The sequence below is a fragment of the Colossoma macropomum genome, unplaced genomic scaffold (assembly GCF_904425465.1).
Source record: "Colossoma macropomum unplaced genomic scaffold, Colossoma_macropomum, whole genome shotgun sequence".
Taxonomy (NCBI): domain Eukaryota; kingdom Metazoa; phylum Chordata; class Actinopteri; order Characiformes; family Serrasalmidae; genus Colossoma; species Colossoma macropomum.
Genome location: NW_023494799.1, coordinates 19,714,933 through 19,836,828, shown reverse-complemented (window position 1 = coordinate 19,836,828; position 121,896 = coordinate 19,714,933). Strand labels below are relative to the sequence as shown.

Genomic DNA, 121,896 nt, shown 5'->3' with positions numbered 1-121,896 from the left:
TACGAAGCTGCATTAATGCACTGAGGGTCAGCTAATTAGGCCAAAGTCAGTCCCCATTACTGGTCAGCCCTATTGACCAGATGCTTACTTTAATAAAAAGCCAAGTCTGGTACAATCAGAACAAAGGAGAATCAATAAACAGAACGCATTAAAACAAGCCAATGGCTCCTGGCAAGTGGTCAGCAAACTGGAAACAAGGGATCATCTCTCTCTCTCTCTCTCTCTCTCTCTCACTCCATTTGTCTGTCCAGAAACCTGAGGATCATCCTTTCAAAACTCACCTCCTCTCACATTTGACGGCCCTTTCTTTCTTTTTTCTCCTCGCTCTCTCTCTCTCTCTCTCTCTCTCTCTCTCTCTCTCTCCAAAGCTTTCAGTCCTTTATGAGGCTATTTCCTCCTCCCCTGCTATTTTCTCTCTCTCTTTATTCTCTCTCTCTCTCTCTCTCTCTCTCTCTCTGTTCAGGACACTGAGAGAGCTGCCCTTGGCAACAGAGCTGGCCAGCGTGGTCTTTCACGCAGAACTCCTAATAATAAAACACAGACATACACCGGCTCCTAATGGTGCTTGAATATTGTATGCCTGCTTTTGACTCTATGTGTTTTATTGCAGTTCAGTGGGCACAGAAGCACAGAGAAGCTTTTAAGGTCGGTATCCGCAGGCTTTTTCAGGTCAGCTCCAAAACCCAGTGCGTCTCAGAGGAATCAGCGATGAGTACAGGCACAGATTCAGCCCCAGAGGAGAGCTTAAATCTATTAAAGAAGAAAAATCAAATTTCCCCTTCTCACAAATATTCTGTGCATCCAAGTAAACCCAGACAACAGACCACTGTGACCATAGCTGACAAAATTCTGTCTGAACCTGACTGTAGCCCCAAAAAATTCTGTCTGAAACGACTGTAGCACCACAAAATTCTGTCTGAACCGACTGTAGTCCACAAAATTCTGTCTGAACTCGACGGTAGCTGACAAAATTCTGTCTGAACCTGACTGTAGCCCCACAAAATTCTGTCTGAAATGACTGTAGCACCACAAAATTCTGCCTGAACCCGACGGTAGCTGACAAAATTCTGTCTGAACCTGACTGTAGCCCCAAAAAATTCTGTCTGAAATGACTGTAGCACCACAAAATTCTGTCTGAACCGACTGTAGTCCACAAAATTCTGTCTGAACTCGACGGTAGCTGACAAAATTCTGTGTGAACCGACTGTAGCCAACAAAATTCTGTCTGAACCTGACTGTAGCTCCAAAAAATTCTGTCTGAACTGACTGTAGCACCACAAAATTCTGTCTGAACCGATTGTAGTCCACAAAATTCTGTCTGAACCCGACGGTAGCTGACAAAATTCTGTGTGAACCGACTGTAGCCAACAAAATTCTGTCTGAACCTGACTGTAACCCCACAAAATTCTGTCTGAACCCGACTGTAGCACCACAAAATTCTGTCTGTACCCGACTGTAGCCAACAAAATTCTGTCTGAACCCGACTGTAGCACCACAAAATTCTGTCTGAACTCGACTGTAGCCAACAAAATTCTGTCTGAACCTGACTGTAGCCCCACAAAATTCTGTGTGAACCCGACTGTAGCTGACAAAATTCTGTCTGAACCCGACTGTAGCCGACAAAATTCTGTGTGAACCCGACTGTAGCACCACAAAATTGTCTGAACTGATTGTAGCCCACAAAACTCTGTCTGAAATGACTGTAGCCAACAAAATTCAGTCTGAACCCGACTGTAGCCGACAAAATTAAGTCTGATCTCGACTGTAGCCCATAAAATTCTGTCTGAACTGACTGTAGCCCACACAATTATCTTTGGAGCAGTGTTAGGTGAGCAATAAAGCATCTGATCTTAAACAGCTTACTTACAGTGCAATTTAACTAAAGTAGCTAAATTGTGAGTTATTATCTCTTGCGTATGTTGGCTGATGCATTTTTGTGAACTTATTTTTACTCTCTATTTTACACTGTCAGGTCCAAACATGCAGCTGATTCTACATACCAACACACAGATGTATGTGCCAGTATTTCTCTCTGTCTCAGTCTGATTACAGTGATCTGGCGGAACAGGGAGATAGCTAAAGGCACAGAAGAAGAGAGAGGAGGAAGAAATGTCACTATGAGAGAATTGTACAGTCAGAGAGAGAGAGAAAGAGAGAGAGAGAGACAGAGAACCAAGACCAACAGGATTATGGAGGTAGATCTGTTTGGCATTATGGTTTATTGAAGAGATTTTGACTCCCACACTATTTCTGCGCTTCATGCCAGAAACAAAATGTCACCATCCATCAGCACCATCAGCAGCCCTGCCTGACCCACCATGCTCTCCACTTAGAGCGACACCTCAGTCACAAATCAATCTCTCTGGCTTCCCCCTACTACCCAAAATGTAGTTGATTAGCTGAGATGTGTCTGGTGTCTGAAGTTTCTTTAGCTTTAGCACTAGAGCTAAGAGGCTAATGTAGCTAACAAGTAATGGAAGCTTATAAATATTAGCATGGGGCTAATCATTACACATTTGCTTCAAAGTGTGCCAAGTTGTTAAGTAATGCCCAATGAACTTGTTTATGGGGTTTCTAAGCAGTACAGTTTTAAACCCTCTGGGGTCCACAAACTCGCCCGCTCATCAAATTCTCTGTTTCTGTATTTGTATCTTGAAAATCCAGCACAGAAATCCAGTTCAAACATTTCCTGAATCTGTAGTCGCCCTTTCCATTCCATCTTATCACAAGACCATACATGACTCACATCTGGAGTTATGAGGCTATGAAGAGGGGCTGAGATACACGTCATCTGCCTCTTGCAGCGTGGAACTGGTGGGTCTGTCTACATTCTGTGTGAAACTGACCAATGGACATCTCTAAAGACTGACCCATCATGCCGGAAACCCTTCATTCTTCATTTGGTCCACATCAGAGACACATGTGAAATGGTGTGCAGAGAGTTTACAGCTGCTGAAGCTGCTGCAGTGGTTTTGGAAAGTAGTGATGAAGATAACGGAGCATTTTGATATGAAACATATGAGTATCATGTTATATGAAGAGCCTTTAAAGGAGAGTTTAGGAACATATGAACAAATTGAGAGAATGACCTCAGACCACAAAAACAGCGAAAACAGCAAAAACACCAGTTTGCCGTCACTAGAACATGAGGTGTAGGTGAGTTTGTTTAGGTTTTTAATGTGTATTTACTCTAGATAACTATAACTACTCAACTAATGCAAAGTATTTTCAATAAAACTGCTTACTTTAATAGATTGTTCCATATTTTGGAAAAAAAATATCATAGAATGAAGACTGTCAAACACTCCTGCCATCTTGCTACAATTCTTGCTTCGTGATTTCTCAGGCTATAACCTCAATTTTTTCTGGCCGCTGCAGCCATCCCCACAGCATCCTCTGCATTACCCTTTAAATGGCCAGAGCCCACCGGGGGGCCAAAGTTTTATTATACACTTCTATAACCTAAGAATAGCTCAGCCAGTTTGCACTGAAGTCCCTGTAGTTACTGAATAATAAGCCATATGTAATAAGCCTGGATTTTAAGGGGTTAAATTTGTATATGAGTTACTGTTACCTACAAACATGGACTAAAGTGCGTCACGCAGTAGAAATGGCAGCAGCGTCTGAATCCTGAATTCCGTCATTACTTCAGTCCATTTTTAAAGATAGCTGTTCAGCTGGAGAAGGAAAAAGAGCAAAGCTAATCATCTGAATCAAAACACGAGGAGAGACAGAGAGACATAGGTTAAAATGTTCTCTCTCTCTCTTTCTCGCTCATTCACTCGCTCTCCTCGCTTCATCACCCCCAACATGATTAGCAGTGATTTAATTAGATGGAGAACAAAAGGAACGTGACATCCATCTGTGCAGAGATTACCATCACACACACACACACACACACACACACACACACACACACACACACACACACCTGAGCTTCTAGCAGAACACCTCCAGCTGCTGATGAGAGAACGTCACACAGAAAGTAAAGTATGCTCAGAATGCAGAGCTGCACAGACTGTAATCAGACTTTTGTCACTCTCAGCACACAAACAACCACAAAAGCGTCCATGGCCCACAAGATATTACTGACTCACTGTACCACTTTAAAATATAACACCACCCTTATAAAGGGTTCATGGTAACAAGCTTATCAGTGATTATTAATCAGGCCCATTAATATCATTAATAAGCAGTTATATGTGTTTTTTTTTATTTTTTTTTTTTATGTATTAGCAACCATCTGGAATTTCTTAGCTGTGTTGTTGTGAAGCCAACTTAGTTAACTCACAAACATTTCCCTTCTAGTCACTCTTAACACTGTTAATACTATGAATGATTCAGTATTTACTTTACATGATTCAGTATTTAAGTGTGTGTGTGTGTGTGCGTGTGTGTGTGTGTGTGTGTGTGTGTGTGTGTGTGTGTGTGTGTAGATGTTTGGTGTGTACTCACTGCATGTTCACAATGGCTGCAATTAGCTAGAAGGTCATTCAATTAAAGGAAGCTGCTGTACACTGAGCAAATCACTTACTGCTCATTGGAACAGAGAGAGAGAGAGAGAGAGAGAGAGAGAGAGAGAGAGAGAGAATTAGTAAGGACACACAGATGTGACCTCTCTGACCTCTTCACGTTCCTAAATCTGGATGAAGCAGACAGCTCAGTCAGTCAGTCTGATTCTACACACAGACTTACAGAGGAAAGATCAGCTTCGTCTCAGTTTGAGTGTGTGTGAACTAGTTTAGTGTGAGTAGTGAGATATTACAGTGAGATATTTCAGTGAGATATTAAAGTTCAGACTAACTTTATTCACATCTATACATGTATACATTCACTCATTCATTTACATATTCACACCTACACACCACAGCTTTATTTCACTGGACTCTGCAGCATCAGCAGAAATAATAAACAAAGAGAAAGACAAAGTAAAATAAAGACATAAAGAGAAATAAAAAGAAATGTGAAATGAAAAGAAATAAAGGGCAACAAAGAAAAGTAAAGAGAATATAAGAAAAATAAAGATAAATAAAATGAAGTTAAGAGAAATGAAGAGAAATAAAGAGAAATAATATTAAAGTGTGTATATGAGCCTTTAGGCCGCAGCTGTAAATGTACTGCTGTTATGATGATAGTGATGATAATCAGCTGCCCTGATTTCCTCAAAGCAGGCCAGATTCAAAAGCTCTGAGCTCTGAGGTACTGTCCAGTCCGACCTCTGTGTGTTCAGTCTGACCTCTGTGTGTTCATTCTGACTTCTGTGTGTCCAGTCTGACCTCTGTGTGTCCAGTCTGACCTCTGTGTTCAGTCGGATCTCTGTGTGTTCAGTCTGACCTCTGTGTGTTCAGTCTGACCTCTGTGCTCAGTCTGACCACTGTGTTCAGTCTGACCACTGTGTTCAGTCTAACCTGAGTGTTCAGTCTGACCTTTGTGTGTTCAGTCTGACCTCTGTGTGTTCAGTCTGATCTCTGTGTGTTCAGTCTGGGCCCAAACAGAGTATAAACGCTTCTGAATGGGTTTTACTGGACTGGCTTGGTTCCGTCAGCATCTCAGAGCTCAAAATGCTGAACTAACACAACTGATCTTTTTCTCTGGAAACTCCTCCTCCTCATCTCTCCCTTCTCAACTTCGGTGCAAATTAATTTTGTTTAGCACATCAGGTCTTAATCAATCTCTAAGGCAAAGATATCATACTATTGTTCAACTCCTTTAAAAGAATCACTCCACAAACACTCATCAGGATCCGTGGCGGCTAATGGAGACGAGCAAAAGTTGTCATCACTCTGTCTGATTGCAGTCTAGGACTGTTTAGTGCTCTGATCGCTGCACCAAGTGTGGCTGAACAGGAGGTTCGTGAACACAGGGAGATTCATTAGTGGAAATTAGACGTGTGCGCTGTTAGCATTTATATACATTCTGATTTAAACAGACAATCAGTGCTAATTGTATCCAGATCAAAACAGCTGTATTGAGGGAGAAAAACAGCATGCACATTTTCACACTTGTCTATGAGTGAAGAAGCATAGGCCTAGATTTCATTTAGAATAGCGACGTGTTAATTACTATAACCTGCAGAACAAGGGCTGTTTACTCCCACAAACACAAACAGTTGTCTCAATTCAGACTCTATTTAGGGTTTAATTTCAGGAAAGTTTTGGGGAAACTTTGACACTGGACTCCCTCATTAGATATTCTTTTAGTCATGCAGTTTAACCCTGCTCATTCAGCCTACAGCAGTTTAGCCCTGCCCATTCAGCCTACAGCAGTTTAGCTCCACCCATTCAGCCTACAGCAGTTTAGCTCCAACCATTCAGCCTACAGCTGTTTAACCTTGCTCATTCAGCCTACAGCAGTTTAGCCCTGCCCATTCAGCCTACAGCAGTTTAGCTCCACCCAGTCAGCCTGCAGCAGTTTAGCCCCCATTCAGCCTACAGCAGTTTAGCCTCACCCTTTCAGCCTACAGCAGTTTAGCCACGCCCATTCAGCCTACAGCTGTTTAGCCCCGCCCATTTAGCCATCAGCAGTTTAGCCGGATTTTTGTACTGGATTTACCGTACTGGATTTTTTATTTGTTCTTTTGTAGTTTTAGCTGTATTAGAGAAGCTGAAACTGTTTCTGATGAAAACTCAAGCTCCTCTGCTTCTCCCAGCTGCTTTCTCCTAATCTTAACTGAAACAATAAAATAATACTGCTAATAAAGACGCGTAATGTGGAACACGTGCGAGATGAGAAAATGGAATGAGCAGTTGCAGCTGTTTTAGTTATGGTAAGTTTAAATCTCAGGTGTTAGTTGACGTGTATATACACTACATGGCCAAAAGTATGTGAACACCCGAATTTCGTGGACGTCCAGTTACAAAACCATGGACATTAATATGGTTTTGCTATATGGTTACAATTGGAAACATACATATCCCAATTCCCAATTACAAATGGGAACAATTACAAACAGGAAAAATGAGCCACAACACTTCTAGGCAAGTGCCTAAACGAATGTTTTTAATCTGGATTTAAAAAGACCTCACGTTTAGGAGCTCTGTAAGAAATTGCTCTTCCACCAGCTGAGCTGTAAGAGATCCTAGTTTGCCTCAGCTGAGTAAAGCGGTCTGAACGGCTAAAAGGCTTTACATCAGATCTGTAAGAAAAGAGAGCACAGGAGATGGAAAAAACATTCTTAACTTGTTGTGGAAGTAAATGTAAACAGATTTTTTCCAACTAATTTTGGAGCATTTATCATCAAGTTTAACGCAAACAAAGAGTAGCTTGGGTTTTCAAAATTATACAAAAATGCCTAAAACAACAAAAATGGAGACACAAGGTTTTTGGGAGACAGCGAGGATATGTAATAATAACATACTGCAAAATGTATTGCTAACAACAAAAGAAAACAGTACTTTTGAACGTGTTTTATTTAAATTGTTCAGAGCTCCAGTCTCCTGCACTGTTTATTCCTATAAAGTTTAAAAACACACTCGTCACTCTGTCAGTGAGTGAGTGTGAGCTGTAACACTGACAGTGTTTCTGTTTTGGAAACAAATTCAAAGAGCAGATTCAGGTGTGTTTGTGTGTGTGTGTTCGTGTGAGTATGCATGTGTGGAGGATTCTGAAGGTTTGGCTAATATGATTAGCGATGAGGGGATTATGCTAATGAAACAATGTGGGGTGATATTTCATGCTCTGGTTTTGGGGGAGTGTTAATTGGTTTGGGGGTCTTTGATGTCAGGCTGGTGAAGGTGGGCCCGTGTGTGTGTGTGGAAGAGTGAATTCTCACAGGTTTTTATGTTTGACTACGAGGGATTAGCAGCAGCGTTAGCGGCAGTTTGTGTGGCACTGCTCTGTGAACTGAGGTGTGTTTATTTTACATTTACATTTACATTTATGGCATTTGGCAGACGCTCTTATCCAGAGCGACTTACAGTGTGATCTTTACACAGGTAGGCGAAGGTAGTGTTAGGAGTCTTGCCCAAGGACTCTTATTGGTATAGTGTAGAGTGTTTACCAAGGTGGGGTTTGAACCCCAGTCTACAGTGTAGAAGGCAGAGGTGTTACCCACTACACTATACCAACCACTATTTATCTGTGTGCTGCTCTCCATGATTACAAACCAGATTACAAACAGATAAACAACGCGACTCTACGCTTCTCTGAGTTCATGTTCAGAGGGTTAATCTGTTCGGGGCATTTCTGCGCTGTAGAGTGAATCTGCAAAGAGCTGATCTCTGAGGTGGTGCCATCACAGCTAGCAGGGAACATTCCTACAACTTTGGCTAACGTTACCTACAGGTTCTAATAAAGCTTTGAAGAAAACCTTTTAATCTCATTTTCAAAAAATTGTTTATCATTTCAAATAATATTCCTGTAAGGCTAAATGTTAACTTAGACATAATGTTTTAACTGCAGCATTCAGAGGATGTTGTGAGGATGTTTTCAGGACCACAGATTATGTTAAATGATGAAGTTTTTAGGGAAAATCTACCTTTAAGAAGAACTTCCTGCCACGAACACTAATAGAACATGCATAATATTTTCAGAATGTTTTCAGAACAAAGCATTTTTAGCTGGGATGGTCTGTAGTCAGCCTGGAAAACAAACAAAAGCATGACACAGTAAAAAACATTTTGTTGGAGCTGACGGGTGCGTCTTTGCTGGAGTGGTTACAGCAGCTGTCAAGTTCAGTGTGGCTTCAAATAACGAGCACTTTAAAACAAAGTTTGGTTAGAAAACCTTCATTCTGATGGACAAAGCAGAGGAGCCAACAAAAAGGGGCCAAAAAAGACTGTAGTGTGGATGTTTGGATGGTGTACTAGCTATCTAGCACAGTTGTGATTTCATTTTTTTTTGTAAATGTTTATTGCTTTTTGATAACACAAAGACATGTTTAAAATGCAATAAAAAACAAAAACAAATATGTTATTATAGTATCTACATCACACCCACAGACCAGCATTCAAAGTGATGAAATTAAGGAGAATATTAAATTAAATCCCTCTGGCCTTACATAGGGAGTTTTTCCTTGCCACTGTCACCCCTGGCTTGCTCACCTGGAGGATTTACATTTCATGTTAAAACTTTGTCTTTAATGGATTTCTGTGAAGCTGCTTTGTGACATCAGTGGTAAAAAGCGCTATACAAATAAATTTGACTTGACTTGACTTGACTTGACATAGCTTTGACGAAGGCAAAAGGATTCGACCAGTTTTGAATTGTGGCAGCTTTGCCTTGTGAAATCCAAAATACAAATATCTAAAAAATAGCAATGCTAACAGAATATCTGGCGTAAACCAAGCCTTCAAAATAGAGTTTTTGGAAGCTGTTCTATAAAGTTACAGAAAACATCTAAACAATAATCAAGTGATTTTTAATGCAGAGGTTTATTTAATAACTTTTCCCTGTGAAATTAAACCCTGCTCTTGTTCTCTGAACGCAAAGTGCTGCTGTTGGAAAAAACCTTGTATCTCCTTTCTTGTCATTTTTCAGTTTCTGACATAGTTTAAAAATGACAGTTGTCCTTTACATTGTGTGTAAATTTCATGATGAATGAACCAAAAGAAACATCAAAAAAGTCTGGTTACACTGACTTACATTAAAAAAGTACAGTCTGTTTTTTCCTTCTCCTGTAAAGTTAACATTTTGGAGATACAAGATTTTTTTTCTGACAGCAGCGAAAAACAAACTTTCAAACCAGCATCCTCACAAAACCTGAGAACAATGAGGCCAAACGTTAATAAGTAAAAAGTTTGAAATTTTATTTGCATATAAAGGCAGCTAAATATATCACAATGAAAATGGGAGAAAAAAGCAGATCTAATCTTTTCCAAGAGCAACAGAAAAAGGCCGAGAGGTGTTTACAGTGACGGAGTTTAAACAGCTATTGGCAACATGACAACTTTTTTTTTGTGCTAGCAAGATTGCATTTACACACAGTGCAGGAAATAAAACACAAAACTACATAATCAACAAATCCAACGACAACTAAACCTTATTCAGGCAGGTCTGTGGAGGAAAACAATCTTTTAGATCGTACAAAATATATTTCTGGGGAATATTCAAAATAAAATTAAATACAAAACAAACTAATACGTGTGCACTATGCACGTCTTCCTTTACAAGCAAAGCAGTTCTCTCTTTTAAGATACATACAGATAAACTCCTGTTTAAGACATTTACCCACTTACAGTGGCAAAAGTTTGGGCACCCCTGTCAAGAGAGTAGAACATTACAGATGTTTTTTTCAATGTCTTAAGCAAGATCAGTGTTTTATTTCTGTTTTGTATGATTTTAGAGTAAAAAAAACTAAAAGAGCCCTGTGAGATTTGAGCTCTCATAACTTTTACCATGATCTCAGACCTTAATTAGCTCGATAGGGCTGTGGCTTGTTCACAGTCATTGTTAGGAAAGACCAGGTGATGCAAATTTCAACGCTTTATAAACACTGTGACTCCTCAAACTCCCAACACTCAGCTGCTCAGCACTCTGAACATTAAAATAACTGATGAGTACTAAGTAGGAAAAGAAGATGGCAAAGCGTTTTCAGGCAGCCGTTTCCTCAGTTTGTAAGATAATTAAGAAATGGTAGTTAGTAGGAACAGTGGAGGTTAAGCTGTCGTCTGGAAAACCAAGAAAACTTTCCAAGATAACTGCTCGTAGAATTGCTAAAAAGGCAAATCAAAAACCTCATTTGACTGTAGACCTTCAGGAAGATTCTGTAGTGGTGGTGCACTGTTCTACTGAACTACTGTTCTTCTTCTGAAGTTAAAGTTCTCAGCTGCAATGAGCAAAGCTACGTTTGGAGAAAAAAAGAATTTCATGAAGAGAACATCTCTCCAATTGTAATAACGGGGGCGGGTCAGTCATGCTTTGGGCTTGCATTGCAGCCAGTGACACAGGGAACATTTCACTGGTAAAGAAAAGAATGGATTCAATTAAATACCAGCAAATTCTGGAAGCAAACATCACACCATCTGTAAAAAAGCTGAAGATGAAAAGAGGATGACGGAAAAATGAACCTAAACACATCTCAAAATCCACAAATAATGATCTCAAGAGGCGTAGGCTGAAGGTTTAGTCCTCAGAGTCCCCTCGACCTAAACACCATCCGAAACCTGTGGATAGACCTCAGAAGAGCAGCGCCTACAAGACTACAGTTGGGTGATGTCTACCTAATGGGCAGATAGGAAACATTGCAATAGATGATGACATCGGTGGGAGGTGGGGGGGCATATGGGTTGGGGGATCATTCAGTCTTAAGCCCATTCACAGCCTATTCTCCCCTCCTCACCCAGCCTTTCCTTACTTTTCCTCTGCCTTTCCTCTGTATCCTTATTTTTCACATGATCACTGTGCTTTGCAATTATGGCTGAAACATTTGGTTGGGTAAGTCAAAGAAACTGTGCTCACTGTTTAAATTATTGTTTTGTCTAAATAAACATCTCTAATGCATTTCTGGGACAGTGTACAGTTTCTGATGGCAGTCCAGGTGAGTGAAGATAAATCCTGGCAAGAACAGCAGCGCTATAAGAATAAACAGCGCAGAGCTTCAGCGGACATGAGACTGAGGCTTTGTAATGACTCAGTGAAAAAGCTCAGCTGTTAGCAATGAAATCTGTGTCTACTAAATGCATCCAGATGATAAACTGTGAAATAAACATCACTGTTTGCTTCTAACAGACTCGTTTTAATTTTTTTACATGTTATATTCTCTTTATAATTGGAATTTGCCCTCACTAGCAGGCTGAGCAGGTAGCAGAAAGCTAACAGGCTAATGCTACAATAATAAAAGACAGACTTCAAGTTTAAGCCCTTAAATAAAATGTTACTTAAAAATAGACATACCAAGTAAAGAAAGCTACTTACATGCCTGTTACGAGCTTAGAGCGTCCTTATTTAAAATTGAGCTGACTTCGATAAAAATCCCATATAGTGCTGAGCTAACCCTGCTAGCCTGATGCTAAAATACAAATAGTAAAAATACAAAGAGCATTATTAAAATGCTGGTTTAAAAACAGATTTCTAGATTAGACATTGCAGTGAAAGGAAGTATTACATGGTTCTCTGACCGTGACTCTCAGTGTAAACACAGTTACAATGAAACATTTTATAACACTTCAAATGAAATGATGCATGAATAATTGGTGTGACGTTAGACTGTAAACAGGATCCTCTGACTAAAGCATCCCTGCTGTCAGTGTGGACTGTTGGAGAGGGTGTGGCATTGGCCCGCTATGCAAGACGGCCCAAGAATCTCACAGAACTAGAAGCCTTTTGCAAGGAAGAATGGGCAAAAATCCTCCAAACAGGAACTAAAAGATTCTTAGCTGCTACAAAAAGCATTTACAGGTTGTGATAGTTGCCAAAAGAGGTGTTACTAGCTACTGGCCATACAGGGTGCTCAAACTTTTGCTTGAGGCCGTTTTCCTTTTTTTGTTATTTTGAAACTGTAAAGGATGGACATTCAAAAATATTTCATCCTTATCTTTTCTATCCACAGTAACAGAAATTCCGACTAGGGTGCCAAAACTTTTGCACACCACCGTGTAGGCAGATGCTCCAGTAAACAGTTTCGAATGTTGTAGCTGCTCTCATACAAAAGCATCCTCTGAACACATAAAAGAAACTTTCAGCTCGAAGCAGATAATATATACAAGCCCTTCTCTTCGCTAGCAGATAGGAGGGTCCTAGCCGGGGGGCTCAAAGTTAGTTAAGGCAGTTTTCCCGTCAGCCAAAAGAAAGCTTAATTGCCCTCAGTAGAATATACAGAATGAATGATGGCATCTGATATCAATGCATTCTGAGAGCTGCAAAAAAGAGAGATTTTTACAAATTCGCAAACTGTATGTTACAGACTTCATTTTTTTTTTTTTGTTTAACGATCTTCATCCCACCCAACACTTTTCACCCACTGAATTTTTTCCACTTCCACTGAACAGTTTACAAAAATTTCATTTGTAAAGAAACACTCAACATAATTACTATTATTATAATATCACTGTGAAATAAACATCTCAGGAGCTGGGGGGGTTCGGCAGGTCGAAGACGATGGGGGGGTTCGTGGGCTGAAAGCTGACCGTGCAGGTCGAGGCGTTGATGAATGTCGTGTACCCATCTGTCATAATGCCGTAGCCTATGGGAGAAGAGCAGAGGCGGGGCCAACATTAATGCCACACCCACCACTCAGTATGAGTGACAGTTACATTTGATTTACATTCTGAAGCAGCAGCTTCACTGTAGAGAGAAAAAACATATTAAACCGCTTAGTGACTGTAACAGCTGACAGGCACAACAGCTACACCAGGACCCACAACCCAAACGTTAAGAAGAGCCATTTTGTCACTCCAGCAAAAATCAAACCACCTTGGGAGCCACAACATTTTATGTCCATTATACCATCTTGGCTGTAAATATGTCTCAATATAATATGAACAAAGACGCACACTCACTTTGCTCTGCTTTAAGCTTTAGCTCAGCTATAGCCACTTTTCTCGCATCTCCGGCAGGAAACTTTTCATCAAAAGTAGAACAGTTTCTTGTAAAATGTCTCTTTACGTCCGATTTTTTATGAGGCTGAAGTCAGCTTCTCATTCACCAGCTTCTTGTTTGAATTTTTCCATTCCACCTTAAATGGTGGCTGAGGCGCCAGAATGTAAATGCTTTATCATTCAAGGTGGCACAGGAGAATTCAAACAAGAAGCTGGAGAATGAGAAACTGACTTCAGCTTCACGACTTTTAATGTTTGACAATTTCTGGTTGCTGATTAAACATATCAGAAGCTGGAGTGATTATAAATGCTAATAATTTGTCTCCGATTCCATTCGTCTCCAAATTATCGATGTTCGTCTTAAATCTTTCTCTTTTCGTTAGCTACTAGCTAAGTGAGATTGTTGTCTGTGTTGCTATGGTGACCAGCAGTCTGCACTGATCTTCAGGGTTAAAGGGTGAATTAGCAGTTAGACATTAAGTCCAGCGTTTAAGATCATTTATTGTTAAACTGTGTTGAACGATCAGCAGAGCTTTATTTTACTGCGAAGAAGGATTATTTTATTTTTACCCAGAAATCTAATTCTGCTGTGGAGTAAAAGAGCTGCATGTTGCCGACCCCTGAGCTACATGCTAATTTAAGGGCACATGTCCTACTTTTTTATGTGTTTCATTTTTTCCCCACTTATAACATGTGTGAGGATTTAAGTAAGAAAAACAACCATGATTCTCCATGATCATTTTCCAGCCTCTCTTTATTCTTCACATTTTAACAGGCTGTTTCTGTTACTGTGCCTTTAATCCAGATAGAAATGTTTTGTTCTAAAAATGTTCTGAGAACCTTACGCACATGTTCTATTAATGTTTTCAGCAGGAAGTTTTTTTGTTCTTCTTAAAGGAAGGAAAAACATCATTTAATCTCCTCACAAACATCTGCAAAATCAGTAACTTGTATGTAATGGCTGTTTTTATTATAAATTAATACGTGACTGTTGCTCAGTACTGTATTTATTAGCTACACCTTCCACCATCTGTTCTGCACTTAAAGAGTCTCATCTTCACAGTATATGCAGCTGTTCACAGCTGGAGGAGTGTGTCAGACCTGCATGTGTACGTACCTTCGTGAATTCCTCCGAAGGCGTGTAGTTTTGGCCGTACTCGTCTCTGCACTGTGTTCAGCAGCTCCACACAGCCCACACGCTGCAGCTCTTTAGGAACCCAGTCACGGAAGCCTGCACACATCAGAACATCAACAGCTCTGAATCAGCGCTGAGCGCCGTCTGCAGGTTCTGTCAGATATATACAATAAATATTTGGAGACACAGAGCTTTGATTTCTCCTATTCTCAGCTCTTCAGACAAAATGTCTTCAAGTGTTCTTTTTAGGTTCTATTTAGAACCATGAGTTCTATCATCACTGTCCAAGAAAGGGCAAAAACTTTCTTTACTTTCAATGTAAGTTAATGTGAAATGATTTTACTGAAAGCAGTTTTGGTTCTTTTCTATTGATCTGTTCATTATGGAACTTTCACACAGTGTAAAGAGCAGCTGGTGAGCACAAATTGTGCTGAAAACCTAAAATTGCAAAAATGGACAGCAATGCTATATAAAACTGTTTCATGCTTAAAAGGTTCTTTGCATGGGGAAATTGTTTTTCAGACCGATTGTGTCGTGGTTCTATACAGAAGTTTTTAAAAATGGTTCTATATATCACCAAAAATGGTTCTGCAATTGTTACAGTGTGTGTGTGTGTGTGTGTATATATATATGTATGTATATATATATATATATATATATATATATACACACACACACACACTTTTTTTTTTACTGTAATTAACACTTTCCTGTCCAGAAAACAAATAGTTTTTGGTTTTTATATGGATTTTTTCTTGGCTGTATTGAAAATGTCTATACCTCTTCATTGGTTTTCCTGAGTTTAAAACAAAAAGTTTAATTAAAATGTGAAACACAGAAAAACTGACAAAGTGAGACATACAGTTGTGTCTAGAAGTTTGTGTGCCCCTGGCCAAACTCCATGTATGAGTTGATTTTCTGAGTGTAAATAAGTTACACATCCTTTACAGAGACATACTACTGCACATTTAAATACAACAATTACTGTTTATTTACTGAATTTAACTCACTGCGGAAAAAAACTAAACAAAAAATGTGGCCTGTGCAAAAGTTATGGGACATTTTATATTTTATTTTTTTTTCCTGTATGTTAAATTCCGTTCATTAAAGTGTGCAGTAGTGTGTCTCTGTAGAGGACGTGAGACTTATTTACACTCAGAAAATCAACAAATATACAAAATCTAACTGTGCAATGTTTAAAATCTCTAGTGTTAGTTCTCTATACACGACTACAGACAGACTCTGAACAACACATTTTCTAATGTACTGTTTAATCTATTTTTTTCTATTTCTTTTTGTCCAGTAGGGCTTTTTCTCCCTGATGGACAAACATTCTGCTCTCTTTATGCCCAAAACATCTACAGCACAGGATATGAAGACGTGGCACCACAAAAAATATTTAAATAATCTTAAAATAAGACTGAGTTTTTCTGACTGACAGTAAACGTATTAAAATCTGCCGAATGGTTTAACTGACGCTCCACATGCTGACCTTTCCTGAAGGACATTAATGTATTCGTGAATATATGCATATTTGTAAAGGTCCGTTAGGATTTGTTAATTGTGCTCACCAAGGGGGGGTCCGTGGGTCATGAGGATGTCGATGCCCTCAGGAATCAAGTTCCACTTATCCAGCAGAGACTGACCGCGGGGCAGATTAAAACCCCACCCATTAAACCAAGGGGTCCTGAAAACACAGAAAAACAAACTGTGTTAAACCACCGTTTACTGACCTGCAGGACCTTGAGTGCACTCAAAAAATATAATCTGCTGTATCAGATTCATATAATCTAATTTAGTATTAATAAATTAATTACTTTAATTATTATGTATATGACCTGAATGTAAAAAAATAACAAAAGATGGTTCTTCAAGGGTTCTTAAGTGAAGACAGTGGTTTATATAGAATCTTGAACCCTCAAAGAACCCTTTGTAAGCTTAAATGGTTCTTTGCATGGTGAAATCGTTCTTCAGATTGCACCAAAAAGCATCATACAAATAGCAGAACCCTTTTTGGTGTTATATAAAACCATTTTCAAAAAGGCTCTATATAGAACTATACACAACACTTTCAACATCAATCTGAAGAACTATTTCACCAAGCAGAGAACCATTTAAGCATGCAAAGATTTCTTTTAGTGTTCATGGTTCTATAGAACCCTTGAAGAACCATCATTTTATAGAGTGTAACAGTTCACTCAACAGCAGCTGTCATAAGGCTTTATAACACCTTCATAAGCCTTTCATTACAACACCTGCTGGAATAAACCTTTATAGAATCTATATAGATGATTCTACTGAACTGGTTCAGAGTCAGAGCTGAAACACATTTAGGACTTTTAACTGATTTTGGACTTTAGACTAAAATCCTTTTGTTCTGAGTGACTCTAAACCTTAATTATGTTTATTTTATTAAAACTAATGATTGAACATTCCATTTTGTCACCACCAAAACAATCATAACACTACCAAAACTTTACCAAATGTTTCAGTAGTGACTATTTCAGTAGTGACAATTTTAGCTCATTTTGAGCCCAGCCAGTACATGACCAGCAAACACAGCTTTGAACAGTTGTACACACAGAAAATCATCATATTTTCATTACAACACTAAAAAGTGCTGAACTAGGAAGATGGTGGAAAATACGTCAATTCTTAATGTTCCACACTGATTTTTAGACTTTGGGACACATTTACCCAAAACAATGGGATCTAACTGCTCACCATGTGGCCATGAGAGATAGGGATGCAGCCTCACTTCCTACTCTAAACTGCAGGGGCGTGGCAAAATAAGGCTCCGCCTACAGACTAAAACTCTGTGTTTGGTAATGATGAGCATTTGTTGAATAAAGACTTTTCATTTTAAATAAAACTTGATAAATCTAGATATTTTAACTTTGAATGAAAATCTTTAAAAAAACAAAAAAAAAACTGAAAAAAGCAACGTATTATTTTAAGTAGTGTACATTTAGAGGTCAGGGTTTGGGACAGACTCCTCCCAACAGAAAGAACCCTATTAATGATGATTTTGTATATATTCAGCTTATTACTAATCACCTGAGTTTAAACAGATCAGAACATAATTACAGTAAATAAGATCTTAATACTTTATTATTTTTAAATTTTTTTTACTGTAAGAGACAGTGTGAACTGATTTAGATTTAAGTCAGCTGTTCTTATGGCGTATGCAGGTGTTGTGTAGCTTTATGAACGCTGCCCTTCAGGAATGTTAACAAATACCACCACGATTAATGTCCACATTTTCAGTTAATAATGATAACCTTATTTATAGAGCAGTTTTCATCCATGCAGCACATACACTAAAATAATAATAATTTAAAAAAACAAAACACAAAATAACAAAATAAAGTAAATGAAGAAATTAGCATGAGGGCATTATAACTGTAAACACACAATCAGTTCAGGCTCTGAGAGTTTAAAGCTGAAAAGCTGAAAGCTGAATAATGAAGGGATGTTTTAAATAAACCATGGCTCCGTGTTCAGAGAGAAGCCCCGAGAACTGCCGCAAGGCATTGTGGGAAGTCAGGAGCTGCACAATGGCTCCATTGTTGGTGCCGGTGTATGAATTATACCTCCATACAAGAGCATTAGTTAACCTCCATGAAGATTAATGACATCTCTGAGGTATAAAGGAAGCTCTGTTTCCTCCACACACACTCAAACAGCTCTGATTATACTGTACTGAGGGCACGGTGGGTGGGCGTAAACGGGCCGACCCGGCTGGTCAGATTGGATAACTACAGTGCCATCTGGAGAACGTCATACAGACTAAGAGAGACACATCAGAGCTGAGCGGAGACGCACCGGAGACAGAAATGAAAAAAAACTGAACATCTGACGGATTTAAAGCTGAATACGGTTAGTTCGTCCACACCTCCTATAATGACCACTGCACTACCGTCATTAACACACAGTGATTTAACTTATTAAGACCAACAAAGACCAGAAAATCAGCTATTTCTGCAGTTTAACATCGAATTCAGTTTTTTCATACATTTAAATATATAAATAACACCAATCCTACCACACAACAACGTACACAAACTCAAATACAGCATTAGTTAACATTAGAGGTAAGTGATATGGCAAAAAATACAATATCACGATACTTCAAGAAATTTTCACAATACACGATTTATCATTATATTTATTTTTTCAGACATCTGATCAGTTGGAACAGAGAAAAAAGAACCAGTCATGCTACATTAAAAAAAAATACCAAAAACTGTGAACATGGTTAAACGGAACTAATTTTGCTCTCTTTATAATGAAACATGCAGTTGGTCAGTGTCTACAAGTACTGAAGATATAAATGATATGATCAGAAAAGAATATTGTGAGATAACTTATCACAGTAATGATAGACATTGTCATATTTGCCAGCCCTAATTAATATATTTTTTTTATTAATAATGGGTGACATCAGAAAATGGACAGTCACCGTGTGTCAACACTAAAAGTCAGCTCTAGGATGCGCACCTTCATAAAAACAAAGGTTTGGAATTTTCAGACTCTATCCACCTTATTTTCCACGTGAACGCTGGACCGAAGTGTCACTTGCTTTTTAAAGGACGCATATTCTACATTTTTCTTGTACTTTATATTTTTCTCTGTGAACATTTGTGTAGTTTTATGTACCAACAATGGGCATAATTAATTTTAACATTGCCATTTACCAACCAACCTATTAAACAGGCTGCGCTTTTAAGAGTGGTCTATGCAAACGAGCTCTGCTCTGATTGGCTGCCTTCTTTCAAAAAGCATTCAGAGCTGAAACACACCTTTGAATTTCAGTGTGAGTGGGCGGAGCTAAACTGCTGTGGGCTGATGTGTAAATGTGTTGGTTCTTGTGACATCACAGAAACAATAAACTCAAAACAGGCTGTTGTACATATTTATATATATAGTTGCATATATAGTTATACATACAGTTTCCATATATGGACTGTATGAGAACTGTACGTTTTCAAAAAAGCTTAAATTTTACATCAAACTCTATTTGGGAAAAAAAAGCGAGGGAAATCTGTTTTTTCATGATATGGGTCCATCAAATGTACAATTCAAATGAAATTATACAATTATGTAGTTGATAGTAAATGACAGAAACAGGAAAAATGCAGGATTTTTCTTCTTTCTGCAAAACAGGACTGCACTTTTCATCAAATCAAGATGATAATAAAATTTCTCCTCTTCTATTTACAGACACTGATGAGTTCTGGACTGAGTGTTTAGAATTTACACTTTACACAGTATCTCCTCTCGTTTAGTCAGAAATCATTCATATAAATCTATATAGTACATAAACATAGATTTATTTATCTTATAATGCAAAGTGTATTTAGTGAAGATATTTTGCAGTGTATGAAAATGAAAATGTATATCAATATATATATATATCAAACTGTTTGATATATCTGATATAAATCCCTCTGATGTTCTCTGGCGTGTGTCTCTCTCAGAGTTAAGTGAGTGTGTGAGAGGAGGAGAGTGTGAGATATTGTGAGATGGAAGCTGAAGCTCGGCGCTGTGAGAGATTCTCTGTAGGAGCTGTGGAGCAAGGCGAGGCAGCAGGCACGTTAGCGAGTGTCCAGCGTCTGCATGTTTGACAGAAGCTCATTTAGTCTCGAGTGCAGAATGTCAATATTCAATTAGCCTGCGAATATTCTCCCACAGACATATCCCAGCAACCCCCGCTGCCCCCCCCATCACTAATGATGTAGGGAAGCTTCATCATTAGGGAGGAAAAGGCCAGCCGGTCGAACACGAGGACACGACACCATCACTTAACACACACTGTTGAGGAAGCGCATTAACTCTCAGAGCAGCGATTAATTCAGCAATTAAACCCCCTCCTGGATCAATATCTCACTTTCTCTTAACCCCATCAGCTGATATTAGTGCAGATCTGAAAGCTCATTTTTCGTCCTCAAAATGTGTGTATGAGCTGCGCACGGCAAATGCCAGAGAGTCAGAGTCCGAGTCGAGTCTCTGAGGTGCTGAAACGTAAGGAGGGGTGCTATGCCTAGACACTTAAAGAAGATGGTTCTTCAAGGGTTCTTCAGTAAAGGAAACGGACAAATGAACACTCAAAGATCCCTTTGCATGCTTAAATCGTTCTTTGCATGGTGAAACAGTTCTTCAGATTGATGGAGAATGTGTTGTATATGGTTCTATATGGTCCTGAATATGGCTCTAAACAGCATTCTTCTGTTAGAAGCTTGGCATCATAACAATAGCAGAACCCATTTTGGTGCTATACAGAACACATTCTCCATCAACCTGAAGAAGCATTTCACCATGAAAAGAACCATTTAATCATGCATATGGTTCTTTGAGTGTTTGTGGGTCTATATGGAACCATTTTCTTTACTAAAAAACCCTTGAAGGAAGTCACAAAGAGTGGGAGGGAACCGAAGCAACTGGAGGAAACCCACACAGACACAGGGAGAACATGCAAACTCCACAAAGAAAGAACTTTGGTCACCCGGCTGGGGAATTGAACCCAGGTGTGACAACGCAACAGAATCCAGACGCTCGCGGTGTAAAAGGGCTTTCGCAGTAGTAGTTTAATGGAGTTAAGCAAAAGCGGAGTCAAAAAACAAGCATGGGTCAAAACCAAACAGCACATACAAAACACAACGATGATCATATCACCGTGTGAACAAAACCAAGGGGCAAGACAAAAGGGCAGGTCGAAAAACAGTCCAGAAGGTCAAAGGGATATGGATGAAGTGATTAAACAAGAATGGGCACAACAGTCCGACCATTTGGTAATGGTGTGTTCGGGCCAAGAAATTACAGGATTATGTTTTTCTGACCACGGAAGTCCTAAAATAATTTCAAATTCTGATTGGTCTTGAACTAAAAAGGACAGAGTCTCCTTGTGACAGGCACTGATCTGTAGAGCCACCAGGTGCGTGACTCGGGAGATGGTACCCAAACCCACTGGTCCTCCATCCAACGCTACCACTTTTGGTTGAGTCTCGAGTGACTTCACTAGTATCTGCAGCTGCTCCACGAGTTTGGCGTGAATGAAGTTCCCCTCTACTCCCGAGTCGATTAGAGCTGAAACGATAAGAGAATGGGGATGACAGTATACAATGGCGGTCAACATTGCAGATTTAGACACCAACTCCTTTGTGGGAACACTCACCACATTAGCACGTGGAGTGAGCTCCATGTGCTGTGCAGGGGTCGGCGCCTTTGTTTTCTGTGGGCAGGTTCGGCATTCACGAACTTGGTATCTCAGGGAATTTTCAAAAAACATAGAGCATTGTAGTAAAAAAACCCTACATTTGTCTGGATCCCCTCAAACTTATCCGGTTTACTCACTGGGAAAGCTGCCCCTGCATGATCTGCTGCCATGGTGGTAGGCATTGGATTAACTGCGGAATCTATGAGACTCATATTTTGTAGTTGTCCCGTCAAACCCTTAACACTCGTGACCAACTGGGCCAACTGAGCTTGTTGTTCCGCCTGTTGTTGAGCTAGGGATTCGAGGGAATGAGTAACTCCGGACAGTACCTGTTGGTGACGACCCAAAAGCTGCCCTTGTTCAGTGAGAGCCTTATGAAAGGCTTCCTGTTCCGCCGTCTGCATAGTTGGCGAGGTATTCTGTGACAACGCAACAGAATCCAGACGCTCGCGGTGTAAAAGGGCGAAAGGTAGTTTAATGGAGTTAAGCAAAAGCGGAGTCAAAAAACAAGCATGGGTCAAAACCAAACAGCATATACGAAACACAACGATGATCATATCACCGTGTGAATGAAACCAAGGGGCAAGACAAAAGGGCAGGTCGAAAAACAGTCCAGAAGGTCAAAAACACAGAACAGCAAAATAACCGGCAACAGTATCCAAAAAAGGGGTAAGGCAAAAGGCAGAGTCAAGAAAGCAAAACAAAAGGTCAAACACACAGCAGACAAAAGATCAGAAATAACACTGAGTAAGTTCGTAAAGAAGCAATACCTCGCACTGAACTTCACTAAAGCCTGGGCTTATAAACTATGCTGTCCTGATCATATGATCTAAAACACAGGTGCACGTAGTTAATACTCAGGAGAACGAGAGTGCTGATAGGAGCGTGAGATATGGTCAGAAGTCATGTGATCCCCCTGAGGATTGTGGGTATTGGAGTCCGTAGCATTCTCCAAGTCAGAGGGAAGTGGCCCAGTCGCGTGATCCTCCTGAGAGTTCTGGGTAATGAAGTCCATATCATGCTGTGATATTGGCAAATGCGTGACACCAGGAAGTAAACATCAAAATATAACATCTTTGGTCAGCACAGTGGACTAAACGCAGGTGGATGACACTACTGTCCACAGCGCTGACTGAGCTGGATAATATCCAGCCGGTTTCGGTCTGAACTGCTGACCCTGCTGTTTTTTTTTTCTCCCCAATTTAGTCGTCGCCAATTCCACCTGCTAGTTAGGACTCCCCCAATCACACGATACCATCAACGCTAGGAGGGTGAAGGCTAACACAGGCTTCCTCCGAGACCTGTGAAGCCAGCCACCGCTTCTTTTCGAACTGCCGCTCACGCAGCGTCATTGGACAGCCGAACACGCTCGGAGGAAAGCGCCAACCGCCAAATCTGGTACGTCAGCTAACAGCTGACTAGCATCGCGTTGAGTGATGGGGGGAGAAGGAGGGGCCATCCTACCCACCCAGGGAGTGATTGACCCAGGCCAATTGTGCTCTCTTGGACTCCCGGCTACGGATGGCTGTAGCATCACCAGGGATTGAACTCGCGATCTCCTGATGATAGGGCCAACGTTTAGACGGTTGCGCCACTCGGGAGCCCCTGACCCTGCTGTTTAACGAAGTGAGTGTGAGTGACATCACTGACCTCCTCTCCCCCGGAGAGGACCACAGTCTCCATGAGGACGCTCTTATTGTAGTGTGATCTTTATGGAAGTTCTGACCCGGATTAGATCTTCACACCAAACTCCTCTAACAGCTTGAGCATAGAGAACCTGCAGCTCACAGACACTAACTCTCCGCAGGGCAGCCGGCCTGGACCAGACGCTCTGTTAACAAGCCGGAGTTCAGAGGTTCTGACCAGAACGTCCTCTACAGCAGCTCAGTTAACAGTGCAGCATTTATCAGCACTGAGCCGTCAGACCTTCAGCCTGGACTTCAGACATGATATTTACACTTCATGTGTCTGAAATCGAATTTTAATGTCAGATCACTACCTCCCACCTTGACCTGACCTTTGACCTTTTTCTCCTTGGTAAGCAGAGTTAGCAAGCGTTAGCTGCCTATAGTGTTATATCATTCATTACAGAGGTCAAAGTTTACATTCAAGTGTGAATTTTTTATGTAAGTTAGCAGAGTTAGTTAGCATTAGTTACTATGGTGTGGTATTGCACATTACAGAGGTTAAAGGTCACATTAAAGTGGGATTTTTTCCCCCTCAGTTAGCAGAGTTAGATAGCCTTAGCTACCCACAATGTGTTGCTGAACATTACCGAGGTCAAAGATCACATCAAAGTGGGATTTTTTTCTCTCAGGTAGCAGATTTAGCTAGCATTAGCTACATATGGTGTGTTACTGCACAATACAGAGGTCATAGGTCAGATCAAAGTGGAATTGTTTCCCCTCAGTTAGCAAAGTTAACTAGCGTTAGTTACCTAGAGTAACTTATTGCACTTTTAAGAGGTCAAAGGTCACATCAAAGTGGGATTTTTTTTTCCCTCGGATAGCAGAATTAGCTAGCATTTGCAGCTAGAGTGTGTAATTGCATATTACAGAGGTCAAAGTGAATTTTTTCTTGTTAGCTGGCATAATGTTATCTACCCACTGCAAATCCCACAATATGATTAATAATACCTAAACCACAATTCAATTCCATTGCAATATTTAAAGATTTGTGACATGCTAATCTTAGCAATATGACTTACTGTGAATTGACCGTAAGTTATTCCTCCAAAACAAAACTTTTTATTTTATCTGATGAAGTTTACACTTCATTCATCTCAGTGTTTTTACTGAACGAAACAGAACTGCAACATAAACAAAACATTCTAAAATTCTTAGTCCTTACATTTAGCAGATGCTTTTTTTTGTAACATTTACAAAAAAATTTAAATGCAACGTTAATGTTTCTGACCATGTTTAGTCCACTACACTGCCCAACTGTTCCTAAAAAACTGGGGTGACATCCAGTGCATTTTGGTAATATATTAGTCCAACTAGAGGTGTAATATATTCATATTATGTTGATATATGGATGTTTGTGCATTGATACCATTTTTAAAGCCCAAATATCGTGATTATATACTGTATTGATTTTTTCTCCCACCCCTATTAGATCTCTTCAGTGTGTTATCGTACATTACACAGGTCAAAGGTCAGGACACAGTGGGACTATTTTCTCCTGTGGAGGTGACGCTGGTGATCTGATATTAGATTTCTGAGTTCCAGAACATCTGAAACGTACAGAAAATCCCTCCATCTGACTCACACAGAGTGCTGAGATAAGAGTTCTGAGAGCTGAAACTGAAGAGTGACCGTATCTAAACATCTACGAGAATGAGGACATACACAAAACACAGACGTACACCACTCATCAAGAGTTTGGAGACACCTCATCTTCTTCTGGAATGTTCATCATTTAGGAATGAAGTAGTTAAGAACCCTGTGCAGGTTCAGTTGTTTATATTCATCGTTAATACGCAGCTTCATCAAAGTGTCTTCCTTGTAGTGATGTTACGTTCACCAATGATCCAGTTCTTTTGAACGGCTCTTTGCTAAGAACATTGGGAACCGTGTCGTACTTGAGAGCCTTCTGAGAGTCATTCTTAACACAAAAGTTATGATAAATTGTTATTCTTCAAATAACTTCTTAAGAATTCTCTTTTGTTTTTCTTAACTATTTTCTTAAGAATAATTCTAAAAACAAGTTTTATTCTTGAAAATATTCTGTTCCTAAATGTTTCTTAATCTTATGACAGTCTCTCACTCGTCTCAGGCTGTATTGACAAGTTGATCATCTAAATTGATCAAACTCAGCACTGCCTCTGCTGCTCCTCATCCTTGTCTCTCTTTCCACCGTCACTCCACAATTATCATATCCTGTTGGCTGTTTCTTCCTCCATCAGCTCTAGATCTTGTTTGCTAAAATTATTTAAAGACTTGGTTTGATGTTTTTCCTTCATTGTGCTCCTCTGAGTGGATTAAACTAAATAACAGTTAACACAAATTTAAAATGTGTCTTGCATTGTTTATGGTATGAGGTAAAATGCAACACAGCCAACACAAGATACATCAAAGACTTTTTTTTACGCAAATCTTAAGGAACTTATTAAGATTATCTTGAGAGAATATTTGAGAACTTCTGAATTTCTGAGAACTGCATTTAAGAACATTCTTACAAACTTCTTCTTGTTCGTCTTAAGAACTTTCGCAAGTTTTTTCTTAAGGATGCTTTCGTGAATTTGACCCCTGATTCTTTTAGTTGTGCTGACATCACAATAAGGGGATAAAGTGGGTGTGGCCTTTTCTTTATTCCCAAACTAGCAATGACACTTACATTGGCACAAATATTTACAGGTGTGATGTTGTTTTCCTCTAAATAAACCTGATTAGACTTTAATACTGGCCTTTATTGAAAACCACCAACGAACACGACCATTTATTTTAAACACATGCTATAAAAAGCGATATGTCGCCACACTGAGGGAGTTTGTATATATGAATATACCATGCAGGTCCAAGGCTGTCCCTGAGGACTGAACTACCCATGTCCCCGCTCTGACAGCTTGATCCATTGGACCTTCTTTAGGTGACCCTGCTGCTGCTCTAAATGCAGAGTGAGGGAACAAGGGAGGAGAACCGACAGCACTGAGGAACTTCAGCATATTCTGCTCTCTGTACTCTCACTGTACACCTGCACTCTAAAGACCAAGAGAAAACCAGGAGGAGACGCATGTACTGTCATGTACACTGAGCTTTTCAAGCCTTTGGTACACGTTTTCACCAAGCTACCCAATCAATTAATCAATCAACCTTTATTTCGACTCAGAAGTCCATTGAGACTAACCCTCATTTACAATATAGCTGAGCAAGATAAACAGGGACTAAATAAGTTAAAATAGCCTATCAATTACATTTTAAGTTGAAAAGTGATAGACATTACATAAAACAAAAAAATAATTAATACAGAAAAATTGTAATAAATAGTTACCCATTAAAAATAATAATAATGATCCAACGTTGCTGGCAACTTAATTAATTTTATTACTCACAAATTATTAATTGTGATCGCAATTGCAACCATTTTAGTTGCAGTCTGGAGCCATGAAAGGGCTAATACAAATGATCATGGTTTGTCTTTTTTGTTTGCAAAAAATAATAAAATGAAATAAAATAAAAATCTGTCTACTAAAGCTGTGTGTAGGTGTGTGAGGTCTGGCTGTGTGCTCAGTGTACTTTTCTCTCCATGCGGTCGTGCAGACGGTCACTCCTGCTTTATTAACAGTTCAGGATGTTGCTACAGCGGTGACCCTGACACTGATGCTCAGCTCAAGGCCACCGCACACGGCACAGGAGTGTGTGTGTGTGTGTGTGTGTGTGTGGGGGTGTAATGGGGCAGTTTGTCTCTGTCTGGACAGCTGTAATGACCCGCGGAGGCCTTGTGAGGGCAGCGGGGTGAAGCAGTATTTAAACCAGCTGGCTTCAGTGCTGCCCACAGGGAGAATAAAGTCCGATTCAGAAAAAGCAGCACTGATCCAGAGCTGTAACCTCATATCTCCAAAATAGTAACTTGACAGGAGAAGAAAAAACATTCTTAACTTTTAATGGAACTTAATGGAGAATTATTATTATTATTATTAATTATTATTATTTATTCCATTTTTGTTGGTCTATTCATTACGTATTTTTCAGAAAAAGTACAAAGGGCAGCAGACTTCAAATTATGTTAAAAAATGAAAAACAACAGCTACAGTTTACAGCTCTTATACAACATTCACTCCTGAAGTGTTGCACAGTCCTCGGTTCTACAGAAGTTGGAGTGACAAAGATAAATAAAAGTTCTCCAAAACAACTCTAACAAATAAATGTGATAAAATATCACAACATCTAGAGTTTATGAGGTCCTCAGATAAAAAGGCCCAGTTATGTGAGTGTGAGTGTGTCACTCACGTTACTCTGATAGGCTGCACACAAATGTCTAGTTCTAATCACTGAGATCATGTTGGCAAGACCAGATGAGACTGGACTTTGTTAGCCAGTCTTATTTTTTACAGTGGAACTTCAACCTCATTATTTTGTGGAAATTAAATGGTTAAGACGTTAACAGAGTCATTCAGAGTGGTTTGGTGTGAAACGCTCCATTCTAGAGAAACTTACTGAGTCAGAATTGTTCACAGTGGTGGTGATAGGAACCAGATGTCCAGCTCTAAAAACTCCCTCACAGAATGAAATGGTTATGAATTCACTGTCTGATGACTGAGATACTGTTTTATGATAGTTTTGAGAACTTAAAATCCATTCATGGTGGGGGGATACATAACATGCAGGGTGCTATAAGGCAAAATAGTCCCTAAAGAAAACTTATTTCAGATTTTCCACTATTTTTCCATCATCAACAATCCATATAAAACTCAGAAGACACATGTAGGTTCACAGGTGGTTTTGAATAGTAAACAAAATGTCTATATTTGAGTTGTAGTCATGGCTCAACCCCTGGTTCCTATTACCACCATTGTAAAGACATCTGAATCACTTCACACCAAACCACTCTGCATGACTGTATAATATACTTAGTGTTTCTATTCACTCTGGAGCTCTTTATATCTGTGTTCACTGTGTTCATCTGTAAACTGAAACTACAAAAACAATTTCACACTGTGTTTTCTCTGTAGATGACAGAATTGCTCCAATATCAAACTGTAATATACACAGGAGACAGGGGCAAGTTAATAAAACACAGAGAGAGAGAGAGAGAGAGAGAGACAGAGAGAGAGAGACAGACAGAGAGAGAGAGAGAGAGAAGAGAGAGAGAGAGAGAAAGAGGAGCGAGAGAGAGGGAGAGGGAGAGAGAGAGAGACTTTTACTTTGCTTTTAATGTCAACAGTGTGCAAGATTACACCTCACAATCAGACAAATCCCACTCAGCCCCACACATCCGCCCCGCCGCCTGTACCCCCACCCGTTACACTTCACACAAGACAACGCATCACGTACACATTGTGAGTTCCCCATTCTCTACACAACACAGTGCTTCATCAACACACCATGCTTCCTGAAACGTCAACAAATCATTCATCGCCTTATAGTAAGTGAAGTCCACTTTCACGCGTGCTCTGATAAAACTCTTTAGCATCACGTCAGGGTCTGTAAGCCCTTGTCCTCTCAGTTTATTTCTCCTGGTGAGCCATATGGCCAGTTTGCCTTGACCGAACACAAAGTTTAAAAGGCAGCATTTGGTCCACTGTGAACGAGTGTATTTTGGGCCCAATATGAACAGGCCGTAAGTGAAAGTCATGTCAAGATTCATACACAGTCTGTGTAAAGAACCAAACAAGACGTTCAGCCGTGAGCAGTGTACAAACAGATGATCCACAGACTCAGGTTTGGAGCAGAAGGGACAGTTCCTATCCACTCCCTGAACAAAGTGTGCGGTGTGCTGGTTTGTGGCTATTGCCCCATGTATTATTCGCCACTGCAGGTCTCCCGACCTCTTGGGGACCGGGAGTTTATACAGCACCCTCCATCTGAATCCAGCCATGCTCTGACCTCTTAGCAGACCTTGCCAAGAGTGCTCTTTTACCTCTGCCAAGGCCCTCAGGTTCCTCACCTTCACACACACTGTGTACAGTGCCTTTCCATCTGCGTCCTTGAATATCCATAGACTCGGAGAGGAGAAGGTCAGCAAGGTGCCCCTGTTCTCCTGCCAACCTCCATCGGCAGCGGTCACTCTCAGTGAGGGGAAATCTGGAGCAGCATCCCTTTGTGGCAGGTCTAGGAGCTCCTGCACCTGCTGGGACAGAGCTTGCCGCACTTCACTCAAGAACTGTCCAAGCAGTCTGTGTGTGTTGATGCCTGTTTGCTGAGCCAAAAGCTGTGCTGTTTTCCAATCTGTGCCATCTGAGTTTCGCAAATGGCCTATTTTACAGATGCCGGCATTCAGGAAACTCCTCATCAATGCGGTGGAGCGTACAGAGCGAAGAGGAATCAGCTGGTTGTGGAAAATCGGCTCTTCCCAAACCCATGCTGTCGGTTCTATGCCCTCCTCACGTGTAGCCTGCAGCAACTTCCATGCTTTCAGTACTGCTGCGTAGAAGTCCTCCAAGCCTGAGAGATCCAGCTCATCAGCATTGAGGAGGAAGAGGTGCCGGTCAAGTCCCATGCTTCCAGCTTTCCTGAGCAGTGTGTGCGCAGTTTCCTTCCAGCACAGGTCCGAGTGGTAGAGCAGCCGCTGTGCAGCCTTGAGCCTAAAGGCTGCCACTCTGCTCTCCAGATCGATGAGGCCTTGCCCTCCCTCATGGGTAGGCAAGTACAGAACTGCTGCCTTTAGCCAGTGCTGACCTGACCAGAAAAAGGCCACCAGCCTCCTCTGGATCTCAGCTAACAGGCCAGCAGGTGCGTTGAGCACGGCCAGTCTGTGCCACAGGGTGGATGCCGCCAAGTTGTTGATTATTAGAACCCGTCCTCTGTAAGACACCTGTGACAGCAGCCACTTCCATCTCGCCAGCCTCTCCGATATTCGTGTCAAGGCACAGTCCCAGTTTGTCCTCACCACTTCTGCAGAGCCTAGATGAATTCCCAGCACTTTGAGACCTGTTTTGCTCCACTGTAAACCCCCCGGCAGCTCTGGGGGCTCAGTGCTACTCCAGGGTCCACAAAGCAGGGCTCCACTTTTACCCCAGTTCACCTTGGCTGACGAGGCGGCGCTGTATGTGTGTAGACAGTCCTCCAGCTCTTGAACATCCACTCTGTTGCTCACAAACACAGAGACGTCATCTGCATAGGCTGATACAGAGATGTTTGTTATCCCCTGCATGCCTACCCCCTTCACTTTTTTCCGTATTAAAGCCAGCAAAGGCTCAATGGCAAGGGAAAAGAGTTGGCCCGACATTGCACATCCTTGTCGAACCCCTCTCCCCAGCGTGATTGGTCTGGCCAGTCCCCCTCCAACTTTCACTAGGCACGAGGCATCTGTGTACAGCAGTTTGACATAATTAATAAAATTCTCTCCAAAACCAAACCTCAATAAAGTATTAAAAAGATAAGCGTGGTCAACACGATCAAAGGCTTTTTCCTGGTCCAAAGAGATCAGGCCAAAGTCAACTGGCAGGCTGTTTGACAATGCCATCATGTCTCTTATTAAAAAAATATTATCCAGTATTGAGCGACCAGGAATGCAATAGGCTTGGTCTCTGTGTATAATAGTGTCCAGCACGCCTTTCAGCCTATTGGCCAAAGTTTTTGAGAGAATTTTGTAATCAGTGCATAGCAGTGCCAAGGGACGCCAATTTTTCAAGTCACACAAGTCCCCTTTTTTGGGTAGGAGAGTTAGCACTGCTCTCCTGCAGCTAAGTGGCAATTCACCATTTTTTATACACTCGTTATACACTAAAAGTAAATCCTAAAAGTAAATCCTGACCAACATGGTCCCAAAATGTCTTATAAAATTCTACTGGCAGACCGTCTATTCCTGGGGCACGGCCTAATGACATCTGAAAAGCAGCAATTTTCAGCTCCTCTAATATCAAAGGGAGGTCCAACATGTCCTTGTCATTCAGAGCCAATTTAGGCAAATCTGCCAGTAGAGTGTCCACATAGTCATTATCACACTTATCCGCTTTATACAATTCAGAATAAAATTCTACTGTCCTCTCCTGTATTTCTCTGATATCAGAGGACAGGCGACCATCCGACATGTACAGGGCATATATTTGTTTCCTCTCATTATACTGTTTTTCAAGATTAAAGAAGAATGAACTAGGGGCATCCATCTCTCTTAGCAACTGGAACCTGGCTCTCACAAGCGCACCTTTTGCTCTGTCTAGAAGGAAGGCACCCATATCCCGGCGCAATTCCAATTCCAACTCTGCCTGTATGCCTTCACTATCTTGACCCCCAATATAGCCGTGCTATATCACGTTCAAGAGCTGCTAGTAGGCGTTGTTTTTCTTCTGTGGCATAAGAGGTGTACTGCTGACAAAAAAGTCTGATTTGGGCCTTACCAACATCCCACCACTGCCGCAAGGAGTCAAAATCAGCTTTTCTTCCTGACCACCTTGCCCAGAAAGCACGAAAACTAGAGCAAAAGGCAGCATCTTGTAACAGCCTCACATTAAATTTCCAGTATGCTGCTTTTCTGTGACTTGGTGGAAGAGCCAGGTGTACTACAACCGCACTGTGGTCAGAAAACCCAACAGGAACAATATAAGCACCAACAAGTCTGTTACAGTAAGAATTTGAAAGATAAAAACGATCCAAGCGTGCTGCGCTTGTTCTACCCTCCACCGTTTTCACCCAGGTGAACTGTTTGGCAGTGGGGTGTACAAGTCTCCAACAGTCAACCAAGTTAAAATCTTTAACTATGCTCTTTAAAACAGTTGCAGATAACAAGTGTGGCTCTTCCCCAGTTCTGTCCACTGTACAATCCAAAGTACAATTCCAGTCACCTCCCAAAACAAAGATGGCTTCCTTGTTACACAAAGCTAGTTCATGCTTAAGTGTGCTGAAGAATAGTCCTCTATCTCTGCCTACATTTGGTGCATAAACATTTACAAAGATGTACTCCTGCTGATGAATTTTACAGTGTGTTATTAACATGCGACCTTTACAGACTTCTTTGCTTGATATTAAACATAAAGACAGCCCAGGTGAAAATAAGACAGCCACTCCTGCACTTACATTAGATCCATGACTTAAAAACAAAGACCCCTCCCACCACATTTTCCACTGGACTTCTTCATCCTCATCACTGTGAGTTTCTTGCAAAAGCAGCACATCCAGCTTTTTATGCTGCATTTGCTGCTTAAGCATTTCACGCTTATAAACATCTCTAGCACCATTTATATTTAAAGATCCCACACGTAAGGTATCCATGAGGAGAACAGAGGAACCCAACAGCAGGAAACACCAAAAGCATTTCACCCAAAGATGTGCAAGAGAAGACCTGTCATAGCTGGCTAGTTCAAGCTTTTGCGCACTACTGTGGTCCACTTCTTCAGTCTGAACCTGCTCTTAGGCGACAGCACTTTACTAGTTTCATTTTTAGCAGCGTACTGCACTGATCTGAGGAACTTTTGGGAGTCTGGAAAGAAGCTGTTCAGAGATACATTTCATTTACCTTTGGTTGCTCGTAAAAAGCTGTTTATATATGCTATGGAGTACACATCACTGGCCTGCCCAGGCAATCCAGCAGGCACACCAGGCTCATCGGCCTGCGTTGGCGGTTCTGGCTGGCTAGACATCCCGGTATCTCAGACATCCCTGAACAGTCTGACAGCAAACTCTCAACCTCAGAATCAGAGTCACCCCCCTCCAACTCACCTACATGCTCTCCATGAACACTGCTGTCTGTGATTCTATGATGTTCTATGATTGGCTCATCGTCCTCCCTCACTGGTCTGTCTGTCTTGGCTTTGGCTTTTTTAAAACTGCTGGTGCTGGCTTTAGCAGCATCACTGGGAGCAGGCTCCTTGGGCACTTCTTTGCTGTCACTAACGGCAGCACTGGCATCACCCCCGGGGCTCCCGCTAGTGAGTCCTGCAGCATGAGCGCCGACTGTGGCCTCTTCCTCAGCGGCAGCGCTCATAGATGCAGGCCCACCATCGACTCCCCCCGAGGTCGCGGCAACTTCCCCCCTACTACTCCCCCCCCAGCTGCCCCTCTTGTGTGTTGGCCTGGTCAGTGTCTAAGCGCACCTGCCGCGCTGCTCTGTGCGGGCAGCCAAACTGTTTATGGCCGATATCTCTGTACTCAAAGCAGCGGAGTCTCTCCGTGCTCGCAAACACGATCTCCATGTTCACATCTGAAACTGGCGTCTAATGACTGATTACGGTTGTTTAGAAACATGAAAATCTGCCTGCGGAATGACAGAACATGTTTGACCGCAGAGTTTTTGCACCCCAGAGGAATCATTTTCATGTCGCTAGCGAATTTGCCAAACTGGGCTAACTCTTTCAGTATCACCTCGTTTTTAATGAACGGAGGAACATTGGAGACGATGACACGGGTCGCAGGTGCACTTAGCGGGCTGACCTGTACCATGTTTCCCTTCACCCATATCCCTGACTCGATCAGCCTGCTCACACAGCTCTCTGTCACCAAGAACACCACCACTGCTTTATTCATACGGGAGGCTGAGTAAATGTTCTCACACCCTACCTGCTCTCCCACCGCTAACAGCACGTCCTCCACCGTCGTGCCGCTCTCCGGTACACACCTGACACCATGCCGGAGGGACAGCGTTTGCACGCCGGCCTCCGAGGCCATGGCGGCCGACTCGCTCCAATCTTTCTCTCACCGGTCAAAGACGACACTACGCCCTACTACACTAACTTATCTTCAATCCTTGAAAGAAAAAGCAATGAAAAGTGAAAGGGAAAAGTTAGAAAAGTTGGCTAGAAGCCAGAAGAGCTCTGCCTGCCGCCACGGAAACGCCGCGCGTGTGCAGAGAGATAGAGAGAGAGAGAGAGGGGCTCATAGAACCCAGGCTGTATAAAAACTCTGAGCTGACAATTTTTAATGTGAAACTGGAGAATTAATTCTGCTTTTGGTCGAGTGGAGATTAAAACGGACTGTGTGTGAAACACGCAGACAGATCAGGTCATTAGATGGGGGTCGCTGACCCGTCCGGTCTTTATGGTTTTGTGGTCGTATTTAACGCAGGTGCAGCAGCTGCTCTTTTCTCTCAGGTTTTAATCGCGCTGTTTTTGCTAACGCTGATTTAAAGCCAGACGCCGGTTAAGCCGAATGCTTCCACCACAGTTTTGATTTTAACTGGTCGTGAGTGATCTTGTGTTCCGGGGTCACATTCTTCTGTAAGTTTCAGACAGTCCACTGAAAGTGTAACTCCCTCACGTTCTACACACCAGAATTAATACCAGGGGCGCCAGAACTTTTTTGTCTTTGCTGACCAAACGTTTTTGGTGGGCCGAGAAACAAAAAGACAAAACAACGTAACAATTCCTGAGGAAATTTTTTCATTTACAGGTGCTACTCAACGATTTCATTTTTAGCTACTTAACAGTTTCATTTTTAGCTACTAAACAATTTTGCAGATTATTTCATTTTTAGCCATTACTTAATGATTTCAATTTTAGCTGCTACTTAACAATTTCTCACAGATTAATTCATTTTTAGCTACTATGTAACAATTTCTCACAGATTATTTCATTTTTAGCTGCTATGTAACAATTTCTCACAGATTATTTCATTTTTAGCTGCTATGTAACAATTTCTCATGGATTATTTCATTTTTAGCTACTACATAACAATTTCTCGTGGGTTAATGATTTTATTTTTAGCTACTACTTAATTTTTTGTGGGTTAATTATTTAATTTTTAGCTACTCCTTAACAATTAATAGTGGGTTAATTATTTTATTTTTAGCTGCTATGTAACAATTTCTCATGGATTATTTCATTTTTAGCTACTACATAATTTCTCGCGGGTTAATGATTTTATTTTTAGCTACTACTTAATTTTTTGTGGGTTAATTATTTAATTTTTAGCTATTCCTTAACAATTAATAGTGGGTTAATTATTTTATTTTTAGCTATTATTTAACAATTTCTCGCAGGTTAATGATTTTATTTTAAGCTACTACGTAACAATTTCTCGCAGGTTAACGATTTTTTCAGCTACTACTTAATGATTTCATTTTTTGGTGCTTTCCTCCCCTGAGCAAATTCCAGATTAAATTATTTATCAAGTTTTTATCAAACTGTAATCATTTTATTTCTGTCCTCTGTGATTTCCAGGTAGACATTGCCTGCTGTTGGAAAGCTGTCACTTGCCGCATTTAGTCTCCTAGCATGTGTATTCTAATAAAACACTTCCTGAATCAACACGACAGAAGCTTTGGAAGAGCCTCTGACTATTTACTTGGTCTGTGTCGTCTCCGTCTGTTCTACACTGGAAAGTAAAACAAAAAATAAAGTCTGATCAAGTACAAGTATTGATCAATAGAACTGACTGAAGTAATATTGAATTAATAATAATAAAGTAATAATGTTGAACTGTCTATGGAGCCAACAGCTCTCCACATCTCTGAGGAAAAGAAAGAGGACATCTTTAGCTCTAGAACCACGCACAGGATGGTAGAACAAGGCCTGTATGTTCTCCCTGACCCTGTACACCCCCCACACCCTTTATGAACACTCAGAGGGGCTTCCTGAGAGACAACATGCACATTCACACATCAGCAGGAGGCAGCGTGGCTCAGATCCTTTCAGGAAGGCTGGAGAAACCTGAGCACTCCTAACAGACAGCTGCTCTATTCACCCTCAGATCAGCTCCATTCACAACCTGGAGGTCTTTTACACAGCGCCTCTATTCAGCAGAGCGCACAGGTGGGCTTGGGTTACCTGGGACATCGGCCTCACCCCTGCCCTTCCCCTGTGAACCTGACCGACTCCAACAATGGAAAGCTGAGGTGTTGAGGTCCGGGGGGTGGAGGAGGCGGGGTGGTGTCCAAACCTCTACACTTCAGCTCTGACCTTCAGTGAGGAGAAAAGTGTAGGAAGAAGCGAGACCTTGACTTTTCATAGCAAAGAGCAATGTGTGAAATCCCCCCCTGGTATTTTGGGTCCCATGTTGGCTGCTTACTCACTCACCATAGTGGTGCTGATGCTTTAATGGCAGTAAATGTTTGTTTAATCAACTGTTCTTCCGTAAAGTCTCTGTTCCGGTGTGGTGATGCGCTCTTCCTCACATTAACTGAGATCTTCCTCATCTCCTCTTCTGTCTTCAGTGTGAGAAATGAGGAACAGTCACTCTTTACTCCAAACTCTTGGATGAGTTTTCAGATTTACAGATCTGCTGCAGCACATTGTAAAGTTTTTCAGAGGAATCCGGGCAGAGTTAGTTTCTACACTATGAAGGAACAACTGGGTGAACGAGTCTGTTACAGCACTATCCTAAGGCAGAGCGGTGCTACAGCTCTAGTTAGTTAAGAACACCAGAGACAGAAGCTGATTGTGGGTGAAGCAGATAAACAATGAGCTTCACTGAGTCTGGATTTGAGAGTCTATTTTTCTCTAATAGACAGCATAAAGTCATAAAAGTTGATTATCAGCGACCCCCACAATTTTCATTGTGAGACATTCAGAGGGTCCAGGACGTTAATTATCAGGTCCCGGACCCCCAGGACCCCATGAAGATTTCATTAGAGAACCGTTCTAAACACAATGCTTGTAATTTTTGTCAATGAGATGTTGAAGAACCTTTTAAAAGTCTGACCTCCACATTAAGCTTCTTGTTTTAAAGTAAAGGTTTTTCTTGTTTTGATATTGATAATACTGACAATAATAATAGAAGTACTTACAATAAAATGATTGTGCCGTTTTCCAGGTTTAGCAGCAAAGGCCGTTTTCCAGGTTTAGCAGCCAGTTCCTTAGTTATGAGGTTTTGTTCCAACAGTAACAGTACTGTAAGATAAATACCTATTAAGTGATGTTTGAAGAATATTCTATGGAAAGAGAAAGATAATATTTCCTAATTTCTGTCAATTTCAGGTCACTGACTGACAAAGAAATGCTAATGTGACAAATTCCGGAGTTTAATTCTAAGTGATGAAGCTTAAACCAGAATAAATGAGCTCCTAGGCTGTCTTGGGTCAGAAATGTGAATTATGAGGCCATCTCAGAGACATTCCCTCTGCCAGAATGTGATGAATGTTTGGAGGACCTCAGGGTTTTGAGGTCAGAGAGGGTTTTATTTCAGTTCAGCTTCTGCTCTCATGTTCCTGCTGTTATTAATGGGAGCTGTACTGTTGGAGAGCTTGGAGAAAATCCAACAGAAACTCAGAGAACATCGCTCTCCTCCACAAGCTCCACGGATCAAATGGAGGAGACGAGATGGAGAGCGGCTCACACATACCGTACCAATTAGTGCTCTGGCACACGTTTGCCTTTCTCTCCACTTTCTCTCCTCGCCGGCTCGTCTATGCTCTCCCTCACGAAACCGAGTTACCATCCAGACTCGAAAGGTTCAAAAACCCCAACAAAAGGAAGCAGAGAAAAAGGAGCAGAGTGGTAAAGAAATGAGGTCAGAGACAGAAAGGCTGATATGGGGAAAGAGAAACGGCAGAGCAACGGTGAGAGATTTCTCTCTTTCATTCTCTGAAGCCGGACTTCACGGCCGGGCTGATATTGTTCTGGAGGAACGCTGAGGTCAGAAGGTCGGGAAGAGAAAGAGACGGAACAGCACGCCGCTCTCGGAAGGCTCAGAGAAGTAGACGTGGGCAGGATGGAGATTAAAATCTATTGAAGTTTATGAAAGCCAGTGACCTCGGGCAGATTCTACTACCAAAAACCTCCCTGCCCAGCAAACTGAAGCTGCAGTCAGCAGCAAAACAGCAAGGAGAATGGAGGGAGAACAAAAGAGGAAGGAGAGAAAGACAGGACTGTTTTAACCTTGAGGGTGGACGCTGGAGAGGACAGCGAGAACAGGTGTTGAGTGGATGCAGGATAAATGGTGTTTGTGACGAGGAGCACTGAGAACAACTCGCATTACACACACAAACAGGACACTCCGATCAGGATTCTGAGGGGGATGATTACTACTAGCTTCAGGTGTAGTTTTCAGGTGTAGTTTCAGGTGTAACTACTAGCTTCAGGTGTAGTTTCGGGTTAGCCAAAGGTGTGAATTGTAGGGGCTGGACTATCAGTCACAAGGCTGATAAATTGATAAGCTTGTCTGTAGCGGTCTGTAGCAGCTCCCATCCATCATCAACAGAGACGTAGCTGCTTAACTTTGGCTAAGTATCACTGTTATTCTTCACTACCTCTTTTTGTCCTGATTACTCTAGTGTTGTGTCCATCATGTGCTTTACATTCCCTGTTTACTCTTCCCACAGATCGCATAGAACCATCCATCGTCGCAGGACCCGTAATTCCATTAACCTCACCTATCCCCCATGATCGTCAGAATCTCAGACCAGGGTGGCAGGTGGGCTTTGGAATCCGCTGTGCAGAAGGCAGACTTCATTTGAGCCCTCGCATCCTTCCATTCACTGCACTTTCTGGCATTGACGGAAACCTGGATCACTCCCATGAATTCGGCGACTCCAGCAGCCCTGTCCTCTGCCTTTCACTTGTCCCATTCTCCGAGACAGTCTGGTAGGGGTGGTGGCACACTGATTCATTTTCTTCTCTCTCACTGGACACAGCTACAGATGCTTTCCTTTCTTCACTCTCATATGCAATTAACTTTCTGTGTCCTCTCTCCTCCAGGCCAGCAAGATCTTCTCCACCTGCTCCCTGGCTGACAGGTGTCCTGCGCAGCAACCGGCAAGAACTAAGGAAGGCTGAGAGAAGGTGGAGGAAATCCCAGCTCGACTTGGATCTTCACTCCTACCAATCTCTCCTTTCCAAGTTCTCACTCGAAGTTACTGCTGCAAAGTCATCTTTCTACAGAGGGAAACTGGAAGCATCATCATCTGATCCACGCAAGCTCTTCAGCATTTTCTCCTCTCTCCTCAACCCTCCTCCTCCCCCTCCACCCTCTTCTCTCACTCCTGAGGATTTTGTCACCTTCTTTGAGGAGAAGGTTTATAAAATCCGCCAGTCTTTTCCCTCTGTCCCCACTCCTTCCACTAGACCTCCTCCTCTCGTTCTCAATCCCTTAAACTGTTTTTCTTCTCTTTCCACAGATGCTGTCCTTCAACTGATCAAATCCAGTAACCCAACCACCTGCCCGCTGGATCCCATTCCATCTGCATTGTTCCAGTCAATCTCCAAGGATCTACTGCCCTTTATCACTTTTCTCATTAACAAGTCCTTGTCATCAGGTGAAGGTCCATCAACTTTGAAGACTGCAAGAGTACTTCCCATCCTGAAGAAGCCCATGCTTGACAGCTCTGATATCAACAACTACAGACCGGTATCACTCCTTTTTTTTTCTTTCAAAAATTCTTGAACGTGCAGTCTATAATCAACTCTCTCTCTTTCTCACACAGAACCAGCTCCAGGACCCCAACCAGTCTGGCTTCAAACCAGTGCACTCAACAGAAACTGCTCTTATAGCAGTGACCGAGAAGCTCCAGTCAGCAAGATCAGCCTGTCTGTCATCTGTCCTGATTCTTCTTGACCTCTTGGCAGCTTTTGACACGGTCAATCACACAGTCCTTCTGGATGTCCTCACCAACCTTGGAATCACTGGCTCTTGGAAGTGGTTCAAGTCCTATCTGGAAGATCGCTCATACCAGGTAACATGGAGAGGGTACACATCCTCTCCATGCAGGCTCTCCACTGGTGTCCCACAAGGCTCGGTGCTAGGTCCTCTTCTCTTTTCTCTTTACACTAGCTCTCTTGGCAATGTAATATCATCTCTTGGCTTCTCCTATCACTGTTATGCTGATGACACTCAACTAATGCTTTCTTTCTCACCCTCTGACACACAGGTTTCCAGTCGGATCTCGGCATGTCTGTCTGACATCTCTTCATGGATGACAGCTCACCACCTGAAGCTCAATCCTAGCAAGACTGAGCTGCTATTCATCCCTGCAACTACAGGTCCTCATCATGATCTTGCCATCTCATTCGAGAACTCTCTGATTGTCCCATCTGTAGAGGCAGTCTGGATGGCCAGTTATCGTTCTTGACTCACATTGCGAACCTAACTCGGTCATACAGATTTCTCCTGTACAACATCCGGAGGATCCGACCCTTTCTCACTCGAGAGACCACCCAGGTACTAGTGCAGTCTCTTGTCATCTCAAGGCTTGACTACTGCAACTCGCTCTTGGCTGGTCTTCCAATGCAGGCCATCAAGCCTCTGCAACTCATCCAGAATGCAGCAGTCACCCCACTGCTGCGCTCCCTTCACTGGCTTCCTATAGCTGCACACATCAGATTTAAAACCCTTATGCTCGCTTACAAAGCCAGAAATGGACCAGCCCCTCCCTACTTGATGGCACTGGTGAAATCTCGAACTGTACAATGAGCCCTTCGAGCTTCGAGGACAGCTCGACTTGACCTGCCATCCTTCAAGGCGCGCGGAAGGCAAGCATCAAGACTGTTCTCTGTGCTGGCACCCAGATGGTGGAACGAACTCCCACTGGCTGTCCGTACAGCAGAGTCTCTCGCTGTCTTCAAACGCAGACTGAAGACACATCTCTTTATACAGCACTTAAATGAGCACTGAATTAAGTATTGATTGTAAAGTATTGTACTGCACTTATGTATTGTATTGTATTGCACTGCTCTGTGTTTAACTCTGTTCCTTTTTCTCTAAGTGTCAATAATGACAAAGAGATTACAAAAGAGACAAAGAGATCTCATATCACTGAAGAATTCGGGGTGGGTGATAATAAATAATCGTCCCTCTTTGAAGTAAATATGATTTCCTAAATGTAACTAAAGCCCAGCAGTGAGGTTGCTGAATTTCACCCTCTTCTTCTATCACTGCAGACTGGCTGGGTTGCCTACAGAGGCTGTTAATGAAGTAATGTTCTTTTTATTTGAGGATCCCATTTTGTAGGGGAAGATTTCAACCACTACCCCTTTAGCTCAGTTCCAAGGGGCAACACTCAAAAACAAGGAGTAGGGGTAAAAATAAGAAATAGGATTGGGCCTTAATCTCCTGAAAATATTATTGGAATCCCAGCTGATCTTTTAGTGCCCAAAAAGCTGCTCCTTTTCAGAACATATAAAAGAATCCCCCCCACCCCCCACCGACACCCCCTCCTGTTTGTGTAGTCTCCAGTTCAGACGTTGCCTGCTCTGCTGAGTGATTGCAGGATGACCTTTGACCTGAGGGAGTGGAGGTTTGTCAGCATTAATTAGAGCCCAGTGTGTACGAACACTCCACAGAGCCAGCACCCCTGCCCCCCCACACTCTGGCGTGGAGGATGGGATGCTGCAGAACAGAGAAAGGTTTTAGACCTGCTTAATGGCTTCATCACCCAGACTGTAACACAGGGCTGCAACAAACATTCAATAAAATTCAATAAATTCAATATTTAAAATATTCAAAAAAACAAAAACGTAGTACTCAGAGACTCCAACATCTGCATTAGAGCTCTAGTCTGAGGAAACAGTGATGAGGCTGAAATCATTTTTCCTTCATATTTTATATTTTTGTTCCACCTTTTATGCTGGAGCACTTCATTCTGGTACCTGCAACATTTAAGGTGGAAGGAAAATCCGAACACTGTAACATGGCTGCAATTAAACAACTGTTACTGACCTCTGTGCTGGACAGATGGAGTTGTAACGAGGACGCGGTCAGTGTGTTAAAGCTAACGAGCTGTGAAACAGTTAGACACGCTCCTCAGTGAAGTTACAGCACGGACGCGTTTGTGACTCAATAAACATCTGCCTGTGCAGGAGTGATAAATGTGGTCTGCTGTAGCTGGGATCCGGTCGCTATGGTAACAATGCACGCCTAAGGATGAAAACAAGCTGAGTTTACTAACAGATACTAAACACACACACACACGTTCTGCTGCTCTTCTTTATAAGCTGTCGTCTGTTTTCACTACAGATCCATAAACAAACTGACATTTAGAGCCGAGATGGTTTTGAAGATGTGTTAAAGAAACGGTTCAGGCAAAAAAGCTAATGATGCTAACGCTAAAAAAAAACAAAGATCCGCAATTAATCATGGCAATTAATGTCTATCACTCTTAAAAAAGATTGGTCTTCAAGGGTTCTTTAGTAAAGAAATGGTTCTACATAGAACATACCTACTCTAACCACAGTACAGGAGTTACGTCAGATGTGCAACAGTCGACAGTCAACATCACAACATAAAAACTCTTTCCTGTATGTTTATATGTTTTAGTGTTCAGGGTTGTACTCATGAGCCCATCCAAATCGGCCCGATTTCTGCCACAGAGAACACAAATAAACACCACTTCAAACCTCCAGACTTACGAAACTGCTTCCATACTAAATATGATTTTACCTGACATTTATATAAATTAATATAATCTGGGATTATATCTACAGCTTGTTTTATAGCACTGGATAAGTATAATCTGGGATTATTTCTACAGCTTGTTTTATAGCACTATATTAATACAATCTAAGTTTATTTCTACTGCTTGTTGTATAGCACTAGATTAATATAATCTGGGGTTATTTCTACTGCTTGTTTTATAGTACTAGAATAATATAATCTGGGTTTATTTCTACTGCTTGTTTTATAGCACAAGATAAATATAATCTGGGATTATTTCTACTGCTTGTTTTATAGCACTAGACATCACCAACTACCAACAGATGAGCAGGGTGGTCACGACCAGCCACACTACACTACCTGATGAGCTGAATGAGTTCTATGCTCGTTTCGAGGCCCTCAACCCTGGCCGACTGAGAGACGTTGTGGCCAAGGAGAGCACACAGAACACATCGCTCACTGTGACATCAGTGGATGTGTGCAGGACCTTGAAGAGAATAAACCCACGGAGAGCAGCTGGCCCAGGCAACATCCTTGGGTGTGCACTCAGGGTTTGCTCATCAGAACTGGCTGACGTGTTTGTGGACATATTCAATCTGTCCCTCGCGCAAGCTTTTGTGCCATTCTGCTTCAAGACCACTGCCATCGTGCCCCTCCCAAAGAAAAGCGTTGTGACCTGCCTAAATGACTATCGCCCCGTTGCACTCACCCCAATCGTGATGAAGTGCTTCGAGAGAATAGTCATGACTCATATCCAGGAGACCATTCCGAACACTATAGATCCTCTCCAGTTTGCATGCCGTCGGAACCGGTCCACAGACGACGCAGTCAACACTGCCCTTCACACAGCCCTCACACTCCTGGAGGGCAAGGACACGTATATCAGAATGTTCTTCATTGACTACAACTCAGCATTTAATACGGTATCAGCCTATAAAATGCTATTAATCCCACGCAAACTCTCAGGAAGACGCTACAGGAGTGTGAAGTCCAGGACTACAAGACTGACGAACAGTTTCTATTCACAGGCCATCAGGCTTGTGAACACCTCACTCACTACCTCTTCCGCCCGCCCACTCTGAACTGGTTTAACTTTTGGCCGACTTTGCACTCAATAGCTTTATGGACCGCTGCTTTACATACTTGCACATGCGCACACGTAACTTTCATTTTTCTTTCAACTTTGCACATATAACTTTTTTACTATTGTTTTTTAGTGTATTTCTACTTATTCTGTGTATTTTCTACTTATTCTGTGTATTTAATATATTTTTCTATTTTTTTTTTTCTAAGATTATATTTGGTGAATGGAGGAACAGCAAAGTAAGAATTTCATTGTACAGTGTACAGCCTGTTTCTGCTGTGCATATGACAATAAAACTCTTGAATCTTGAATTTATATAATCTGTGGTTATTTCTACAGTTTATTTATAGCACTAGATTAATATAATCTGGGTTTATTTCTACTGCTTGTTGTACAGAACTAGATTAATATAATGTGGGTTTATTTCTACTGCTTATTTTATGGCACTAGACTTATATAATCTGGGGTTATTTCTACAGCTTGTTTAATAGCACTAGATTAATACAATCTATGTTTATTTCTACTGCTTGTTTTATAGCACTAGATTAATATAATCTCAGCACTAGGTATTGTAGGTATGGTGATATAAACTGAGTCTGTTCCACAGTTTCTCACTAGGTTGAATAATTAACTGGCTCTGAATGTAGTAATTGTGATATAAACTGAGTCTGTTCTACAGTTTCTCATTAGGTTGAACGAATAACTGACTCTAAATGTAGGTATTGTGATATAAACTGAGTCTGTTCTACAGTTTCTCAATAGGTTTAATGCATAACTGGCTCTAAATGTAAGTATGGTGATATAAACGGAGTCTGTTCTACTTAGCGTCGGGGGTGTGGTATGGTGGCGGGGGGTATTTGATACTCTCCAGCAGGGTGAATACAGTGGAGTGTGTTCTAGGTCTCAGGTCACCTCGACTGAACCCACACAGAGATACAAAGGCCCGCCGGTCTTGGGGAGATTAGAGCAAGCACGCAGCTTTAAAAACCCAGACAAGCCACACACACCCCTCAATATCTGCAGCATCTGAGTGTTAGTACAGTGTAGAGGGTAAGAGCATTATCCTCCCTGGGCACGATTACTAGACAACACTGCGCTACACCGATAACAGTCCTCAGGACTCCTAACGCTACGTCTGCCCATGTCTGTTACACGATTTAACTGTAAGTCACTCTGAATAAGAACATCTGCCAGATTCCATCATGTAAATGCACAATATCTGAATGCTGTAAATAATATATTTATTTATTTATTCATTTATTTAATGAACTGTGAAGAGGTGTGCTATGAGAGCTACTCGTCATGTCTTTTCATCAGCTTCTAAGTGTAAATACCATTTATACTGGTACAGATATGAAGTTAAAAGACTCCAGACTAGAAAGACTACAAGAGTAATCGTCTGCCAGGAGACTCCCAAGACCCCTGCCACAATTTAAACACAGTAATGAATACTAGGGCTGAGTAATTAAGTCTTTTTTACAATTAGGATTTTAGCTTCCAACGATAATGAAAACAAGATAATCAAAACAAAATGTTTTTTGTGCTGCATTCTGTTCCGCAGTGTTGCTCTAATTTTGTCTTGTGCTATAAATCCATTTTAGATTATTTAAAGGTGTATATATATATATATATATATATATATATATATATATATATATATATATAAGATTATTTATTTATCATTTTTAAATGTATTTATTTATTTGTTTTCCAGTTGATTTGATCTCAATGTTGACCAAAATAATCTTGAGTCTGATTTTTTTGCAGCCCTAATCAATACTGGACTTATTAAAAAGACTGGAGCCAGCTCTACTGCGCATCATTAAAACCACTAACCGTCGTCTCTCTACTGCAAACAGAATTAATATTTTGGAAAAAACACACAAAGACCTACAGCAGAGCCGACACACCGCTGTGAGCTGGACTGTCTGACCTGAGTGCTCACACTTGCTGACTAACACCTGGGAATCCATACGTTTGGCCCTGCAGTGAGAGCAAAGCCGTCTGCACTCATTCATCTCAGCCTGCTTCTCTCTGAGCTTTTCTGGAACACGTTTAGAAGAGCCCTGTGCTGTGTGTGAGTGGCCCTCGAGTGAGGCACTCCGGGTCAGGACCGGGTCGCTCCAACAAAAGCGGCAGGATGTTCCTGAATAAAAGGCCGCTTCCTGAAAGACAGATGTCTGGGAACGTAGCAGAAGGAAAACGCTCTCACTGCATTCTCTACACCTTCGGCCAATTCAATGACATGATTTGTACTATAACCGTAAATAAAACCTTAAGCACATAGCTTAATATTCGCTGGCTTCTTATCCTAACCGTCCTGTTCCAACTTAAAAGGTGCCACAGTTGCACTGCAACTCCTGCACCATTTAAGGTAGAACTGTTTGTCTGAAATTTGTTTGGTAACCAAGGGGGCACTTACTTTTTTCACACAGCCCCAGCTGGTCGCTGGATAACGTTTTATCTTTCAATAAATGGAGCGATCATTTAAGAGATGTGTTTAGCGTTTACTCAGGAACAAAACCTTGTATCTCCATTTTTGTCATTTTTCAGTTTTTGACCTAATTTGAAAATGTTTGTTGTCCTTTATATTCTGTGTAAATTTCACGATAAACCAAAGAAATGGAACAAAATTACTTGGAAAAAAAGTCTGATTACACTGACTTGCATTAAAAGTATGGTATGTTTTTCCTTCTGCTGTAAAGTTACCACTTTGGAGATATGAGGAGGTTTATTTATGACAGCAGCGATATACATGGGAGCATGGCAAAGGTTTTAGGTTAAAATGACTTAACTTGTAATGTTTTAAATGGAACTGCAATGGCTGTGTACATAAAAAAGGGCATATTCCTAAAAAAATTAGGGGGGCCACTGGTTAAACTGGATTTTTTGCAGAGCATTTCAGTACCAGTTTTAAGAAGCTCTTGTCTACTTGGACTCATCATTTCCCCTCAGGGAATGCCCGAGCGCAGTCTACAGCAGTTTAGCCCTGCCCTTTCAGCCTACAGCAGTTTAGCCACGCCCATTCAGCCTACAGCAGTTTAGGCCCACCCATTCAGCCTACAGCAGTTTAGCCCCACCCATTCAGCGTACAGCAGTTTGTGCTAGTTTTGTGATGTTGGGTAAATCTGTTTATAGAATCTGTAGTATAAACTGATGTAACTCCGCTGTTCAGTATAAATTATCACACATTATTTAGATTCATGTAACTAAAGTACAGTTTAAACTCAAATGTTCTTTTAAAAACACCATCTTCACCTCAAACACTGACTTCCTGCTTCCAGCGAGTCTCTGCTGCTGATCTCTGGACTCCGTTACACATTATTACATTTATTAATGTTAAATAATTATTGACCAGTGTTCTGATTCTGAAGAACCATATGTTGCATTAGGTTTACAGATGCGCACATTTCATAATTTTAGGAGAAAAATGAGAGAATTTTAACTGTGTGTGTGTGTTTTGAGCTGAATCACAGTAGAATTATTAAGGTCAATAGGTCAAAGGGTCAGCCACCTCCTCTGTTCACTCCAATAACATCTTTCTCTGTCTCTCTCTCTCTGCCATGGAAAGTCTGTGATCAGTAGGTCTCTGTCTGTGTTAAATAAAGAGAGACAGTAGGTCCATGATGAAGAGGTTTGTGGGGTAAAAGATTAACGGTTTTACCAGCTAACATTACCAAACTAACGCACCTCATTCACCTCATCACTGTTTATCTGGAACTGCAGAGCCAGAAAACTATAACGTAAGTTGAACACTAGCTGCATTCCAAAGTCTATGCTGCAGCCGAGATAGCTCAGGTCCTCGGTAGGACTGTCCTATGAAGACTCCTCCTTAGTAGGAGTGGAACAGTCCTAATGAGGCTGCATGGTGAAGTCACCACAGCAACGTGAAACTCGTGAAGGAACTGGTGAGAGAAAATGGAGCACACTGCGTTAAGTTTGTTGCGTTTTCATTTCTTCATGGAAATGGAGATGTTCTTATGTTTTACGACAAACTACAAATACACAAATACTACTAAATAGAATATGATATATGGATGATATACGACACATGGACGAACACTTTAATTAATCAGTGATTTTACACTTTATAAGGTAACAAAGACGAATTCAAGGACGTGAACAACTTATATTTTAAAACAAGCTCTGCTACAACAGCTTTGTTTTCCGCCATTTTTGTGGTGCCGCTTTTTTCTCCTTTGTGTTCTTCATGTGCAGAGAACTGTGGGTAACCGAAGGCCTGGAAGGATACATCTGATGTGTCCTTGAAATCACTCCAAACGTAGGCTGCATTTCTAGGCTGTATACGAAGGGTGCTTCAACTTGAAACAGCCTTCTATGATGTAGTGGCCGAGAAATGCAGCCTATCTCGGCTGCAGCCTAGGCTTTCGAATGCAGCTATAGACAGAATGAATTATCCTCTTTCTTACTTTTCTGATCTTTACTTTTAAATATTTCAAATTAATTTAATTGTCTGTTCATCTTCACTGAAACATGGTTCTCACAACTCAGCACTCCCAGTGTAGCTATGGAATTGGGTGTAGTGCAATTATGGAAATGTGTGTAGTGTAACTATTTGTTTTCTTAAAAAAAGGTTAAATGATATCACAGGAAATGATGATGATGTGTGTGACATCATCTGACTCCACTGTAATTTAATGTCACAAGGTGTGTGGAGTCTTCATATTAAGCTTCATATTAAACACAGTCACTCTTGATGTGTCTCACTGGCTTAAAAATCAGGAACATCAACTGCAGGGAAGGTATTTTCTGCCCTCATAATACACATTACCGCTCTGTATATTAGACCTTAATGAGTGGAGGAACTGTGGAAAGCAGATTGTTGACTTGCTGACAATTATATGTTAATGTTAGTATTTTAATGTTTCCATTTTAAGGTTATTAGAGTACTCAATATTAGGGCTGTGCAATATGACAATATATATCATTATTGTGATAAATTATGTCACAATACAATACAATCTGCTTCTCTGATCCTATCGTGTATATCATCAGTACTTGTAGACACTGAGCAACTGCATGATACATTATAAAGTGAGCAAAATTAGTCCTGTGTAACTGGATTTAGTGCCAAATACTGAATAATAATCTGTTCAGTTTTTGATAGTATTTTTTAAAATGTAGCACTGTTGGCTCTTTTTTCTCTGTGCCAGCTGATTATTACATGTCTGAAAAAATAAACATCATGATATATTGTGTATTGTAAAAATTTCCTGAAGAATCGCAATATCATATTTTTGCCATCACCCACCTCTATTCAACATTAAAAAGAACATTATTTTATGATAATGCAGCATCAGAGATAATATTAAATGCTAATGAGAAGTTTATGCTGCCAGTAGTGAATTGAAAGCAAAAATCTCTGAATTTGTCGTTACATTTCGAAATAAAAGCGACAGCCACTCTAAGAAATCACCTCTTTAACTGAGGAGAGGAGATTAAAGGGCAGATAAAGAGGCCTACTCTGTAGGCATTAAAGGGTTAAACAGGGTTAAACGTCCTTGCTCTCTCGGTCACGCCTCAGTCTGAGTGCTGACGCGTTCAGTTGGCGGGTCAGAAGGGTGTTATCGAGTGTCCACAGCTTGCTCTCTCGCCCACCCACACTGCGGACAGACTGTCCAGTACGAGGGGCCATCTGTCTGTGCGTGTTATCAGTACCTCCAAAGCGTCCCCCTGGACCCCGGCCTGTCACAACACACATTTAGCATCTTTCACACTAAAGAGTAGCGGGAGACTTCCTTCCTTTAGGCCCAAATAAAAGAAACACCGATCCACTTCCTGTTCGCCTGAGGAAGACCCTGACTGGCTATTTCGACCCATCCACTTCGCTAACTATAGACCCAAACAGCGAAGCAGCCTGACCCACATCCCTATTTAAAGACCCTCTGAGGAAGGACAGGAAACATAACGAGTCTCAGACTGTTTATACAGGATCTCTCAGAGTAGCACTACTGAGCTCTGCATTAAAGGGCCCGTACCATGGAAAACTGAGTTGTTCTCTCTTTATTGATGGAACAGAGTTTAATGTAGTATGGTATTTTGCAATGCTTCAAGAAGTTTTGTATAATACACAAAAAGTCACAGTATTGTTTTTCCTGACATCTGATATGTTACAATAGACAAAGTAAGTGCACATTTAAAAAAATATTATCAAAAACTATAAATTAATTAAATACAAGTAATTTGTATTTAACATTTCACACACTGTGCCGCATTAAATCCAATAAAACATGACTAATTATGCTCTCTGTAATCAAGCATGCCGATGGTTTTGGTTTTTAACTGATGACATTCACAATACGCTCAGAAAAGCACGTTGTGATGTAATTTAACACCTTAACACTGGATATTGTCATACTGCCCAGCTCAAACATAAACCCTGTTAGAACTTCAAAACATATAATTCACTCCACCAGAACATATAGTCCATATGTGGAAAAAAATCACCTGTTTTGAATTCTTTGTTTTTGTGATGTCACAAAAGCTAAGGCATTTACACACATCTGTCCAACACAGTAGCTAATCAGAACACAGCTAATTTACATATATCAGTCTTAACGGCACAGTTACAAAGAGGTTGGAAAATTGGCATATCTGTTAAATACCCAGCATGTGGATATGTATTAAGTTAGTTTATATTTGTATATGTAAATGCTTTGTATTTGTTTATATAAATATTTGTTGTGAGATCACAGAAACAAAGAATTCCAAAACAGGCAATTTTTGCAGTTTAGTTTTCATGTCACTGTTCTTAGAACAAAAACTCATATTTACATATTGGTAACTTTACAGGAGAAGGAAAAAACATTCTTTACTTTAGTATAAGTAAATGGAACCAGACGTTTTCCCAAGTTGTTTTATTCCGTTTCTTTTGGTCCATTCATCATGAAATTTACACACAATGTAAAGGATAACAGGCATTTTCAAATTATGTCAAAAACAGAAAAACAACAAAAACGGAGATTTAAGGTTTTGTTCTGACAGCCGATATACGAACTATATGTACTCAGGGAGAACGGGACATTTTCAAATTTTATCTATGTTTATATACCATATAAAACTTGTATTAAAAAAAGAAGGAAAATGTAGTCCTCCATGATATGGGCCCTTTAAACAAATGACAAAACATCCAAAACCACAAAAGCACAATTCACTACCGTGCAAAACACAAAATATTTTTTGTGCACTTCCTCAACAACCTTTTCTACACAGCTCTACAGACACAAAGAAGTCCTCCGAGATATCCGACTGTGCGGTGCAGATTCAGCAGACGGAGATCAGAAGGAATTCCTTTAAACATTCACTCAGGAGGAGAGGGAGGAAGTAAATAAGGAGAGGAAAATGAAAAACAGAAAAAGCAGGAAACACAAACGCAGCCACGGCCGAACTATTCACAGATTCAAAGGGAAATTCTCTTTTAGAGATGCAGAGAACACAGGAAGTGCTGCAGAGGAGCGGCAGGTTTCCCGACAGAGAGACGAGATTCCCACAGACACACTGAAAAAAACTACTGTCAGGAAAAACATGGAGCGCACATGCCTCAATGAGCCCACCGCTCCTCAGCCCAGACCTACACACAACAGACCACTCATTTCAGCCCATCACAGATCAATAAACATGCACACCAGGAGCAAATTCATCCAATAAATCCAATATATAACAACCACAGAAAGGGGAATTACACCAAGTTTTTAAAATTCTTTGCACAATTCAATGGTTTGGAGTGAAACGCTGTGTTCTGAATTGTTCACAGTGGTGGCAGACGTCCACCTCTACAAGCTCCCTCACAGAAGGTTATTAATGAAATGGTTATGAATAGGCTGCCTGACGTCTGAGACACTGTTTTACGATAGTTTTGAGAAGATTTTGGCCAAAAAAGGTATTTATTTATAAATATATTCATGCTGGAGAGGTACATGCAGGGCATTGTACAAAAATATGATTATTTTTATTATTATTATATTGTAATATTATTATTTCAGACTTTCCACTATTTTCCCATCATCATCATTCCATATAAACTCAGAAGACTCGTATAGGTTCACTGGTGGTTTTGGATAGTAAATGTCTATATTTGTGTTGTAGTCATGGCAACCCCTGGTTCCTATCACCACCACTGTAAAGAAATCTGTTTACATCTCACACAATGAATTATGGGGGAATTTTGGGTGGAATTCCCCTTTGAAGGAATACTGGAGCTACAAGGCTAATATGGCTAACGTGGCTAAATTTGTTAAAACTTGGGAATTTGGGATGGCTGCTTCTACTGTTTTAAAACTATGTCCTGTACTTATGCTAATTGGTGGGGTATACGCTTCCATTAATTGTTAGCTACATTAGCCTTGTAGTGCTAAAACTAAAGAAGCAAACTTCAGACACCAAACACGTCTCAATTGAGTAGCTACATCTGGGTTGGGGAGAGAGGGGGAAATTGGACTTTTTAGCCGAACTATCACTTTAAGTGTTAACTGTACAGAACAAATTTCAGCTGCACTGAGGATGTGAATATCTGAAGGTGCTGATGATCTAAAACCGCAAAGGGGAGGCCCAAAGTTCTCCAAGCAGTAAACAAAGAGGCGCAGGGTGAACTCACCACGGCGTGCCGTATATCTGAAAGCCCTTGACGGTGACGTCCGAGTCCTGCAGGTAAATACAGTTCGTGAGGAGAGACTGAACATTGTCAAAGTCCTCGGGTTTGAGTTTGGAGACGGAGGGGAAGCGGTAATAATCCTGCTTCACCAGCTCAGACATGAAGTCCTTATCGAAGGTCAGCTCGTGGTTTCCCGCGATGACCACCTTAAACTCGTACGGCAAACTCCCTGCAGGAACACAAACACACACACAGTCAAATATAAACACACACAAGGACTTAAACACAGCACAGTCACACACATACAGTAACACACACATCACAAACACTCTAAGCCTGAACATTAAACTTGGCCAGAAAATAATTTCATATATTTATAGTTGTATGCAAAAGTTAAAATTACAAATTTTGTCAATTTTTGTGCTTATTTTCTATTTATCTCCTGAGTTTACTGTATTGGGGGAAAATAAATAATATGTGTCAAAACTTTTACACAGGCCACATTTTTTTTTTCCCCCCAAATAAACAGTAATTGTGTATTAAAATGTGCATAAGTGTCAATGAAAATGAGCTAACACAATTTAATAGTGTAAAATTTTCTATTTATTTAATCAAATTCAGTTAAATTTATTCAGTTAGATTCAGTAAACTAATAGTAATTGTGTATTAAAATGTGTGTGAAGTGTGTTTTCTGTAGAGAACTAACTTGTTAACTTACACAGAGAAAATCAACAAAATGTGTAATGTGAGCGGGGCGCAACTTTTGCAAATGACTCTATGCAAATAAGCTCTGTTCTGATTGGCTGCCCTGTATAGCTGCCTCATTTAAAAATCAGTCCAGGCTGAAACACTCCTTATAACGTCAGTGTGAGTTGGCGGGCCTGAAGTGCTGTAGGCTGAATGGGGGGGGGTATATCAAAATGGCTGATTTTGCATTTCATATAATAATTATATTCTACATCAAACTTATTTACAAATAATAAATTATCTATCTATCTGCCCATATATACATCATGTTTTATTTAAATAGAGGAAAGTCAATTTTCCAGTATATAAACCCTTTAAAGTGTATTTTGAGTCAATTAAGACTTTTTAAATATCTGTGCATTTTTTCTTCAAAATGTTTATTTTATTGCTGATCTGTGAAAATCAGGATGTATTAGCATTCTTAGTCAAATAAATACAAAATAAAACAAAACAGGCCTAATCATAATAATAATAATAATAAATATAGCCGCAAGCGGCAATGAGCGGGTTCAAGCACGCAACAGCAGTACGGGCCCTTCTGCAGGTTTAGCCCATTAGGCCTAAAAAGGCCTCAAGCTTCTGGTTTAGGCCATTAGGCCTAAAAAGGCCTCAAGCTTTTGGTTTCGCCCATTAGGCCTAAAAAGGCCTCAAGCCTTCTATTATATTAGGCTTAAACAGGCTTCAAGCCTTTGTATAGTAAGTCTTTGTATTGTGAAATCTTTGAAAGAATAATCCAAAATAAAAGACAAGCAGTGCAATTTTTGACATAACATGTAATTAGAAAGTTGTTCATCTTAGTGGACTGAGTCATATGACACCAATAGTTCATATGTGGACCTTGTAATAACACTGTAATAGCATTTTCATTGATTTTTCAGTGTTTTTGAGTGCTAAGGCACACCCAAAGGCCAATGTGGACAATTGGCAGACACCATTAGAGTCCAAATATGTATAAATCCTCAAAGTTTGGACATGATCTGACCAATGGCTGGTGAGTTATAGCTAATCAAGCTAACAATACCACGTATGCAGGAATTTAGTGATTAATCCACATGACCCTGAGAAGAAAAGTCAAAATGTTTTTGATAATTATGTACCTAGAGATGCCAAAGAATTGTTCTAGACCAACTTTGACAAGATTGGATCAAAATCCAGAGACTAGTTCAAAAAATAGGGTTTTGAAACATTTATCTATTACAAAAAAAGATACAGATTTTTAATAAACATGTATAGGCAAAATTGTTTGTCCCAATGTACTACAATAGGCTGTAGGCGAAAACTGTAATAATATTGTAATAACATGTAATAATATGTAATTTTTTGAAATAGCGCCCCCCAGTGGTCAAATCTTTTGAAACTCGACTGGTTGTTAGAAAGTGGCTACATATAGACACCAGTCAAGTTTCGTCATGATTGGTCAATGTTAAGCCTGTCAAATGGCCTGCTGAATGCTTATTGGCCGATGGCGGCCACAAATTTTGATGTATCCAAAAGTCCTTAAATGCACACATGTAGAATGGCCAGAGGATGCTGCATACCAAGTTTGAGCCTGATCAGATGTACGGCTGCAGAGAAAATGCCCTGTTTTTGTTGCTCCGCCCCCTAATTACTTATGCGCACAAAAATCGAATGGCTACCTCAGAATGGGCTACTGACATGCCATATGTAGTTTGAAATTTTTTGGCTGAAGGATTCTTGAGTTAGAGATTTTTCAATTAATTCTGAATTATTTTGAATTTATCCAGAAGGGTTCATTTGCATATGGCCGCCATGTTGTATGGAAAACTCAAAATATTTTTGATAATTATTGACCAGGACACTCTTCTGAATTTTTTGACACCAAAGACATGAGGATTGGGCAAAAATTGGAGGACTAGTTCGCAAAAGTAGGTTTTGCACATTTTGCAGTATTGCGAAAAATCTAAGTGGGCGGAGCTTAATAATCAAAATAGCCAAAAGGTTTATTTGGACCCATAGAATCAGGAAAAAAATATGGTTTGTCTGGCAAAAATCTGGTTTAGGAGATACAGACCCAAACGCGTTGGCCTGCGCTGTAGCGCCCCCTTGTGGCCAACTGGGCTAATTCCTTGCGCCTGAGTAGCGGGAGGGACTACTACCTATCGACCAAGTTTGGTGTCTCTAGGACTGACGGTTTGGGCTGTGCGTTCCGTTTCAGGGCAGAAAAATAATAATAATAATAAATATAGCCGCAAGCGGCAATGAGCGGGTCCAAGCACGCATAAGCCCAAGAAACTCTTTAGGCACTTTAAGCCTAATAGGCCTAATAAGGCCTAACGCACTTTGGGCCTTCGAGGCAGAGAGGCCGAAAAGAAATCAGAGTTTATCAACAGGCCTTCATTTGTCAAGAACAATGAGCATGGGCTTTAAAACCTAATAGATGTTTATATTTCAATTTACTGATCTAAAAAGGTTTGTAGAAATACATGAGTAATGGTAAAAATTTCTGACTTTGTTGTGTTTGCAAAGTATTTAGTTTCTCCATGTTAAAGGCTTTGACAAGCAGGACATAAACAGAACCAATGGACCCATAAGGGCCTTTTAAGCATAAAGGACCTCAGTGAAAGTGGGTGAAAATTGGTTCAAAGGTCTTCAAATGTTATGAATATTGATCAGGGACCTTTGTCAAAGATTGTCATTGAGTTTTGTTCAGATTGACCTTTTGACCTTGGTATTACAAGCTGTAGTCTTTACATGAATAATTCAAAATAGCAGAAAAGGAGCACAACTTATGATATAACATGTAATTACAAAGTCAATTAGATCAGTGAACTGAATCAAATGACACCTCTTATTTATCTGTAGACTTTGTAGTATTGTTGTAACAACATTTTTAAGGATTTTAGGTGTTTTTGAGTGCTAAAGCGCCCCCTATTGGCCAATTACAATAATACAATAGGCTGTAGGCGAAAATTGTAATAATATTGTAATAACATGTAATAATATGTAATTTTTTGAAATAGCGCCCCCCAGTGGTCAAATCTTTTGAAACTCGACTGGTTGTTAGAAAGTGGCTATATATAGACACCAGTCAAGTTTCGTCATGACTGGTCAATGTAAAGCCTGTCAAAAGGCCTGCTGAATGCTTATTGGCCGATGGCGACCACAAATTTCGATGTATCCAAACGTCCTTCAATACACACTTGTAGATTTGCGAGAGGATGCTGGATGCAAAGTTTCAGCTTGATAGGATGTTCAGAGGCAGAGAAAATGCCCTGTTTTTGTTGCTCCGCCCCCTAATTACTTATGCGCACAAAAATCGAATGGCTACCTCAGAATGGGCTACTGACATGCCATATGTAGTTTGAAATTTTTTGGCTGAAGGATTCTTGAGTTACAGATTTTTCAATTAATTCTGAATTATTTTGAATTTATCCAGAAGGGTTCATTTGCATATGGCCGCCGTGTTGTATGGAAAACTCAAAATATTTTTGATAATTATTGACCAGGACACTCTTCTGAATTTTTTGACACCAAAGACATGAGGATTGGGCAAAAATTGGAGGACTAGTTCGCAAAAGTAGGTTTTGCACATTTTGCAGTATTGCGAAAAATCTAAGTGGGCGGAGCTTAATAATCAAAATAGCCAAAAGGTTTATTTGGACCCATAGAATCAGGAAAAAAATATGGTTTGTCTGGCAAAAATCTGGTTTAGGAGATACAGACCCAAACGCGTTGGCCTGCGCTGTAGCGCCCCCTTGTGGCCAACTGGGCTAATTCCTTGCGCCTGAGTAGCGGGAGGGACTACTACCTATCGACCAAGTTTGGTGTCTCTAGGACTGACGGTTTGGGCTGTGCGTTCCGTTTCAGGGCAGAAAAATAATAATAATAATAAGAAGAAAAATCCTCACAATTCCAATAGGGTTCAATGCATTGCATGCTTGAACCCTAAATATAGCCGCAAGCGGCAATGAGCGGGTTCAAGCACGCAACAGCAGTACGGGCCCTTCTGCAGGTTTAGCCCATTAGGCCTAAAAAGGCCTCAAGCATCTGGTTTAGGCCATTAGGCCTAAAAAGGCCTCAAGCTTTTTGTTTCGCCCATTAGGCCTAAAAAGGCCTCAAGCCTTCTCTTATATTAGGCCTAGAAAGGCCTCAAGCCTTTGTATAGTAAGTCTTTGTATTGTGAAATCTTTGAATGAATAAGCCAAAATAAAAGACAAGCAGTGCAATTTTTGACATAACATGCAATTAGACAGTTGTTCCTCTTAGTGGACTGAGTCACATGGCACCAATTGTTTATATGTCGACCTTGTAATAACATTGTAATAGCATTTTTATTGATTTTTCAGTGTTTTTGAGTGCTGAAGCACCCCCAAAGGCCAATCTGGACCAAACTTGGCATACTCCATTAGAATCTCAATATCTACAAGTCCTCAAAGTTTGAACATGATCTGACCAATAACTGATGAGTTATAGCTAATCAAGCTAACAATGCCACGTATGCAGGAATGTAGTGATTAATCCACATGACCCTGAGTAGAAAACTCAAAATGTTTTTGATAATTATGTACCTAGAGATGCCAAAGAATTGTTCTAGACCAATTTTGAAAAGATTGGATCAAAATCCAGAGACTAGTTCAAAAAGTAGGGTTTTGAAACATTTATCTATTACAAAAAAACGATACAGATTTGTAATAAACATGTATTGGCAAAATTGTTTGTCACATGGTAATACAATAGGCTGTAGGCGAAAATTGTAATAATATTGTAATAACATGTAATAATATGTAATTTTTTGAAATAGCGCCACCCAGTGGTCAAATCTTTTGAAACTCGACTGGTTGTTAGAAAGTGGCTATATATAGACACCAGTCAAGTTTCGTCATGACTGGTCAATGTAAAGCCTGTCAAAAGGCCTGCTGAATGCTTATTGGCCGATGGCGACCACAAATTTCGATGTATCCAAACGTCCTTCAATACACACTTGTAGATTTGCGAGAGGATGCTGGATGCAAAGTTTCAGCTTGATAGGATGTTCAGAGGCAGAGAAAATGCCCTGTTTTTGTTGCTCCGCCCCCTAATTACTTATGCGCACAAAAATCGAATGGCTACCTCAGAATGGGCTACTGACATGCCATATGTAGTTTGAAATTTTTTGGCTGAAGGATTCTTGAGTTACAGATTTTTCAATTAATTCTGAATTATTTTGAATTTATCCAGAAGGGTTCATTTGCATATGGTCGCCATGTTGTATAGAAAACTCAAAATGTTTTTGATGATTATTGACTTTGAGGCTCTTCAGAATTTTTTGACACCAAATGAATGAGGATTGGGCAAAAATTGTAGGACTAGTTCGCAAAAGTAGGTTTCGCATATTTCGCAGTATTGCAAAAAATCTAAGTGGGCGGAGCTAAATAATCAAAATAGCCAAAAGGTTTATTCGGACCCATAGAACCAGGAAAAAAATATGGCTTGTCTGGCAAAAATCAGGTTTAGGAGATATAGAACCAAACGCGTTGGCCTGCGCTGTAGCGCCCCCTTGTGGCCGACAGGGCTGATTCTTTGCGCCTGAGTAGCGGGAGGGACTACTACCTATTGACCAAGTTTGGTGTCTCTAGGACTTACGGTTTGGGCTGTGCGTTCCGTTTCAGGGCGGAAAAAGAATAATAATAATAAGAAGAAGAAAAATCCGCACAATTCCAATAGGGTTCAATGCATTGCATGCTTGAACCCTAAATATAGCCGCAAGCGGCAATGAGCGGGTTCAAGCATGCAACAGCAGTACGGGCCCTCCTGCAGGTTGAGCTCATTAGGCCTAAAAAGGCCTCAAGCTGTTGGTTTAGGCCATTAGGCCTAAAAAGGCCTCAAGCTTCTGGTTTCGCCCATTAGGCCTAAAAAGGCCTCAAGCCTTTTATTATATTAGGCCTAAACAGGCCTCAAGCCTTTGTATAGTAAGTCTTTGTATAGTGAAATCTTTGAATGAATAAGCCAAAATAAAAGACAAGCAGTGCAATTTTTGACATAACATGTAATTAGAAAGTTGTTCATCTTAGTGGACTGAGTCACATGGCACCAATTGTTTATGTGCAGACCTTGTAATAACATTGTAATAGCTTTTTTATTGATTTTTCAGTGTTTTTGAGTGCTGAAGCACCCCCAAAGGCCAATCTGGACCAAACTTGGCATACTCCATTAGAATCTCAATATCTACAAATCCTCAAAGATTGAACATGATCTGACCAATAACTGATGAGTTATAGCTAATCAAGCTAACAGTGCCATGTACGCAGGAATGTAGTGATTAATCCACATGACCCTGAGTAGAAAACTCAAAATGTTCTTGATAATTATTTACCTAGAGATGCCAAAGAATTGTTCTAGACCAACGTTGACAAGATTGGATCAAAATCCAGAGGCTAGTTCGAAAAGTATGGTTTTCAAACATTTATAGATTACGAAAAAACTATGCAGATTTTTAATAAACATGTATAGGCACAATTGTTTGTCCCAATGTACTACAATTGGCTTTCGGCGAAAATTGTAATAATATAGTAATAACATGTAATAATATGTAAATTTTTGAAATAGCGCCCCCCAGTGGTCAAATCTTTTGAAACTCGACTGGTTGTTAGAAAGTGGCTACATATAGACATCAGTCAAGTTTCGTCATGATTGGTCAATGTTAAGCCTGTCAAATGGCCTACTGAATGCTTATTGGCCGATGGCGACCACAAATTTCAATGTATCCAAACGTCCTTCAATGCACACTTGTAGACTGGCGAGAGGATGCTGGATGCAAAGTTTCAGCTTGATAGGATGTTCAGAGGCAGAGAAAATGCCCTGTTTTTGTTGCTCCGCCCCCTAATTACTTATGCGCACAAAAATCGAATGGCTACCTCAGAATGGGCTACTGACATGCCATATGTAGTTTGAAATTTTTTGGCTGAAGGATTCTTGAGTTAGAGATTTTTCAATTAATTCTGAATTATTTTGAATTTATCCAGAAGGGTTCATTTGCATATGGCCGCCATGTTGTATAGAAAACTCAAAATGTTTTTGATGATTATTGACTTTGAGGCTCTTCAGAATTTTTTGACACCAAATGAATGAGGATTGGGCAAAAATTGTAGGACTAGTTCGCAAAAGTAGGTTTCGCATATTTCGCAGTATTGCAAAAAATCTAAGTGGGCGGAGCTAAATAATCAAAATAGCCAAAAGGTTTATTCGGACCCATAGAACCAGGAAAAAAATATGCCTTGTCTGGCAAAAATCAGGTTTAGGAGATATAGAACCAAACGCGTTGGCCTGCGCTGTAGCGCCCCCTTGTGGCCGACAGGGCTGATTCTTTGCGCCTGAGTAGCGGGAGGGACTACTACCTATTGACCAAGTTTGGTGTCTCTAGGACTTACGGTTTGGGCTGTGCGTTCCGTTTCAGGGCGGAAAAAGAATAATAATAATAAGAAGAAGAAAAATCCGCACAATTCCAATAGGGTTCAATGCATTGCATGCTTGAACCCTAAATATAGCCGCAAGCGGCAATGAGCGGGTTCAAGCATGCAACAGCAGTACGGGCCCTCCTGCAGGTTGAGCTCATTAGGCCTAAAAAGGCCTCAAGCTGTTGGTTTAGGCCATTAGGCCTAAAAAGGCCTCAAGCTTCTGGTTTAGGCCATTAGGCCTAAAAAGGCCTCAAGCTTTTGGTTTCGCCCATTAGGCCTAAAAAGGCCTCAAGCCTTTTATTATATTAGGCCTAGAAACAGGCCTCAAGCCTTTGTATAGTAAGTCTTTGTATAGTGAAATCTTTGAATGAATAAGCCAAAATAAAAGACAAGCAGTGCAATTTTTGACATAACATGTAATTAGAAAGTTGTTCATCTTAGTGGACTGAGTCACATGGCACCATTGTTTATGTGCAGACCTTGTAATAACATTGTAATAGCTTTTTTATTGATTTTTCAGTGTTTTTGAGTGCTGAAGCACCCCCAAAGGCCAATCTGGACCAAACTTGGCATACTCCATTAGAATCTCAATATCTACAAATCCTCAAAGATTGAACATGATCTGACCAATAACTGATGAGTTATAGCTAATCAAGCTAACAGTGCCATGTACGCAGGAATGTAGTGATTAATCCACATGACCCTGAGTAGAAAACTCAAAATGTTCTTGATAATTATTTACCTAGAGATGCCAAAGAATTGTTCTAGACCAACGTTGACAAGATTGGATCAAAATCCAGAGGCTAGTTCGAAAAGTATGGTTTTCAAACATTTATAGATTACGAAAAAACTATGCAGATTTTTAATAAACATGTATAGGCACAATTGTTTGTCCCAATGGTACTACAATTGGCTTTCGGCGAAAATTGTAATAATATAGTAATAACATGTAATAATATGTAAATTTTTGAAATAGCGCCCCCCCAGTGGTCAAATCTTTTGAAACTCGACTGGTTGTTAGAAAGTGGCTACATATAGACATCAGTCAAGTTTCGTCATGATTGGTCAATGTTAAGCCTGTCAAATGGCCTACTGAATGCTTATTGGCCGATGGCGACCACAAATTTCAATGTATCCAAACGTCCTTCAATGCACACTTGTAGACTGGCGAGAGGATGCTGGATGCAAAGTTTCAGCTTGATAGGATGTTCAGAGGCAGAGAAAATGCCCTGTTTTTGTTGCTCCGCCCCCTAATTACTTATGCGCACAAAAATCGAATGGCTACCTCAGAATGGGCTACTGACATGCCCTATGTAGTTTGAAATTTTTTGGCTGAAGGATTCTTGAGTTAGAGATTTTTCAATTAATTCTGAATTATTTTGAATTTATCCAGAAGGGTTCATTTGCATATGGCCGCCATGTTGTATAGAAAACTCAAAATGTTTTTGATGATTATTGACTTTGAGGCTCTTCAGAATTTTTTGACACCAAATGAATGAGGATTGGGCAAAAATTGTAGGACTAGTTCGCAAAAGTAGGTTTCGCATATTTCGCAGTATTGCAAAAAATCTAAGTGGGCGGAGCTAAATAATCAAAATAGCCAAAAGGTTTATTCGGACCCATAGAACCAGGAAAAAAATATGCCTTGTCTGGCAAAAATCAGGTTTAGGAGATATAGAACCAAACGCGTTGGCCTGCGCTGTAGCGCCCCCTTGTGGCCGACAGGGCTGATTCTTTGCGCCTGAGTAGCGGGAGGGACTACTACCTATTGACCAAGTTTGGTGTCTCTAGGACTTACGGTTTGGGCTGTGCGTTCCGTTTCAGGGAAGAAACAGAATAATAATAATAATAATAAGAAGAAGAAAAATCCGCACAATTCCAATAGGGTTCAATGCATTGCATGCTTGAACCCTAATAAGAAAAATCTTGACAATTTCAATAGGGTTCAATGCATTGCATGCTTGAACCCTAATAATAAATATAGCCGCAAGTGGCAATGAGCGGGTTCAAGCACGCAACAGCAGTACGGGCCCTCCTGCAGGTTTAGCCCATTAGGCCTAAAAAGGCCTCAAGCTGTTGGTTTAGGCCATTAGGCCTAAAAAGGCCTCAAGCTTTTGGTTTAGGCCATTAGGCCTAAAAAGGCCTCAAGCTGTTGGTTTAGCCCATTAGGCCTAAAAAGGCCTCAAGCCTTTTATTATATTAGGCCTAAACAGGCCTCAAGCCTTTGTATAGTAAGTCTTTGTATAGTGAAATCTTTGAATGAATACGTCAAAATAAAAAACAAGCAGTGCAATTTTTGACATAACATGTAATTAGAAAGTTGTTCAGGTTAGTGAACTGAGTTATATGGCACCATGCGTTTATATGTCGACCTTGTAATAACATTGTAATAGCAATTTAATTGATTTTTCAGTGTTTTTGAGTGCTGAAGCGCATCCAAAGGCCAATCTGGACCAAACTTGGCATACTCCATTAGAATCTCAATTTGTATAAATACTCAAAGTTTGGACATGATCTGACCAATGACTGATGAGTTATAGCTAATCAAGCTAACAATGCCACGTATGCAGGAATTTAGTGATTAATCCACATGACCCTGAGTAGAAAACTCAAAATGTTCTTGATAATTATTTACATAGAGAGGCCAAAGAATTGTTCTAGACCAATTTTGAAAAGATTGGTTCAAAATCCAGAGACTAGTTCAAAAAGTAGGGTTTTGAAACATTTATCTATTACAAAAAAACGATACAGATTTTTAATAAACATGTATAGGTAAAATTGTTTGTCCCAATGTACTACAATAGGCTGTAGGTGAAAATTGTAATAATATTGTAATAACATGTAATAATATGTAATTTTTTGAAATAGCGCCCCCCAGTGGTCAAATCTTTTGAAACTCGACTGGTTGTTAGAAAGTGGCTACATATAGACACCAGTCAAGTTTCGTCATGATTGGTCAATGTTAAGCCTGTCAAATGGCCTGCTGAATGCTTATTGGCCGATGGCGACCACAAATTTCAATGTATCCAAACGTCCTTCAATGCACACTTGTAGACTGGCGAGAGGATGCTGGATGCAAAGTTTCAGCTTGATCGGATGTTCAGAGGCAGAGAAAATGCCCTGTTTTTGTTGCTCCGCCCCCTAATTACTTATGCGCACAAAAATCGAATGGCTACCTCAGAATAGTCTACTGACCATTGAAGTCTGAAATTTTTTGGCTGAAGGATTCTTGAGTTACAGATTTTTCAATTAATTCTGAATTAATTTGAATTTATCCAGAAGGGTTCATTTGCATATGACAGCCATGTTGTATGGAAAACTTAAAATGTTTTTGATGATTATTGACCTTGAGGCTCTTCTGAATTTTTTGACACCAAATGAATGAGGATTGGGAAAAAACTGTGGGACTAGTTTGCAAAAGTAGGTTTTGCATATTTCGCAGTATTGCGAAAAATCTAAGTGGGCGGAGCTAAATAATCAAAATAGCCAAAAGGTTTATTTGGACCCATAGAACCAGGAAAAAAATATGGCTTGTCTGGCAAAAATCTGGTTTAGGAGATATAGACCCAAACGCGTTCACCTGCGCTATAGCGCCCCCTTGTGGCCGACTGGGCTGATTTCTTGCGCCTGAGTAGCGGGAGGGACTACTACCTATTGACCAAGTTTGGTGTCTCTAGGACTTACGGTTTGGGCTGTGCGTTCCGTTTCAGGGAAGAAACAGAATAATAATAATAATAATAAGAAGAAGAAAAATCCGCACAATTCCAATAGGGTTCTACGCACTTCGTGCTTGAACCCTAATAAGAAAAATCTTGACAATTTCAATAGGGTTCAATGCATTGCATGCTTGAACCCTAATAATAAATATAGCCGCAAGTGGCAATGAGCGGGTTCAAGCACGCAACAGCAGTACGGGCCCTCCTGCAGGTTTAGCCCATTAGGCCTAAAAAGGCCTCAAGCTGTTGGTTTAGGCCATTAGGCCTAAAAAGGCCTCAAGCTTTTGGTTTAGGCCATTAGGCCTAAAAAGGCCTCAAGCTGTTGGTTTAGCCCATTAGGCCTAAAAAGGCCTCAAGCCTTTTATTATATTAGGCCTAAACAGGCCTCAAGCCTTTGTATAGTAAGTCTTTGTATAGTGAAATCTTTGAATGAATACGTCAAAATAAAAAACAAGCAGTGCAATTTTTGACATAACATGTAATTAGAAAGTTGTTCAGGTTAGTGAACTGAGTTATATGGCACCATGCGTTTATATGTCGACCTTGTAATAACATTGTAATAGCAATTTAATTGATTTTTCAGTGTTTTTGAGTGCTGAAGCGCATCCAAAGGCCAATCTGGACCAAACTTGGCATACTCCATTAGAATCTCAATTTGTATAAATACTCAAAGTTTGGACATGATCTGACCAATGACTGATGAGTTATAGCTAATCAAGCTAACAATGCCACGTATGCAGGAATTTAGTGATTAATCCACATGACCCTGAGTAGAAAACTCAAAATGTTCTTGATAATTATTTACATAGAGAGGCCAAAGAATTGTTCTAGACCAATTTTGAAAAGATTGGTTCAAAATCCAGAGACTAGTTCAAAAAGTAGGGTTTTGAAACATTTATCTATTACAAAAAAACGATACAGATTTTTAATAAACATGTATAGGCAAAATTGTTTGTCCCAATGTACTACAATAGGCTGTAGGTGAAAATTGTAATAATATTGTAATAACATGTAATAATATGTAATTTTTTGAAATAGCGCCCCCCAGTGGTCAAATCTTTTGAAACTCGACTGGTTGTTAGAAAGTGGCTACATATAGACACCAGTCAAGTTTCGTCATGATTGGTCAATGTTAAGCCTGTCAAATGGCCTGCTGAATGCTTATTGGCCGATGGCGACCACAAATTTCAATGTATCCAAACGTCCTTCAATGCACACTTGTAGACTGGCGAGAGGATGCTGGATGCAAAGTTTCAGCTTGATCGGATGTTCAGAGGCAGAGAAAATGCCCTGTTTTTGTTGCTCCGCCCCCTAATTACTTATGCGCACAAAAATCGAATGGCTACCTCAGAATAGGCTACTGGCATGGCCTGTGAAGTTTGAAATTTTTTGGCTGAAGGATTCTTGAGTTACAGATTTTTCAATTAATTCTGAATTATTTTGAACTTATCCAGAAGGGTTCATTTGCATATGGCAGCCATGTTGTATGGAAAACTTAAAATGTTTTTGATAATTATTGACCTTGAGGCTCTTCTGAATTTTTTTACACCAAATGGATGAGGATCGGGCAAAAATTGGAGGACTAGTTCGCAAAAGTAGGTTTCGCACATTTTGCAGTATTGCGAAAAATCTAAGTGGGCGGAGCTAAATAATCAAAATAGCCAAAAGGTTTATTTGGACCCAGAGAATCAGGAAAAAAATATGGCTTGTCTGGCAAAAATCTGGTTTAGGAGATATAGACCCAAACGCGTTGACCTGCGCTATAGCGCCCCCTTGTGGCCGACAGGGCTGATTTCTTGCGCCTGAGTAGCGGGAGGGACTACTACCTATTGACCAAGTTTGGTGTCTCTAGGACTTACGGTTTGGGCTGTGCGTTCCGTTTCAGGGCAGAAAAAAAATTATAATAATAAATAAGAAAAATCTTGACAATTTCAATAGGGTTCAATGCATTGCATGCTTGAACCCTAAATATAGCCGCAAGCGGCAATGAGCGGGTCCAAGAAAGCCCAAGAAGCTCTCATGCACTTTGAGCCAAAAGGCCTAATATGGCCTAATGCAGTTTGGGACTTTGAGGCAGAGAGCCTGAAAAAAGGTCTGAGTTCCTCAACAGGCCTTCATTTGTCATGAATTAGGAGCAGGGGGCTTTAAACCTAATGTATGTTTATATTTCAAGTTACTGATCTAAAAAGGTTTGAAGAAATATTTGAGTAATGTTAAAAATTTCTGTCTTTGTTGTGTTTGCAAAGTATTTTGTTTCTCCATGTTAAAGGCTTTGATAAGCAGGACATAAACAGACCCAATGGACCCATAAGGGCCCTTTAAGCATAAAGGACCTCAGTGAAAGTGGGTCAAAATTGGTCCAAAGGTCTTCAAGTGTTATGAAAATTGATCAGGGACCTTTGTCAAAGATGTTCACCGAGTTTTGTTCAGCTTGACCTTTTGACCTTGGTATTACAAGCTGTAGTCTTTAAATGAATAATTCAAAGTACCAGAGAAGGAGTACAATTTATGACATAACATGTAAATACAAAGTGATTCAGACCAGTGAACTGAATCAAATGACACCTCTGATTTGTCTGCAGACTTTGTAGTATTGTTGTAACAACATTTTTAAAGATTTTAGGTGTTTTTGAGTGCTAAAGCGCCCCCTATTGGCCAATCAGGATCAAATTTTGCAAGCCACATCAGAGTCTCAATTTATAAAAATACTTACAATTTTGAGATGATCGGACCAAGGACTGATGAGCTATAGCAATTAAAGCTAGCAATGCTATAGCTGCAATGATTTAGTGATGGAGGGAGACCACAATGAGCAAAAAATGGAAAATGTGCTGGATAATTATTTACCTAGAGAGGCTACAGAGTATTTCTAGACCAGTTTTGAGAAGTTAGCTTCAAATTCCACGGACTAGTTCAAAGAGTGCTAATTTCAAACAATTAATGATTGAAAAAAGTAAGCACATTTTTAATAGACTTGTAATGACAAAAGTGTTTGGAGCACTGCACTGCATGAGGTCATCTAAGTTATTTGACCAAAAATGACAATCTGTACAAGATATACTTGATTTTCAGTTATAGCGCCCCCCAGTGGCCAAATGTTTTGAAACTTCGCAGGTTGTTAGAAGGTGGTGAGATAGAGATAGCTGTCAAGTATCATGAGGATTGGCCAAGGCTAAGCCTGTCAAATGGCTGCTGAAAGCTTATTGGCCGATGGCGGCCATAAATTTCAATATATCAAAGTGTCCTTAAAGAATCACTTAAAGTCTTACTAGTAGATGATACTTGCAAAGTTTCAACTTGATCGGATGTACGGATGCTGAGAAACAGCTATTAAGGCACATTAAGCATTTACAGCGCCCCCTAATGACCAATGTGCACAAAAATGGATAGGCTACCTCAGAGTCTCTTTAGGAACAAGCCTGTCAAGTTTCAAATTTTTTGGGTGAAGGATTTTTGAGTTACAGATTTTTCAATTAAATAAGAATTATTTTGATTTTTCCAGAAGGATTAATTTGCATATGGCAGCCATTTTGAGTAAAGAATTAAAAATGTGCTGGATAATTATTGAGGTTCAGGCTCTTCTGAATTTTTTGACACCAAATACATGAGGATTGGATGAAAACTGTAGGACTAGTTCGCAAAAGTAGGTTTCGCATATTATGCAAATTAGCTCAAAATCTAAGTGGGCGGAGCTTAATGGTCCAAATTACAAAGTTGTTTTGTTGGACCCAAGGAATCAGGAAAAAAATGTGTCATGTCTGGCAAAAATCTAGGGAATGAGTTAAAGGGCCAAACGCGTTGTGTTGCGCAATAGCGCCACCTTTACGCCGATTGGGCTCATTTCGCGAACCTGAGTAGCGGGAGGGACTACTACCTATTGACCAAGTTTCATGTCTCTAGGACTTACGGTTTGGTCTGGGCGATTCGTTTTATCGGAGAAAAAGAATAATAAGAAGAAGAATAATAATAATAAGAAGAAGAAAACTCTAACAAAAACAATAGGGTCCTACGCACTGCGTGCTTGGACCCTAATAATAAGAAAAACTCTAACAAAAACAATAGGGTCCTACGCACTTGTGCGCTTGGACCCTAATAATAATAATAATAAGAAAAACTCTAACAAAAACAATAGGGTCCTACGCACTTGCGTGCTTGGACCCTAAAAACTCTACCAAAATTGCATGCTTGAACCCTAATAATAATAATAAGAAAAATCCGCACAATTCCAATAGGGTTCTACGCACTTCGTGCTTGAACCCTAATAATAATAATAATAATAATAATAAGAAAAATCCACACAATTCCAATAGGGTTCTACGCACTTCGTGCTTGAACCCTAATAATAATAATAACAAAACATGGAAAAGATTCAGTTTAATTTCGGTTTGTCTATTTCATAATAAATATACACCAGAATGTTTAACATTATGTATCAGTCACGGTTCTCCACTGGAACGAGCCTGGATGAGAATGGGATCTTTTCATGCCTTCATGTAATCGTATTCATAATCATAATGATATATGATTAATCGTAATCATAATATTTATCATTATTACTATGATATATTTTTCAATCTTTTCATTTTACTTCAACTGTGTAAAGTAGGATGTGTTTCTCATTCTCAGTCAAATGAACACAAAATAAAACAAAACAGATAATAATAATAATAATAATAATAATGATAAAAAAGATGAAAAGTGTTGAGTGTACTCTGTGTTTGTCTCTCTGTTTGATAACTAACACGCAGGAGGATGAGGGTTAGGGTGCTGAACTCTCTGTGAATCAGTGCTGATGGTTTGGTGAAAGTGTGTGAGGCACGAGTGTGAAACGTGAACAGGATCCAGAGAAGACTGAAGGTAATAAATTAGATCTAATGGGAGGGTCTGAGTCTGAGTGCTGTAATGCTGTGCAGTGGAGCTCTGTGATAAGCTCTTTACCTGAGAGCCAACGAGGGGCTGCAAACCAGATAAAGCCCCCTGGAGTAACTCAATAATACAGACTCACTCCACACACACACACACATTTACATGGAGAAAGTCCTGCAGTAAATGCCTGCCCGCAGAGGAGGCTAATCGCGTTTAAGGGGTCTTTCAGCCCACCCTGCGGACCCCCAAACACGATTAGCCTCCACCGTGTGCAGGAATTCACACTAATATCAAACTAACTGTCGCTTTGAAGGCCGATTCATACCAGAGACAGCTCTGAGGCGCTTCAGTCGTCTGTCTGACTGAACCCATATGCTTCCATAAATTAATTAATTATGGAATAAATAACATTAGTTATGTTTACAGATTTGAGTCGTACGTCTGACTTTTCTATGTCAAAAAACGAAAAACAAGACTGAACACATAACAGATTCAGACCACAATAAAAAATCCTCTTCTACATTCTTAAAAGGATGGTTCCTCAAGGGTTCTTTACTTTAGACAATGGCTCTATAGAACCATGAACACTCAAAGAACCCTTTGTATGATTAAATGGGTCTCTGCATGGTGAAATGGTTCTACAGATTGATTCTCTTTTCCTTTTTTTGGAAAACATCATTTAAATGAAATATGAAAAGATCTGAATCAGAGTGCGTAATTAAAGTAAATCAGATTAGGAAGATTTTCCTTCCCAGCAGCTCAAAGCAGAGCATTACAGTAAAGAGAGAGTTTAAAAACTGCATAACATGTTACGGTCACTTTTAATTAAGCCATTTACAGGTGGAGGTCATAACTAACCTGGTCAGACAGCAGCGGTCAGAATCACTGCAGAACTCACCACACAGTATTAACACAACACAATTCTGATGGCATATTTAAATATTTGCGATATTCTTAAGAAGTATTGCAATATGTTAGTGATTTATTCCTTCTGATTACAAATTACTCATCCAAAAGAAAAATCTATTTTATTTTTATTGAAGCAGAGCAGAGCTGTAAATTAGGAAAATCAACATTCAAAAAAAGGTCCTTATGTTTAGTAGACACTTTTATTTGTGTAGTACTGTTGTACTACAGTGGAGTTTGAAGAGAGAACGCTATCCCCTGCCTGCAGAGCAAGCATGTTATCCACTACACTGTCGTACCAGTCCTAATAACTCCACTCACAGAAACCTCAGAAAGCAACACCGCCATCGTGTGGGCCGAGACAGAAATACATGTAGCCTATTACTACTAACAATTAATACAAATCACAAATGTTCACAAACAAAATATCAAGCCTCGAGGTGGAAATTATGACTATAAAATGAACTGAATATCACACATTTCTACACTATATTTTCACAAAATATGGTTGTGATGTTCGCAGTTATTACGCAGGAATCTTTAACGTCATGTATGATTCAGAGTGAATGATTTTTACCATAGAAGTTGAACAGCAGAGCGGGTAAGTTAACAGTTAACTAATTCAGATATTTAGGCAGTGATTTAGTTGTCAGCAGGCAGGTATGGTGGGTCTCACAAGAAGTGAAGCCAGTTTGTGAGAAAAATGGAAAAAATTCCGGTTACATGTCCGTTGTTGTGCACATTTTATTTCATGACGTGACACGATAGTGTAAACGTCACCCATCACGTGTTCTCAGAAAGCAAAAAATAATCTACATACTCGTTGGCGTGTCTGCTGTGTTCATGGCTGCCAACATAAAGTCAAATGCATCTAAAGTTACGCACCAGTTTAAGATGTCCTCAAGCTTTAATGTTCTCCAGTTTTAAACTGGAGCAGCACAGGGTAAGTTACGGTTTATCGGGGGAGTCTAAAGACTCATTTATGCTCCCTTTATGCACAAAAAAGAACACGTCCGTTTCAAACGATGTAACCGTCACTGCCCACACACTTCCATGTGCCCTTTATGTTGGCCTGGATGTTAAGCAGTACATCCACTGGAGGGCTGTCCAGAGTCAAAAGTTTCTGATAGTGACAAACATGGCGATGGTAGAGGATATTACAATATTGTACCGACTACGAAAGAGACAAAAGAGGCGGCACTGTAGACTCTGGTGTCTAAGAGGACATCAAATACTGTATGACGGGTGGACAGAGAATTCTTTACACTTATACTACCAATGAGAGAAACTGGCACTGTGTTTCACATGAGCTATTAGTTATGCTGCGCCCCCCATGGCTTCCAGTGGTACTGCTCCACTTCATCCGTATCCGTAAGCTTTCAGAGAACGCAGAGTCGGACAGAAGCTCTGTCCGTATCTGTATTTTACGTCGAGCATTAACAAGCCTTCATGCTGAACACAATGAAAATGCAAAAAAGCCCCTCCCCCTGCCCCATGCCTCTCATAAAAAGTTTAACGTGATCAGATAGGGGATAAACTACTGAATGCAAAAACCACACAGTGCCGGCAGTGAGTCTGCTTCAGTGTAATCACAGTAAAAGCTTTTCTTCACCAGTTTTAGTGCACAAACACAAAATAGTCCGAATTAAAGAAAAGAATATAACAATAAACACACAGTTCAATGTACTGTGGCTGTGTTCACCTCTTAAAAAAGATGGTTCTTCAAGGGTTCTTTAGTAAAGACAATGGTCCTACACAGAACCATGAACACTCAAAGAACCCTCTGCATGCTTAAATGGTTCTCTGCATGGTGAGATGGTTCTTCAGATTGATGGAGAATGTGTTCTATATGTCAAGCCTGTAAAAATAATAGAAGAAGCCTTTCTGGTGCTATATCGAACAAATTCTCCATCAATCTGAAGAACCATTTGACCATGCAAAAAACATTTAAGCATACCACTACCTTACTAAAGTCTTGAAGAACATTGGGCCTGATTCTTCCACTGACCTTAAGAAGAAATTTCCTCATTAAACCCACTTATGCAGTTTTGACGACAATTCTGACATTCACCAGTGTTTGGGATTTGTTCTTAGGTAAGAAAAGAATCTTCACACACTCAAGAGCACAAAGGTGAGAACAGTTCTGCACATTAAGAACATATTATGAATCTGACGTAGACTTTTTCTTAGGATCTTTCTCAAGAACACATTTAAGAACAAACTTAGGAAGAGATTGGAGAATGAGGCCCATCTTTTTAAGAGTGTCTGCTAATGTACTTTAGTCCATGTTTAGTGGACACTGCTGAGCGAAGCTAAGCTTCAGTGTGGCCTCGTCTTTATCACAATTTGTTTGGCTAATGTCACACAGAGTGACCCTGAAGACCAAAACTCAAATCCTGAAAAGGTAAATGAATAAATAAATGAATAAATAACAGAGATGTTGGAGAGAAGCGGAAATCTACAGTGAATAATGTCGGTGTGTTTCTTTCAGATATTGGATGGAGCTCAATCACTCCAGAGAACACATATCCACTGATCCACAACCCAGTGTTAGGGGCATGGAGACCATGTGACCTTAGGCTCACAGGCACACTAAGCTGGGTGACAACAGACTGGCGCCGCTGTGTCGTTTTGCCCTGTTCCAGCAAAGCCAGGTGCCAGCTGCCTAATGCCAGCGCTCCAGACCCCCTGGCACCGCATACGCACTGGCACTGGTCAGCTGGCAGCTGGCTCTGCTGGAACGGGGCAAATCGACCAAATGACTGTGTGTGCCTGACAACAAACTAAACATATGAAACTGATTTTTAAATGAAAAAGTTGAAACCGACTGCAGCTGCTGAGCATCCACTAACAACAAACTGAGTTACTGAGTGTCCACTGACAGCACACTAAGTTACTGAGCGTCCACTAAAAGTTCACTGAGCATTCACAAACAGAACACGGAGTTACTGAGTTTCCACTAACAGCGCACTGAGTTACTGAGCGTCCATTAACAGTGTACTGAGTTTCTGAGTGTTCACACTGAGTTACTTAGCGTCCACTAACAGCGCAGTGAGCATGCACTAATGGCACACTGAGTTACTGAGCATGCACTAACAGTTCACTGAGTTACTGAGCGTTCACTAACAGCGCAGTGAGTTACTGAGTGTCCACACTGAGTTACTGAGGGTCCACTTACAGGACACTGAGTTACTGAGCGTCCACAAACGGCGCACTAAGTAACTGAGCGTCCACTAACAGCGCACTGTGTTACTGAGCATCCACTAACAGTTTACTGAGTTACTGAGTATGCACTAACAGCGCACTGTGTTGCTGAGCATCCACTAACAGTTCACTGAGTTACTGAGCATCCACTAACAGCACACTGAGTTACTGAGCATACACATTGAGTTACTGAGTGTCCACAGTGAGTTACTGAGCGTCCACTAACAGCGCACTGAGTCAGTGAGTGTCCACTAAAAGCAAAGTGAGTTACTGAGCATCCACTAACAGCACACTGCGTTACTGAGCATCCACTAACAGTTCACTGAGTTACTGAGCATCCACTAATTGCACACTGAGTTACTGAGTGTCCACTAACAGGGCACTAAGTTACTGAGCGTCCAATAACAGCACACTGAGTTACTGAGTGTCCACTAACAGCACACTGAGTTACTGAGCGCCCAATAACAGCGCACTGAGGTACTCAGTGTCCACTAACAGCGCACCGAGTTACTGAGCATCCACTAACAGCAATCTGAGTTACTGAGCGTTCACTAACAGCAAACTGAGTTACTGAGCGTCCACACTGAGTTACTGAGTGTCCACACTGAGTTACTGAGCGTCCACTAACAGCACACTGAATTACTGACCATCCACTGACAGCGCACTAAGGTACTGAGCGTCCACTAACAGCACACTGAGTTACTGAGTGTCCACTAACAGCGCACTGAGTAACTGAGCGTCCACTCAGAGCGCACTGAGTAACTGAGCGTCCACAAACAGCGCACTGAGTTACTGAGTGTCCACTAACTGCACACTGAGTTACTGAGCGTTCACTAATAGCAAACTGAGTTACTGAGTTTCCACTAACAGGGCACTGAGTTACTGAGTGTTCACTAACAGTTCACTGAGTTACTGAGTGTCCACTAACAGCACACTGAGTTACTGAGCATTCACTAACAGCAAACTGAGTTACTGAACGTCCACTAACAGCACACTGAGTTACTGAGTGTCAACACTGAGTTACTGAGCATCCACTAACAGCACACTGAATTACTGAGCGTCCACGAACAGCAAACTGAGTTACTAAGCATCCACTAACAGCGCACTGCATTACTGAGGTCCCACTAACAGTGCACTGAGTTACTGAGCGTCCACTAAAAGCACACTGAGTTACTGAGCATCCACACTGAGTTACTAAGTGTTCAATAACAGCACACTGAGTTACTGAGCGTCCACACCGAGTTACTGTGCGTCCACTAACAGCACAAAGTTACTGAGCGTCCACACCAAGTTACTGGGCGTCCACTAACAGCACACTGAGTAACTGAGCATCCACTAACAGCGCACTGCGTTACTGAGCATCCACTAACAGCGCACTGCGTTACTGAGCATCCACTAACAGTTCACTGAGTAACTCAGCGTCCACACTGAGTTACTGAGCGTCCACACTGAGTTACTGAGCGTCCACTAACAGCACACTGAATCCCTGACGATCCACTAACAGCACACTGAGTTACTGACTGTCGACCAACAGCACACTGAGTTACTGAGCATCCATTAATAGTGCACTGTGTTACTGAGCATCCAATAACAGCAAACTGAGTTACTGAGCGTCCACTAACAGCGCACTGCATTACTGAGCGTCCAATAACAACGCACTGAGTCACTGAGCGTCCACACTGAGTTACTGAGTGTCCACTAACAGCACACTGAATTAATGAGCGTCCACTAATTGCACACTGAGTTACTGAGCGTCCACTAACAGCACACTAAGTTACTGAGGTCCCACTAACAGTGCACTGAGTTACTGAGCGTCCACTAACAGCGCACTGAGTTACTGAGCGTCGACTAACAGCGCACTGAGTTACTGAGCGTCCACTCACAACACACTGAGTTACTGAGCGTCCAATAACAGCACACTGAGGTACTGAGCATCCACTAACAGCAAACTGAGTTACTGAGTATCTACTAACAGTGCACTGAGTTACAAAAGCGTCCACGCTGAGTTACACAGCGTCCACTAAAAGCACACTAAGTTACCGAGCGTCCACTAACAGCACACTGAGTTACTGAGCGTCCACACTGAGTTACCCAGCGTCCACTAACAGCACACTAAGCTACCGAGCGTCCACTAACAGCACACTGAGTTACTGAGCGTTCACACTGAGTTCCTGAGCATGCACTAACAGCGCACTAAGTTACTGAGCATCCACTAACAGCACAATGAGTTACTGAGCATCCACACTGAGTTACTAAGCGTTCAATAACAGCACACTGAGTTACTGAGCGTCCACACCGAGTTACTGTGCGTCCAATAACAGCACAAAGTTACTGAGCGTCCACACCGAGTTACTGGGCGTCCACTAACAACACACTGAGTAACTGAGTGTCCACTAACAGTGCACTGAGTTACTGAGTGTCCACACGAAGTTACTGAGCATGCCTTAACAGCACACTGGGTTACTGAGCATCCACTAACAGCGCACTAAGTTACTGAGCGTCCACTAACTGCGCACTGCGTTACTGAGCATCCACTAACAGTTCACTGAGTAACTCAGCGTCCACACTGAGTTACTGAGCGTCCACACTGAGTTACTGAGCGTCCACTAACAGCACACTGAATCGCTGACGATCCACTAACAGCACACTAAGTAACTGAGCGTACATTAACAGCACACTGAGTAACTGACTGTCGACCAACAGCACACTGAGTTACTGAGCATCCATTAATAGTGCACTGTGTTACTGAGCGTCCAATAACAGCAACCTGAGTTACTGAGCGTCCACTAACAGCGCACTGCATTACTGAGCGTCCAATAACAGCGCACTGAGTCACTGAGCGTCCACACTGAGTTGCTGAGTGTCCACTAAGAGCACACTGAGTTACTGACTGTCCACACTGAGTTACTGAGCGTCCACTAACAGCACACTGAGTTACTGAGTGTCCACTAACAGTGCACTGGGTTACTGAGCGTCCACTAACAGCACACTGAATTAATGAGCATCCACTAATTGCACACTGAGTTACTGAGCGTCCACTAACAGCACACTAAGTTACTGAGGTCCCACTAACAGCACACTGAGTTACTGAGCGTCCACACTGAGTTACCCAGCGTCCACTAACAGCACACTAAGCTACCGAGCGTCCACTAACAGCACACTGAGTTACTGAGCGTTCACACTGAGTTACTGAGCATGCACTAACAGCACACTGAGTTACTGAGCATCCACTAACAGCACAATGAGTTACTGAGCATCCACACTGAGTTACTAAGCGTTCAATAACAGCACACTGAGTTACTGAGCGTCCACACCGAGTTACTGTGCGTCCAATAACAGCACAAAGTTACTGAGCGTCCACACCGAGTTACTGGGCGTCCACTAACAACACACTGAGTAACTGAGCGTCCACTAACAGTGCACTGAGTTACTGAGTGTCCACACGAAGTTACTGAGCATGCCTTAACAGCACACTGAGTTACTGAGCATCCACTAACAGCGCACTAAGTTACTGAGCGTCCACTAACTGCGCACTGCGTTACTGAGCATCCACTAACAGTTCACTGAGTAACTCAGCGTCCACACTGAGTTACTGAGCGTCCACTAACAGCACACTGAATCGCTGACGATCCACTAACAGCACACTAAGTAACTGAGCGTACATTAACAGCACACTGAGTAACTGACTGTCGACCAACAGCACACTGAGTTACTGAGCATCCATTAATAGTGCACTGAGTTACTGAGCGTCCACTAACAGCGCACTGCATTACTGAGCGTCCAATAACAGCGCACTGAGTCACTGAGCGTCCACACTGAGTTGCTGAGTGTCCACTAAGAGCACACTGAGTTACTGACTGTCCACACTGAGTTACTGAGCGTCCACTAACAGCACACTGAGTTACTGAGTGTCCACTAACAGTGCACTGGGTTACTGAGCATCCACTAACAGCACACTGAATTAATGAGCATCCACTAATTGCACACTGAGTTACTGAGCGTCCACTAACAGCACACTAAGTTACTGAGGTCCCACTAACAGTGCACTGAGTTACTGAGCGTCCACTAACAGCGCACTGAGTTACTGAGCGTCCACTAACAGCGCACTGAGTTACTGAGCGTCCACTAACAGCACACTGAGTTAGTGAGTGTCCACTAACAGCGCACTGAGTTACTGAGTGTCCACTAACAACACACTGAGTTACTGAGTGTCCACTAACAGCACACTGAGGTACTGAGCATCCACTAACAGCAAACTGAGTTACTGAGTATCTACTAACAGTGCACTGAGATACAAAAGCGTCCACGCTGAGTTACACAGCGTCCACTAAAAGCACACTAAGTTACCGAGCGTCCACTAACAGCACACTGAGTTACTGAGCGTCCACACTGAGTTACTGAGCGTCCACTAACAGCACACTAAGCTACCGAGCGTCCACTAACAGCACACTGAGTTACTGAGCGTTCACACTGAGTTCCTGAGCATGCACTAACAGCGCACTAAGTTACTGAGATTCCACTAACAGCACAATGAGTTACTGTGCATTCTCTAACAGCGCATTGAGTTACTGAGTGTCCACTAAAAGCACACTGAGTTACTGTGCGTCCAATAACAGCGCACTGCATTACTGAGGTCCTACTAACAGTGCACTGAGTTACTGAGCGTCCACTAACAGCACACTGAGTTACTGAGCATCCACACTGAGTTACTGAGCGTCCACTAACAGCAAACTGAGTTACTGAGCGTCCACACCGAGTAACTCTGCGTCCACTAACAGCACACTGAGTTACTGAGTGTCCACTAACAGTGCACTGAGATACAAAAGCGTCCACGCTGAGTTACACAGCGTCCACTAAAAGCACACTAAGTTACCGAGCGTCCACTAACAGCACACTTAGTTACTGAGCGTCCACACTGAGTTACCGAGCGTCCAATAACAGCACACTAAGCTACCGAGCGTCCACTAACAGCACACTGAGTTACTGAGCGTTCACACTGAGTTCCTGAGCATGCACTAACAGCGCACTAAGTTACTGAGCATCCACTAACAGCACAATGAGTTACTGTGCATCCTCTAACAGCGCATTGAGTTACTGAGTGTCCACTAAAAGCACACTGAGTTACTGTGCGTCCAATAACAGCGCACTGCATTACTGAGGTCCCACTAACAGTGCACTGAGTTACTGAGCGTCCACTAACAGCACACTGAGTTACTGAGCATCCACACTGAGTTACTGAGCGTCCACTAACAGCTAACTGAGTTACTGAGCGTCCACACCGAGTAACTCTGCGTCCACTAACAGCACACTGATTTACTGAGTGTCCACTAACAGTGCACTGAGTTTCTGAGTGTCCACACTAAGTTACTGAGTATGCCCTAACAGCGCACTAAGTTACTGAGCGTCCATTAACAGCGCACTAAGTTACCGAGCGTCCACTGACAGCGCACGCCGTTACTGAGCATCCACTAACAGTTCACTGAGTAACTGAGCGTCCACACTGAGTTACTGAGCGTCAAGTAACAGCACACTGAATCCCTGACCATCCACTAACAGCGCACTAAGTTACTGAGCGTCCACTAACAGCACACTGAGTTACTGAGTGTCGACCAACAGCGCACTGAGTTACTGAGCATCCATTAACAGTGCACAGTGTTACTGAGCATCCCTTAATAGTGCGCTGTGTTACTGAGTGTCCAATAACAGCACACTGAGTTATTGAGCGTCCACTAACAGTGCACTGCATTACTGAGCGTCCAATAACAGCGCACTGAGTCACTGAGCGTCCACACTGAGTTACTGAGCGTCCACCAACAGCACAGAGATACTGAGCGTCCACACTGGGTAACTGAGCGTCCACTAACAGCACACTGAGGTACTGAGCGTCCACTAACAGCACACTGAGTTACTGAGCGTCCTCTAAAGGCACACTGAGTTACTGAGCATCCACAATGATTTACTGAGTATCCACTAACAGCACACTCAGTCACTGAGCGTCCAATAACAGCGCACTGCATTAGTGACGTCCCACTAACAGTGCACTGAGTTACTGAGTATCCAATAACAGCACACTGAGTTACTGAGCATCCACACAAAGTTACTGAGCGTCCACTAACAGCACAGAGTTACTGAGCGTCCACACCGAGTTACTGTGCGTCCACTAACAGCACACTGAGTTACTGAGTGTCCACACTAAGTTACTGAGTATGCTCTAACAGCACACTAAATTACTGAGCGTCCACTAATAGCGCACTAAGTTACTGAGCGTCCACTAACAGCGCACTGCGTTACTGAGCATCCACTAACAGTTCACTGAGTAACTGAGAGTCCACACTGAGTTACTGAGCGTCCACTAACTGCACACTGAATCCCTGACCATCCAGCAACAGCGCACAAAGTTACTGAGCGTCCATTAACAGCACACTGAGTTACTGAGTGTCGACCAACAGCGCACTAAGCTACTGAGCATTCATTAATAGTGCACAGTGTTACTGAGCATCCATTAACAGTGCACTGTGTTACTGAGCGTCCAATAACAGCGCACTGAGTTACTGAGCGTCCACTAATAGTGCACTGCATTACTCAGCGTCCAATAACAGCGCACTGAGTCACTGAGCGTCCACACTGAGTTACTGAGCATCCACTAACAGCACAGAGTTACTGAGCTTCCACACTGAGTTACTGAGTGTCCACTAACAGCACACTGAGGTACTGAGCGTCCACTAACAGCACACTGCATTACTGAGCGTCCACTAACAGCACATTGAGTTACTGAGTGTCCACTAACAGCACACCAGGTTACTGAGTATCCACTAACAGCGCACTGAGTTACTGAGTGTCCACTAACAACACACTGAATTACTGAGTGTCTACTAACAGCACACCGAGTTACTGAGCGTTCACTATCAGCAAACTGATTTACTGAGTATCCACTAACAGTGCACTGATTTACTAAGTGTCCACACTAAGTTACTGAGCATCCCCTAACAGCGCACTAAGTTACTGAGCGACCACTAACAGTTCACTGAGTTACTGAGCGTCAACAATGAGTTACTGAGTATCCACTAACAGCACACTCAGTCACTGAGCGTCCACTAACAGCGCACTGCATTATTGAGCGTCCACTAACAGCACACTGAGTTACTGAGCGTTGACACTGAGTTACTGAGCGTCCACTAACAACACACTGAGTTACTGAGCGTCCACTAATAGCGCATTGAGTTACTGTGCGTCCAATAACAGCACACTGAGTTACTGAGTGTCCAATAACAGCACACTGAGTTACTGAGCGTCCACTAACAGCACACTAAGTTACTGAGCGTCCACTAACAGCACACTAAGTTACTGAGCGTCCACACTGAGTCACTGAGCGTTCACTAACAGCACACTGAGTTACTGAGCGTCCACTAACAGCAAACTGAGTTACTGAGAGTCCACTAACAGCACACTGAGTTACTGACAGTGAACACTGAGTTACTGAGCGTCCACACTGAGTTACCGAGCGGCCACTAACAGCACACTGAGTTACCGAGCGTCCACTAACTGCGCACTGCATTACTGAGCATCCACTAACAGTTCACTGAGTAACTGAGCGTCCACACTGAGTTACTGAGCGTCCACTAACTGCACACTGAATCCCTGACCATCCAGCAACAGCGCACAAAGTTACTGAGCGTCCACTAACAGCACACTGAGTTACTGAGTGTCGACCAACAGCGCACTGAGTTACTGAGCATTCATTAATAGTGCACAGTGTTACTGAGCATCCATTACTAGTGCACTGTGTTACTGAGCGTCCAATAACAGCGCACTGAGTTACTGAGCGTCCACTAACAGTGCACTGCATTACTCAGCGTCCAATAACAGCGCACTGAGTCACTGAGCGTCCACACTGAGTTACTGAGTGTCCACTAACAGCACAGAGTTACTGAGCGTCCACACTGGGTTACTGAGCGTCCACTAAAAGCACACTGAGTTATTCAGTGTCCACAAACAGTACACTGATTTACTGAGTGTCCACACTAAGTTACTGAGCATCCCCTAACAGCGCACTAAATTACTGAGCGACCACTAACAGTTCACTGAGTTACTGAGCGTCCACACCGAGTTAGAGAGCATCCAGTGAAAGCACACTGAGGTACTGAGCGTCCACTAACAGGACACTGCATTAATGAGCATCCACTAAAGGCACACTGGGTTACTGAGCATCCACAATGAGTTACTGAGTATCCACTAACAACACACTCAGTCACTGAGCGTCCACTAACAGCGCACTGCATTATTGAGCGTCCACTAACAGCACACTGAGTTACTGAGCATCCACTAATAACACACTGAGTTACTGTGCATCCACTAACAGCGCATTGAGTTACTGAGTGTCCACTAACAGCGCACTGAGTTAGTGAGTGTCCACTAACAGTGCACTGAGTCACTGAGCGTTCACTTACAACACACTGAGTTACTGAGTGTCTACTAACAGCACACCAAGTTACTCAGCATCCACTAACACCAAACTTAGTTACTGAGTGTCCACTAAAAGCACACTGAGTTACTGAGCGTTCACTAACAGTAAACTGAGTTACTGAGTACCCACTAACAGTGCACTAAAGCGTCCACACTGAGTTACCGAGCGTCCACTAACAGCACACTAAGCTACCGAGCGTCCACTAACAGCACACTGAGTTACTGAGTGTCCACTAACAGTGAACTGAGTTACTGAGCGTCCACACTGAGTTACTGAGCGTCCACACTGAGTTACTGAACGTCTACTAACAGCACACTGAATCCCTGACCATCCACTAACAGCGCACTAAGTTACTGAGAATCCACTAACAGCACACTGAGTTACTGAGTGTCCACTAACAGCGCACTGAGTTACTGAGTGTCGACCAACAGCGCACTGAGTTACTGAGCATCCATTAATAGTGCACTGTGTTACTGAGCATCCATTAATAGTGCACTGTGTTACTGAGCATCCATTAATAGTGCACTGTGTTACTGAGCGTCCAATAACAGCGCACTGAGTTACTGAGTGTCCACTAACAGCACACTGAGGTACTGAGCATCCACTAACAGCACACTGCATTACTGAGCGTCCACTAACAGCACATTGAGTTACTGAGTGTCCACTAACAGCACACCAGGTTACTGAGTATCCACTAACAGCGCACTGAGTTACTGAGTGTCCACTAACAACACACTGAATTACTGAGTGTCTACTAACAGCACACCGAGTTACTGAGCGTTCACTATCAGCAAACTGATTTACTGAGTATCCACTAACAGTGCACTGAGTTACTGAGTGTCCACACTAAGTTACTGAGCATGCCCTAACAGCTCACTAAGTTACTGAGCGTCCACTAATAGCGCACTAAGTTACTGAGCGTCCACTAACAGCACACTGAGTTACTGAGCATCCACACTGAGTTACTGAGCGTCCAATAACAGCACACTGAGTTACTGAGCGCCCACACCGAGTTACTGTGCGTCCACTAACAGCACAAAATTACTGAGCGTCCACACTGAATTACCGAGCGTCCACTAACAGCGCACTGCATTACTGAGGTCCCACTAACAGTGCACTGAGTTACTGAGAGTCCACTAATAGCACACTGAGTTACTGAGCATCCACACTGAGTTACTGAGCGTCCACACTGAGTTACTGTGCGTCCACTAATAGCACACTGAGTTACTGAGTGTCCACTAACAGTGCACTGAGTTACTGAGTGTCCACAATAAGTTACTGAGCATGCTCTAACAGCTCACTAAGTTACTGAGCGTCCACTAATAGCGCACTAAGTTACTGAGCATCCACTAACAGTTCACTGAGTTACTGAGCATCCACACTGAGTTACTGAGCGTCCAATAACAGCACACTGAGTTACTGAGCGTCCACACCGAGTTACTGTGCATCCACTAACAGCACAAAGTTACTGAGCGTCCACACTGAATTACTGAGCGTTCACTAACAGCACACTGAGTTACTGAGCGTCCACTAACAGCGCACTGCCTTACTGAGCATCCACTAACAGCACACTAAGTTACTGAGAGTCTACTAACAGCAAACTGAGTCACTGAGTATCCACTAACAGTGCACTGCGTTACTGAGCATCCACATTGAGTTACCGAGCATCCACTAACAGCATACTAAGCTACCGAGTGTCCACTAACAGCACACTGAGTTACTGAGCGTCCACACTGAGTTCCTGAGCATCCACTAACAGCACACTAAGTTACTGAGCGTCCACTAACAGCACAATAAGTTACTGCGCGTCCACTAACAGCGCTTTGAGTTACTGAGCGTCCACTAACAGCAAACTGAGTTACTGAGCGTCCACTAACAGCAAACTGAGTTACTGAGTGTCCACACTGAGTTACTGAGCGTCCACTAACAGCACACTGAGTTACTGAGCATCCACTAACAGCAAACTGAGTTACTGAGCGTCCACTAACAGCACACTGAGTTACTGAGCATCCACTAACAGCAAACTGAGTTACTGAGCGTCCACTAACAGCACACTGAGTTACTGAGTGTCAACACTGAGTTACTGAGCGTCCACTAACAGCACACTGAGTTACTGAGCATCCACTGACAGCACACTGAGTTACTGAGTGTCCACTAACAGCGCACTGCATTACTGAGGTCCCACTAACAGTGCACTGAGTTACTCAGTGTCCAATAACAGCACACTGCATTTCTGAGCCTCTACTAAAGGCACAATGAGTTACTGAGTGTCCACACTGAGTTACTGAGCGTCCACTACAGCACACTCAGTCACTGAGCGTCCACTAACAGCACACTGAGTTACTGAGTGTCCACTAACAGCACAGCAGGTTACTGAGTATCCACTAACAGCGCACTGAGTTACTGAGCGTCCACTAATAACACACTGAATTACTGAGTGTCTACTAAGAGCACACCGAGTTACTGAGCGTTCACTAACAGCAAACTCAGTTACTGAGTATCCACTAACAGTGCACTGAGTTACTGAGTGTCCACACTAAGTTACTGAGAATGCCCTAACAGCTCACTAAGTTACTGAGCGTCCACTAATAGCGCACTAAGTTACTGAGCGTCCACTAACAGCGCACTGAGTTACTGAGCATCCACACTGAGTTACTGAGCGTCCAATAACAGCACACTGAGTTACTGAGCGCCCACACCGAGTTACTGTGCGTCCACTAACAGCACAAAGTTACTGAGCGTCCACACTGAATTACTGAGCGTCCACTAACAGCGCACTGCATTACTTCGGTCCCACTAACAGTGCACTGAGTTACTGAGCGTCCACTAATAGCACACTGAGTTACTGAGCATCCACACTGAGTTACTGAGCGTCCACACTGAGTTACTGTGCGTCCACTAATAGCACACTGAGTTACTGAGTGTCCACTAACAGTGCACTGAGTTACTGAGTGTCCACACTAAGTTACTGAGCATGCTCTAACAGCTCACTAAGTTACTGAGCGTCCACTAATAGCGCACTAAGTTACTGAGCGTCCACTAACAGTTCACTGAGTTACTGAGCATCCACACTGAGTTACTGAGCGTCCAATAACAGCACACTGAGTTACTGAGCGTCCACACCGAGTTACTGTGCGTCCACTAACAGCACAAAGTTACTGAGCGTCCACACTGAATTACTGAGCGTTCACTAACAGCACACTGAGTTACTGAGCGTCCACTAACAGCGCACTGCCTTACTGAGCATCCACTAACAGCACACTAAGTTACTGAGAGTCTACTAACAGCAAACTGAGTCACTGAGTATCCACTAACAGTGCACTGCGTTACTGAGCATCCACATTGAGTTACCGAGCGTCCACTAACAGCATACTACGCTACTGAGCGTCCACTAACAGCACACTGAGTTACTGAGCGTCCACACTGAGTTCCTGAGCATCCACTAACAGCACACTAAGTTACTGAGCGTCCACTAACAGCACAATAAGTTACTGCGCGTCCACTAACAGCGCTTTGAGTTACTGAGCGTCCACTAACAGCAAACTGAGTTACTGAGCATGCACTAACAGCAAACTGAGTTACTGAGTGTCCACACTGAGTTACTGAGCGTCCACTAACAGCATACTGAGTTACTGAGCATCCACTAACAGCAAACTGAGTTACTGAGCGTCCACTAACAGCACACTGAGTTACTGAGCATCCACTAACAGCACACTGAGTTACTGAGCGTCCACTAACAGCACACTGAGTTACTGAGCATCCACTGACAGCACACTGAGTTACTGAGTGTCCACTAACAGCGCACTGCATTACTGAGGTCCCACTAACAGTGCACTGAGTTACTCAGCGTCCAATAACAGCACACTGCATTTCTGAGCCTCTACTAAAGGCACAATGAGTTACTGAGTGTCCACACTGAGTTACTGAGCGTCCACTACAGCACACTCAGTCACTGAGCGTCCACTAACAGTGCACTGCATTATTGAGCGTCCACTAACAGCGCACTGAGTTACTGAGCGTCCACTAACAGCACACTGAGTTACTGAGTGTCCACTAATAGCACACCAGGTTACTGAGTATCCACTAACAGCGCACCGAGTTACTGAGCGTCCACTAATAACACACTGAATTACTGAGTGTCTACTAAGAGCACACCGAGTTACTGAGCGTTCACTAACAGCAAACTGAGTTACTGAGTATCCACTAACAGTGCACCGAGTTACTGAGTGTCCACACTAAGTTACTGAGCATGCCCTAACAGCTCACTAAGTTACTGAGCGTCCACTAATAGCGCACTAAGTTACTGAGCGTCCACTAACAGCACACTGAGTTACTGAGCATCCACACTGAGTTACTGAGCGTCCAATAACAGCACACTGAGTTACTGAGCGCCCACACCAAGTTACTGTGCGTCCACTAACAGCACAAAGTTACTGAGCGTCCACACTGAATTACTGAGCGTCCACTAACAGCGCACTGCATTACTTCGGTCCCACTAACAGTGCACTGAGTTACTGAGCGTCCACTAATAGCACACTGAGTTACTGAGCATCCACACTGAGTTACTGAGCGTCCACACTGAGTTACTGTGCGTCCACTAATAGCACACTGAGTTACTGAGTGTCCACTAACAGTGCACTGAGTTACTGAGTGTCCACACTAAGTTACTGAGCATGCACTAACAGCTCACTAAGTTACTGAGCGTCCACTAATAGCGCACTAAGTTACTGAGCGTCCACTAACAGTTCACTGAGTTACTGAGCATCCACACTGAGTTACTGAGCGTCCAATAACAGCACACTGAGTTACTGAGCGTCCACACCGAGTTACTGTGTATCCACTAAAAGCACACAACGTTACTGAGCGTCCACACTGAATTACTGAGCGTTCACTACCAGCACACTGAGTTACTGAGCATCCACTAACAGCGCACTGCATCACTGCGGTCCCCCTAACAGTGCACTGAGTTACTGAGCGTCCACTAATAGCACACTGAGTTACTGAGCATCCACACTGAGTTACTGGGCGTCCACACCGAGTTACTGAGCGTCCACTTACAGCACAAAGTTACTGAGAGTCCACACTGAATTACTGAGCATTCACTAACAGCACACTGAGTTACTGAGCGTCCACTAACAGCGCACTGCGTTACTGAGCATCAACTAACAGCACACTGAGTTACTCAGCGTCCACACTGAGTCACTGAGTGTCCACTAACAGCATACTGAGTTACTGAGCGTCCACACTGAGTTACTGAGCGTCCACTAACAGCGCACTGAGTTACTGAGCGTCCACTAACAGCAAACTGAGTTACTGAGTGTCCACTAACAGCACACTGATTTACTGAGCGCACACTAACAGAACACTGAGTTACTAAGTGTCCACTAATAGCACACTGACTTACTGAGCGTCCACTAACAGCACACTGAGTTACCAAGTTATTTCTGTTTGTAATTTTTCTTTATTTTTTGTTCTACAATGTCATCAGCCTTTATATTTATTTTATTTGCTTTTCTTTAATTTTATTTTTCCTGTCATATGATCAGCCTGTCAGTGTGTGCTGAGTGAGTTTCTCTGTTTTCGCTGTTTAAACCGTGTAATGAGAGCGTTTCAGAGCTGAGGTTTCTATCTTTTTACTCCATGAAGCCCAGCAGAAGGTCAGTGTTTTATGAGTGCAGTAACAGGAGGACAAACGGTGCGGTCAGCGTCAATTTACACTGAACAGATGAAGGTCAGCTGAGGAGTGCTACTTTTGTTTTGTAAAAAAAAATCTGATACTAAAAAAGTTCCTTTATTAAATAAACTGAGCGTCGCACAACACGAGTTCAAACGTGTTGAAACGTGACACTGAAACAAATAAATAAATAAATTTCTGTTTCTCCAGCAGCCGGATGTACGCATGTGTGCGGAGGGTTGTGTGTTTACATTAGTTCCAGCGCTAATGACTGCACGTCACGCATCAGGGCTCGCTAAAAGAAATAAATTAGCGCGATGCTACGCTGCTGCTCTGCTACGCCAGGACTGGCGTTTTAATCTGAAAGAGACCGAGTGCACCACTAAAGATAAAACACACAAGAGACTTAAGGATGAGGAGGGACAAAGGAAAAATGCCAGTCAGTCCCTGAAATTCTCTAAAAGCAGTTAAAGCACTAAGTGCTCTGCTTCAGAGAGGAGAGCGGGCGGAACGGACTGAGACGTCGCTATGGAGACGAGTAGACTGATAGGTACAGGTTGGAGATGGCCGGTAGTAGAGAGAGAGAGAGAGAGAGAGAGAGAGAGAGAGAGAGAGAGAGAGCAAGAGAGAAAAAGAGAGAGAGAGAGAGAGAGAGAGAGAGAGGCTTTAGTCGTCTCGCAGAAATCAGGAGGGTTTCGTCGTTCAATGCGGCCTCAATCGAAACCGCCTACTCTGAGAAAAAGAGGGGGGTTTGACTGACATGCAAACTGACCAATCACAGAATGACGATTTTTATTTAATGACGTGCAGGAGCAGAAGACTGTGAAAACAGTAAAAGCAGTGAAAACAGACTGTCATCATGTCTACATCTGCTCCAAATCGCAGCCGTGAGGGTCCTGACTGGTACCAGGAAAAGGGAGAGCGTCATCACTCAGACGCTGCACTGGTTACCAGTGAAACACAGAGTTAAATACATGTTTTAAGTCACATTTAAAAACCTATTTATGTTCTCAGGCATTCGAGTTTTTTTATCCATCTGAGGTCCATGAACTTGTGTCAAATTCTCTGTCTCTATATGTGTTTCTGTATCTTAACTAATAATCCAGCTCAGAAATCCAGTTCAAACATTTCCTGAATCTGTAGAGTCGCCCTTTCCATTCCATCTGATCATGAGATCGTACAGAGTTATGAGGCTATGAAGAGGGGCTGAGATACACGTCATCTGCCTCTCATTGTGTGGAACTGGTGGATTTGTGTGTCCGTCTACATTCTGTGTGAAACTGACCAATGAATTACTAAGGACTGACCCACCACGCCGGAAATCCTTTATTCTTCATTCAGTCCACATTGGACACACATGTGAAATGGTGTGCAGAGAGTTTACAACTGCTGAAGTTGCTGCAGCGGTTTTGGAAAGTAGTGATGAAGATAACAGAGCATTTTGATATGAAACATATGACGATCATGTTATATGAAAGGAGAATTTAAGAAGATATGAACAAATCGAGAGAGAATGACCTCAGACCACAAAGAGTTAAAGACTGTGTATTCACTCATCTGTTCGGTCTTGGTTTATACAGTCTTGCTGTCAGCAGCTCTTTACATTGTTTTCTTGTTTTTAATTTGACCTGGTTTCATGGTCGTGCTGTTTTCCTTGCTGAACGTGCAGGTTTGACTGGTCATTTTTGCACTTTGGCCGACGTGTTGTCTTTTAAATGTGCTACAGAAATAAAGGTCACTTGACTTGACTGACCACTGCAGGCCCGTTTGGTTCAGAGCATGCAGGGTAATCATTCTTGTGGTTGCAGAACCACTCAGTGGGATGACACAATGGTGTAGCTTTTTGCTGACTGGTTCTATGATTACGTCAGTATTGAGCCAACGCAGCCTGCCAACACCGAAAAATAATCAAATGAGTCCAGTTTGCTCAGACTTATCACTAAATAGAGCAGCGCGTGATTTTCAATCCACCATTTAAAAAATGTCAAACTACCGAACAACAACCGCTAAATGTTAAGGAGCTCTTCAAAAGATGGTTCTTTAGTAAAGGCAAAGGTTCTATTTGGAACTATGAGTTTTATATAGAGCCATATGCATACTTGGTTCTCTGCACAGTGAGATGGTTCCTGAGATTAATGGAGAATGTGCTGTATATGGTTCTATATAGAACCCTTTCTGAAAATGGTTCTATATAGCACCAAAAAAGGTATTATATACTCTATATACTTTTATAAAGTGCATTGATTTTGGAGCTATAGTATTTATTCATTACGACTGAGAAACCTACAGTTATCATACAAATCTAGTATTATTACATAATTATTAACTACATAAAAAAAGATGGTTCTTCAAGCCTTCTTTAATAAAAACAGTGCAACCATAAGGGCTATATAGAACCATGTCATGCTTAAAGGTTCTTAGCATGGTGAAATGGCTCTTCAGATTGATGAAGAATGTGTTCTATATAGCACCAAAAATGGTTCTGCTAGTGTTACAATGTCAAGTTTGGGTGCTATATAGAACCATTTTCAAAAACCATTTTTCAAACACATTCTCAATCAGACCATTTTACCCTGCAAAGATCCATTTAAGCATGCAAATGGTTCTTGGAATGTTGATGGTTCTATATAGAACTATACATGACCTTTGCTAATAACCTTTGCTAAAGAACCCTTAAAGAACCAACTTTTGTATTACACAGTGTTTTTAAACATCACTTCATTTATCGAAGGAAAAAAGTTCCAACACTGACTGGTTCTGTGTGAAAAAGTGATCGCCTCCTTAGTTACTCAACAACTAACCAAATTTTATTTATAACAGTTAAACTAGATACACTAGACAGCTGGATTACTGCAGCTCTGCTGAACCTAAACTTCACTTAAATAGAACCTTTCCAGCGTGTGGAGCATTATTAAAATGTGTAGCTATTTATATGTTTACGTTCATATTATATTTCCACACTGTATGTACATGTTTGAGTCACACTTCTGACAAAAACAGTAAAAATGTGAAAGATGATGTTTCTGTTAAGCGAGAATGCATGCACAAAAGCATTTCATCAGATTAAATCATAATAAAATTTCTCCTCTTCTTCTCACAGACACTGATGTGTTCTGAACTGAGAGTTTACAACCTGCACTTTCCACTGTTTCTCCACTCGCTTTAGTCAAAAATCATTCAGAACACTTCTATGAGTGTAGGTGTGTGTGCTCAGAGCGCTGAGGCTGAAGCAGTGCTGATTAAATGTATATAATGGACTACTGAAGAACACTAAAGGAGAAGCTGTGTGTCTGTACGCAGCCACCACTGAAACCAAAGAGGACGAAGAAAAGCGTTTTTTTCAGAAAATGTGGGTAAAAACAGAATGAAGTAAAAGCCCTTTAAAGCAGCGAGTAAGAAAACACAATAACTAACAAAGACGAGCAGAGGGAGAACAGAGAAGACAAGGAAAGCTAATTAACACCAGAATGCAGCACATTAACACCACAGCGCAGAACTGCGTTAACACACACGGACAAAGACAGACAGAAACGTTTTCATCCTCTGAGAGAGTCACTTGCTCTTAAAGTACACGTGGAAGCATCTGCACCTATAACCAGCAGCGCTAGCTAATATTCAATAATGCTGCAGATTATTATCACTGTCAGATCACAACCATACACACACACACACACACACACACATATATATATATATTTATATACACACTTTAATAATGTAGCCCTAATCCCTAATACAACGTTACTAATTGTTGCTAAAGTTCTGTATGCTCCCCTGGTTCTGCACACAGTCTGACATTTTCATTGCTGCTGCTCTATTGTCATCATTTCGCTGGCTAGAATGTGGGCTGGTGTTTGTAAATTTTGGGGGCATGAATATTAATGAGTCTAGACTCTTATGTAACAGTTAAGGGGTTTACAATCGGCCGAGATTTGAAGGAGGAGTCAGCAGTGTTTAAGGTTCATGGTTTGTCAGTGTGGCACCTTTAAGTCCTGACCACATCCACAATATACCATGAGAAATGTGTATCACAATATCAAAATTCATCATACATTTGCAGCCCCACTGTTTACCCCGCACTGTCCTGTTAATCTCCGAGCAGCCTTCAACATTCATACACCATCAGTGCAGCTTCAGGACGCCTATAAAGGAAAAGCTGAAGTGCTCTGACTGTACTAAAGTGTGTTGACCGCAGAGACCGCATTAGAGCTCTCAGTTCTCCACACAGCGTGAGTGCGTCTGGTCAGTCGTGCAGCCTGTAGGTGGTAATTTAGGATCTTTACCTAACCAGTCGTTGAACTTTTTGACCTCTGAGGGCAGGCCAAGCTCCGTGAAGTCTCCCGTATGGAGCAGCACGTCTCCGTATGGCATCTGCACACCATCTGTCCGAGAATGAGTGTCCGACACGCATACAAACCGCGTGTGGCCGCTGGGCTTCGGAGTGTCATACGGGATAGGGTCCACCCTGAAACACAGAAGATAGAGAATGGCAGTGTTAAGTTTCTTATTTTTATCATTTTTAATATTCTGCAACATTATAATCAAGCTTTGACCAAAATACAGCAGCATTACTGGTTATTATCGCTGTAACGATGCATTATTTTCAGGTTTGATTTTCAATTCTGAGGTGAAGATTCTGCTTAATTTCCAATGTTTTGTGTGTTGTAATGTTCTTGACCATTCTGAGCTCTAATTCTGTTCTACACAGACTAGTTAGGTTTGTGTAAATACAATTTCTCCAAAAGGACCTTTTCAGGGACTTTTTTTGAGGAATTCATACCGCCCTCTTCACTTTTCCTCAATCCTACTAAGGAATTCATACTGACCTCTTCACTCTTCCTCAATCCTGCTGAGGAATTCATACCGCCCTCTTCATTCTTCCTCAATCCTACTGACAAATTCATATCAACCTCTTCACTCTTCCTCAATCCTACTGAGGAATTCATACTGAGCTCTTCACACTTCCTCAATCCTACTGAGGAATTCATACCGAGCTCTTCACTCTTCCTCAATCCTACTGAGGAATTCATACCGCCCTCTTCATTCTTCCTCAATCCTACTGACAAATTCATATCAACCTCTTCACGCTTCCTCAATTCTACTGAGGAATTCATACCGGGCTCTTCACACTTCCTCAATCCTACTGAGGAATTCATACTGACCTCTTCACTCTTCCTCAGTCCTACTGAGGAATTCATATTGACCTCTTCACTCATCCTCAATCCTACTGAGGAATTCATACCGAGCTCTTCACTTTTCCTCAATCCTACTGAGGAATTCATACCGAGCTCTTCTCTCTTCCTCAACCCTACTGAGGAATTCATACTGACCTCTTCACTCTTCTTCAATCCTACCGAGGAGTTCATATTGTAAGATATAAAATAGAGAATTTTGAATGTTGCAATGCTTTTCAGGCATGAGGAAAAGGAGGTGAGTTTTTTGAGCTGGTAAAATTCAAATTAATATTTGCTCAACAGATTTGATACAATCACTCAGTGGACACATTTATTGATGAACGTTTGGAACTATTTGGACTGAAAATATTTTTTGCACAAAGCAGAAGCTACATCAGGCCGGTGGAGCTGCAGGCTTTTGTTATGGGGGAAGAGAGAGAGAGAGCGAGAGAGAGAAAGAGAGAGAGAGATTTTAAATCTATTTAGGAGAATCACACTTTTCTGTTCTGGGCATGCTTTTATTTCTTTCTCTAAAGGTTGTTTGAAGAGAATCGAGGGGGGAAGCAAATCTCTCCGCGTCTGAAAAGGAGAAGAAAAGCGAGGCAGACGATGAGCGTGTAATTGAAGTCAGAAACACGCAATAAGCAGCACTTTCTGCCTTCACTGCTATTTCACTATTATTTCATTATTACTTTATTACTGAAGCTGCTGTCAGTCTGAGAGAAAAGAGCTGCTCTAATTAACACTTACAGCTCCGCACCCACTCAGCACAAAGGGCTCCACACACACACACACAAACACACACACACACACACAAGCTTAGACCCCCCCTCTATCACTCAGCCCCACCCCCCCAACTCCTGCACTCAGACCCCCTACAAAAATAAAACTTCCTGGTCTTAGACCCCAGCAAACCACCCCTGCTCCATTAAAGAGAAAAGAGTGCGATAAATAAACACACACACGCACAGAAACACTGTGAGTGAGAAAGAAAGAAAGAATCAAAGGAAGGAAGAAATTTAAACAGAAATAATAGAAGTACAATTTGATCCAACACAATAAGCTGCAATAATTCATTACAATATATGATGATGTGATACACAGACACACACATTTTCTAAACCGCTTATCCGGCTGTGAAGTGGTGGGGGGTACTGGAGCCAGCGCTCATTGGGTCACAGCAGTCACAAGGCAGGAAACACCCTGGACAGGTCGCCAGTCCATCACAGAACAGACACACAGTCATACACATTCACACTGAGGGGCAATTTAGCATCTCTAATTGGCCTGACTGCATGTCTTTGGGCTGTGGGAGGAAACCGGAGCACTTGGAGGAAACCCACACAGACATGGGGAGAACATGAAAGGACTTGGGTCACCAGGCCGGGGAATCAACCCACGCCCTTCTTGCTATGAGGCAACGGCGCTACACACTGCTCCACCGTGCAGTCAATCTATAAAATTCAGTACAGTTTGATATGACAGGACTCACTGTGATACAGTTCAAAACAACACACCAAGCTACCATATGATTTAATACTATCTGATATGATGTATTATTACATCCCTAATAGATCTGAGCCTTCACCAGCAAACAGTGTGTGTTAAGACTTAGAGTTTATTTAGACTTCGACTTACTTAGACCTTATATAGACCTTGTCTATACTTATTCAGACCTTATTTAGACTACATTGACCTTATTTAGACTACTACATGGAGATTACACTGAAACAGAACAGAAAAGACTTTTTATCTAATCTCAGATTTAAAAAGTGAGTAAAGAGCAGCACTCCAGTGAGACATGCAACATGTTGCTGGATGTTGTCAGTATATAAGAATATAAGCAAGGAGTGAAATACAGAGGGTCCTGGATCCCTAATTAACCTCTTGGACCCCCTGACTGGGGACCCCTGAAAATATGCTATGCTGTCCATTAGAGAAAAACAGACACTCAAATCCAGCTTCTGTCTTTGGTGTTCTTCACTACCTAGAGCTGCAGCACTGCTCTGCCTCAGAGTGGCGCTATAGCAGACTGGTTCACCCAGTTGGTCCTTCATAGCCTAGAAACTGTAACTCTGCTTGGATTCCTCTGAATAACTTTACAATGTGCTGCAGCATATCTGTAAATCTGAAAACTCGCCCAGTTTCCCAAGAGTTTGGAGTGAAGAGAGACTGTTCCTCATTTCTCACACTGAAGACAGAGGAGGAGATAAGAAGATCTCAGTTAATGTGAGGAGGAGCGCAGAAGCACACTAGAACAGAGACTTTACAGAAGAAGAACTGATAAAACAAACATTTACAGCCATTGAAGCATCAGCGCTGCTATGGTGAGTAAGTTAGTAGCCAGACAACATGAGACCCCTGAATACCAGGGGTGGGTATTCAACACTGAATATAAGCATATAAGAACAGCTGCTCTGTACAATGGGTTAAATTCTAAGATGCACAGACCAAAATGACTCAGCATAAAATCTCTTTATGCAACTTCCTCTGAAAACATTCCTTCCTCCTCCTGTAGACAGACAGTGATGTTATGTGACTCAACCTCTGCGTCACACTGAAGATGGAGACTCAGTAAAGTCCAGTTAACAGGAGCAGAGTCGGTCCTGCGCTGTACTGGTTTTGACCATGTGAGTTCTGAGAGCTGCAGCAGTCAGACCGCCTTAACTCTGGATATTTAGCGTGGCCATTATTGTTTACAGATGCTGCACAGCGCAGGAGAGGAACGGAGAAAAGAGGAGAGTTTACCTGCTCCGTCTGTACCTGCTGATGATATAACTAAACCAGTTCTGCATCCACTCTAACGTCCAGAACTTCAGTATTTACGCTAAAACTCTAAATAAAACTGGAAAAACCACTAAAACGCTGCAGTGGACGTTTCAAATCTGCATACAGTAATTAGAGACGCACCAATACACTTTTTCCATTCCGATTCGATACCTGATCCTTAAGTATCAGCCGATACCGAAGACTGATACTAACTCTATCCAACCTGACTGACCAAGTCCTGATATTTATACAATTATATTTTTAAAATGTTTTATTTTGGTAAAATCTGTGTTCACACTCGGACTGAATGGCATTTACTTGTTGAATTATATTTATGGGATGCTTAAGAATACCTAATTTAGTTGATTTACTATATACATGCTACGAGTCAGAAAATTAATTATTCACAGTAACTACTTACTTAACTATTATAATTAGCCTTAATTATGACTGTATGTTACATATATTAGAGTAATAAAGCCTTGCGGGATATCGATATTGGTGGATTTTTTAACGTTTCTGCATGGTGAAACAGTTCTTCAGATTGATGGAGAATGTGCTGTAGATGGTGCTATATAGAACCGTTTTAAAAAGGAAGTGTTCTGCTATTGTTATGATGCCAAGCTTGTACAACATTCTCCATCAATCTGAAGAACCATTTCACCATGCAGGGAACCCTTGAAGCATGAAACGTTCCCTTTACTAAAGAAACCTAGAAGAACCATCTTTTTTAGGTGTGTTTAAAAACCTTGATATTTGACAAGTAGAGCATCACCGTGATAGGGTTAGTTTTCTGTGGGGAGGCAGGTGATGCCAGCTGACCACAGGATATCTGTGATGTTTATGAGTGATGTCAGTATAAATGACAGAGATGGAGCAATACTCAATCTGCAGGATATCGCAAACTGAGCTGCAAATCAATGGTATGGCACAGACACACACACACACACACACATATATTTATATATATACATATTTATCTATCTATCTATCTACCTATCTATATATATACACACATACATATAACTGAGGAATCAGGTCTCCTCTTTTTGATGTACGTTTCTCTTTTGATGCCAGCAGCCATTCTTTTCAGTCCACTGATTACATTTCTCCTCAGAACCCCACCTCCCTCATCTGATTGGATGGGAGTAGGGTTGGGCAACATGATGATATATATCGTTATCATGATAAATTGTGTCACAATACAATACACTTTTCTGAACATACTGTGTTTATCGTCAGTTCTTGTAGACACTGACCAACTGCATGTTTTTGTTATACAGTCTAGAAACTGTAACTCTGCCTGGATTCCTCTGAAAAACTTTACAATGTGCCGCAGAACATTTCTTGACAGAATAACTGTTTATCTTAATTATTATTAATAATAACTTATTATTTACTAAAATTTGGACCATATTTCATATACTCTGCCATTTTATAAAAGCAATAAGCCACATGAGGTCATTCCATACAGGGATTTCATTATGGCTAAGGAGGTCTTTCTCTGCTTCAATACTGTAAAATCACTGTAATGCGCGGCCTCTGGTGGCTCACTGCTTTAGTATTTACCTGTCACAGTGACAGGTGGAAAAAAGTTCTGTAACTCACATGCAGACCACAAAAATCACCACCTCCTGCCCCCACAGCGCTCATTACTACTGACTGATTCACCCTTCAATACCCTAATCATTTATAGCCTGACCTCTGACCCAGGACGTCAGACAGCATTAGCGCGACTGTGAGTCAGCGGGAAAGTTTACAGACATGCACTGACCCTGTATGAGCTCACATGAGGACTTTACACATCATCCTTAAACATTAATAACTGTATCAGATCAAGACTAAAACACACACTGAGCCATTCACCTGCACCACATCTGGGTTAATAAAAATAATATTAATAATAATAATAGTAATAATAATTAATAAAGTGTGTAGCAATGTTTAGCCCAAAAAAACCAACATAAACTTTTTTTTCTGAGTTGTAAAAACCAAATGAATTCATGGTGTAATCTCAGATTCTGATACAATGATCCCTAAAAAATCTTTTTTTTTTTATTTATTTATTTTTTTTGCAAATTCCATAAAAGGAACTTGGATTATTTTTTTATTCCTCCATAATTAACTGTTTGAGATTTAAACAGAGTCATTCAGAGTACTTCGGTGTGAAACGATCCATTCTAGAGAAACTTACCGAGTCAGAATTGTTCACAGTGGTGGTGATAGGACCCAGACGTCCACCTCTAAAAGGTCCCTCACAGAATGTTATTACATTAAATGGTTATGAATTTATATTCAGTGTGTGCACTGAATATAAATGTTGAATACAATCATTGTATTCAGAGTTAAATGTTGTTCTACTTTATATGTTGCAACGTATCATGTTCTTATGTCAGAAAAAAGAAATATTGTGATACATCACGTTATCATGGAAACTTCTTCAAGTATCACAATGTTTTTGCTAACTGGTCACCTGTCGCTCAGTCACCTGCTGATGTGTACCAGATAAACAGTTTTAAAGAGTGTTCACAGCTGCCTGTGATCCACAGCTCTGAATATCTGACTGTGAATCAGAGATTCTGTACAGATGTGTGTTCAGTAGTGCTGTGTGCTGAGGATTTAAAGGTCAGTAGTGTCCACTCCATCTGTGCTGAGTGACCAGAGTCAGACAGAGGGTCAGAAACCCCCCCATACCCCGCCCCCCCCAACACACACTGTCTCACCCCCCACACCCCCTGCCTCGAGCCAATCAAATCATTATCTTGGAAACGTAAACACAGCCTGTACTCCACACAGCTCAGCGCTCTGAGTCTACACACTCCCTCAGACACTTCACTGATAAGACCTGCTGCTACCGCACGGTCAGTACGACTGTAATCACTCACACACTTAAAAACTCAGAGAAAAGTGTCACTCTGAATTCACTTTGTTCAGATGTGTAGATTAGTTTCACACAAACAAAATGCACCCAAAAAGTTCTTACCAAAAATGAGTAAAATTCATAATTCAGAGTATATGCTGAATAATTTATAGTAGATACTGAACAATTCATAGAATAAACTAAATAATTCATCAAAGACACTGAATAATTAATGACAGATACTGGATAATTAATAGTAGGTACTAAATAATCAATAGCAGATACTGAATAATTTATAATAGACAATAATTCATAATTAGACATTGAATAATTCATCATGAATACTAAATAATTAATAGTAGATACTAAATAATTCATAATTAATCATTCATAATAGATATTTAACTCATAACAGATACTGAGTAATTCATAGAAGATATTAATTTATAGTAGATGGTTGAGTCGGGGGGTGGTATCCTAAGATATTATTGCTGTTCAAAAAAAAATCTTTTTTTTTCAATTTTCATGTTTCTCCTTTATTTAAGCACATCAGCTGGACTTCCCACTGTGTGAAAACGATTGGTCCACTGTGTGAAATGCCCCAAAATCACTTGGAATAAAATCCCTGCTCTTCTGTAAAGTTACCATTTTGGAGAAACTCATTTTTTCTTGGATAGAACGATATACATATTTCCAAACTCATCTCAGTATTCTTTTATTAGTTTAAATTATAATAGTTGAAAGATTCACTGTAGATACTGAATTATTTAATAGCAGTGTGAGGCAGCAGTTTAAAGGATTACTGTGACTTCATGCTGATAAAACCTGACTGTGTAATTGTGAGTGTGTTATTGCCGTGCAGTGTGTGTGTTGGTGGAATGCAGAGTAACGCAGTGCTGCAGGCCGCCTCAGTGCTGTAATCCTGCTGTAACTCTGCCTCTCGCTTAATGTTTCCGGGTGAATCTGGCACACTAACAGGATTCAGACTGAACCGTACCGCGCGGTGACGAAACAGCGCTCGCTCTGAGAACCTTTTCTCATGGTGAAGACTCTGTCCTCTCTAAACTGGAACCTCCACACAGAGCAGATTAGAGGCTCTAATCCTGTCGTAGGCTGATAAACACAGAGGAACATTTTCATGCAGCTTCCTTTAGTCTCAAACACTTCACACGCTCAGAGGTGCTTAGCCTCCAGACCAGAAACACTCACATACACACATCAGCACAGACCTTGCAGCTCTTCTCCGCAGAACCAAGAGCAGCACAGAAAGAATGGTGTCAGTCTGAGCTTTACAGAGACAGAAACCTGATATGTAACTGACGACCCGCTCCGGCATATCAACCTCGACGCTCCACTAAAACAGAGAGGAAATGCTCATTTACACAGAGCAGGAGAACCAGCACTGACAGATGCTGCTGAGATTAAGAACAAAACAGACAAAGGAAAAATCACAGTCTGAAAGTAAGCCCGTACCTCACTCAGGGCAGTGAATTTAATTTTCAATAACAATTTCGGCTTCCAAGATTATGACAACATGATAATCGAGATAAAACAATAATTGTGTCGCATTTTGTTTTGCAGAGATGCTTTTGTTTCGTCTTGTGTTATAAATTCAGCGTGTCCTCCTTCAGAGCAGCATTTATTTTGGCCTAGTTTATTTTTATTTGTTATTTTTATATATGTTAAATAGTTTCCAGTAGGTTATGGACATGCAGTACAACATATTTAATCTTATTCATTTTTATTTATGCATTTCTATTTATTTATTTATTTGTATGTTTGTATGTATTTATGTATTCACTCATAAAATGAAGGTTCTTCAAGGGTTCTTTAGTGAAGAAAATTATTCTATGTAGAACACTCAAAGCACCATTTGTATGATGAAAGTGTTCTTTGCATCGTTAAATGGTTCTTCTTTAAATTGGTGGAGAATGCGCTGTAGATGCTTCTATTTGAAATTCTTCTATTTTCAGATTCTTCTATTTTTATGATGTCAAGCTTGTAACAATAGAAGAACCATTTTTGGTGCTATATAGAACCACTTTCGAAAAGATTCTACACAGAACCATCTACAGCACATTCTCCATCAATCTGAACAACCATTTCACCAGGCAGAGAACCATTTAACCATGCAAAGGGTTCTTTCAGTGTTCATGGTTCTATATAGAATCATTTTTTTTACTAAAACCCTTGAAGAACCATCATTTTGAAGAGTGTATGTATATGTTATATTATTTACTTTATTTATCCTTTTTACATTCATTTTTAAATTGGTTTTTTAGTTGAATTATTTTAAAGTTCAAGAAAATCCATTAACTGCATTATGATGTTTCCAAAGTGATTGTGTTAATTAATCGTGATCTCAATACTGACCAAAATAATAGTGATTATGATTTTTGCTCTAATCTCACTCCACATGAAAACTAGAACAAATACACAATACAGTATTTATGTGGTTTTTGCACCACAAGAAGATCCATTTTCTACATAGGAGTGAACAGAGTAACTGCACCATACGTTTAGCTTTGCCATTCAACTCCGTGTCTGTTGCAAACACACGCAGTGATACACTGTACTCCACTGTAGTTCCACTGCGCCTGAAGATCATGACCAGCTGTGTGTCCGACACTACATTTTCTACAACTAAACCCTGAAACAACTGAAACACTATTTACTCTTTAATATTGTTTATTTACTCTTTAATTACTGGTAAGGAAATTCAGAGTAAGCTGCAGAGTCTTCAGTACTTTTAAGACGAGATCTGTTTCATACGGTGGTGTAATTTCACTACAGTACGTCTGTAATGTTTACACACAGGGTCAGACATCTTGGTGTAATGACAGAAATGGGAGCAGCTACTGGATTTACACATTGGCTACCAAAAAAGAGTAGAAAACACGTCAAAACATTTAATTTATCCATTGTTCTGTTTACCCTGACAGTCTGTCTTACTGTCTGAAGTGAATGCAGTTTGTCTTTAGTGTCATTAAATGGAAATTCACAGCCAACAGTCAACATTACTGCATCAAATAAATCTATGTTTTCTGTAATTTTTAAATATTTGAATGTTCAGAGCTGCACTCCTGATGAAGACGGTACACATCTGCCTCATTTTAGCCACAGAGAACACATATAAACACAACATGATACAAACCTCCAACCATAAAAAACTGCATTTACACAAAACATGGAATCTGTGATTATTTCTACAGCTCGATTTACAGCACTGAATACTGAATTTACACAAGAAAGAAAAAGCTTTTAGATTCAAACTGTCTCAAAGTATTCACTCTGATAGGGTTAAAAAGAAACCTTTCACTATGAATCCATCTGAATAGACTATATAAACAAAAACAATTACAAGTAATAATAACAGTAGTAATAGCAAAAATAATATTTAACAGTAATAATAACAATGAATTTTACTATCATTACCATGTTGTTCTGTAATTATTAATGAGACTATTAGAAAATAAACACTAACACACACTCTGTAAGATATACTCTTCTTCAATTCAGTTCTTTTACTCTGTTTTATCTCACTCATCCTCAGTTCCAGTTCTGTTTTATCTTACTCATCCTCAGTTCCAGTTCTCTCTAAAATAATATTTCAGTATTTTCTGTGTTTAAAGGCAGCTTTCATTTCAGGCTTGCTAATTTACGTTAACCATACTGCCATTAACCTACAAATAAACAGTTAATGTTTCGGTCCAACAGAAGAGTAATAAAGGCTTCCCTGACTAACGCAGCAGTGCAGTTACTGCAGTCTGTTTAAGCTTTTATCCATCTTGAAGGCAGAGAAGATTTTTATACATTATATACATCGTACAGGGTTCACTTCTACATAGGTTTACCTCCCGCCCCTGCCTACTTTGGCAATAACTGTGCTAATATAATTAATATATTGTAAAAATAATGTAAAACTGAGCATAAACAAAAACCACCAAAAAGCATGTTTACTTAACATCCAGTTGAATGTAAACTGCAGCAGTAAATACAGTAAATAAAAATGTATAGTGTTTCTTGTTTCTCTCCTGCAGTGCTCTAATAATCAGTGTTGTAATTGATTAATGGAGCCTTCAGGCTTCACACACATCACACATTTCAATCAAATAAACTCAATGTCTCCCTTTTTACCGTAGCACACATCAGCAATGTGAACGGCAGCATCACAACAACCAAATATCGCGCAGTTCTAACACAGACATGTAACTCAGTTCTTCTCGGGTTACTCACATGTGGACATGCGGCGGCTGGAAGCGGCTCTGGTTGATGTTGTAGTGGGTGAAGGCCTGCGTGGGGTTGGAGCTGTACTCATCCACCGTGATGGTCACTTTGCCCTGCGTCGGCATCCTGTGGGCCATCCTTACTCCAAATCACACACAAGAAACTTCACCAGCGTGCTGGAGCCGGACACACACTCATCCTTCAGAACCGCCACGAGAACCCAAACAGAACCCACAACAAGAACCTGCAGAGGAAAAGGCACAGGAGGAAAGTGAACGAGGAAAAACATTAAAAAGCAAATGAACAAGGACCAATTAAGTAATGAATGAATTAAATAAGTAAACGAAACTGTTAAAACATCTAAAACCCCAAATATAAAGTGAACAACTAAACCTCACAGAGAATCTGCAAGATGTCTACATTGTAATTAAGTCATGAACAACAATATTAACTAATTACACCAGAATAATAACCTGTAATGAAAATAATCGTTGTGGAAAAATATCTTTAATGAAGCAGTTATTTCTGCTAACTCTGATGTTTATGCATTCATGTATTGACCTATATTTAATTGAATTCTTATATATGCATATGTTCATAAAGAATGAAACCTTTCCTGAATTTTACTACAAAATACAAAATTCATGTACTAATTTCAAACCTCAAAGACATTCAAATATAAATCTTTTTACAATTACTTTTGCACATTTCATTTTCCTGTAGCAGACTTCCTCTTGCAGTAAAACACAGCTATATTTCATTTAGCTGTGTAATTGTTAAACATAATACAGGGCCACTCTTTATTCCAGCCAATGGAGAATTAGTCAATTAAAAATATAATAAAAATCAGCAAGAAGCAAAATAAGAAAGTGCGGTAAAACTGAGCATCTGCAAAAACCGTCACACGGCACATTTACTAAACACACAGTTATAGCTGAATATAAACAGCAGCACAGACAGTAAATACAGTAAATAAATCACTGTACTGTGTTTCTCTCCTGTAGCGCTCTAATAATTAGTGTTACAGTAATTGATTATTGATCATTGACGTATCTGTAACCCCCAGTGTGTTTCGTTACCAGCTGTGTCTAATGGAGCCTTCAGGCTTCTAACACACACACACACACACACACACAAAATGCAAAAAAACATCCATCCTCAACCCAACCTACATTAAAAAACTGCTGCATTAACTTTACCCGAATTAAATCTGTCCATCATCTCCATTTGAATAAATAATATATATCAACACATGATCATGTGGAAGTAACTGTGTTGATATACTAATAATGGAAATAATGTCTACATTCAAATCAAATAAATTCAGTGTAGCCCTTTGTCTTCTCAGTGTGCTCCACCACGACTACATCAACCAACATCTCAGCCTAGTGCAAACATCCCAAAATTACCCCAAGCTCAACAAAAACACCCGAACACAATCACCACCACAGCTATGCCACCTCGACTAACCAATCCTAGCTCAAACTACCCCAGTTTACCTCACCAAGCCACCCAAACACAACCCACCCCAACGTACCCCACCACAAGCGCTCCAACCAACCACCTAACCTACCCTCCCCCGACTAAGTTACCTTAATTATCCACCCCAACCAATATACACCTCAACCAATCATAAGCACAATAACAAACCCAAATGCAAACTACCCCAACTCCTCAACCCACCACCACCTGCACTACCTCAAATTACCCCAACTCCACAACTATCACCACATACCCCACCACAACTACATCAGCTTCTCAACCAACCATCACCACCTACCCACCACAACTCCACCAACTCGTCAACCATCACCACCTACCCCCAACGCAAACTACCCAAACCATCACCTCACCACTTACCCCGCCACAGCTATGCCAACTCCTCAACCAAATTTCATCATCTCCCTCAACTCAACCAACAATGACCACCTACGTCAGCTCCTGAACCATCACCACCTACCCCACTGCAAACTGTGATAACTCCTCATCCAAATTTCATCACCTGCCTCAATGCAAACTACCCCAACCAACAATCACCACCTACCCCACCACAACTACACCAGCTCTTTAACCAACACCACCAACCTTACCTCAAATTACCCCAACTCCTCAACCGCCACCATGTAACTCAAACTACCCCAACCACCCCAACACACAACCCTCCCCCAAAAAAAACACCCCAACCCCACTGCACTACTCACCACCTCAGAAGCTCAGCTCTGGTAGAGTGGAACACCTCCACCTGAGAGAGTGTGTGAGCGTTTGTGTGTATATATGTACCCCACCAGGCCTTGAGAACACACATAAACACACACACACATCCCAAACACCCTGTCTTACTCACACACACAGCTCTCAGCTGACTATAATGTACACACGAATACTGTATATGTATAACAATAGAATAACTTTTATTTAATATTCATAAATTCTATAATTTCTATAATATCCGCGCCATTTGTGTAAAACTGTCTGTAAAATAAACACCGGCTCGTGATACTTTGTTCCGTTTCCCCAGTTAGCGGTTAGCTTTAGCTCCGGAGCTGCAGCCGCGGCATTTATCTCCTAAATAAATACCTCAAAAAAGCGACACGGTGGGGCTGAAATGCTCCGTTTCGCCTCATAAACATCTCGTACATCTTCTCGTACCGCCATCGGTCGCCCCAGTCCACTAAAACAGGCGAGCAGGAGGAAAACGAGCCGCCGGAGCTTCGCTTTCAGGTACGCGGGGACTCATTAGGCTCCTCTCGCGGAGAAAAAGCCCGGGGAACGCTCTGTAAAAACAGCTTTGAAAACACTAAATAAAGCTCTATATCCCCTTGAAAACATAGTAGACATATTTTCACTCAGCAACTGTTCGTTTCCGCTCGTTGGAACGAAAAAAGAAAGGAAAACTAAAACGAGAGGTCCAGCAGGGCTTCGCTGACAGGCACGCGTGGCTGGGTGGCTTTAGGTTGGGTAGGAAGAGCCCCCGCTCCCGCTCTCAGGTATAAACGCCCGGAGGGGGAACGGGGGAAGTCACGACCCATCTGTGGGTGCTTGGCCGAGTTTTCTCGCCTGAGAGGCGTCTACAGGTTCACCGAAGAGCCGGTGCGAGGCTCAAGTTGGCTCCTTATTTGAATTGTCCGTTCCACCTTAAATGGTGCAGCAGTTACGTTCTGGCGCCGGAGGCGCCACCATCTAAGGTGGAACGGACAATTCGAATATGGAGCCATTTGGAGGGCTCCAAGCTCGCGGAAACCTGACACTCCAGCCCCCGGCCAGGGCTGCTGGTGCTTGTCATGAATGTAAAATGTGTATGTGTGTGAGTCCCGGTATGTGTGTGTGGCGCTGGAAGCACAGCGGAGAGTACCTTTTGTGTGGCGGGCACACCGGCCAGGGTGCAGCGGGGCAGGACCCTCGACCCCCCGGGCAGGGACCTCCAGCTTCTCCGCCGCCTCCTGGATACTCCGAGCGCGGCAGGCGTCCGAGTTTTTCCTCGGCCAAGGGAGAGAGGGACACGGGCACCGGGGTCAGAGAGCAGCCGGGAGAGCAGAGACCCGCACCAGCATGGCGGAGAGAGAGAGATAGTATGTGTGTGTGTGTGTGTGTGTGCTCACCCCTCCCCTCGCACGTGCAGCAGAAGGAAAAAGAACCCGTTCTCACTAATGCACTACAGCACTGCACTCCACGCACCTTGACACAGGGGTGAAAGAAGCACTCGTTCGGAGAGCTGAGCGTGTGTATTTATTGCTTTGTGGGGACTAAATGGCATTTCAGCTTTGTGGGGACCTTGGGCACCACATGAGCTCTTTAATCAAATTCATTTGAACAGTTTGATTAAAGAGCTAAAGAGGGTTCTTTAGAAAAGACAGTGGTTCTATACAGGACCAAGAACACTCAAAGAACCCCAAAATGATAAATGATTCTTTGCGTGGTGAAATAGTTTCTCACATTGATGGAGAATTTGTTCTTTTTGAAACTAGTTTTATATAGCACCAAAAAGGGTTGCCTTCTTGACATCGTAACAATAGCAGAACCCTTTTTGGTGCTATGTAGGATCATTTTGAAGAGGGTTTTATATAAAACCATATAACACATTCTCCATTAATCTGAAAAACCATTTCACCATGCAAAGATCTATTTAAGCATGCAAATGGTTCTTTGATTTATGTTTATGGTTCTATATAGAGCCATTGTGCCATTGTCTTATATATATATATATATATATTTGTATGTGTGTATGTATGTACATATATATATATATAATTTAAATATCATATATATCCATTAAAAAAAAGTCACATATTTTTTATCATCCATGGTTTTAAAAGTGCACCTACCAAAAGTTCCATGTGAATAAGTCGCCATGTCTTTGTTCTACAGAGACACATTTAAATACACCATTACTGATTAATGTTGAATATTCTTAGCTGAGCACAGTTGGCCAAAAAAAACGATCCTGATTCTGATTCTGACGTTTTCTGGCTTGTTTTTTTTTCCAAAATGTTAAACTAAGCAGATAAACAGAAATTGTTTATGCTATATTGTAATGCTGTTTTCTGTAGAGGATGTGTTAACTTATTTTCACCAAAAAAATCATCAGAACATGGAATTTGACAAGGCGTGTTCAGACTGTACATATGACAACTGTATATAAACACCCCATCCTGCCTGTCAGAGGGGAATGTGTGTAATATTTTAAGCTATAAAAGTTAGACTTGCCTTTTTTGTAAATATTGCAAAATACTGTTGTTGCATGTTCTGTGGACATGCTATGCTTAACAATCCTGTTAGATTGAAAATGGAGAAACAGCACATGACCAAAAACACATACACTATCAGCTTCTGAACCTTCATCAGAGAATAATAATCATCATCATCATCATCATCATCAATAATAATACATTTTATTTAAATGCACCTTTCAGCATCTCAGGGACTCAGTACAGGCTGTAAGAACAGAACAAGCACAGAAATTTGATGGTGTGACGAGGTGGAAAGCAAAACTCAAGGACGCAGATAAAGTATTATATTAAAGAAACGTGAACTGCGTATGTATTTATCTTTTTGTCGGGACCAAAACCGAATTTTGTCATTGTGGGGATGTTTGGTGGCTTTGTACAAAAGTAAACCTCAAACAAAAGTGCTTTTTGTGACACCAAAAAGTAGCTTTTATTTTTAATTTCATTCTACAAAATTGGAGCCAAATGTAAATGCAGTTTTGTATATGAATAGGAATGACAGTTGTTTATTCTATATAAGTTCAGTTACGCCACGGACAGACCCCATCTCTGTTTATTTATTTATTTATTTATTTAGTGCTAAATAGCGCTGAGAGGTCTGGCCCCATCGCAGTCGTGTCGGAGAGGAATGTGTGGAATATTTTGGGCTGAACTGACACTGTCACATTGCCAGCCACCAAGATTAGAGCTTTTTCACTTTTGTTCTTTTCATCTTTTGTTTTGTAAGCTATTTTTTTCCTACATATCTCTGCAATATTTAGGTCCTGCAGAAACATTTTGTTAGAATTGCAACCTGATCAGATTTATAAATGTCAGCTGCTCCATTATGTCAGAAACCTCAGATTCTTAATGTTTACAATATTAATGTTTTTTCAAATGTGTTTTTTATTTTTAAGATACTTTAAAATTAAATGAATATTCCAGAGCAGTTTAAGAATTATTTTACTACAAATTCAGAGGTACAACTCGTCACTCTTCAGATCTTCATCTTCATTTCATCTTCATTTATGGGCACTGAAATATTAAATATGTATTCACATTTGTCAAAAAAGTTCTTTAAAATATAAAAGGCCGTTTAACATGCTTATTATAGCTATTTTTCTGTATGTATTGCTGTCTATATGTCCATGTTTTATTTGTTTCACTTACTGTGACATATTTACTATTTCTCCAGAATTAATATGAGAGTATAAACCTACACCACAAACTTCTGTATCTATTAATTTCATATATATGCATGAATGTCCATGCGCACATACACAACACACACATGTGCTTACACACTCACATGTCTTTACTTTATGCGTTACCTGATATTTAGGATATTTGATGTATACTCTATGTCGTTATTATGTTTTGTATGTTATTTTGTGTTTTCTTAATATTGAAAAATCTAAATATTTATTTTATATAAGCTTATTAGGTTTTTTTACTGCTCACTGCACTGTATATTATGTATCTTTGTGTTTGTGTGTATTTCAAATTGTGTGAAATAAACTAAACTAAAACTAAACTAAACTATTTAATAAAAAAAAGTTTTTCATGATGGGTGGACATGCTGTATTTGACGTCACACATTCTTTAGTGTATCACCTTAATTCTACTTAGTGCACTTAGTTTGTGTTGAATTCAGTAGTTCTATTACAGTACAGGAATTAGTATGAAAATCAAATAAAAAACTCAGATACATTTTAATATTTTAGTTAAAATTTAAATGCTTATATTAGGTTTATAGGTGTAGCATTAATGTGTTAACAGATGTATGTTAAGGCATGACAAAGGTTGAATATTTATTCCATTTTTATTTAGTAATATTTCAGACAGAACTTCAGTGACTGTCCTTATAAACATGTTAATATACATTTTTCACTCGCAATTAACAATTTTTACCCACAAACCTCCACATATTTTCTCTCCTCCTTTAAACAAACAGTGGTTTAAACAGACGCTAGACAGTAATGAAGCTTTTATAGCAGCCTTATATCTAAATATGCCTCGATAGATAAAATATAAACACATTGTTTGAGTATGAGTGCTGATATTATAATCCATAAACTAAACTATCCATAAAGTGTGTATCTGGGGTCACTCAGAGAACCTTATCAGCCCAGAGCATTAAACACTAAACATCAACACATTATTACTCATCAGAACAGCAGCTTTACATGACAAGGAACAATCTCAGTGTAAAATCTGAATTCTGAGTAAGTTGGGATCATTTCTGTCGGTCAGTTTGTCATGAAGTGGTCACACAGTAACGTTTGAAATGGTGTAAAAAATAAACAGGTGAGCAGTTTTAACAGGACAATTCAGTCAAGTCAAAGATTATTTATATTAATATAGCAATGGCTATGATTAAATAATAACAATAACAGCCAATATATATATACATTTAAACTGTACTACAGTCACTCCTCTGTAACAGAGCGATTACTCACACAGCTGTACAGATGTTCATATTTTCATACAAATGCTTATTTTACTCTGATATTCTGTATATAATATTTATTTAGGACATACACATACAGATATTCCCACTTCAGCCCCTCCCACTTCAGCCTTTCATTACTCTTTACTCTGTTCACTGTAATTGTTGTAATTGTATTGTTATTGCTATGGTTATTGTATTTTTCTCTGAGTTGAACACTTGTTGTCAGTCTGTGTTTGTCTGGTCTGTTCAGCGTGTTAATGTCATGTGTGACTCACTAAGACTGTGTACCTGGTGAAATAAAGCAATTCTGATTCTAATATCATTACATACAGTGCTGTGCAAAAGTCTTAGTCCCTCTGAGAGTATAATCTGTAAGGCTGTTTATCTGAGCAGTGAGCATTAGAGTCACTTCAAATAAACAATCCATTGTGCTTGTTCTCTGTGTGTGTGTTTGTGTGTGTGGGTGTGTTTGTGTGTGTGTATGCGTGTGTGTGTGTGTGTGTGTGTGTGAGATGGTTTATGAATCTATCCTGAAGCAAGTTCTTTCTCTACCGTTACAGTATCTGCTTTATCTGATCACTTCATTAAATTAATCAGCTGATGGAACTGAACAGTGTGATGCTGATATTCAGAGAGAACCAAACCTGGGTTCTGCTAACTGGGTTCTTTTCACTGTGTTCTTTTAATCTACATTTTCAAAACTTTACTGAAAACAACACATTCTGACTTCTGACTACTGGATTTATGCTTATATTTGTATTAGTAATATTAAAACACAGTCCAAAGACATGCAGTCAGGCCAATTGGACATGCTAAATTGCCCCTAGGTGTGAATGTGTATGTCTGTCTGTCTGCCCTGCAATAGACTGGCGACCTGTCCAGGGTGTTTCCTGCCTTCCGCCCAATGACAGCTGGGATAGGCTCCAGCACCCCACCCTGACCCAGAAGGATAAGTGGTGTAGATGATGTATGTATATTTTGTTTGTGTGTATAGATGATTTGGTAAATATATTTATTATATTGTATATTGTATGTATTGATTTGTAGTGCTGTTTAATGAGATGTCATTGTATTGTGACTAGCATGTTAGCTTGTGGCTATCATATAAGCATTAAGCTGCACAATTAGATGGAAAGTCTATAAATCAGTCTTGGTTTTAAATGTTGCCCCTTTATACTGTAATGTATACTGGATACTGTAATAAACAGAGAACAGAAATATTATCATATTAAATATTTTCAGACTCTGTTTATTTTTATTGTATTGAAAATGTCAACAGCAGCGTTTCAAACTGAATTATGAAATCTGTGAATTATTAAAGCACCAATATATTTTTTATTATATATAGAATGACACAACAAAACTGTATCAGCAAAACTTTAGACTTTAGAGGAGAAACGTTCTTCCAGTGGACATTAAAGGAAGAAAATTTTTCAGGTGAGTTTGGAGCGCTTCTATTGGTCCGTTCATCTTGATATTTAATTAATCATGAAATGTAAGACATTTAATTTAATAAATATAATGTAAAGACTAGCTGGAATTTGAAAATTCTGTAAGATAAAAATAGCAAACATGGAGACACAGGCTTTAATATGACTTAGAGCTACTAAGAAACACACAGAGAATGATATTAAAGAATATTAGAAATATATATATATATATATATATATATATATACATATATATATATATATATATATATATATATATATTATATATATATATAGACACATATATGTAAGAATGGTGATAGCTGTGGGTGTAAATGTCAGGGCGAGCGTCCTTTGCTGAGTGCTGTATTCTCTCTCTCTCTCTCTCTCTGGTACAGAATGTAAATGTTATGCAGGTTAAAGAATGTGCTGATTATTTTATGAGCTCATATAACAGAGAATAAAACAAGCTTATTATGGAAATGTAGCAGGAGTCAAGAGAGAGAGAGAGAGAGAGAGAAAGAGAGTGAGGGGTGAGTGTGAGTTTAACTTGTCTGTAAAGTATGCTAATATCTCCAGTCTTCTGGAGCCAAAGGCTAAAAAGAGCACACTAACATGGAGCTAAAGACTAATCGAAAGAGAACATCTCTCTCTCTCTCTTTCTCTCTCTCTCTCTTGCTCTCTCTCCTTCTCTCTCTCTCTCGCCCTGTGGGTCAGAAAGTGTGCTGGGGTTCAGGGGTCAGATGCTGGACAGTGTCCAGTCTGCAGGCCATATCTGATCTGAGAGCAGCTCTGATGATTGTAGCTCTGCAGTTTCTTCAGTTTTAATCCTGCAGTGACGACAGAAAAGAGAATTTACTGAAAAGTGGTGTCCTGATAATGCAGTGAACACTGCTCACCCCACTCACTGCATCATAAATCATCAAGATAATCTCAGTCTGGTTAAGAATTATATTTAAAAATGAAAGAGGAGGAGCTGCTTACACTGCAGTGGAATATAGAAAATAAAGACAATACAACAATATATTTTTGCTTATGAAATAGTCCAATAATTTTATTTTTGACAAAACATGAACCTATAATTTATTCAGTATAGTTAAGATCAATTATAAATTCACAGTTAAACCACCACAGAGATGCATCCCTCATTTGATTTGGTTGTTTTTAACAGTAAAAAAATAGACATTTTAATTAGAGTAAATTTGCTGTAGTGTACCATATTAAAATACTGTATTATAGCAGTGCACTGTATTAAAACACTACTATAGCAGTGTACTAATATAGAAAATACTGTACTAAAGCAGTATCCTGTATTAAAATATTGTACTATTGCAGTGTATTGTATTAAAACACTGTACTATAGCAGTGTACTGAATTAAAATACTGTACTATTGCATTGTACTACTTTAAAATACCATTCTACAGCGGTATTCTGTATTAAAATACTATACTATAGCAGTACAGTTAAAATACAACCCCAATTCCAAAAAAGTTGGAACACTGTGTAAAATGTAAATAAATGTAAATAAAAACAGAATGCAATGATTTGCAAATGTTTTATTCACAATAGAACATAGAACACATATCAAATGGTGAAAGTGGGACATTTTGCCGTTTAATGAAAAACATTAACTCATATAGAACTTGATGGCAGCAACGCATCTCAAAAAAGCTGGGTCAGTACCATGACTACCATTGTGTAGCATCCTATCTTCTTTTATCAACGGTCTGCAAACATCTGGGAAGTGAGGAGACCAGTTCCTGGAGTTTCAGGAGAGGAATGTTGCCCCATTCTTGTCTGATGTAGGATTCTAGCTGCTCAACAGTCCTGGGTCTTCTCTGTCAGATTTTTTGTTTCATGATGATAGAAATGTTTTCTATTGGTGAAAGGTCTGGACTGCAGGCAAGTCAGTTTAGCACCCAGACTCTTCTTCTGCAAAGCCATGCTTTTGTGATGGATGCAATATGTGGTTTAGCATTGTCCTGCTGAAATATGCAAGGCCTTTCCTGTCTGGATGGCAGCATATGTTGGTCTAAAACCTCTATATACTGTTTAGCATTGATAGTGCCTTTCCAGATATGTAAGCTGCCTATGCCATAGGCACTAATGCAACCCCATGTCATCAGAGATGCGGGCTTTTGAACTGTGTGCTGATAACAAGCTGGATGGTCCCTCTCCTCTTGAGTCCGCAGGACACCGCGCCCGTGGTTTCCAAAAAGAATTTCAAATTTTCGTTCATGTAACCACAGAACAGTGTTCCATTTTGCTTTAGTTCATTTTAAATGAGCTTGGGCCCAGAGAAGATGGTGGCGTTTCATGTTGACATACGGCTTCTTCTTTGCATGATACAGCTTTAACTTCCATTTGTGGATTGCATGGCAAACTGTGTTTACGGACAATGATTTCTGTAAGCGTTCCTGATGCAGTGATTTCAAGTGCAGAATCATACCTGTTTTCAGTGCCGTGCCGCCTGAGGCCCTGAAGGTCACGAGCATCCATTATTGATCATCGGCTTTGTCCCTTGTGTACAGATTCTTTGAATCTTTCGATGTTTTTATGTACTGTAGATGGTGGGATATCCAAAGTCTTCGCAATTTTACATAGAAGAACATTTTTCTGAAATTGTTTCACAATTTTTAGATGCAGGTTTTCGCAGATTGGTGAACGCCTGCCCATCTTTGCTTCTCAGAGACTCTGCCTCTCTAAAATGCTATTTTTATACCCAGTCATGTGAGTTAGATGCACATTGCTCCTCCAGTTGTTTTTTCATTAGTACTACTTACTTTTCCAGCTTTTTGTTGTCCCTGTCCCAAATTTTTTGAGATGTGTTGCTGCCATCAAGTTTTAAATGTTTTTTAATGAAATGGTAAAATGACTGATGTGTTCTGTATAAAATAAAATATGGGTCTATGAGATTTGCAAATCATTGCATTCTGTTTTTATTTACATGTATTTACATTTTACACAGCATTTTTTTGTACTCTAGCAGTGTACTGTATTAAAACATTGTACTATAGCAGTGTACTGAATTAAAATATTATAGCAGTGTACTGAATTAAGATACTATTATAGCAGTATACTGTATTAAAACACTTCTCTAGCAGTATACTGTAATAAATCACTTACTAAAAAATGTACTCTATTACAATGCTGTACTATGGCAGTGTATTGTATTAAAATACTGTAATAAAAGCAATGTACTGTATTAGAATAAAGGTACTGTAGCAATATACTGTATTAAAATAATGTACTATAGCATTGTACTGTATTAAAATGCTGTACTATAGCAGTATACCATATTAAAATGCTGTTCAGTAACAGTATACTGTATTAAAATACTGTACTATAGCAGTGTACTGTATTAAGCACTGTACTATAGCAGTGTACTGTAATAAAACACTGTACTGTAGCAGTATACTGTATTAAAACACTGTACTGTAGCAGTATACTGTTTTAAAATACTGTACTATAGCGGTATACCAAATTAAAATACTGTACAATAGCAGTGTACTGTATTACAATACTGTACTATAGCAGTGTACTATATTAAAATACTGTACTGTAGCAGGGTACTGTATTAACACACTATTATAGCAGTGTACTGTATTACTGTATTAAAACACTGTACTATAGCAGTGTACTGTAATAAAATACTGTACTTTAAAATTTATATTCATATACAGAGTTTGTGTGTGTGAGAGTGTGTTGTATTGGTCTATAAAATGAACAGAATAACTACATATGAACTGGTGTATGTAACTATGAATAAATGAATACAGAAAGTAAATTCTGTGTAAATGTGTGTGTTTAGGCTCTGATCTGCCTCAGCAACTCTCAGAGACCCAGCTTCCTCTCTGCTCTGTGCTCTCAGTCTGCCTCCCTCTTCCTCATCATTTAGCGCAGCGAGGCTAATTGGAAAATGGAAATGCGCTGCTCTGGATGGCGGAGCGCAATCATCCATCTAACACAACACAAATTACTCCAAATGGGAGAAACATACAGTTTGTGATTGCACATTATATACAGAGAAGAGCCAGCGCGCATATGGAAAGCAATTTGGTTTGGAATTTATTGAATTAAATTTTCATATGCTTCAGACAAATTGACATCAGCAGCTGGTCTGATCCCGTCCCTCCTTTCTGAGAGAATTTACTCTCGCTCACTTTCTGCACTAATGCACTTTTACAATCAGTAATAAATAAACCCAAACGAATAGATGAGAGAGGAGAGAGAGTGTTTTTACACTTTTACTGGATTAGAGTGAAGAATGTAATGTGTGGTGTTGCTGTTACTCCCCTTCACTCTTTTCACTTTTATTATTCCTCTTTCTTCACGCCTCCTTTACTTTCCTCTTCAGCTCAACTACCACATAGAGACGGCTCTTCTCATTAAAGGGCCCATATCCTACATTTCTCTGGTATTTTTCCCTGAGGTCCACTTATAATATTTGTGTGCATTTATCACACAGTCATTATTTATTTTAACATGTTTTACAGACTGTAGGCAAAAACGGACAGATTTTTTCGTGATTTGTGAAGAGGTCTCTCTTACACACACACATTCAGGTGTAGTCATAGCAACAGAGTGATTCAGAAAACAGTTCAATTTAATTGTTGCTCACCGTAATAATGACCTCACAGTAACTCAGTGACACACACACTTCTGAGCTACAATGTTAATTAGCTGCTCTCATCTCTTCATACAACAAACATTAATTAAAATGGTCTGACTTTACAGTAATTTATGAATAATTAGTGTGTCATTTACACACATTTATTATTATTCATTAACCATAACTGGTGGAAAATATGCTCTGCATCTCACGATACTGACCACTACTGAACCACAACTCACCACTACTGACATCTATTGACCTGCTACTGACCACTACTGACGTCTACTGGCCGGCTACCAACCACTACTCACGTCATTTGACCCACTACCAACCACTACTGATGTCTGTTGACCTGTTACTGACCACTACTGATGTCCACTAACACACTAATGATGTCTGTTGACATGCTATTGACCACTACTAACATCTACTGACACAGTACTCACATCTGTTGACCTGCTACTGATGTCTACTGACCCACTAGTGGTGTGTGTTGACCGAGTACCGATGTCAGAAGCAGAGAGAGAGAGAGAGAGAGAGAGACGAGAGAGAGAGAGAGAGAGAGAGAGAGAGACTTTTTTTGACTTTTAACAACACTTTATTGTAACCACATCTCGCTAAGGTGTGTAAAAGTCACATCAGGCCATTTCCGCCCTCAAACCAGCACATAAAAACAAACAGTTTGCTTAATAAATAAATAAATAAAGTTTTCAGTAACTGAAATCAGGTGCAAAGCAAAGTTCGTTGTCTAAAACCGAGCACACCGCCTCCCCACAGCACCACACCACTTTAAAAGTCTCCAGGTCAGACATGCACTTATAATAGTTAAAATCAATTAGAACCCTTGATTTGACCAGTCTAGAGAAGGTTCTCACTACGTCGGAGTCAGCTGCCTGTGCCACACAGTTTTTCCGACTAATGTACACTGCCAGTTTGGCCTGACCAAGAATAAAATTAATCAACTGGCACTTGAACCTCTCTTTCTGGACATATTTAAAACCAAGGATAAAACTATGAGCTGTAAAAATCACATTAAAAGACATAAACAGAGTCTTTAAAATGTCAAAAAGGGGATGTAGCCTAAAACAGTGCATAAAAGCGTGAAACACTGTTTCCCTCTTAAAACAAAAAGGACATTCCTGAGTGACCTCTGGATTTAAAACAAAAGAGTTAACAGAAACAAAAGAGTTAACAGAAACAATGCCGTGTAAAATCCTCCACTGTAGATCTGCCACTTTTTTGGTTAACGGTGGTTTATACAGTGCTCTCCATTGTGGCTTTACCTTGTCAGTGAGACCCAGAGCATCTCTCCATGGCGTATCAACTCTGTTCTCCAGTCTCTTTCTGTTAAAAACCTTCACACAAGCTGTGTAAAGCAGCTTGCCAGAGACTGAACTCAGGTCCATGCTCCTCTTTACGGTCCAGGATGGGGCCCTGACAGTCCTGCAGGTCAGGAGTGATGGTAAGCTTGGGGAAGGGGTCATCCTCATCTGAGCTGAGCACTCCTGCACCATAGTCCTTTATCAGTGCACGTTCCTCAGAGGACAGCACTGACCTCCAGCACTGCAGGAGTTTGGCCACAACACGCAAGGACCTTACTCCCAAGCGCACCGCCAGGTCCTCCGCACAGTCCAGACCAGGTCCTGCAACTTCCACCAGCGGACGGAAGGTAAAGATGGAAACCCGAACACTGACCAGTGTGGGGGATGTTTTGCTTGATATGTCCAGGCGAGACCCATAAAGAACAGGTTCCTCCAGAAGCCAGTGTAATGAGGTGCTGCTTAGTCCAGACATGCTAAAAAAAACTCCAAATTCTAAAAAGTCCACGATAAAACATAGGCAGGTCAGCGATGTCCGGCTGAGGCAACAGCTGAGGCACTAGCCAAGTCCATCTGCTCAGACGTCCCTTCACTTTCTCAATGGTGCCCTCCCAGTTTTGCTTTGCACACTCACTGTCCCCTAAATAGACTCCAAGATACTTAAACCCACCCGTCCTCCATGACAATCCAGGCAGTGTAGGTCCCCCACCAGTCCATTCCCCCACTAAAACAGCTTCACTTTTACTCCGGTTCACTTTAGCAGATGATAAAATCCTAAAATCATTTAAAACATCCACTAAAATGTCCACATTTCTCTGTGAGCTGATTAAAACCACTAGGTCGTCCGCATAGGCCGAAACACAGACAGGTGTGCTACAGTTTGGTATCTCAAGGCCAGAGAGCTTCTGTCCCAGCTGGCACAGCAGAGGCTCAATTGATAACGAGTACAACATGCCAGAGAGAGCACAGCCCTGTCTGATGCCTCTGTGGACTTTAAAAGGAGCACATAAACCACCGTTAACCTTGAGTACACTCTCAATGTCACTGTACAGAACCTTGATCATAGCTATAAAACCTGGGCTGAACCCAAAGTTCTCCAGAACTTTCCACAAATATGCATGCTCAACCCGGTCAAAAGCCTTTTCCTGGTCTAAGAAAATAAGACGAGTCCTCAAGCCCAATAGCCTGGAGACGTCCAAAGCATCCCGAATTAAATAGATATTATCAAAAATAGACCTACCAGGCACACAGTACGTCTGGTCAAGATGTACCACCTGCTCCATCACCTTCCCAAGTCTTGAGGCTAACGCTTTAGAGAGCAACTTGCAGTCTGTGCACAGCAATGCCACAGGGCGCCAGTTCTTCAGCTACATCAGGTCTCCTTTTTTTGGGACAGCTCTCCTGCAGCTCAGAGGAAGTTTTCCTTCCTGTACACTGACCTGGAGCACTTCAAGCACATCCTGACCCAATATAGGCCAAAGAACCTCTCCTCCACCTCCTTGGAACAGGCCTGCTCGCTCTCAAACAGCTTAGAGAAAAAGCTGACTGTCTGCTGGCGAATTTCAGAAGGCTCAGAAACGAGATCCCCTGATTCAGACCGTACAGCATGCATAAACCTTTTCTGTCCGTTTTTGCGCTCTAGACCGAAGAAGAACTTTGAAGGAGCATCCATTTCCGACACATTCTGGAAACGTGAACGGACCAGCGCCCCCTGTGCTGTAATGCCCAGCAGGTCAGCTAACGCAGCTTTTTTTCTTTTAAGAGCTTTAATATGCTCTTGATCTCCTGTGGCCTCCCCCAAACACTGGAGCTCCACTATTTCAATCTCCAGCGCTTTTAGACATCTGATTATGTCCCTAGTGACATTGAAAGGGTACTGTTGGCAAAACACTTTAATTTGTACCTTTGCTACTTCCCACCACTGTTGTAATGAATTAAAAGATGTTTTCTGTGACTTAAAAACACCCCAAAAAAAGTAAAAGACTCCTTAAAATTAACGTCATCTAAAAGTGCAGTATTAAAATGCCAGTATGCACTCTGAGGCTTAACGTTACGTTTTCTAACAGTACACTGAACCATACAATGATCAGAGAAACCAACAGGAGAAATAAAACACTGCGTAAAAACAGACAAATGATGTCTAAAACTGTAAAACCGATCAAGTCTGGCCAATGACAGGGCATTATCTCTACAGTGTGTCCATGTGTACTGTCTTTGGTTACCATGTAAAGTTCTCCATGTCACACAGGTCATGAGCCTCTAAGAGTTCACACAGACGCCGGCGGGAAGCAGTGTGTGGTTCTAGGTGGTTCCTATCCAGGTTATCTGCTGCACAGTTAAAATCCCCACCCAGAACTAAAAAGTCAGTAAAATCACAGTTGGAGATAAGAGAACTCAGCCTGTCTAAGAAGACCATCCTCTCCACTGCTACAGTGGGAGCATAGACACAGATAAAAACAAAGGTTTCATTCTCATAACAGGCTTGTACTTTCAACAGCCTCCCAGGTAAAATCTCATTCAACTGTGTACGAGTGAGGAATAAAATTATTCGAAAATAAAACACCAACTCCACCACTAACAGTGGAGTTGTGACTTAAAATGACCAGCCCTTCCCACTCTTTAGCCCAATCTACAGCGTTATCACCATCACTGTGTGTCTCCTGGAGAAAGAACACATCAGCACGCTTCTGTTTCGCCAGCTCATAAAACATTGCCCTCTTCCCGCCGTCTCTCGCCCCATTTATATTCAGAGTAGCGATCTTAATGTCACTCATTAAAATAATAAAAGGGCATAAAACTGTGATGGCGAAGGCCAGTCCAAAATAGGGACCAAACACACTAAACATCCTCATCAGGACCCGCTTTATGTAGTTTAGTCAGTATCTTTTGTAGTCTAAAAATTTCCAGTGCAGTAAAAGACCCTCCCCCCCTGAAGTGTTTAACATTGTGTATGAACTGCTGGGGGTCCGTAAAGTGCTTTTCCACCTGCACACCTCTGTACCCTTTAGTCACACTGAGGAATTTTTTGATCTCTTCAGCAGTGTAGCGTACAGGTATCCTCTCCTTCTGAGAGCACACTGACCAGCCAGAGTCAGACATAGAACCCTCACTATCAGTGTCGGCCTCAGCACCACTAAGCCCTTTTTTCGCCTGCTTATTCCCCTCCCCCCTCCCTCGCTTCTTCCTTTTAGCGGGAACTTTAAAAACAGGCTCATCCACCATGTCTACATCAGCCACAGTTTCCAGCACCACCACTTCAGCAGAGACAGCTTCACTACAGCCACTCACCTCAGTGGTCTGCCCCTCAGAGATAGCAGTGCCCCCCTCCATACTGCCTGGTTCCTCCCCAGACGGCTCCGGCACAGCAGGAGCAGATGAGGGAGACCCCTCCAAGGCCCGTTCAGCCCCAGCAGTTTCCTCAGCAGCAGACTCCGACATGCTCGGTTCACCTCCCTCAGGCTCCAGGTTAGCCAGTGGGTCCGCCGCAGCCGAGCCCGCAGCAGCCGCAGGGGGAACGACTACCGCAGGCCCAGCAGCAACAGGCCCCGGCCGCTCCGGCTCAGCCCTCACGGGAGCATCAGCGTTCCCGTTCGCCTTTACAGGACAAGCATGAACAAGATGTCCCGCTTGCCCACACCAGAAACACTTCATAGCTGTTTCAGAAGAAACATAAACAGCATACTCAAAACCATCTACATTGAACTTCAGGACCAAATCCAAATCCTCACCTTCCTTCAGAACCATGAACACAAGCCTCCTGAAGGACACCAGGTGCTTAATCAAGGCGCTCTTACAGCCGAGGGGGATCTTCCTAATGGGAGAAACAAGTTTCCCATACCGGGACAGTTCAAGAGCAATAAGCTCGTCCTTAATGAAGGGGGGCACATTAGACAGAATAATCTTTTTAGAGGGGGTACTAAGGGGCAAGACCGGAGTCAGCTGACCGTTAATAACGACACCGCTCTGAACCAGATTATTAGCGAGGTCCACCGTTTTCATAAACAGCACAACAGCGCTGTTCATACGGGAGGCAGAGACGATGTTGGAGTGGCCCACTGCGTTCCCTGCAGCCAGGCAGCACTCCTCCACACTCACCCTGCACATCACCTTCACCCCGTGCCTGCGAGTCAGGCTCTCATACACGCTGCTCGGAGACGACATACTCCCGGCGAAAACACCGGCAGCAGACTCAGCTACGGCTCACACATGCACTCGCACACTCACTCACACACACTAACACTCACACACACTAACACTCAGACAAACAACCTCAGAAACACAACGAAACTCACAAACTAACAGACAGAAAAAAGTTTTGGCACAACGCCAACCACTCGCACTCACGCTCACCACGCTCCGCTCACTCCACCGCTCACACCCGCGCATGCGGAGAGAGAGAGAGAGAGAGTCTGTAATAATGAAAAAGAGTGTGTGTAGGGGTGTGTAAAAGAGAGAGAAATAGTGTGTGTGTGTGTGTGTGTGTTTCCTCTGTAAATACAGTGATACAGTGAAGGTTCACATTTCCTACATTATGAAGTGTAAATAAATAACAAACAGGACCACACAAACACTATTAACCTGGCATATAATCTAATATATATACACCGATCAGGCATAACATCATGACCTCCTTGTTTCTGTGCTCATTGTCCATTTTATCAGCTCCATTTACTATATACAGTAGTGTGAAAAAGTGTTTGCCCCCTTCCTGATTTCTTATTCTTTTGCATGTTTGTCACACTGAAATGTTTCGGATCACCAAACAAATTTAAATATTAGACAAAGATAACACAAGTAAACACAAAATGCTGTTTATAAATGAAGGTCTTTATTATTAAGGGAAAAAGAAATCCAAACCTACAGGGCCCCCCCCCCACAATAAATTAACTGTGGTTTATCACATCTTTGGAAAGCTGAGTTCAATTTCCCTAGCCACACCCAGGCCTGATTACTGCCA

At 41.1% G+C, this 121,896-nt stretch overlaps 1 protein-coding gene across 4 annotated transcripts; it reads right to left on the bottom strand.

Annotated features, from left to right (window-relative positions):
* Window positions 1–7,003: 7,003 nt before the first annotated feature.
* On the bottom strand, window positions 7,004–105,965 carry mpped2a (metallophosphoesterase domain containing 2a). 4 transcript variants are annotated; one of them, XM_036585868.1, is made up of 7 exons: window positions 104,997–105,569; window positions 102,429–102,663; window positions 91,673–91,854; window positions 52,422–52,647; window positions 16,182–16,297; window positions 14,593–14,706; window positions 7,004–7,135 (listed from the first exon to the last, which is right to left on the bottom strand). In XM_036585868.1, the coding sequence occupies exons 2-7, from the start codon at window positions 102,554–102,556 to the stop codon at window positions 7,125–7,127; spliced, it is 777 nt and encodes a 258-aa protein (XP_036441761.1). In that variant the 5' UTR covers window positions 102,557–102,663; window positions 104,997–105,569; the 3' UTR covers window positions 7,004–7,124. The 4 variants fall into 4 exon arrangements, with proteins under 4 accessions (XP_036441761.1, XP_036441759.1, XP_036441758.1 ...); XM_036585866.1 differs by lacking the exons at window positions 7,004–7,135; window positions 104,997–105,569 and adding exons at window positions 12,848–13,120; window positions 105,772–105,965; XM_036585865.1 differs by lacking the exon at window positions 7,004–7,135 and adding an exon at window positions 12,848–13,120.
* Between the last annotated feature and the right edge of the window lie 15,931 nt (window positions 105,966–121,896).

What these genes read in the sequence shown, in the direction of transcription:
- mpped2a (XM_036585866.1), bottom strand. Translation starts at nt 102,556, where the DNA reads ATGGCCCACAGGATGCCGACGCAGGGCAAAGTGACCATCACGGTGGAT. An exon ending in AAAGTTCAACGACTGGTTAG is followed by an intron (nt 52,648 to 91,672) that starts GTAAAGATCCTA and finishes GTGTTCCTGCAG; the next exon opens with GGAGTTTGCCGTACGAGTTT. An exon ending in CAGATATACGGCACGCCGTG is followed by an intron (nt 16,298 to 52,421) that starts GTGAGTTCACCC and finishes CTGTGTTTTCAG; the next exon opens with GACCCCTTGGTTTAATGGGT.